The sequence below is a fragment of the Macaca fascicularis genome, chromosome 1 (genome assembly GCF_037993035.2).
Source record: "Macaca fascicularis isolate 582-1 chromosome 1, T2T-MFA8v1.1".
Taxonomy (NCBI): Eukaryota; Metazoa; Chordata; class Mammalia; order Primates; family Cercopithecidae; genus Macaca; species Macaca fascicularis.
The window spans coordinates 181,496,673-181,618,568 of NC_088375.1; the positions used below are offsets into that span (position 1 = coordinate 181,496,673).

At 51.1% G+C, this 121,896-nt stretch overlaps 2 protein-coding genes and 1 long non-coding RNA gene across 11 annotated transcripts; 1 reads left to right on the forward strand and 2 right to left on the reverse strand.

Annotated features, from left to right (window-relative positions):
- The first annotated feature begins 39,603 nt into the window (after nucleotides 1–39,603).
- SLC1A7 (solute carrier family 1 member 7) lies at nucleotides 39,604–94,696 on the forward strand. 4 transcript variants are annotated; one of them, XM_065522335.1, is made up of 11 exons: nucleotides 39,604–39,927; nucleotides 48,046–48,125; nucleotides 67,433–67,648; nucleotides 76,378–76,420; nucleotides 78,590–78,812; nucleotides 88,317–88,416; nucleotides 89,085–89,318; nucleotides 90,899–91,270; nucleotides 91,945–92,079; nucleotides 92,884–92,986; nucleotides 93,654–94,696. In XM_065522335.1, the coding sequence occupies exons 1-11, from the start codon at nucleotides 39,751–39,753 to the stop codon at nucleotides 93,870–93,872; spliced, it is 1,902 nt and encodes a 633-aa protein (XP_065378407.1). In that variant the 5' UTR covers nucleotides 39,604–39,750; the 3' UTR covers nucleotides 93,873–94,696. The 4 variants fall into 4 exon arrangements, with proteins under 4 accessions (XP_065378407.1, XP_005543390.2, XP_065378406.1 ...); XM_005543333.4 differs by having other exon boundaries at nucleotides 91,076–91,270; XM_045370840.2 differs by lacking the exon at nucleotides 67,433–67,648 and having other exon boundaries at nucleotides 39,634–39,927; nucleotides 91,076–91,270; nucleotides 93,635–94,696.
- Nucleotides 63,919–66,419, reverse strand: LOC135968776 (uncharacterized). The gene is made up of 2 exons (XR_010583741.1): nucleotides 66,302–66,419; nucleotides 63,919–64,139 (listed from the first exon to the last, which is right to left on the reverse strand). It is a non-coding gene; the product is annotated as an uncharacterized lncRNA (long non-coding RNA).
- Nucleotides 94,697–96,411: 1,715 nt separating the features above from the next.
- PODN (podocan) lies at nucleotides 96,412–120,467 on the reverse strand. Of its 6 annotated transcripts, none has more exons than XR_012420068.1 (11): nucleotides 120,310–120,467; nucleotides 111,586–111,952; nucleotides 110,136–110,229; nucleotides 107,113–107,177; nucleotides 105,819–105,928; nucleotides 104,444–104,600; nucleotides 104,112–104,227; nucleotides 102,895–103,552; nucleotides 101,036–101,219; nucleotides 99,715–99,925; nucleotides 96,412–97,396 (listed from the first exon to the last, which is right to left on the reverse strand). XR_012420068.1 is itself a non-coding variant. In XM_045370870.2 (11 exons), exons 2-10 carry the CDS (start codon nucleotides 111,895–111,897, stop codon nucleotides 99,742–99,744), a joined length of 1,845 nt encoding a protein of 614 aa, XP_045226805.2. In that variant the 5' UTR covers nucleotides 111,898–111,952; nucleotides 120,402–120,467; the 3' UTR covers nucleotides 96,412–97,396; nucleotides 99,715–99,741. The 6 variants fall into 6 exon arrangements, 4 of the variants coding, with proteins under 4 accessions (XP_045226805.2, XP_045226789.2, XP_005543392.3 ...); XR_012420069.1 differs by lacking the exon at nucleotides 120,310–120,467 and adding an exon at nucleotides 119,941–120,036; XM_045370870.2 differs by having other exon boundaries at nucleotides 101,036–101,184; nucleotides 120,402–120,467.
- Nucleotides 120,468–121,896: the final 1,429 nt, after the last annotated feature.

The following is a 121,896-nucleotide window of genomic DNA, read 5'->3' on the forward strand; positions in this document are numbered from 1 at the left end:
TGATGTTGCCCCTGGCCCCCACCCTGCCTGCCTTGATTCTGCTCCAGCCACGCTGGCCTCCTTGCTTTTCCAAGATGTCACCAGGTACCCGCTCTGACCTCAGCCTCTGCCCTCACTGTTCTCTCTGCCTGGAAGGCCTTCCCTGGGACCTGGAATGCTTTCTTCCTTCACTCCCTTTAGGCCTTTTAACCCTCTTCTCACCAGGGCCTTCACTGATCACCTTATCCAAAATTGCACCCCTGCCCACGTTCTCTATCCTCCTTCCCTGCTTTATTTTTTTCCCGTTGCTTTTCATATTATCTGAAACACTATATATCGTATTATTTGTGTGTTTGTTGCCTGTCTCCCCCTAGTAGAGTGTAGGCTCCCAGAGGGCAGCAGTCTTTGTTTTGCTGTCTTATAGATCTCTAATGCCCAGAACAGTCGCTGGCACAGTGTGGGCATTCAGTAAGTATTTGTAGAATACATGAAAGGATAGGAGACGTCTTCAATAGTCTGCTAACTAGTTTCCCTGTCTTTGGTTTCTTCTCTCTTCTAGTCCAACATCCACCCTGCTACTGGTAATCTGTCTAAACACAGACCTGCCTGTCCTTCAGTGACCTCCACCCCTGCAGGAAAAAGGCTCCTTCTCATGGCATGTATGGCATTTTCCACCCAGCCCTGACCCTCCTCTCTAGCCCCAGCTCCACCTCCACTCCCCTCTCGGGACATAAGGAAAGAAGATGCAGAGCTGATGACTACCCCAAGATCACACTACTGGGAAGTGATGGAATTAGAATTTGAACCCAGACTGTCTTAGTCCCTAGTCCATGAGCCTAACCACCAATCAAAACAGCAGCTAAACACCCAACCTTTCACCAATACCTCGTGTCCTTCTGTGATGTTTTTGGCATTCTCTACTCTGTTCTCTGTGCCTGGAACATCGTCTTCCCTTTTCTCTGCTGTCCACTTCTGTGCATTCCTTTGGAAAACTCTCAAAATCTGACTCACAGGTCACCTCCTCTGGGAGCCTCCCTACACTTTACCTCCTCCCCTGGGCCCTGTCATGTCCAGATGTCCAGCATATGCCCAAATCCTAGCACTCACCACACGGCATGGAGGGGTCCCTATAGGCCCAATTTAAATGATAGGAATTAGAAATCGTGTGATACATGATACTAATAAAGTCTGACTTGACGCCTACAACTTTGGAATAATGCAACTCTCACCAATTAAATAAAAAGAAATTAAGGCTCACATAATTTCAAAGCCTCCTATCCAAGTCCATCGCAAATAGCGTTTACATTCTTGCCACACGGTGGCGCCACTTTAGCCGGTAAGTAGAACCCAACACTCCAGTCAGTGTTGTCTGAATGGGGGTGTTGTTTACACACACCGAGTGATTGTGGTGGCTTTTATTCAGGTTTTATGCTTTTAAATCTCTTTAAATATCTTGTAATAATGTCATTCATACATTCCATAAGCGGTAGTTCTATGACAGTGCTGAGAAACACTGCGGAAGATCAGTTAGGATGGAAGGGAGGTTGTATGTTGGATGTGATGAAACCTCATGGCATGCTCTACTGTTCAATGAGCAGGCAGCCCCCCACAAAATAAGAGATAATACTGAGAATATAGGAAGTACGGTGATAGATTGATGTTTCCCTAGAATATATTTATCTCTTTTTTTGTCAGCGAAGGCGACGGGGTCTCTCTCTGTTACCCAGGCTGGAGTGCAGTGGTATGATCACGGCTCACTGCAGCCTCGACTTCCCAGACTCAAGTGACCCTCCTGCCTCAGCCTCCTGAGTAGCTAGGTCCACAGGCACATGCCACCATGCTGAGCTAATTTTTTTATTTTTTGTAGAGACAAGGTCTCCCTAATATGCCCAGGCTGGCATCGAACTTCTGGGCTCAAGCAATCCGCCCACCTCAGCCTCCCAAAGTGCTGGGATAACAGGCATGAGCCATTGTGCCCCCCCAGAATGCATTTCCATAAGAAATATTCTTCAGAAGAAACGTGCACTGAATGACATGCACTTTGACTCCAGTCCTGCATGGTAAAGATTCGTTTTTCTTGCTTTCTCAGCCGTAAGCTGGGAGATTCCTAATGACCCAGCTACAGTTGAGCTGCTGTTTTGATTAGTGGTTAGGGTTATGGGCTAGAGTAAGGCAATCTGGGTTCAAATTCTAATTCTACCACTTCCAGTAGTGTGATCTTGGGCAAGTCATCAGCTCTGCATCTTATTTCCTTATGTGTAACATGGCCACAGAACCGCACTCAGCTCATGGGGTGCTGCTTGAGAGGTAAATGGAGCCAGTCTATGAGGGCTCAGTGCAGCGCTGGGACAGTGTCCGTGCTGGCTGGGCGTGAGCCATGCTTCCCTTCCGCAGTCACATTAACGCAGCTCACAGCTGAGCCAAACCCCCAGACAGGAAGGGTTCCCATCACCTAGAGAATTGTCTCGCCCTCCTCTCTTGTCCTTTCTGACTCGGAGCTAGTGTGCTGACTGTGCTCATCTCAGAAAACCAATATGGTATTCAGCTCCTTGCCAATCTCATTTTGAACTCTGTGGGGAAAGTTTTGCATTTTTCTGCAATAGTAGGAAAAGGCCATTATAGCTCTGGTGAATCAAGGCTGGCAAGATGTCGGCAAAGCCTTTGGGGACCTGTCTCTCCCCTTTGCCATGTCCACCTCTCCTTCCCTGGGCTGTTATGACCAACTCCTCACATCTCTGGAGACTTCACAAGGACCTGCTGCCTGACACATGGCACCCCGTGAGCCAGACTCAGAGTTCTCTCCTCCCCCCACCCCCAGTCAGAGCTCAGAGAGCGGGGCTCCCTGGAGACGCCCTTGCTCCTCCTCTTCGGGAGGCACTCTTGCCATCTTTGGGGAATAGGATATTTTAGGGACAAGTAAAAGGATGATAAAGGCTGGAAGAGGCTTGTGGGGACACTGCTCCTCCCTCTTCTTGGAGTGCCATTGGCTAGTAAGATTTGAGATGGCCGATTTTGAGGGCTGAGGGTGGGGGTTGCTTCTGATTGCAAGACTGACCCAGAATCACTAAAGCAGCTGGGAAGGCCTGGAAAAGGGAGAACAGGAACGGATTATCAGGCTTCTCCAGAGAAACAGAAGCAATAGGATGTGTAGATATGAAGAGATTTATTATAAGGAACTGGCTCACATGACTGTGGAGGCTGGGAAGTCCCTCTTCCTGCCATCTGTAAGCTGGAGACCTGGGAGAGGCAGTGGTGTCACTCAGTCCAAGTCTGAAGGCCTAAGGACCAGGGCAGCCTATGATCCCAGTCTGAGGGCAGGAGAAGACAAATGTCCCAACTCAGGCAGCCAGGCAGAGGGCAAACTCTGCCTTCCTCTGCCTGTTTGTTCTATTCAGGCCCCAACAAATTGGATGGTGCCACCCACATTGGCAAGGGTTGTCTGCTTTACTCAGCCACCAATTCAAATGCCAATGTCATCCCAAAGCACTCTCACAGATGCACCCAGAAGTAAGCCAACTATCTGGGCACCCCATGGCCCAGTCAAGTTGACATGTAAAATTAACCATCCCAAGGAGGTTTATTCCTTAGAGCTTCATCTCTGCCAGGGTTCAGAACCTTTTCCCTTTTTTGCCATGGACCCTCTGTCCAGAAAGATTTTAGCTACCAAATTGTATTTTTAAAATAATCTCCTAATTTCATTTCTCCATTGCACACATGCACATGGGTGAGTGGGTAAACTGGAGAGGAGTGTGAGGGAGGATTGTCAGAGCAGAAGGTGAGACAGGAGGTACCAGCCTTCCACTGCTCTCGGATTCAGAGGTACTGGTGAGGCAGGATAAGGAAGGTTAGGAGGCCACACTGACTTGTCCCCTGGTATGAAGCCCCGTGGGCTCCTTTCAAAGCAGGCCTCACTTGTGCATCAGCACCTACCTGTAAGCAGTCCTACAGGCTACCGGCAGAGTGCCAGATGGTTGCAAGTTTCTGATACCTAGTACCACCGGGGAAAGAGAACAAAAACCCCTTGTTCATGATGTGATGTACCTTCCCTAATCTCTAGCTAATCAGCACTAAAACCCCAAGAAACTATTAGCTACAAATTCCAGGCTTATGGGGGTGGGCTAAGGACTTCTCCAGGGTCTCATATGAGCAACTAGTCTCAAGGTTTAGTTTAGTGATTTTTCCTCATTTTAATAAACACACCCCTGGGTGATTTTCTGTGCTAGTGATAACATGCAATGCATGTGAGAGCATGTAGACGCCGAGTGCATACACCAACCACAGGTCAGCCTTTGCACTTGACCTCACCCGGATTTCAGGCATATGTATGTACAGCGCTCATAAAGGGAATTCCCTTGGGACACTGGGGGCTGTCTCTGCCTCTGAGCAGCCCGCTCTGCCTCTCAGGGTGTACTTTCACTTTGCAGTAAGCTTCTTAGACTGCTCTTGCTTTGGACCCAACCCCAAATTCTTTTGTGTGGTGAAGTCAAGAATCTCAGTTGTCCCACCAGTGACACCAACTTGGGTGATGCTCTCAAAAGGGCCCTGGAGACCTAGTCAGTTGCCCTTAACTCAGCCCCTAACTGGCTGTGTGACCTTGAGCAAGTCACTTCTTTCAGCCTCAATTTGGAAGCTGAGGAGGTCTGATAGCATCATCTCTGCAGCTTCAGATGAAGGTTCTCCCCTCCTGCTGCCATTCTGTCCCGTCTGCTATGCTCAAGTTCCTGAGAGACACCCAGTCTTTGTCTCTCCCATGGCTCCATCCTGCACAAAGTGGGAACTTGGTACATTATTCGATCAATGAGGGAATGATAAAAGGAGCTTCCATTTCTGCAGCATCTCCCATGGGCCAAGCACTGTACCAGGAACCTTTATGAATGTTATGTCTAATTCTTACAACACCTCAGGATAGGCATTTAAAACATTTTCTGCTGCAGGAAATTGAGTTGGTTTTATATCTAGGTTAATAGTCTACTATTATCACTGATCTATGCAATGCTCTTCTCTTTTCTTGTTTTAATCTATACCCCCAACATTATGATTTATAGTAAGATTTTTTTTTTGTTCTTCATCCATGGTTCCTGATACAGAGCTCCTAAAACACTTGTAATTTGCAATAAGAGTGCTAGGTGCATCTTTTGTTCTAATATTTTGTCTTTGACTCCAGTTTCCGACACAGAACTCCTAATCTGTTGGAATTTTCTGGGTGATAGGAGTGTCTTTTGTTCTAATTCGGTGACTCTTTTTTTTTTTGTTTGCTTGTTTTGAGATGGAGTCTTGCTCTGTTGCCCAGGTTGGAGTGCAGTGGCACGATCTTGGCTCACTGCAAGCTCCGCCACCTGGGTTCACACCATTCTCCTGCCTCAGCCTCCCAAGTAGCTGGGACTACAGGCACCAGCCACTACATCTGGCTATTATTATTATTATTATTTTTTTGTATTTTTTTTAGTAGAGACAGGGTTTCACCGTGTTAGCCAGGATGGTGTTGATCTCCTGACCTCGTGATCCGCTGGCCTCGGCCTCCCAAAGTGCTGGGATTACAGGTGTGAGCCACCGCGCCAGGCGTACCCAACACTGTTTTGAAGAATTCTCCGTGCTACTCTGTGTGCATCTACACAGAATGGAAGAAGTCCATTGCTTCTGCCTGCTGTCTGGAATTCCACAGGCGCATCTACTGTGGTTGACTTTTCCATTCCCTGGTGGTGAAAACCTCCAGTATCTCCCCTGTCTGCTACCATAAACACCACCACGAGGCATATCCTTCTACACATCACCGTACACGCCTTCTGGGATATAATCCAAGAGCAAGATTGCTGGGTCCAAGGGCATGTACAATGTGGAGATTATGACCCCAATTTTAGAACTAGAGAAATGATGCTTAGATTACACAAACAGCACTTGGGGATTCATTTCCAGAATTTCCGCCTCCAGAATCTGTGCTAGTCCCAAGGTGTCAGCCCGCCTCTATGAATAACTAAATCTGGTCCATTCAGTGCAACACTTAATTTCCTTGCTATGTAGACCTCACATCTCAATAATGAACTGAGATAAACTGAAGGGATTGTCTAGATATCTTGGCATGACTGTGACTTGAGGAACTCTTGCTTCTTTGAATTATTGCCACTCTCTCACATGTTTTCAGCAGAACACAGTTACAAGCATGCCCCATGTCTATTGTCTTACTCCCCTAACAACCCTATGATGTAGGAATGATCATCATTTCCATTTTACAGCGAAGGAAACAGAGGTTCAGTATCATTTATTTCGCTGTAAAGTGGCAGGGCTGAGAATCAAATGCAGGCCTCTGAATCTAAGTCTAATGTAATTTCCACCACTCCAGAGCTGGTAGCCCAGGAAAATAAACCTGTTCCCCTTAGCCAGGCACTTGGATGAGATCACAAAAGCTCAGAACTTTGAGCCAGCTGTTTGCAAACCCTGTCTGCAGATGTTTGGCATTCAGCAGGGACAGCTCTGGCCAGGAAACGGAGAGAGCCCAGCTGGCACACAGAAGGGAGAGGGGCATGGTACCAGGGATGGCCCCCTGCACAGGCAGTCCCAGAGCTGCAGAGCTCCATGCTGCTGTCAGTGGGTGGCAGCAAGGCGCTGTGGCCTTTTCCAACGATGGGACTACCTGACTTCTCTCTCCTGGCTCTCGCCCCACACATTGAGAAACATTAGTGGTGGCAAGAGAGAAACCAATGCCCTCTGCTTTTAAAGTCTTCCCTGGCAAACCCCTCAAGTTGATTTTATTCCATTCTGTTCAGCTTACACAGCCCAGCATTTCACAAACACACTTCCATTAGACAAATATTAGCTCTCTACTCCGTGCCAGACAAGTACTCAGCAACTTGAGATTGTGAAATGACTAATTTCACGAACCATGAGTTACTAAGCAAGACACTTACACCCTGAGCCAATGATGATACGATGGTACCCGCCCCAAAGATGGTTGCAGGGTAAGCACATGTGCAGCACAGTGCAGATGCTAGAGGAGCGGTATTTGGTAGTATTACTTGATGTAATAAAGGAAGAAAGTGGTAAATAGAAAATATGAAGGAGCACTGGGAAGGGAACAATGAACTAGCTCTGAACAGAGCATGGAGGTGGCAGTAGATACCACTGAGTAGAGAGGCGGTATTCAGCTGCAGGATGAGATGTTCCTGGGGCAGAGGTGCAAGGCAGCAGAAGGAAGAATATGCATAAAATTGAGATGTTCCCTCCCTCTGCAAAGAGCCTTCACCAGGGCTTCTTTCCTCCTCTCTGTAACCTGGACGTGGTTGCACTTAATCTGTTTCCAAGCCTCTCTTTCCCCTAGATTCTGAGCTCCTTGAAACCTGGGACCACGTGTTCTGCCCTTAGCACAGGATTGTACACAGTCAGCCCTTATTAGAGATTTTTTGGTGAATGAAATACACAGAGGTATAACAGAGCATGGGCTCTACAAGTAGCGGGGAAGGGTCTGCATGCCTGATGCATAGAGTAAAGGCTGGGAATGAGAGGAATGAATGCTGAGAGTTAGACCGTCAAGGGTCCTGTGTGACGGGCTGGGGATTTCCATGGATGGCTCGGATTAAGGAGTAGCAGTGAGAAAGAGAGTAAATGTGGAAAGTGGGAAGGGTGGGCCACTACACAGATTGATGGGGACGGAAGCTGGAGGAAGAAGTCAAGGATAACACTTTGCTCCATCCTGAACTGGCTTCCTGCTCTTGAATAATTCGCCATGTCTGCCAAGAGGGCACAAACATTCATTCGAATGAGGCCCCACACATTCTGCTGGAATTGATTGGCTTTCATTTTGGCAGGGAAACAGAGCCAACAGGATGTGTATCTATACCTAGAAAGAGAGAGGTCTATTTTAAGGAATTGGCTCGTGTGATTGTGGAGGTGCAAGTCAAAAGTCTGCAGGACAAGCCAGCAGCTGGAGACCCAGGGAAGAGCTACAGATCGAGCCCACAGTCAGCCTGCTGGCAGCACTGTTCTTGCTCAGAGGAGGTCAGTCTTTGTTCTTCAGCTTATTAGATGACACTCGCCCACGTCATGGAAAGCAATCTGGTTGACTCAAAATCCACCCATTTAAATGTTAATCTCTTCCAAAAACACTTTGACAGAAACATCCAGAAAAATGTTAGAATGTTTAACCAAAGATCTAGGCACCATGGCCAGGCAAGCTGACATATAAAATTAACCATCACAGCACTCTAAGAATTCAGCCACATCCCTCACACAGTCAGTTCATCTGCAGCTGATCTGCAAGCGTGCTTTCTCGCTCGCTCTCTCTCTGATATCTCTATACCCCAACAGAGTCACTATAGGGAAAATCAGCGGACCACCTGATACGGTTTGGCTGTGTCCCCACCCAATTCTCATCTTGAATTATAGTTCCCATAATCCCCACGTGTCATGGGGGGAGCTGGCGGGAGGTAATTGAATCTGGGGGTGGTTACCCCCATGCTGTTCTTGTGATAGTGAGTGATTTCTCACGAGATGTGATGGTTTTATAAGGGGCTTTCCCCCTTTGCTTGGCACTTCTTCCTGCCACCCTGTGAAGAAGGTGCCTGCTTTTCCTTTTCCTTCTGCCATGATTGTAAGTTTCCTGAGGCCTTCCCAGCAATACAGAACTGAGTCAATTAAATCTTTTTCCTGGCTGGGCGCTGTGGCTCACACCTGTAATCCCAGCACTTTGGGAGGCTGAGGCAGGCAGATCACCCAAGATCAGGAGTTTGAGACCAGCCTGACCAACATGGCGAAACCCTGTCTCTACTAAAAATACAAAAATCATCCGGACTTGGTGGCAGATGCCTGTAATCCCAGCTACTCAGGAGGCTGAGGCAGGAGAATTGCTTGAACCTGGGAGGTGGAGGTTGCAGTGAGCCAAGATCGCGCCACTGCACTCCAGTCTGGAGGATAGAGCGAGACTCTGCCTCCAAAAAAAAAAAAAAAAGAAACTTTTTCCTTTATAAATTCACACCATCTCAAGCCGTATTTTGCCCACATGAGCCATGACACCCCATTTATCATTCTCCTCACATTCCCAGAGTCAGACACATCCGTAAGGCAGCAACTCACGAAAAACTCCTGAGAGTGTGCAGGGAGCAAATCCTCTCCACTCCTGGGTCCCCTCAAGGTCCAGGGGAACATTAACGTGTGTCTCCTCGGCCAGGGATGGAAGGGCAGGGGCAGGGAGCCAACGGTATGTTCAAATGGTGTGGTTTAAAGAGAATTAAATACAGAGATTATTTATGAAGGTGTGGATAGGGTGCAGGGAAATCCACGTCCAGTGCAGTATCCCTGAGCTAGCTAGTAATGTAGGTTCTGTTACCACCCGCAGCTGCCATGACCAGAGCCATGGGACCTTGGCAGAAGGAAGCCCTGTAATAAATACCCACCCTCACTTTCCTCCTGCCTTCTTTGTCCTGTTACTGTTCCCCATCATCTGAATCCAACCAGAGGCATGGGTCTCAGGGGCCCATTGGTGTGTTTATAGCTCAGCTTCCCGGGACAGAGAGCCAAGCGGAGAGGGTGAAGAGGGAATGTGGAAGGCGACCCTGAAGCTACCTGGCCAGGCAGGGTAGAGGTCTCTTGACACTCACATCCAGAGCTCTTGCTCCTTCTCCAAACCCTCCCACCTGTCTCCAGCGCAGAGTCGAGCCTAGTGACAGGGGATGGGGAACTTGTTCTGCCTTTTCATTTCCTCCTTGAAATATCATCTTTCTTATACCTGTAGACCTAGACCAGGCAGCTTGCCCTTCAGAGCTGAGGATTTGCCATCTGTTTCAAGCTGGCTCATTTCTGGCATCTACCCCTGGGGCAAACGGTGGCCTCCAGGTCAGTCATCTCAAGTGTGTGTGTGTGTGTGTGTGTGCGCACGCATGTGGGTGTGAGTGTGTATGTGGGTGTTACAGTGTGTGTGTGAGTGTGTGTGTGTGAGTGATATTGTACGTGAGTGTGTGTGTGTGAGAGAAAGAGAGAGGAGGAGAGGGGAGAGGAAGACAGGGGAGGGGAGGAGAGGGGAGAGGAGAGGGGAGAGGAGAGGGAGGGGAGGAGAGGGGGGAGGAGAGGGAGGGGAGGGGAGAGGAGAGGGAGGGGAGGAGAGGGGAGAGGAGAGGGAGGGGAGGAGAGGGGGTAGGAGAGGGAGGGGAGGAGAGGGGAGAGGAGAGGGAGGGGAGAGGAGAGGGAGGGGAGGAGAGGGAGGGGAGGGAGGAGTAAGCAGGGGGAGAGGAGAGGGAGGATTCTGGTAAACTTCTAAAATAACGAATCCCAGAAAATGGTGAATGTTTACTGAATATTTGCTGTGCACCAAGCCCAGAACAGCTCCTTCAGCCCTCCCCTATCTCCATCAGTGATGTTATTTTTTTCCTACTTTACAGGCGAGGAAACTGACTTCAAGAGTCCAAATATCTTAGTGTTCTTGAGCCAAAGGTGTGAGTGAAGGAGACATGGTCCCTGCCCTTGAGAAGCCGGCAGTCTTTCTGGGGAGACAGACGGGGAGCAGGTGAGCAGGTGCGCAGTGTGGTAAGTGCTGTCATGGATGGGTGAGATGCCATTCCATGCACAGGGGAGGGAACGATTTTATACCAGGGTGTGTCCATGGGGACGTCACAAAAGAGGGGACATTTGTGTTTAGGCTTAAAGTCTGATTTGGGTCACTAGATGGACCTAGAGGGCACTCCAGGCAATGGCAAGAGCGTGCAAAGACTCAGATAAGAAAGGGCATGGTGTTCTGGGAAAATGGTGAGAATTCCATTGTGGATGGAGCAAGAGGAAGAGGGAGGAGGGGAGGAAAAGCCGAGGGATGGAGGCAAGGAGAACAGTCTTGGCCTTTTATGTTAAAATAAATTCTCATTGCAGAATTCTTGCTGATGTGCAAATTTAAAATTTTATTCAAAACATCGGCTCTATAGTGATCAACCAAAGACCCACACTGGAAGTGTTAAGTAAATTTCATCTGTTCAGTCTGTCCAAACACAGCTATAAAAAGAGATAAACAGGGCTTGAAAAGCATGTTTTGAATACTTAAAAAAAAAGTGGAGTCAGAAGAGCCTTTTGCAGTTTCTAGGAAGATTGACTGCTCTGTGTTTTAGGAGCGGTGCCTGCTACCTTGCATGGATAACTGAGCTGGAGGACCCTGCGCTTCCCGAACCTCGCAGGCAGAGCAGCCTCTCAGGAGCCCCTTCCGAGGCTTCCTCCTATGGGCATGCTGCTTTCTCATCACTGCTGCTGCTGACCTTTCTCCCCAGCAACCACCAACAGCCCGTTTATCCACAGTCTAAACAACCAAGAGAATCAAGGAACCCCACGGTGGGAGGATGAGAGCAGTCGGTACTCAATTTTGTGATCAGTAAATAGTTCAACAACAGTTCCCAGGTTGCATGTGACCCCACAACCAGCATTGTTCGACTTCTGCATCTTTTGTGTGGCTAGCCCTGTTCTGGGCACTCAAGACATTTCACAACAATATCTGTGAAATTATAACATGCCATCTGCATTTTTAAGATGCATTATGGACCAGGAGTGGTGCTGGGAGTGCTTTGGGGGGCTGTGCTTTGGGAGGTTGAAGCGGGAGGATCACTTGAGGCCAGGCATTCCAGGCCAGCCCAGGCAACAGAGCCAGACCCCATCTCTACTAAATTTTTTTCTTTTAAATCAGCTGAGTGTGGTGGCACAAGCCTGCAGTCCCAACTATTTGGGAGGCTGAGGCAAGATGATCACTTGAGTCCAGGAGTTGGAGGCCACACTGAGCTGGGATAGTGACACTACACTATAGCCTGGACGACAGAGAGAGACTCCTACTTTAAAACAAACTAACTAACCAAACAAAAGAGAAGCATGATGGTGTGCCAGGGAGGGGTCTATTTGAAGGCATTTAGACCGGATTCAGCCAGTCAGAAAGTTCAATTAACCAAAAAATTCCATTTTCCAAAGAATTCAGAATAACTAGGAGTTCATTGGAATCTCCCTGAAGGTCCTTCTGGATTTATTCTCATGGACTTACCCTACGAGTGTGGAGCTGCAGCAACGTTCTTCACTTCCGGGAGGCACAGCAACCCCTGGCATCACCGTGCTCTCTGGTCTCCAGGGATGGGGATGTGTGCGGCAGCTCAGGCTTAGGCCTCCTGGGATGCGCAGGCTGCTTGTAACAAGGGCCCAGCAATGGGTGCTGGAGGCTGAAACCTGTGCACATTCTTTTGTCTGAAAGTCATAATCAGCCAGGCATGTAAAGATGTTGTTCATAAGGGATTTATTCCAGCCTTGTATATTAGAGCAAAAAATCAGAAACAAACCAAATTTCCAACCCTCAAGGATTAGTCAACTAAACTGTGGAATAGTCGGGTAATGTACTATAAAGCAGCCACTAAAAAAGGTGTTGGGAAAATTTAATTATTCATCTAAAAACATGTTCGGAATAGGTTAAGTTAAAAAGCGGTATATACAATAGCTAGAATGTAGATGCAATCCAAGTGTCCATTGAGAGGTGAATGGGTAAGCAAAATGTGATCTATACATACAGTGGAATATTATTCAGACTTAAAAAGGAAGGAAATTCTTTTGTTTTTTTAGACAAGGTCTTATTCTGTTAACCAGGATAGAGTGCAGTGGTGTGATCTCAGCTCACTGCAGCCTCAGCCTCCCAGGCTCAAGTTATCCTCCCACCTCAGTCTCCTGAATAGCTGAGACCACAGGTGTATGCCGCCACACCCAGATAATTTTTGTGGGTTTTGTAGAGATGGGAGTTTCAGCATGTTGCCCAGGCTGGTCTCGAACTCTTGGACTCAAGGGATCCTCCTACCTTGGCCTCCCAAAGTGGTCGGATTATAGGAGTGAACCACCATGCCTGGCCTTTTTTTTTTTTTTAAATTAAGAGACAGGTTTTCACTCTGTCACCCAAGCTGGAGTGCAGTGGTGTGATCATAATTCACTGCAGCCTAAAAGGCAGGAAATCCTGATATATGCTACCACGTGGGGGAACTTTGAGGACATTGTGCTAAGTGAAATCCTCCAGCCACATAAGGACAAATATTTTATGATTCTACTTATATGAGCTAAATAGAGTGGTGGAATTCAGAGAAAGTAGAATGATAGTTGCCAGGGGCTGGGAGGAGGGAAAATGGGGAGTTATTGTTTAATAGATGCAGAGTTTCCATTGGAGAATATTTTTAAAGTTCTGGGCCAGGCACGGTGGCTCATGCCTGTAATCCCAGCACTTTGGAAGGCTGAGATGGGTGGATCACTTGAGGTCAGGAGTTTGAAACCAGCCTGGCCAACATGGTGAAACCCCATCTCTACTAAAAATACAGAAATTTGCCACGCATGATGGTGCACACCTGTAATCTCAGCTGCCTGGGAGGCTGAGACAGGAGAATCGCCTGAACCTGGGAGGCGGAGGTTGCAGTGGGCCGAGATCGTGCCATGGCACTCTAGCCTGGGCAACAGAATGAGACTTTGTCTCAAAAAATAAAATAAAAATAAAGTTCTGGAGATGGATAATGGTGATCGTTGCATAACAATTTGAATGCATTCAGTGCCACAGAACTGCATGCTTAAAAATGGATAAAATTGTAAATTGTAAATTTTATGGGAAAGTTTTTTTTTTTTTAATTTCACAAGGCCCTTTTTTTTTTTTTTTGAGAGAGGAAGTTTCACTCTGTTGTCCAGGCTGGAATGCAATGGCATGATCTCGGCTCACTGCAACCTCTGCCTCCTGGGTTCAAGCAATTCTCCTGCCTAGCCTCCTGAGTAGCAGGAATGACAGGCATGTACCATCACGCCCCGCTAATTTTTGTATTTTTTAGTAGAGACGGGGTTTCACCATGTTGACCAGGCTGGTTTTGAACTCCTGACCTCAGGTGATTCACCTGCCTCGGCCTCCCAAACTGCTGAGATTACAGGCATGAGCAACCATGCCTGGCCCACAATGTATTTTTTAAATTGGCAATGATTTTATATATTTACAGGGTACAATGTAATGTTTTGATATATGTATACATTACAGAATGATTAAATCAACCTAATTAACATATCCATCATGTCACATATTTGCATGTGTGTAGTGTGAATTTGCTTCTTATTTTTATTTTTATTAGTGATGGGTACACTAGAAGCCCAATCCCCACCATATTGAGTTTTGCCCAGATATTGAACATTGTACACAACAGGGAATTTGTCAATCCTCCCCCACTTTGGAGTTCCTGCTGTCTATTATCTCCATCTGTATGTCCATGTGTACCCATTGTTTAGCTCCCATGTATAAGTGAGAACATGGAATATTTGACTTTCTGCTTCTCAGTTAGTTCCTTAGGATAATGGCCTCCAGTTCCATTCATGTTGCGACAAAGGACATGATTTCATTCTTTTCATGGCTGCATAGTATTCCACAGTGTATATACTATATTTTCTTTATCCAATCAACCACTGGTAGACACTTGGGTTGGTTCCATGACTTTGCTATTTTTGTAAATGTGTATTTTACCCCAACAGAAAAGAAAAAAACCAATATGTATGTTTCTCCAAAACAAAAAATTTAGACATAAAAAAAATTTGGGAATATGAACTAAAAAGTTATTTCCTGGGGTTGGATTATGGGGTATTTTCTTTTTTTCTTTCTTTCTTTTTCTTTTTTTTTTCTGAGATGGAGTTTTTCTCTTGTTGCCCAGGTTGGAGTGCAATGGTGCAATCTCAGCTCACTGCAACCTCCACCTCCCAGGTTCAAGCAATTCTCCTGCCTCAGCCTCCTGAGTAGCTGGGATTACAGGCACCCACCACCACACCCAGTTAATTTTTTTTTGTATTTTTAGTAGAGATGGGGTTTCACTATGTTGGCTGGCCTGGTCTCAAACTCCTGACCTCAGGTGATTCACCCACCTTTGCCTCCCACAGTGCTGGCATTACAGGTGTGAGCCACTGCACCCGGCCTATGGGGTATTTTCATTTACATTTTTCTTAGTTTTTGACAAAGAACATGTATTACTTGCAGTATTTACTTTCTTAATTGAAGGAGATAGGGCAAGATAGGCACAAACTGACTCAGCCTGTCCCCTAATGGGCAGTGGTTGGAGGCAAGAGTGCAGCACCACCTGCATGTGTCAAAACAACCTTCATTACTGGGCAGACACTGATTATCCCTGATGGGACCCCACCTGCCTGGACAGAGAGCCCACGCCCATTCTTCCACCTTTACTCGTGTGGACACTCAGACAACAGCAAGTCCATGGAGAACCACAGAAGCTGTGAAGTTTCCAGATCTCTCATAAGTCTCACTACTGCCTTGCTCTTTTTCTATCCATTCTCTCCCTTATTCACCTGGACAACATTCATTCATAGAAACTCAGCCCAGCTGACACCTCCCCCGGGAAGCCTTCCCTGACCCTCTGAGCTATGTCTAGAGTCCCGAGCTCTCTCTGTGCAGAACATATCCCACAGACTGAGCTCCTGGAGGCAGGCCCAGAGCTCAGCAGCTGTGCAGCCTCAGTGCCCAGCCCAACGCCCAGCCCAGGCAGGAGCTTGGGTTGGCTGAGCTGAACAGAAACTATCTTGTTCCTGAGATGTAGCTAGTTTCTTGATGGAGGTCATCCAGTGCTAGCAGCTCAGTTTCCAACTCCATTTTGAGAATTATGGCCAATAATTTGTTTTCCTAAAGCAAAAAGGTGAATCATAAATCTGAGTGGTTTTTGTTTGGAGGACTTTTTCTTTCTTTCTTTTTTTTTTCCTTTTTCAGACAGGGTCTTGCTCTGTCTTGTCACCCAGGCCGGAGTGCAGTGGTACAAACACAGCTCACTGCAGCCTTGACCTCCCTGATTCAATTTTTAGCCTTTAATGCTAATATCACAGTGGGTCATTGATTATTTTTAAGGGGAAAGGTAACTTTTTGGCAAGTGACTCATATCCACACACACCCCATATTTGAATTTCACTTGTCAGTGTTTCTTACCTGGACTTGAGCTGCTCAAGAGCTGGGAGCCCACCCACTGCACACCGCGTAGTAGGTCTTCACCTGTGTGCCAATCATTAGAGACACTGGGGTCCTGAAAGCTGCCGATGTTGCCCTGTTGCCATTGGCTTTCACTCTTTCTTGTGCTCTTGCCACATGCCAGGCATTGTTGTAGGTGCTGAGGAGGCAGCAGGGAACAAATCCTGCAAAACACGAGCCCACCCTTCCCACCAAACAACACTTACAATCTCTCACCTGAAGCTGGGCCCATGGCTTCACCCATTTTAAAGAAGAGAAAGAGAGAAAGGTGGGAAAGGCTGCACTGCAGGACGCTGAACAAGTGTGGATTAGGACCCAGAAGTCCTCAGTTTATTTTGAGCTTTCCAGCTGTGTGACTTTGGGAAATCTACTTGACCTGTCACTACCTCAATTTCCTTATTCGTAAACTAGGAATAATGATAATATCTAATAAGATGGAGAGGATTAAATTAAACATGTAAAGTGCTTAGACTAATGCCTGGTACATGGTAAACACTTAGTACAAATTACTATTTATAGCAGTTGCTGTTATTACTAACCCAGAGTAGGTCCTGTAACATCTCAGCTTTAGTTTCTTCTCCTGTAACCGGAACAATACTAACACCTCCCTCACAGGTAAAAGGCTAATGAGATGAAGCAGGTAAAAGCACTTTATCAACTAGGGGTATAAACCAGGGATTCAAAGCCTCCAGCAGCAAGCCACTCAGGGAATCCAGATAGATGAGGGGTGGGAGGCAGAAGGTGGTCAGGAGTCATGAGGTTTGGGATCAGGAACAAGCAACTGACTCTCAGCTCCAGCACTTGTGGTCATGCAGATGTTTCCAATGAAGCCACAAATCCAGATTTTTATATAAGATCCCTAGTTTTTAAAAGTTGGCAACTAAGTCAAGTTTTTGTAAGTCACTTCGAGTGCCAGTCAAAACAAGGGTGCCGCCAATTCGTGACCTGTTAAAAACTTTTACAACTATTACTTAGTAAACCAAGGGAGAAAACTATGAACGTAGCTGATGCAATAACTCAACTGAAAAGCCGAGAAATAACTAACATTTGATTCTTCCAGTAGCCCTAAGAGACAGGCATGAGCATCCCCATTTTACAGATGAGGTAACTGACCGGAGATGGGAGGTCACAGAATTGCTGAATGGCCAATGGGGCTGGATGCTGTGACTCTGTGACTCCCTAACCCAATCTTTTTTCACTCTGACTACACAGCATGATCACAGCACACTGTCACCTGAGCCCACAGGCCCCACAACTTCATTGCAGAACTAAAATGCAGTGCGGCCAGCATCCAGACTCATTGTCCTGCCCTGCTCCACAATGGGAAAAACCTACATGAAGACCATTAACACCAACACCAATGCATTTTTTTTTTTTTTTGAGATAAGGTCTTGCTCTGTCACCCAAGTTGGAATGCAGTGGCAAAATCACAACTCCCCACAGGCTTGACCTCCTGGGCTTAAGAGATCCTCCTGCCTCGGCCTTCCAGGAAGCTGGGACTACAGATATGCACCACCATTCCCAGCTAATTTTTTGATTTTTTGTAGGGATGGGGTCTCACTATGTTACCTAGGTTGGTCTTAAACTTCTGAGCTCAAGCAATCCCCCTACTTCAACCTCACAAATTGATGGGATTACAAGCGTGAGCCACCATGCCTGCTACGGGTTTTTGTGTTCCATCATTCAACATCTGAATTGGTCCTTGCCTAAAAGAACTGCTAGGCCATTAAGGTGCCTTTTCAGCAAGGCTTCCAGATCTGTAGGCAACTGAAAGAGAAAAGAGAGGGAAAGGATGTTAGAGTCTCCAGATCAAAAAGAGCCTCAGAACTAGTCCCCAAAGCAATGTACAAAAACACAGCAAGGTCTATATACTAATACACTCACTTTATATGCATAATCCAAACCATAAGTCTCTACATAGCTGTGGTTTAGTCCAGGGGCTCCCATCACCCTCAACTCAATACTGGGCCCCACCCCCAAACAATTCGCTCAAAACTGGGGATTTGATGGGGATATGGGTATGTTTTAAAAGCTCTCCAGCAGAGATCACTGATCTACTAAAGACTGAGAGAATTCATTCATTCACTTTATTCATTCAACAGCCCTTCCTTCCTTCTTCCCTTCCCTTCCCCTCCCTTCCCTTCCTTCCTTTCTTTCTCTCTTTCTTTTTTCGAGACAGAGTCTTGCTCTGTCGCTGAAACTGAAGTGCAGTGACGCCATCTCGGCTCACTGCAACCTCCACCTCCCGGGTTCAAGAGATTCCTCTGCCTCAGCCTCCTGAGTAGTTGGGATTACAGGCATGCACCACCATGCCCAGCTAATTTTTGTATTTTTAGTTGAGAAAAATACATGTTGGCCAGGCTGGTCTCGAATTCATGACCTCAAGTGATTCGCCCACCTCGGCCTCCCAAAGGTTACAGGTGTGAGCCACCATGCCTGGCCAAACAGCTATTTCTTGAGTACCTACTATGTGTCAGGCACAATATTAGTGTTGGAAATAGAGGGGAATATAAGACAATGTCCTTACCCTATTCTAGTTGGGGGAGAAAGTAAAAAAAATAGCATAATTTTAGGTATAACATTAATTGTTATAAAGAAAAATAAAATAAGGAACTAGGGAATGACTGAGGAGCAGCTTATTTTATTGAACATTTTTAATGTTTTTTGAATTTATCTTATTTTTGAGTAGGTAATAGATTTGCAAGTTTTAAACAAATCAAAATAGAAAAGATGCACCCTGAGAAGACCTGCTCCAGCCTCTAACTCCATTCCATTTTCTGACCCAAACTTGGTTCCCTGACTGGCAGCGTCAGCACCCCTGGGAACTTGTTAGAAATGCACATTTTTAGGCAGGCCATGGTGGTTCACACCTGCAATCCCAGAGCTTTGGGAGGCCAGAGTGGAAGGATTGCTCAAGCCCAGGAGTTTGAGCCTGCATCGGGCTATGATTGCGCCACTGCACTCCAGCCTGGGTGACAGAGCAAGATTCTGTCTTTAAAAAAAAAAAAAAAAGAAAGAAAGAAAAAGGAAAAAAGAAAAGAAATGCAGGTTTTGGGGCTCCACTCCAGACCTACTGAATCACAAGCTGTAGGAGTGGGACCAGTGGTTTACACTTTAACAAGCCCCCACTGTGATGCTAATCCACGCTGAAGTTTGAGAACCGCTGCTCGTCTAATAAACACACATTCCTCTTAGTTTCTTATGTGTCTTTCCAGTACCAGTAACAAAGATGTTCATTCTTTGTTAAATACTGGTAACAAAGATGTTCATTCTTGTTTTCTCTTTTCTTACACAATTACTAACCTGCACCATAGTTTTATTATTTAATGTATGCTGGAGATCTTTCCATTTAAGTACAAAGTTTATTATTTTCTATACATTCCTATCATGTCATCGTGTGGATGTTATCACAGACTAACCAATTCCCACTGAGTGATCGTAGCTTATTTCCATCTTTTGCTGTTACTATTTGCTATTATGGCAGTTGCTAACCTTGCACATGTGTCATTTTGTGCTTGAGCATATCAGAGGATGAAGTCCTAGATGGGAGATGTAGGATCAAAGGGTAAATAAACTTGGAAATGTCATCGATGTTGTCAAATTGCTGCTCCTTAAGGATTCCCATCTGCAATGAATAAGAGCATTTTGTTTCACCACAAACTTACCGACACAGTGTGTTGGGATTTTGCCAATCTGTGAGGTGAAAAGTTGTAGCCTAGTGTACTTTGTCTTGTTTTGTTTTGTTTTTGAGACAGGGTCTCACTTTGTCCCCACTGGAGCACAGTGGCATGATCACTGCTCACTGCAGCCTCGACATTCCAGGCTCAAGAGATCCTTTCACCTTAGCCTCCCGAGTAGCTGGGACTGTGAGCACAAGTCACTGTGCCCGGTTAATATTTTATTTTTTGTGAAGATGAAGTCTCTCTCTGTTACCCAGGCTGGTCTTGAACTGCTGGATTAAAGCAATCCTACCACTTTGGCATCCCAAAGTGTTGGAATTACAGGTGTGAGCCACCTTGCCAAGCCACCTAGTGTAGTTTTGATCTATATTTATTGAATGAAGTTGCCCACTTTTGCATATGTTTAAAGCCATCTGTATTTCTTTGACTGTAAACTGCCCTTTTGTGTCTTTTGCTCTTTTTTCTGTTAGATTGATGTATTAGTTCATTGTCATGCTGCTAATAAAGACATACCTGAGACTGGGTAATTTATAAAGGAAAGAGTTTTAATTGACTCATAGTCCAGCATGGCGGGGGAAGCCTCAGGAAACTTACAATCATGGCAGAAGAGGAAGCAAACATGTCTTTCTTCACAAGGCAGTAGCAAGGAGAAGTGCCAAGCAAAAGGGGGGAAAGTCCCTTATAAAACCATCAGATCTCATGAGAACTCACTCACTGTCATGAGAACAGCATGAGGGTGACCACCTCCTTGATTAAATTACCTCCCACAACTCATGGGAATTATGGGAACTATAATACAATTCAAGATGAGATTTGGGTGGGGACACAGCCAAACCACAGTAATTAATAATCTTGTATTTCTCTATTTCGAGAAGCTTTTTATATATTAAGGGAATTAATCCTTGGTGATATGAGCTGCAAAGAATTTTTCCCAGTTTGTCTCTTGTTTTTTGACTTCTGCTTAAGTAGTTTTTGTTTTGTTTTTTGAGATGGAGTCTCACTCTGTTGCCCAGGCTGGAGTGCAGTGGCATGATCTTGGCTCACCGCAACCTCTGCCTCTCAGGTTCAAGCAGTTCTCCTACCTGAGCCTCCCAAGTAGCTGGGATTACAGGCTTGCACCACCACACCCAGCTAATTTTTGTATTTTTAGTAGAGACGGGGTTTCACCATGTTGGTCAGGCTGGTCTCAAACTCCTGACCTCGTGATCCGCCCACCTTGGCCTCCCAAAGTGCTGGGATTACAGGCATGATCCACCATGCCTGGCTGCTTAAGTAGTTTTTTAAATTTTGGTTTGACTTTTAATTTTTAATATTATTTTCTACCTAGAATTTAGTTCTTGAAAATCAGAATTTAGTAACTTATTCAAAATTTATTACAGGGCTGATCAGGGCCTATCAGAAGCAAATGACCAGGCCCCTTCCCTCAAGGAAAAGGCACCCATTTTTCCTTTCCCCTCTACTCCTCTCTGGGTGAGCACCTGCAACCAGGATGCCATGGTTCCCTGTGGACCAGCCACAGGCAGTGGAAATAGTCAGGTGGCTGGAGGAACACTAGGCTCTCCCCATACTAGCTTTATGGCCTCAGCTATGTGACCCCTGCCCTGTGGAATCTGAGTGAGCATGTGCACAACCCCACTGTGGCCCAGGGCTAGGTGCCTTCTTGCCTTCACAGGACAATACTGGTCAGGCTTCCCACACCCCACGTGACTGGTAGCAACGATGCCTGGGCCCCTGCCCTGCTCAGAAGTCATTCAGATGTTCTCATTCTGCTTCAGGGTCCAGCAGACCTCTTTGGCCTCATCTCCAATCTCTGGCCTGAGCCCTCCACTTGGACTTGAGGGAGGGAACCAGCTTCTCTGCCTGTGGCCCTCAACTACCTTTTCTTCCTTTAATCCACCTTATGCATCCACTTTGAAAATTAGAGAAGGTAACAGATACCGAAAGAAAGTTCGTTTTATCTGTAATATTTGTATACATATATTTACGTAGTATCCACTCTGTGTCAGGCACAAATAAAGTAGTATTTTTTTTGAGCTACATGTTTTCTCCTATAATTTTTCAATATAAATATTAATATATATCACTATACAGGTAGTTCCCAGCCTAGGATGGCTTGATGAAACCATTCTTTGACTTTATGATGGATTTGCAGAGCCGTAACCCCATCATAGGTAGCTGTAAATAATTATCTATAAAGGAAGAAATGTTTTTCTACAATGGAGCCAAGAATCCAATATACAGAAGAGTATATAACTTTTTTATCCCCCAAAAGAATAAATTATTCTAATAACCAAACATTCATTGATTTACAAGTGAAATTCTGGAAGGCAGCCCATTTGCAGATTTGTAACTGGGTTGGTGGTACATTTTCCATCTGCTGCTCAATGCTAAGCTCTGAGAAGGCAGAGGCCAAGTCCCCACAGTGCTCACAAAATACTTCTGGGAACAACTTACTAATGAAGGAATCATGGAGAAGGTGACCTAATCAAACGCTTTTTGTCCTTCAGTGCCCATGTATGTGCACATTCTGGTCCCTTGGTCTGGAGCCCCTCTCTGAACTCATTCTCAGAAGCCTGGGCCTGGAGCCACATCCTTGCGGCAGGGCCTCAGGCTGAGGGCCTTTTCACGTCCAGATCATGGCCTCTCTGCACTGTTGGTCCTGGGGCATCCAGAGTTCTTTACCATTAGAGTTCCCTCACCCGCTTCACCTAGGGAGCCCCCTTTGACCGTGACACCCACCATGAGGCCAAGATAATCTTTACACTTTGGACCTTCTAGAAAGGGATAGAGAAAGAAAAGAGAAAATAAACTAATATTTACATTTTACATATTTGATCTTCACACTCATCCCATTGAAGCTGGGGTCACATGAATCCTTATTGGAAGGATGAGGAAACAAAGGCGCAGAAAGGAAAAGGAATTTGCTGATGGTCACATCGCTAGTAGGGGCCCAGGTCTAGAAGAACAATCATAGTAACCGTAATGGCCTGCAATTCCTGAAAGCCTCCTAAGGCCAGAAACTGCTCAGTGTTCTTCATGTGTGATGCTGCCTCATGCTTGCGATTTCCCTGTGAAGGAGAAATTATCTGCACCAGCCCCACTAGTTACTGATGAGGAAACTGAGCTCCTGGGAGGTTAAGGGGCTTGCCCAATGTTGCCCTCTGGTAGAATGGTGGAGCAGGATTCATATGTGGGTCTCCATTGCTCCTGAGCCCACTGTGCCACCTCAATGTCCCCTCTGCCAATTACCAGGGTTCAGAGGAGAGTAGGAGACAAGGTGGCCACACCTCCTTCTCCTGCCCCCACCAGCTCTCCCAGCTGCGCAATGTGGGTCAAAAACTCTTCTCTATGGAGGTCAAGTTCTCTGGTTTTCCCTCAAACAAGGAGGGTAAAAAGAGCTGGGTTCAAATCCTGGCTCTGCTGCTTATTGGCTGAGTGCCCACGGGCAAGCCAGTTTTTCTAGGCCTGAGTGTTCTCATCTATAAAATGATGACAATAATACCTTCCTCATGGGGTCAAAGGACTTGCCACAAAATAGGTGCTGAATATGTGGGTTTTCTCTTGGTGCGTGGTTGAGACCACAGCCTTCATCCACACTGGAGGAGACTGTTACTGTCAGGATGCAGGTGTCTCCTCTCCTAGCCCAAGAAAGTTACTGAGCATCAACCAGTAGGGAGGAGGAGGTGCCCTTCCCTTGGGTGTCTGGGCAGGGAGAAGATCTCACCCGCATTTACCTGACAGGTCCAACTGCCTCTGAGTCTGTTTTGAATATGGGCTGTATATACTTCTCTACGGCGTTCAGGTGAAATTGCAGGAGAAGCTGGCAGGGGCACCAGTTTCTATGATTTACATTCCACATATGTGGAGGCAGAGTACCTTAAACAGGAGATCCAGGCCCCAAGACATTTCACATTCCTCTGGTACATAGAAATACTTCTTTTTGAATACAGAAGTTTCCTAGATGTGCCTGGCTTTGAATGGAAGACCATTCTGTCACGTTTTTGCTTTCTTATACCAAATATCAACTAGTTTTACTAACCTGCTAAAAATTGGTAGTATTCTCTGGCATTCCAAGAAAAAGATGCTGCCTGCTCAATTAGGAAGTCTTCAGATTTACGTAAGGACGTGAGCCTCGCTGGGAAGGCAGGGGAAGGAGAGGTGCTATGCAGAGACACTAGGTTTTAGACAGTATTTATTACCTCACCAGGTCAACTCTTCCAAGTATACAGTCCCTGGACTTTCTCTCTGAAAGATACTACTATCAGGCAGAACAGACTTTTTAAATTTTAAATTTTATTTTATTGATACAGGATCTCACTCTGGGCTGGAGTACAGTGGCAAGATCACAGCACAGCTCACTGAAGCCTTGACTTTCTGGGCTGAAGCAATCCTCCTACCTCAGCCTCCCGAGTAGCTGGGACCACAGTCACACACTACCACGCCCAGCTCATTGTTGTATTTTTTGTAGAGAGGGGGTTTTGCCATGTTGCCCAGGCTCGTCTCAAACTCCTGGGCTCAAGCCATCCTCCTGCCTTGGCCTCCCAAAGTGCTAGGATTATAGGCGTGAGCCAAGGCGACTGGCCCAGAATAGACTTCAAGGGAAAAAGTATTGTTAGAGATAAAGAGGTTCACTACATAATGATAAAATGATCAAATCACAAGGAAAGCAGGTATGAAACTCAATTACACGACCTTAAAGTATATAAATTACAGCTCAAGAGGACTACAAATAGAAAAAGACAAATCCACTCTCAGAATGGTCAATTTTTTTTTTTTTTTGAGACGGAGGATGGCACCAAGCCATTCATGAGGTGCCCATCCCCATGACCCAGACAGCTCCCACTAGGCCCACCTCCAACTCCAACATTCGGGATCACATTTCAAACATGAGATTTGGAGGGGACAAATATCCAAACCATAACACAAGGTTTTCCAAAAATTGTGCTGGAACAATGGTTATCCTCATAAAAAAGATGAGCTGATTGATTTATTGCTTGAGATGAGGTTTTACTCTGTCACCCACACTGGAATGCAGTAGCATGATCATAGCTCACTGCGACCTTGAACTCTTGGGCTCAAGCGATTCTCCTGCTTCAGCCTCCTGAGTAGTTAGGACTGCCAGCATGCACAACTACACCAGGCTACATTTCAAAATTTTTTAGTAGAGATGGGGGTCTTACTATGTTGCCCAGGCTGGTCTCAGACTCCTGGCCTCAAGTCATCTTCCTGCCTCAACTCCCAAAGTGCTAGAATTATAGGTGTGAGCCATCACACCCAACCACAAAGGTGAATTAGATCCTTAACTTATACAACACAGAAAAATTAATTCAAAATGGATTGTAGACCTAAATTTAAGTGCTAAAACTATAAAACTTTTAGAAGAAAGTGCAAGAGAAACTCTTCCTGACCTCCAATTAAGCAGAGTTCTCAAATATGACATTAAAAGTATAATTCATAAATGAAAAAAAATCAATAAATTGGAGTTAATAAAAATTACATACTTTTATACTTTAAAAGTCACTATTAAGTAAATGAGAATGATAAGCCACAGACTGGGAATAAATATTTGCAAATCTTAATTCTGATAAAGGTTTTTTTTTTTTTTTTTTTGAGACGGAGTCTTTGCTCTGTCACCCAGGCTGGAGTGCAGTGGCGCGATCTCCGCTCACTGCAAGCTCCACCTCCCGGGTTTACGCCGTTCTCCTGCCTCAGCCTCCCAAGTAGCTGGGACTACAGGCGCCCGCTACCACACCCGGCTAATTTTTTGTATTTTTAGTAGAGACGGTTTCACCGTGTTAGCCAGGATGGTCTCGATCTCCTGACCTTGTGATCCGCCCGTCTCGGCCTCCCGAAGTGCTGGGATTACAGGCGTGAGCCACCGCGCCCGGCCCTGATAAAGGTTTTTTATTTTATTTTATTTTATTTTATTGAGACAGAATCTTGCTCTGTTGCCCAGTCTGAAGGGCAGTGGCATGATCTTGGCTCACTTACAACCTCCCCCTCCCGAGTTCAAGTGATTCTCCTGCCTCAGCCTCCTGAGTAGCTGGGATTAGAGGCGCCTACCACCACACCTGGCTAATTTTTGCATTTTCAGTAGAGACGGGGTTTCACCATGTTGGCCAGGCTGGTCTCAAACCTCTAACCTCAGGTGATTCGCTGGTCTCGGACTTCCAAAGTGTGGGATTACAGGTGTGAGCCACTGCGCCTGGCTTTTAGTCGAGCATGGTGGCATGCACCTGTAGTCCCAGTTACTTGGAAGGCTGAGGCAGGAGGATTGCTTGAGCCCAGGAACTGATTTGAGGCCTCAGTGAACTATGATCACATGACTGGCATTCCAGCCTGGGTGACAGAGTGAGACCCTGTCTCCAAAAAACAAAAACACAAAACAAACAATAAAAAAGCTTTCATATCCAGAATATATGGAACTCCTACAACTCAATAAGAAGAAGACAACCCAATTTTTTTTTTTTTTTTTGAGATGGAGTCTTGCTCTATCACCCAGGCTGGAGTGCAGTGGCATGATCTCGGCTCACTGCAACCTCTGCCGCCCAGGTTCAAACAATTCTCCTGCCTCAACCGTCTGAGTAGCTGGGACTACAGCCGCGTGCCACCATTCTCAGCTAATTTTTTGTATTTTTATTAAAGATGGGGTTTCACCGTGTTAGCCAGGATGGTCTCGATCTCCTGACCTCGTGAGCCACCCACCTTGGCCTCCCAAAGTCTTGGGATTACAGGCGTGAGCCACCACGCCCAGCCCCCAATTTTTAAAATAGGAAAAAGATTTGAGTAAACACTTCACCAAAGAAGATATATGAATGGTTAATATGCACATGAAAAGATGCTTAACACTATTAGTCATCAGTAATATACAAATTAAAACCAAAATGAGATACCACTTTGTGCCCATTAGGACAGCTGTAATAAAGAACACAGACAATAATACCTGTGGGCAATGTTATGGAGAAATCAGAATCCTCATACACTGGTGGCAGGAGGGTAAAATGGTACGGCCACTTTGGAAAATAGCTTGGCAGTTTCTTAAAAAGGTAAACATAAATATATCAAGCAACCTAGTAATGGGACTCATGGGTAGCTACTCAAGATAAATGAAATATGTCTACAGAAAAGCTTTTGCATGAAGGTTCATAGCAGCATTTTCATAAAAGCCAAAATGTGAGTACAAATGTCCATCAATTGGTGAGTAGAAAAAAAAATGGGGCACGTCCATGCAATGTGGTGCCTACCGTTCAATGCTACGATGGAGTAACTACTGATCCATGCTGCAAACATGGATGAGCCTAGAACATATGTAGAGTAAAATGAGGGGAAAAAAAAGAACACAGACTGTGTGACTGCATTTTTATAAAATGACCAGAAGAGGCAAATCTATGGAGATGAAAAGCATATTAGTGATTGCCTGGGGTTGGGGATGGGAATGGGGATTGACTAAATGTGGGCATGAGGGGCTCTTGGGGATGTGGAAGTGTTCTGAAATTGGACTGTCATGATGATTGCACAACTCAGTAAACCTACTAAAAACTATTGAAATGTACACTTTCAATGGGTAAATTATACGGTATGTAAATCATACCCCAATAAAGCTTGTTTATAAAAGGAACAAAAAAGCCTATGTTGGGAAGTTATGAAACATACATAGTTATACATAATGCATAAAAATAAAAAAATTGAGCGGTGGCAAGCAGACAGCTACATGTACTGGGTTTCCTGGTGGCCCAGAGTTGTGGCTTACAGAAGAGATGAACTATGGTCTGAGGATAATATGAATTGGAAAGACTTCCAGGAGAATGAGGGCCTCCTCGACATCCTCCCAGGGATGGCTACTGTATTAGCCGTTCTCTCACTGCTATGAAGAAATACCTGAGACTGGGTAATTTACAAGGAAAAGAGGTTGAATTGGCTCACAGTTCTGCAGGCTGTACAGGAAGCATGGCAGCATCTGTTTCTGGGGAGGCCTCAGGATCCACCCACCTCAGCCTCCCAAAGTGCTGAGATTGCCGGGCCCATTTTTTATTTTGCACTAGAGATGGGCTCTCTAAAATATCTTAGTTGTAATTTTTTTTCCACATGCAGACCCTCCTAATCCATGCTCATCTTTTTTTCTTTCTAAAATTGTTAGTGACGGCAAATCTGTACAGGTGTGCAGCAACCTCAATTCTTGCGTCCTCAGAAGAAAGAATTTGGCCGAGGGGCACAAGGCCGAGGGAGAGACTGAGGCAAATTTTAGAGTAGGAGTGAACGTTTATTAAAAAGCTTTAGGGCAGGAATGAAAGGAAGTAAAGTACACTCGGGAAAGAGCTTCCTGGGCAGCTTGAGAGATGAAGTGTGCCATTTCACCTTTGACTTGGGGTTGTACATTTTGGCATGCCTCTGGGGTCTTGCGTCCCTTCTCCCCTGATTCTTCCCTTGGGCTGTCCCAAGGGAAGAAAGGAATTGAATCCTGGGACTAGAATATTTAGGGAAGAGGACAACATTGAGGGGGGAAAGAGGAAAAATAAGATTTGTTAGTTTTCCACTGTTTTTTAGTATGCCCAATTGATGAAATAAAATTTTCATTGTCTTACATAAAGCTTTGATGATTAACTAGAGGAATGCAGATATTGTAAAACTTTTTGTCAATTTTAAAAGTGCCATATAAAGCAATCACGTTTAAATAAAAATAATGATAATAATATTAAGAAGAAATCATGGCCAAGTTGTGTTTATTTCTGTTATACAAGATTGTTACAATGTTTTACAGTTATTTAATATAATTCACCACATTAATAAATTAAAAGAGAAAAATAATTTGTCAAAAATTTGACATCTGGCAGGGCACGGTAGCTCATGCCTATAATCCCAGCACATTGGGAGGCTAAGGTAGGTAGATCACTTGAGGCCAAGAGTGTAAGAGCAGCCTGGGCAACATAGTGAAACTCGTCTCTACAAAAATTAGCCAGGCGTGGTGGCGTGTGCCTGTAGTCCCAGCTACTTGGGAGGATGAGGTGGGAGGATAGCTGAGCCCAGGAGTTGGAGATTGCAGTAAGCTATGATCATGCCATTGTACTCCAGCCTGGGTGACAGAACGAGACCCTGTCTTAAAAAATAAAAATAAATAAAATAAAATTCAACATCAAAAAACCAAAAAGCAAAACCCCTTTTTAACAAAGTATGACTAAAAGAGAACATTCTTATTCTGGTAAAGGGCATGGGCAAAAACCCCTATAGCAATGACAATGCTAATGGTAAAATGTTGAAAGCATTCCTCTTAAGATCAAGACCAAGACCTGAGTGCCTCACATCATGATTTTTATTCAGTTTTGTACTAGAGGACTCAGCCAGGGCTGTAACGTGAACAAACAAGCAAGCAAGCAACAAATAAAAAATAAATAAAATATATACATATATATATTTATATATTTTATTTATTTTTATATATGTATAATATACATATATAAAATATGGTGTAAGGATTGAAATGGAAGAAGCAAAGGTATTATTGTTTGCTGATGATATGCTTATTTACATAGAAAACCCCAAAGATTAAGAGAATATAGTCAGTCAACAGAATACAAAATCACGGTGCAGGCAAGGCGTGGTTGCTCACACCTGTAATCCCAGCACTCTGGGAGGCCAATGTGGGCGGATCACGAGGTCAGGAGTTCAAGACCAGCCTGGCCAATATGGTGAAACCCCATCTCTACTACTAGTACAAAAATTAGCAGGACATGGTGGTGCATGCCTGTAGTCCCAGCTACTCGGGAGGCTGAGGCAGAAGAATCGCTTGAACCCAGGAGGCAGAGTTTGCACCGAGCCGAGATCAAGCCACTGCACTCCAGCCTGGGTAACAGAGTAAGACTTTGTCTCAAAAAAAAAAAAAAGAAAAGAAAAGAAAAGAAAAAAATCAAGGTGCAATAATCAATTTTATGTGTATACACTAGCAAAAAACAGAAAATGCAATAAAACAGAACACAATTTTAGTAGCATAAAAAATAAGATATATGAGAATAGATCTTTTAAAAGATATTCAACACTTTTATGGAGCAAAATAAAACTATAGAAACAAGATCTAAATAAATTGAAAGATATGTTCACAAATTGGAAGAGTCAATATCATAAAGATGTGGATTCTCTCAAATTGATTTAAACGTTTCCATGCAATTACAATAAAAATCTCAATTTTTTTCTGGAACTTGACAAGTTTTCCTTTAAAATGTTTTATTGAAGACTAATACTTTCCTTCTCTCTCTTTTTTTTTTTTTTTTTTTAGGCAGAGTTTCGCTCTCGTTGCCCAAGCTGGAGTGTGGTGCAGTAGCGCCATCTCGGCTCACTGCAACCTCCGCCTCCCAGGTTTAAGTGATTCTCCTGCCTCAGCCTCCCAAGTAGCTGGGATTACAGGCATGCGCCACCACGCCCTGCTAATTTTTGTATTTTTAGTTGAGACAGAGTTTCACCATGTTTGTCAGGCTGGTCTCAAATGAATTCCTGACCTCAGGTAATCCACCAACCTCAGCCTCCCAAAGTGCTGGGATTACAGGCGTGAACCACCATGCCCAGCGAAGACTAACACATTCCTGAAGAAGACAAAGATAGGACTTGCCTTGCAAAGTATTAAAAATGATCATTAACTTATAGTGATCCAGACAGAGTGGTATTGACAAAGATATAGACAAACCAACCAATGGGAACCCAGAAACAGACCCAGACATACACAGAACTTGATTTTATTTCAGAGCAGCCATTTTAGTTTCAGGTGTAAGGATAGATTTTTCAATATGTGATACTAGGACAATTAGTAGATCTTAAAGAAAACAGGATATTAGACTCTTACACCAGTCTTTAACCAGGTTAGTTAATGACCTATATGAGAAAAGGAAAAGTATACTACTCTTAGAAATTTACACAGAAGAATAACTTTACTGGAATGGGGAGGTTTTTAAAACAAGACAGAGACAAGTCATAACAAAAAAGATTCAGTTACATTAAAAGTTGTAACTTCCGCTTATCTAAAGACATAATAGATAAGTCATAAATAGGAAAACATATATAAACAATAGAGAGTTAATATGCAGATTACATAAAGAATATTTATGATATATATGAAAAGATAACCCAATTAAAAATAGGTAAATGAACAGCAGTTTCACCAAAGAGGAGGCACAGATGACTCATAAACATAGTGCAATATATTCAGTCTTGGTAATCAGGGAAAGGCAAATTTTAACCACAGTAGAACACCATTTCACACCTAACAGATTGGCAAGAGTTAAAAATTAATCAATATCAAATGTCAGTAAGCATGTGGAACAATGGGAACTTACAGGTATTGTGAATGAACGTATTAGTTGGTAAAACTAATTTGGAAAACAGTTATTACCTACTAACTTTGACCATCTACATAATCTGTTGCCTAGCAATTCCATTGCTACGTATCTATCCTAGAGAAACTCTTGTACGTGTACGTTAGTATTCAAGAACGTTTATAGCAGCGTTGTTAAAATGATAGTCAAAAATTGGAAAAAACCCACAAATGTCCATAAACAGTAGATGACATATAAGATTCCATTCGTATCATGGAATTCTATATAGCAGAGAAGAAAATTAACATTGTTTCAACAACATTGATGAATCAACAACTCAACAACTGCATTGATGAATCTCAAGAGACAGGCTGGAGTGAAAAAAACATTCAGTAGCTGTGCCTTTATGATGGGCACCTATAATCTTGGCTACTCAGGAAGCTGAGGCAGGGCCCAGGAGCTAGCTGTGCAAGGGCCCAGGAGTTTGAGGCTATACTATGCTATGATCTCGTTGTGAATAGCCATTGCATTTCAGCTTAACATATCAAAATTCTGTCTCAAAAAAAAAAAAAAATCGATGTGATTTAGTTTACATAAATTCAAAAATAGGCAAAACTAATATATTAAAAGTTATCAAGAAAAGCAATGTAATGATAAAACACAACGGAATGATAAAGCACAATTGAATATTTGGGATTGTGGTTACTTTAGGGAGGCAAAACAGACAAAATTAAAACTCCTCTTTTAAATAATCAGCCCATGAGATGGTTAAGATTTACATTCTTAAGAGTGGCCTCCCTGGATTTTATTGATTATAGTCTGGGGCTGGGGCCAAGGGAAGCACATGGCCCCCTGCCAGAGTGAAATTGCCCTGACCTAACCCCCTCCCAAGAGTCTGCATGCTGTCAGGAGGAAGGGGCAAAGCCAGCCTTACTCACCCTAACAGGAGTCAGACCCTGACCTTGACCTCTGGACTCCAGAGCTAATGGCTAAAGATTCTTAGCACTGTTGCCAAATTGTCTTCCTCAAGTACCACATTCACCATCAATCAATCAATGCATTAACAAGCCCTAGACTTAAGGAGTAAAGATGAGATTTAATTACAGTTCAGTGACAGCTCGCTTTTCTTTTTAGAGATGGGGTCTTGACCATGTACTTTTTTGGCCTTGCAGCCTCATTGTAGCTTCATGAAGGAAGGAGTCTTTGAGTTGAGAAAACTGAAGCTCTGAGAGGTTGACTTCCCAAGAGCTTTGGTGGCTGTGAGAGCCCAAACAAGAGAGAAGCGGTGGGCTGAGAAGCAGTGAGAAATCACCTGCACCACAGTCTGTTCTGTGCGCTCTGTGGGTGAGGCCCCAGGTGCCTGCTGCCACAAAGGGGCGAGGCAGACATCAGAGAAGACAAGCAACGAGGAACCTCAAGCCACTGACCCTAAGTTCTAGAGCAACCTCACTGGAGATAAGATGTTAGGCATTTTACACAAGAAAGAACAGAAAACCAAGGTTTTACTAAGCAAGCCATGCCAAGAGCTGAGTGCCTGGGACAATGTACTAGATATTTTGCTGTGTCTGCCCCATGTATCCACTTTTCTAATTGCTACCACACACATCTACAGAGTTACCATAGAAGCAGCAACTGTAAATAATATGACCCTGCCCCCTGCCCCTACTGCTGCAGGTGATTGGTCTAAACTGGGCCAATCAGAACCTTCCCTGAGAACTGTGGCACTGGAGTGAAACAGAGCTGCTAGTGGCCATGCTTCCTCCCTGTGGACCAGAGCAGTAGTGGAGATGGGTTCATTAGAGAAAGAATAATGTAACACAAATGTCATCACCAAATGTAGGCTCTATAAAAGCAGGGATTGTTGTCTATTTCTGTTTATTACAGTATTCCAAGTGTCTAGAATATGCCTGGCACATAGTAATAATAATAGTAACATAGATAGATAGATAGATAGATAGATAGATAGATAGATAGATAGATAGATAGATAGATAGATAGATGATGGATAGATAGATAGTGCCTACTACGATCAGACAACTGTCCTAAGCTTCATATATGTAATTCATTTGCTCCTTATAATAACCCTGTAAGGTAGAATATTATTATCCCCACACTCCATTTGAGAAAACTAAACTTGGGACACAGAGTAACTTTCCTACAGTTCCAAAAGGAGTAGGTGAAAGACCTAAGAGTCAAATCAAGTCATTTGGTTCCTGAGTTTGTGCTCTGAATCAATTCCTTATGCCACCTCTCAATATATATGTGTTGAATGAAGAATGAATGGACAAATCAGATATGTAGAAAGGAGAGCTGGTGCAAGAGATAATTCCATTAACAATCAAGTACCTTGTTCAGAGGGTCTTTGCAGCTCAGTTCTGCTCTTGTCCTTGGGTTCTGTGAAACTCATGCTCACCTGGTCTTATAAATTGGACCGGTTTCATGGTTCTACGCCCTGCCATGCTCAGAAGGGCTCCTGTGCTTGGTTTAATGCTCTGTTGTTACCATCACTAAATTCTTAATAATTTTATCTTTGAACTTGTGTCTTATAAACAAAGTATGATGGGACAATGGAGTATGCATGCAAACAGAGAAAACACGTCCAATACACATGCTGCCACTGGTCCTTGCCACTCCATCCTCATACAGCATGTGTGATGCCCCATAAGCACAGAATTCCAGTAAACTGGCAACACATGGGAGTTCAGTAAGACTCAAATAGATGTCAGGTAAGCGTGTTCTGTCTACAACTAAGTAAGCAGAGGCACTAACACTCATGAGAAGCCTCACTTTCTTCAAACCAGAACTTGTTTCGAACACAGGAAGAACAAAAAATTGCATTCTAAAAATGCAAACGACCAAGGAATCTTATGATATCCTTTCTTACTAGTGTTACTCACCTGCATTAGCCAACTACTTAAATACTGAAAATGATAACATCGACAGCAAGGGAATGAGAGGACCACCAGAGTTTCTTTTCTTTTCCGTTCTTCCTTACTCATCAGTGAGTCAAAGGTAGAGAGGACGGAAGGAATGGATATGCATTGAGAAGTGAAATAAAAACAGTTGGATTAGTTTTGTGCAGCATTTCCACCATCTGGTAAAAATGAAATACATACGCATGTATGAGCTGCGAAATACAAACTGTATAACTTTGGTGACTCTGCATGTGAGTTAAATGCTCTTATATTTGCATTTAAAACTGGCATTGCACAGTGAATGTAAAAATCAGGGGCCAGACACGGTGGCTCACGCTTGTAATCACAGCACTTTGGGAGGCCGAGGTGGGCGGATCACTTGAAGTCAAGAGTTCAAGACCAGCCTGACCAACATGGCAAAACCCCATCTCTACTAAAAATACAAAAATTAGCGGGGTGTGGTGGTGTGCACCTGTAATTCCAGCTACTTAGGAGTCTGAGGCAGGAGATTCTCTTTAACCCGGGAGGTGGAGGTTGCAGTGAGCTGAGATCACGCCACTGCACTCCAGCCTGGGTGACAGAGTAAGACTCCGTCTCAAAAAAAAAAAAAAAAAAAAAAGATGAATGGTAAATTTAATGCCAGTAATTTAAAATTGTTATTTTTATTTACTTAAGAATGACAAAATCACAAATAAAAAGCATCATGATAAGTTGAGAGAGAGAAACTGTGGAGGAAACAAAGCTATATATTTTAGTACATTTGATGCACTTTTTTTCCTGCTTTTTGAAAGAAGAACCCCACGTTCTTATTTTGCAGTGGACCCCACAAATTATATAGTCAGTCCTGCTTATAAATTCCCTTTTTACCAAAGCCAGCTTGATTTAGTTTCCTAGTATTTATTAATAAAAGTCCTAACTAATTTGGAAACCTAATCTGAACTGGCTGGAGGGTTTAACTTTATACTTTGTCCTAACTTTTATATGCAAATGAGAGGAAGTATGATGCAATGTAAAGGGCATGGGCTTTTACAGGCACAGAAAAGAGGCTCCGAGAGTTTCACTAATTTGGGCAAAGTCGCACAGCTTCCAAGCAAAAGGGCTGAGCTTTGCATTTGCTTCAGGGTGACTGTAGATAGTTCAGTAGAACTTTCTGTGATCATGGAAACGTTCTGTAACTGTGTTGGCCAACATGGCAGCTACTGGCCACATACGACTATTGAGCCCTTGAAATGTGGTTAGTGCAACTGAGGGACTGGATTCTAAACTATATAAATATTTTTTTGAGACAGGATCTCACACTGTTGCCCAGACTAGAGTGCAGTTCTATCACAGCTCACTGCAACTTCAAATTCCCAGGCTTCAAATGATCCTTCCACTTCAGCCTCTGAAGCACCTGAGACCACAGGCACACACCACCATGCCCAGTGAATTTTTAAAATTCTTTGTATAGGCAGAGTCTCTCCACATTGCCCAGGCTGGTCTCAAACTCCTGGGCTCAAGCCATCCTCCCACCTCAGCCTCCCAAAGTGCTGGGATTACAGGCATGAACCTCTGGGCCTGGTCTTATTTAATTTTGATTAATTTCAATTTAATTAGTGTAACTGATGCTATGTAATTGTGCTGCACAGACTTAGAGCGCCCAGGCTTGACTGACCCAGTGAATGTGGAAGGCTCCCTGGCTCCCTCTGGTCAGGGCCCTTCTAGGTGAAGGTGTCCGAGTACCCAGCCAGAGCCTGGTACACAGTCAGTGCTCAACACAGAGCGGCTGAGGGGCTTATGGGTACCCAGGCCTCATTTCCATTAAGTGACAGATCTAAACGGGGGGATGGAAGGGAAGAAGGAAGGTGTGTGTGTTCGCTGCCATCACAGAATCACTTTCCCCCATCCTCTGAGGCAAATGTGGGAAAGGACTAGCCCTCAGCGAGGTCAGGGCAGCCCCTTGGTGACTAAAGCTCGCAGGAATCCACACCCAGCTGGATTTGTTGCCCAAAGAAAACCTTCCCAGAAGGGCCCAGCTTCCAGCGAGCTGGGAAGACGTGTCAGGGAGATTAAGGCGCCTCTGGTATGTCTCTGGAAAGCAGCCAACATACCCCGAGCTGTCGTCACGACAGACCCAGATGGGAGCTCACCCGGCCAGACCTAAATCATTCTGATACATGGTGGAAGGTGTGAGGCCCCAGCCCCGATGGCCACTGCAGCCCGCCGATGCACTGCTAGCCCTGGGAGGCCCTGCTGTCACACCTCCGGCCTAAATCAGGCTGTCCTCTCCCCTCTCCCTTGACCAGCAAGCACCCCCTTCCCTGGCTTATTGAGGCCTCTGACTAAACCACATCTCGTCTCCTCTGGGAAGCCTTCCTATCCCCGCCTTCCCAGGCTGAGTTGGCCCCGCCTGTAGCCCTGGCGAATCATTAATCATTAATCGTTAGCAAATAAGTCAACCTCTGCTGCTCTCCCCACAGCATAACCCGAGCAGAGGGCCCCATGAAGGACAGCTCAACTGCACGCCACTTCCACAGGGTGAGGCAGCTGCACCTGTGACTTGGCGCTCATGCTTGCCACCACGATGTCTCTTCTCCGCCATAGCACCTCCGTCTGTGCAGCTCAAGCTTCCCCAGAAGCATCTCTCAGGCCACCTACTGCCCATTAGACAACTCCTTGCTCCTCAGGCTATTCCTAGCACCCTCCTGCCCCTGCCCCTGCCAATATACCCTCCAACTTTGAGGATTCTCCATCGAGGTGTTTTCAAATGACATGGTCACAAACAGAGATTTGATTTGATTTTCATAGATTCTTATTTCCTTGTCAGAGCCACTTAAAAGGGAGCTAGGTGAATCTTCAGCTGGCGACTGTGCAGGGCCTGAGTTAGAGTGAGAAAAAGAGAGGGTATTATATCTAGGGTAATCAGGGAAGGCTTCGAAGAAGAGGGGGATTTAACCTGTGACTTTAGTGACAAGGAAGGACATTCTAGGCCGAGGAAATAGTACGGGCGAAGGTGCGGAAGCCTGAGACAGGATGCAGCATTCCAGGACCCTGCAGTGGTTTGGTGGCATAGGAGCTGGAGGGGTGACGGAAGGAGTAGGAGGTAATGCTGAAGAGGTGAGGAAAAGGGTGAAAGTGCCTTGCAGGGGAGCACAGACTCGATGCTGGAGGCTGGGGTTTCCCAGGCTTGTCCTCCAAACACCAGGCCCAGGGAGTTCTCTGCTCCAAAGGAGGGGTGGGATTCTCTGTTCTCCACGTGGAGACTTCCTGTGACACGGCTGCTGCTGCAAATGCTTTCACAGTAACTACCTGGGGCTATCTGCAAGGCACCGGGCCATGCTGTAACCATGGTGCATGCAGCACTGTATGACCCACATCACAACCCTATGATCTAGGTACTGTTGCATTATCCCCATTTTACAGGGAAGTTAAGAAATGTTCCCAAGGTCACACAGCTAGTTGATGGTAGAGCTGAGGTTTTAACTCTAGCAATCTGACTTTGAGCTGTCTCAGAGGAAATAACCTGCTTAACTTTTTGTTTCATCCAGCATTTCCCAAACTTCCTTTTTATGTAATTATGGAAAAATCATTTTGCACATCTAGTGACATTGTAAAAGGCAGTTGATTCTTTATCAATGGTAAGTTATTATAGGGTTCTGACCCAGGAGACTTGATTTGATTTGCAAATATTCTTAGTAAACTCATTATCAGTCACTTACATTTTAGTGTGAATTAGTCATTTCTTGGGGTCTCTCCACTTTCTTATAAGCTCCCTGAGGGCAGGGCAGGTACTGTTTGATTCACTGCTGTGTTCCTAGTACCCAGGAGGTGTGGCACTAAATGGTACTATAAGAACATTTGCGAGAATGAGTTGGAATTCTCCTGTTGAAGACTGTAGGAACAGTGGAAAGAAAGGTTGTAGTCTGGTAGGCAGGTAATGGTAGTGTCAGCATGTGGGAGAGAGGAGTCAGTGATGGCTGTGGGGGATGTCCTGGGAATCGGAGTCATGGAGCCAGAGTAGAAAGCAAGACTCACCTATATCATGGCACAGGTAAAGGCCAGGTCTGGGCTGGGTGTGGTGGCTCATGCCTGCAGTCCCGACACTTTAGGAGGCCAAGATGGGAGGACTGTTTGAGCCCGGGAGTTGAGCAAAACACAAATCCAAACGTTTATTTTCTCTTCTAGGAAGTAACTAACCACCTGATTATTTGGAAAGTGAGGCATTTGTTGGAGTTGAAGGTGTAGCAAGAAACTTTTGGTTTTAAGAGTCAAAGTCAGAGAAAAAAACCTCTCAGACTTGTATTCACCCCCACCCCCCACCCCCAAGCTACTGCAAAGAGCAGGGGCTTTGGAAGATTGGTTTGTTGAAATGAAGTTCCTTAGACGAACGTACCTGGGCCCATTTCTCTCATTCTAAAAAAGGCAAGACTGAGATTCAGAGACGGCAAGGTCACAGAGCTGATTAAATTGGAATCAGAATCTTCCCAGTTGGGAGCTCCGTCCATGGCTTCAGAGCCTGTGCCCCAGTGCCCTCTCACCGCCTCTCCCCCACGCCCTGCCTTGGCCCTGTCCTCTTCATCCTCTGCCCCTGTCTCCTATGTCAGGAGGAGGAAGCCCCTGTGCGCACCCCACCCTTTACCTCCCACCCTCACTGCAGACTGCACTTCCCTCTCCCTGCCGCCTGCCGCCTGACTGCCCCTAATGAGATTACAAATCTCTGGTGAAATAGACGAGGGTTAATTCCCCCTGGCTTTACAGGACAGGGCAGGCCAGGCCACAAGAAATAGCAAAAAGACACTCTTTCTCCAAAGCACTAAGAGTGATAATGACCCTAAGAGTCTGTTCCCCTGTTCAGCACGCCAAGGTTCACACTGTGCTTCCAAATACCCTCTGGGTGGAATCTTGTACCAGCTCTAACAAAGTAGATGCTGTTATCATCTCTAACAAAGTAGATGGAGAAACTGAGGCACAGTGAGATGAAATGCTTGTCTGAGGTCACACAGCTAGTAAGTGGCAGAGCTGGGACCTGAATGCAAGTCTCTTGGGCTCTGTCATCTGTAAAAAATAATAGGTCCAGAGAGCCTGCAGGGTGCCCAGCACCAGGCTTGAAACAGCCCTGAAGCATCTATGTTCTGTTTCCCGGTGAGTGGCACAGCCCACCTTTGAACTCAGGTCCCCTGGACTCGAATCTACATTCCCCGCAATACTGCCAAGCACCCTTGAACCTACCTGCCTGCTCATGTGGTGGAAACAGACTGGCCTGGCCCCGACTTCTGATCTCTGTGACCATGGCCAAGGGACTGGCTCCTGGGGTCTCAGCCTCCCTTTCTGAAAAATGAAGGTGGAAACCCTGGGGTCTTTGGGACGATTCCCTATGATTAGCATAGGTAAGGCAGCCAGCACAGGCCTGGCCCACAGCACATGCACTCACTCACCTCAGTTTCTTTATCTGTAAAATGGTGATATTGATAGTACTTATTTCTTGGGATTGGTGTTAGGATTAAATATGCCAGTACATGTAACTTTCTTCTAGAATGGCACCTGGGGCACAGCAAATGCTTAATTAATGTAGAGGATAACTGATGTCTTACTGTCTTGTTTTCGATTCTTTCTGGAAGGAAGCGGGGTAAAGATCAAACCAAGCAAGCGAATGTTCCTCTTGTTCCTCCCAGTACCTGGTCCACTCAACTGTTTAAAAGGAACGCTTGGCTTTGAGGGCTGAACTCCCAGACCACGTGGTCTGCTCTAATTTCCCAGGCCCTAATCTGCTCCCAGCTCCTAATGATGCAGCTGGTAATAGGATTGTGGCTTCCCTCTAGGGCGGCCACACAGGCCTGGCCGTGGGGCTGGCGACTGGTGTTAAGCAACTCTGACCACCTGCCTACTGAGGGGCTAGAGCCCTCAGCCCAGACCCTGTGCCCCCGGCCGGCCTCTTGTGCATGGAATGGTGCTGTGCCCCTTGCCAGCAGGCCAGGCTTGCCATGGTGCTGCATGCCATCTTGGCGCGGGGGAGGGACGTGTGCAGGCGGAATGGACTACTCATCCTGTCTGTGCTGTCTGTCATTGTGGGCTGCCTCCTCGGCTTCTTCCTGAGGACCCGGCACCTCTCACCACAGGTCAGCCACCCGGAGCATCTCGGGGTCCCCGTCCAGGAGGGGTGTGTGGGCCTGAGGGATCTGGGGTCACATTCTCGTGTCACAGCTCCCTGGTGCCATGACAGTGTGTGAGTCCCTTTGCTCCTCTGGGTCCCGGTTTTCTCATCAGTAACATGGGTGTGATAAACACTGCAGGACTAGAGGGAGGAACCAGTCACGTGGCTGGGGAGTGATTACAAACCTAGCACCACCAGGTGAGAAGAGGCAAGGGTGCCTCACGACGACAAACACAGGGCCAAGAGTTGTGGCGGGGAAAGAGGGGGGTCTTGTGTGAGTTCAAACAGGCACCAGAGAACACCTAAAGGCTGCTCAAATGACAAGAGATCCAGGAAGGGCGCTCTAGGCAGAGGTGACAGCAGGTGCCAGGTGCAGGGGCCGGAGCACAGAGGCCAGCTGGCCCATAAGTCCCATTGCCATGCGTGGGCTTGCAACAACCATGAGATGCTTTTGGGCAGAAGAGCGACAGGCCAGTTGGAGCTTGGGAGACCCCTCAGGTGCTGAGTGGAGAGGGGATGGAATCAAGGCAGGCAGGGGGCCAAGTAAGGGGCAGCTTGAGGGAGACCTGGTAGTGCAGATAAAAGGGATAGACGTGAGAACTGTTTTCAAAAGGAGAAGCTTCAGGATGTGGGGGCTGATGGGATGTGGGCTGGGGGACAGGAAGGAGAGCCAGGTCCCAGGTTTCCAGCCTGTGTAACTGCCATGGGGAAGCTGCTTTGCCTGGGAAAGAGCCCCTTTCCCTGTCAGCCCCCATCTCTTACAGAAGAGGGAGGGACATTCCCATGGTGTTAAAGAAAAAATCCTCTGCCACTTGTGAAACTGGTAAGGAAGGTTGTATGCAGGACTATTGTGGTGGGGGTAGGTGTCAAGACCTCCTGGGGAGAGAGATGGGACCCAACCAAAAAGACAACAAAGCCGGCTGGAGATTTACAGCCAGTGAACAGAGGGAGGGGGTCGGGGACGGCAAATGGCTGCAGGAGACATCAGGGTAGGGGGATTCTTGCTGAAGGCAGGCCAGGGTGACCAGACATTGATCTGGGATGGGGAATCTGATCCAGTATCAGGATGCCGAAGGGTGAAGGATCCTCACTAAACTGACTCGGCAGGACTTTTGCTACAGTTGGACTATGCAGGCCAAAGACAAGGCCCAAGGACAAAGCCCAGTGGAAAAGAGGGCTCAGAGGAGACTATCTAAAGTGTGGTCAAGGAGACAGCCTTTGTCAGTGGGCTCCTGGAAGAGTCCCTATTCCCAGAAAGTCCTCTTCCCTGCTCACTAAGGTCTAACGCTGTCTCTACAACTGGCGTCAGGCATGAGACTTTGTCTTCCATGAAAAGGAAAACACCCACTCCTGGAGAACTGAGCCACGACTATGGTGACCCTGTTAAGCCTCGAGCAGTTATTTAGAAAGAGGTGTGGACTCTGGAGGCAGAGAAACCCTGAACTTTGACTCTGCTAGCAAATGGCTGGGCAATATCCTCTCTCCTCCCTGGGCCTCAGTTTCCTTATCTGTAAAATGGGATATGGGGCAGTATATGTCTACTGGAATTGTTATGAGGAATAAACCAAGGATTCATTAGTGCCCAGCATACAGTAGGTGCTTACTACAAGTTACTCCCCCTCTCTCCCTTATCTACCTGTTAAAGTCCTGTCTACATCAGGAACCATCTCATCTCCCATAGCTGATGAAAAGTAACTGTAACCCCACTGCTGGCCACCTGGCTTCAGAGCTGGCTATGTGGGTGTCTCTTTCTCCCACCAAGCTGCACACTGCTGAACAACATATGGGTTTGTTTGTTTGTTTTTAACCAAAACCTGAGCCTAGCCCTGTGTCAGGCACAGAGAGAACGCTCAACTATTTGCTGCATTAAACTGGCAATGGAACAAAAAATCTGCAATCTGTTCTCTTTAATTTTCCTCAGCAACAAAAATATATCTCCTGCAGGAAGATTATTTTGTGAAAACAAATTGGAATGCCTATTATTAAAAGCCAAACTCATCTGGGGCCTCCTTTGCCAAAGCTGCCTTTCCCATCTGTTTGGAAATGCAAATGTATTCCGGTCTGGATTAACCTGCCAGATAAATTGAAGGAAGGATGTAGAGGCTTAGAACAATTATTTGGCAGGAACTGGCTTTCTCAGCATCTTACTTTGAAATCTGGGATTTCTCTGTTTGATCTCTTTGCCTGTGACTCAGAAACTAAACCCTTCTTGTTTTGTAAGCTTATGCAACAGGCAAAAATCATAAACAATTTGGAAAATGGTAGAATGTTCTATTTTTGAAAAGAATTTACAAAATCACAGGATTTTGTCTTGGGATATGAGTATCTCATTTAAAAATACTGAGCATTTTGAGACTTCAGTTAAACCATGGTAAATTACAGTTGTATCCATTTTTTTCCCTCCTTCCTAGAATTCCACTAACATTTTAGTAATGGGATTTTTAAAAGATAAAACCACCAAGAATAAAGGGAATATAAAAGGAGACAGTTGAGAAAAGAAATCGAGAGGCTACAACAAATTAGACAATACGGAGGTGGGTGGAGCTTATGACCTTGTTCACAGAAAGCTGGAATCTTAGTCAGTCTGTGGAAGTCGATACCAAGCCAGTTTGCCTTGTAGACTCCAGAACATAAAAGAGCAAGATGCTGCACTAGGCAGGGTGAGGCTGGGGTTGAAAGCCCGGGCATGGTTTGGAATTTTGTAACCAGAGCAGTTAGACCCCTAGGGACCTTCCAGTTCAGTTGGGGAACTCATCCACCCATCTCCACCCCACTGCCTGCCCCGAAGAACCAGAGAAGCTGGACTTGGGGGTATTGGGCCACCCCTGTGTGTGTTGGGGAGAGGGCCATGCTGAGGTACCTACTTCAAACTAATTAGCAGACATTTTCATCTGAATGGGGTCCCCAGCACAGTTTCAGATCGCTGTCAGCTGAGCTTAGGCACCATGTCATTCCTCAGGCAAAGGCAGGAAGAGACTTCTCTCACTGAAGCCTCAGAGAAAAGATCTCTAAATTCTGCTATAAAGGAGACTCCTCTACCATCCCACACAGCCCCAGTGAAAAAGCCAGATCAGCACCTGTCGCCCTGCCCTGACGGCCGTCAGTTGACAAGCCCCACTCATATACGCAGAAGTTCAGCGCTTCAAACTTACATATGAGCTGAAAGCCACGCCACCAGCAATGTGAGGAGACTGCTAACGTGAAACAGAGTAAACGAAGAGAAAAGGGGGTCTCTAATGAGAAAAACAAAGAGAAAAGGGGGTCTCTAATGAAGCAGAGACAAGGCGGGGAGGAGAAGGAAGCTTTGTAAATCTCCTCTTAAGCTTTCCGCAGTGAAGATATAGTTACCGTACAACAGAGGGGATGCAAAAAGAAGGAACAATCAGAGAACAAAAAAGAATCTGGGGAAATTAAAAATAGAAGAACTAAGATAAAAATGTGAGTAGCTGCCCAATACACAGAAAGGATAAATACTCAAAGTGTTGGAGACCCTGAATACCCTGATTTGAACATTACACAGTGTATGTAACAATATACCAATTGTACCCCATAAATATGTAAAAATATTATATATTAATAGAAAAACTTTGGCTAGACCTGGTGGCTCACACCTGTAATCCTAGCACTTTGGGAGGCCAAGGCGGGTGGATTGCCTGAGCCCAGGAGTTCAAGACCAGCCTGGGAAACATGGCGTGAGACCCCCATCTCCAAAAAAAAACCCATTAATGTCAATAACTGGGATAAAGTTGTAGAAATCTCCCAGAAACTAGAACAAAAAGAAATGAAAATAGAAAAGAAAACATAAGAAAATTAGAATGTTCAATGTCCGGCTACCTAATGACACTTTTAGAGAGAGAGCTAACAGAAGAAAAATAGAGGAGAAACAGTTTGCAGAGAATCTAAGCAGTTTCTCAGAAGTGAAAGGTAAGCATAGCACTGTCAATTTTGTTTAAAAAAGAAAGAAAACCCCATACTATGGCCCATCACCATGAAATTACCAAAAAGTGGAGATAAACAGATGATCTTTGGATGGTTCTGGTGGAATAAAACCAACATCATTTAAGGAACAGGAAATCAGAATAGCTTTGAACACCTTAAGCAAACTGGAAGCTAGAAAACAAACGAGAAACATCTTCCAAACCTGAGGGGAAATTATTTCCAACGAAGTATCTCACATATGCTATTATCAGAGGTAAAGGTAGAATAAAGGCATTTTTACTCATGTAAGGACTCAGAAAAGTTTATCTCCCATCCACTATTACTCAGAAAGCTACCAAAGGAGATGTTTCAGCAAAACAAGGAAGTAAACCAAGAAGACAAGGGATCCCAGAAACAGGGGGCCCTCTAAAGGATAAGTCCCAGAATGACAATCAAGAAGGGAACCATGACAAGCACTGGGCCTAGAGAGCAGTCAGTCCAAACTGGAGCAGGAAGGTGGAGAGCTCACGGACCAAGGTCCCAGGCAGGATAAAAGAGAGAGCAGAAAATACTATCTGCTTGAGAGAGCAGAAAATACTATCGTTAGGTAGTTTAGTAGACATGTTAAAATGTTTGGAAGAAATTAGTGGGTGATTCACAGAAAGCAAGACAAATAAAAATCAGTCAATTAACTGTAGGCTACAAGCAAGGAGGCATGGTTGTAGTACATTACTTGGCTCAACGGTAAGCACTGTTTGACGATCAAAACATTGTAAATCTTGACTATTGATTTACCTAAAAATTGATATAAATATAATGGTGAAATAGGTGGAGAGAAAGGGAGTAAGAACTAAGTTTTCATCACTCATGGCAGGGAAGTTGATAGATGTCAAAATGACGAATCAAGAAATAGCATTATGACCATATTATCTAGAAATACTGATACTATGGGAAACAGCTAGAAGAATTGAGCGTGTTCACTACTGGTAAGTTGTGAGATAGGGATAGAGAGAGATAAGGAAAAAGCTGTCTTTTTATCAGTAGAGCACTGTTTTATTTATTTATTTATTTATTTTTATTTTTATTTATTTATTTTTGTTGTTGTTGTTGAGACAGAGTCTCGCTTTGTCGCCCAGACTGGAGTGCAGTGGCCGGATCTCAGCTCACTGCAAGCTCCGCCTCCCGGGTTCACGCCATTCTCCTGCCTCAGCCTCCCTAGTAGCTGGGACTACAGACGCCCGCCACCTCGCCCAGCTAGGTTTTTTTGTATTTTTTAGTAGAGACGGGGTTTCACCGTGTTAGCCAGGATGGTCTCGATCTCCTGACCTTGTGATCCGCCCGTCTCGGCCTCCCAAAGTGCTGGGATTACAGGCTTGAGCCACCGCGCCCGGCCCTTATTTTTATTTTTTTAAGATAGAGTGTCCCTCTGTCGCCCAGGCTGGAGTGCAGTGGCGCGATCTCAGCTCACTGCAACCCCTGCCTCCCGGGTTCAAGCGAATCTTGTGCCTCAGCCTCCTGAGTAGCTGGGACTACAGACACACACCACCATGCCCAACTAATTTTTGTATTTTTAGTAGAGATGGGGTTTTGCCATGTTGGCTGGGCTGGTCTCAAACTCTTAACCTCAAGTGATCCACCTACCTTGGCGTCTCAGAGTGCTGGGATTACAGGCATGAGCCACCGAGCCTGACTATTAGAGCACTTTTAATGTAAAGAATACATGCGGGTGCCAGGCGCAGTGGCTCACGCCTATAATCCCAGCACTTTGGGAGGCTGAGCTGGGAGGACTGCTTGAGTCCAGGAGTTTGAGACCAGTCTCGGCAACGTAGTGAGACCCTGTCTCTACAAAGAATACAAAAATTAGCTGGGCTTGGTGGCACACATCTGTGGTCTCAGCTACCCGGGAGCCTGAGGTGTGAAGATTGCTTGAACCCAGGAGGTGGAGGTTGCAGTGAGCCAAGATCGCACCACTGCACTCCTGCCTGGGTGACAGAACGAGGCCCTGTGTCAAAATATAAAAGAAAAATATATATATATATATATGTGGACTAAAGTTAATTAAAAATATATCGTTGGCAGGGTGTGTGGCTCACGCCTGTAATCCTAGCACTTTGGGAGGCTGAGGAGGGCGGATCACAAGGTCAGGAGATTGAGACCATCCTGGTCAACATGGTGAAACCCCGTCTCTACTAAAATACAAAAAATTAGCCGGGCATGGTGGCACATGTAGTCCCAGCTACTTGGGAGGCTGAGGCAGGGGAATTGCTTGAACCTGGGAGGCAGAGGTTGCAGTGAGCCAAGATGGCACCACTGCACTGCACTCCAGCCTGGCAACAGAGCAAGACTCTGTCTTAAAATATATATATGTATATATATATATAAAGAGAGAGAGAGAGAGAAAGAGAGAGAGGGAGAGTCATGATGGGTATATTTCTTTAAAAAGCAGATTTTCTGGTGCATCGGAAATGGTAGCAGTACAGGACTAGGAGGCCTGATTCCTGGTCCTGTGCTGCGGTTAACATTGGGTGGGCCCGTCACCTCCCTTTTGCGGTTCAGCTTCCTCATCTATCACATGAGTGGGCTGGGCTAGAAGATCTCAAGAGTCCCCTCACAGCACCAACATTCGATGATTTGGAGGTTTTTAAAGCATCAGATCATTAACCAAGTATGTTTGGCTTTGGTTAAAAAAAAAAAAAAAAAAAAGTTGCAAGTACAACAATTTAACTTGGATGATGTTTGAAAGTCCATTTGCCTGCCTCGCCCACAACCTCACCCTCTGAAGAAAGTGGCCCCATGCCAGAGTTGCCAGAGTAGCAAAACTGAATTAAGTTAAAAAATTTTTTAAAAACAGCACACCCAGATAAACTGGAGTTTCAGATAAACAGCAATTTTTTTTTTTTTTTTAAGTATAAGAATGAATTACATGTTGTTATCTGAAAGTCAGATTCAACTGGGCTTAGCAGCCCTTCTGCTTCAGGTAGCAGGTCCTGGTCACGTGACTGTTACTTGGGCGACAGCTTATTGGGCAAGGAATTGGCTCCTTAGTCAAAGATCCGTGGACAGGCTGGAGCCAGCGGCCTAGGAAGGAGTCAGGCCTAAGAACTCTGCTAAAGGGGGCTGTTTCTACTGCATGGTGTCGCACCCGTTCAATCTGATCCTCTCAGCATTTTCGGGGAGAAGCGCTAGAGAATGGACCCAAAACAGATGGAGAAACTGACTTGCAAGAAGGCCATGGTCTGCTTAGGAGTGGGTCTCCTCACCAGCTAGGCTGGGGATTTCTCGGGGCAGGAACCCTGCCTAGTTCATGTTGGGGTGCTCACCATGATGCCTGGCGTGATGCGGGTTGAATGAACGCGTGAGCAGTACTCGGCTCTGTCCTCTCATCACTTGCCATCTGTTACACGAGAGAGATTTTATTCCATGGCTAGGCCAGATGCGTGGTGCAGATGGGAGGAGAGCTGTTATTCACAGGATTATCGAACATTTACTGTCATCCAGGCGCTGTGCTAAGTGCTTGCATGCATTCTCCCGTTTAAGTCCCCCAATGACCCAGTGAGGCAGAGTAGTCCCCCCTTATCCACTGTTTCACTTTCTATGATTTCAGTTACCAGTGGTCTGAAAATGGGTGAGAACAGTACTGTAAGCAATTTTAAGAGAGACCACATTCACATAACTTTTATTACAGTATCTTCTAATCGCTCCATTTGATTATTAGTTACTGTTAATCTCTTACTGTGTCTGATTTATGAATTACATTTTATCGTAGGTATGTACATATAGGCAAAAAAAATCCATAGGTTCAGTCTCTGTGGTTTCAGGCATCCACTGGCAGTCTCGGAACACGTTCCCTGAGAATAAGTAGGGACTACTGTAGTTATTACCCTCATGTTATAGACGAGAAAAACACAAAAACTCAGAGTGGTCACAGAAGATGCTTAAGGCCACACAGCTTGTGGTGGATTGGTGGTGGTGGTGGGGGGGGGGGATGTTTACCAGGATTGGAACCCAGTTCTGTGGCTCCAAAGCCATTTCTTTCTCCATGGACTCTGCTGCCATGTGCTAGACAGGGGAGTCAGACGGGATAGTGCTTCAAAGACTGTGAAGAATGGAACCACTGTGCAGTCTACATCTCTTGCTATAACCCCAGTTCTTACTGTGTTTTCAGGAAATTAGTTACTTCCAGTTCCCTGGAGAGCTCCTGATGAGGATGCTGAAGATGATGATCCTTCCACTGGTGGTCTCCAGGTGAGAGCGGAGTTTCGGCCAGGCGGTCTGGAACCAGGAGGGGAGAGGATGGCTTCTGTTGCTGCCCTGCTCCTGCTGTGGGTGGCTGAACAGCAACCACAGGCCGTGGGAGGAGTGTGACTTCAGAGCCTTTATGGGTGGTGCTGTGGGCTGCTGGCTTCTGAGTCATTTAGTGGCCCCAGTTGTTGGTTCCATCCAGTAGAATTTTTCGTGGGCAGAACAGGTGATTTGGAGTCAAAGGACATGATGTGACTCCAAGATAACTCAAGGCCAGGGAATTGAGGGATGACTTCCCAGAGGAGGGGCTGTTCATGGTGACGCAGCAAGGCCTGGAGAAAAGAGAACTAACTCTGATGATATTCCAGTGATCATATCCTGGCTCGGCTGTGTAACTTTGGACACATTATCTCACCTCTCTACGCCTCAGTTTCCTCATCTGTAAAATGGGAACAACACCACCTACTTTGAAGGGTTTTCATGAAGACTATGTGCTTGTGTATCTGAGCACTCAGGAGGTTGGGACTTGGGACAAGAGAGGGACAGTGGGAGATGAATTTGGAGGGTGAGCTCTTCCCCAGTCATGAAAGACCTTGAACACCAGGCTGAAGAATTCAGACCTCACCCAGTAGGGTGCGGGCCACAGAAATCGTAGGAGATCACTTGGTCCCTTTCACTGATGTGCTAGGGTGACCTTGAGCAACCCTATCCCTGTCCAGGCTTTGAGTTTTCCAGATGTATAACGAGTGGCTGCTCCAGTTGGTGTCTAAGAACCTTTGCTCTGAGGCCATGAGAAATCTTCATCTTCCAGGACTCCTCTGCAGACAGGAAAGAGGATGAGCCTCTGCATGGGCTCTGCCTCCCGGCCTCCCTGCTGCTGAGCAGTGAGCCAGCTCCTCGGCCCTCTCCCCTTTGTGAAGTGGAGATAATCCCCAGGCCAAGGGCGCTTTGTATTTTCTGCACAGAGGCCTTTGCAAGCAGCATTTAAATCTCTCAGGACTCAGCCTTCAAGGCTCTGCTGAAATGCTACCTCCCTCAGGAAGCCTTCCCTGACTCCTCAACTCACTCTAGTGACTGTCTCCTCTTGCTACATCTTTGGAGTCATTCACTGAGCCAGTGCATCTGTCAGGGTCAGCAGTCCTGTATGTTGCTGAATCTGTACGACACGTCCGGTTCCTCCACATGGCCTCTCCACAGCCACGGGTGCAGCTGATTACTCTTGCCCTCATGAAATGCCCTTCCCTGTGGACTCACACTCTCCTAACTTTTTGCCTGCTTTCTGCCCATCCATCCTGGCCTCTCTCCTTCTACTCAATCTCCAAATGTTCAGTTTCTCCAGCCTTTTCTCATCTAATTTCATAGCTTTAATGTACCACCTACAAGCCCAATGCCCCCAGATGGAGATCTTCCCAGACCTCTCCTCTGAGCTCCACGCTTCATTAGCCAACTGCCTATTTGACATCTCCACTTGGATGTTTCACAAACATTTCAAGTTTTGTTTTGTTTGAGACAGGATCTTGCTCTGTCGCCCAGGCTAGAGTGCAGTGACACAATCTCAGCTTACTGCAGCCTTGGTTTCCTGGGTTCAAGTGATCCTCCCACCTCAGCCCCCCAAGTAACTGGGACAACAGGCGCGCATCACCACACCTGGTGACTTTTTTGTATTTTTTGTAGAGGCTGGGCCTCACCATGTTGCCCAGGCTAGTCTCAAACTCCTGAGCTCCAGCAATCCACCTGCCTCAGCCTCCCAAAGTGCTGGGATTATAGGCATGAGCCACCGTGCCCAGCCACACTTCAAGTTTAATGTCACCAACTTGAAGTTTTACCCAGCAAACTGCCTCCTTTTCCTGTTTTCTTCTTGTCCGCAAATGGCAGCTCCATCACCCAGGTCTTCCATCAGGCCTGTCGTTGGCTATCCCCTTTCTCTCAACCCCACAGCCCCATCTGCAGCTCCAGCGGATTCTGCCTACTCAGTCGAAGAATGGAGCTTCCTCCCCACCCTACAGGCCAAGGCACTCTCTTCTGACATCCGGACTCCACTGTCACCTCACTGGTCTCCTCGCCTCACTTCTTGTCCCCTCCCATCCATTCCACCCAGTGGCTAGAAGGATCTCGAGAAAAGTAGATTGGGCCGTGCCCCTCATTTACCTTCAACGGCTTCCATGACATGTAGACTCAATCTGCAGACCATTAACCTGGTCTAGGAGGCCCTGCGTGATCTGCCCTGCCCATCCCACCTCATTCCGTGTCACACACTCCAGTCCCCACCAGCCTCGAGTTCCCTAAGCAGACCAAGCCCTTACCACCTCAGGGCCCCCACACATGCTGTTCCTTCCTCTGGAACACGCTTCCCCAACATCTTATACCTCTTCTTCCTCCTCTTTTTTTCCATCTCAACTTGCACATCATCTTCTTAGGAAGGCTGTCCCCACTATCCCCTTCACGCCACCCTGGCTCTCCCTCACTGTACCCTGTTCCTGTATCATATATTGTCATTCTACATGCATTCACTTGTTGATTAGTTTCTTTATCTCCCATTGGGCTGTCAGCTTTGCAAAGTTAACGAGGCTACTCTGCCTAGATTTAACTCTGTGTTGTCAGCACCTAGCCAAGTGCCAGGCACATAGTAGGTGCTTATTAATACTGATCAAGTGAATTAATGAATGGATCCAGCAATCATGCATTGTGCTTTCTGGACACTTGGCCCTGTGCTGGGTGCTACAGACACAGAGATGATGGAGAGATTGTCTGTCTCTGGAGAGACTATCTTATGGTGTTCACAGACTGCTGGGAAGACTGACAGGAACATAGACAATCACTGAACAGCTAAATAAGTGCACTGGTAGAGGAAGCTAGGACCCTTGGCAGCAGCTCTGTTTGCCCTTTCCTGCTGACTGTCCTAACTGCCTGGGCGTTGCCTCTCTCTCAGAACAGAAGCACCTTAGAGGCCGTTGTGTGGACCCTGGAATCACACAGCCTGGCCTTGCTATGTATTACCTGTGTGGCCTTGGACAAGGCACTCAAAACAAAACACAAAAATCCTGTTCAGAAGTCAGAGGCCTGGGTCCTCAACCTGCCTCCTCCACAAGCGATCATGCGATCTGAGGTGAGGCCCCAACCCTGGGCTTCTTTACCCAGCAACAAAGGCCCGTCCAGCTCTCCACTTTCTGGCTCTCAAATGCCTGGTCTCCCTCCACCAGACTCAGTGTTCTCTTGGCTGGAAATGCATGTGGTATTAAGTTGAGAAAAGCCAGGACGTGTTCATACATTTCATTTGTTTGTTATAGAGTTTGGACTGGTGCAGAGCAACCGTGTCACTGAGAAATGGAACTGCTTTAACATTTTCCTATGAAGGGAGAATTAAACCTTCATGGGGGAAATATGACGCATTTCTGAGCCCTAAAACCCCTCATTCCTGAACTCTCTCTCCTTTGGCCTCAAACTGGCCTATTATCCATGCTGGCCAGGAGTCCATCCACACTGTCCCCTGAGCTCTTGCTCTTGGCCAGCCCAGGGCTGGGTGTCCCTGCCTTTGAGGAACAGCCACACTTGTGTGAGGTTGTTACTCAGCGCAGGGCAAAATCACCAGAGCCGCTTTGAAAAATTCAGATGTCAGGCCTGACCCTGAGCTGACTGAACCAGAACCCCAAAGGGTCCAAGCAGAGGTTTGCTTTCAGAGCTCCAGAAGTGTTCTGAGGATTTTAAACCTCCTGATTGTCCTGGGGTCAGACCTTCTGGCTCCACATCTTCGGAGCCCAGCAGGAGGCTGTGGTACTCCCATCCCCAGGGGCTCCACGCGGTGACCCAGGAAGGCAAGGTTTTCTGCAGTGTGACCTGGCTACAGGGCAGTGGCGGGAGGGCAGGGGTTACATTTGGGCTCACCAGCTTCCAGTTCTAACCACCTGCAGGTCTGGGCCTCAAAGCCTGGCTCCCATGACATCTGTTCCCACCTTCTCTCCAGGACAAACAACCACCCTTTCCCCACACCAAGCCCTGGAACGAGGCTGGTCACCCATTAGTCCCGCAGCATGCCACAGGGGTCTGTCTCCACACTCCTGTTCCTGCCCAGCCCCTGCCATGCACACCCTCTTTTCATTTAAAGTCTCACTCTGTATTCAAGACCTGTCTCAAGGTTCTGTGTGGGAAGTCCTTTCACCTCCCCGCTGGTTGGTAAAATAGATGATGACCTGTCTCCAATGCTGACGCTGTGTGTGACCTACATGAGCTGAGTGTCGTTAGCTCAGTGACCTCGCGGTCGCAGCTGGCATGCCACACAATGGGGGAGAGGCATTTTTTAGTCCACTAGTGACGTCTATGTGAGCAAACAAACTAGCATCCCTATGTGGGAGAGGCACTCATCTCACTGAACAAGAAGTGCCCCTGTTGAGGGGTCAGGCCGGTGGCGTGGCCTGCTCTGTGGGCAGGGTCGTGTGCATCTTTGTTTTTGTCTGAGATCCCAGGAGGGGATCAGGTCATTGACTCCTCTGTCTTTCACACTGACCTCTACCAGGTACTCAGCGTGACAGATTCGTTCAGAGGCTGGAGAGCTAAACAACAAGCAAAGGGAGGTGGTGAGGTGTAAAGAAGTGTGGGTGACTGCAAGGGTGGACGTGAGGGCTGAAAGGCCCCTGGGCTGCGATGGAGGGGTCATAGACACACCTTGCTCTGGAGAAGGGAGGCCCAGTGGGAGGGCAATGGGGCCAGGAGGGTTGGAGCCAAGTTCAGTCACTCTTCCCATAATCTGGCATCTTCCAGCTGTGGGCTCCTTTTTTCTAGAATTTCTCCGGCCTAGCCTCTGGCCCAAGTCCCTCCTCAGACAGGTGGGCTTCAGTCCAGCTGAGTGCAGCCCACGCTTGACCAGTGGTGGCTTCATCTGTCACAATGTGGCAGGGGAGCAGGCAGCATGGGCGAGGATGGCTGAAATCTGCAAAGGCTACAGGGCAGGAACAGGGCTTTGGAGTCACTCTCTAGACGTGCAGACGTAAACAAGCCTTTTAGCATCTGAGCCTCAGTGTCCTTATCTATAAAGTGGGAATAATACCTCCCTCACAGGGTTATTATGAAAAGTAAATAAGAGAATGTACGTGAAGACCCAGCATGGCTCCTGGTACATTATGGATGTCCCATGTTTTTCTTTCTTCTTTTTCCTTTTCTTTTTCTTTTTTTTTTTTTTTTTTGAGACAGAGTCTCACTGTGTTGCCTAGGCTGGAGTGCAGTGGTGTGATCTCAGCTCACTGCAGTCTCCGCCTCTCAGGTTCAAGCAATTCTCTTGCCTCAGCCGCCCAAGTAGCTGGGATTACAGGCGCGCACCACCATGACTGGCAAATTTTTGATTTCTTAGTAGAGACGGGGTTTCACCACGTTGGCCAGGCTGGTCTCAAACTCCTGACCTCAGGTGATCCACCCACCTCGGCCTCCCAAAGTGCTAGGATTACATACATGAGCCACCATGCCTGGCAGATGTCCCATGTTTTTATAACTTATTAAAGCATCACCAGGCTCCTCAGATGTGTCATGAATGCTCCCCCAGCCCGTGGCCACCTCTGTCCCTGCTCTCAGCAGGAAGCCCCTTGGATGGCCTCTTCCATCTTCATGGTTCTAATTAGCAGCGGCAGCTCACCTGTCCCCTGACCTGGAAAGCCACCCTTGACTGAAGCACACCCGGGTGCTCCCTCAACACCAGTACAGACCGTGCAGCATGCCCTGCTTCACTGGAGTCGTGCATACCTGCACACCCACAGGGCCTCCATGGGGGCACTGGCCAGGTCCCGCGCCTCTCCATGATGCACTCACCTGGCGCCCAGAGCCATTTCTTGTGCCATGGCAGTCAAAGCCTCCTTCTCTGTCATGAATTCCTATTCTTTTTCTTTTTTTTTTTTTTTTAAATTGAGACAGGGTCTCGCTCTGTCCTCAGGCTGAAGTGCAGTGGCATGACCACGGCTCACTGTAACTTTGAACTCCTGGCCTCAATCGATCCTCCCGACTTAGCCTCCCAAGGAGCTAGGACTACAGGCACACGCCACCATGCCCAGCTAATTTTTTTAAATTTTGGGTAGAGATGGGGATCTCACTATGTTGCCAAGGCTGGTCTCGAATTCCTGGGCTCGAGGAATCCTCCTGCCTTGGCCTTTCAAAGTGCTGGGATTACAGGCGTGAGCCACCGCACCTGGCCCAATTCCTATTCTTACTGCCTCTTGCTTTTCTCTGCCCTTCACTCCTACAACCAAGCAGCCTTCATCAACTTCCCATTCACATGAGCATTCCTTGCTCCAAGTAGTACCTTCAGCTGTCTCCTGGTCCTCTGTGTGTATATCTGTGTATTTGTTACCATTGCTGTGTAACAAATTATCACAAACTTAGTGACATAAACATACTTCATGGTTGCCTCAGTCCCTAGGTCAGCAGTCTGGGCAGGCTTGGCTGAGTCCTTAACTCAGAGTCTCAGGCTGCAATCGAGGTGTCCTCTGGCTCTGTTCTCATCCGGAGGCCCAACCAGGGAGAATCTGCCTCCGTGCTCCCTCAGGTATGGACAGAAGTGATTCCCTGTGGCTGCTGCCTGAGGGCCCAGCATTGACAGCTGTGCTGTGGAGCCACTCAGGTCCTAGAGGCTGCCTACAGCTCCCTGCCCAAGCCGTCTCCACAGGCGGCTCACAGCGTAGCACTATAGGTCATCGAGGCCAGCGGGAAGCCCTGTCCTCGCCAGTCTTCTGAGTCAAAGTCTTCTACCACATAACCACAGGGAGACATCCCACCACCTTGTCATGTTCTCATAGAAGTCACAGGCACTGCCACACTGGGGGAGGAGGATATACCAGGGCTCAGGTCGTCAGGGTCACCTGAGTGCGTGTCCACTTCCTTCTCTCTCCTGGATCCTTCCTTCTCTCTTCCTCTGTCCCCAGAGCAGCCGGATGTCTTTCGGAAGTCACTTCTGCTCACCTCTCTCCCTGGAGCCGGCTTGGGTTGGGTGGAGCCTCTGCTCAGCTTCTGTCCAAGTAGCTCATCAAGAAATTTCTTCTGAACAAGGACTGCTCCCTTACTGTAAAAGTAATTCTGAAGAATATAACTCTCTCCCTTTCATCTGATTTCTCATTGCCCCGTACAGGGCCTGCTACTGCCGGTGCCTGATCAATACATTTTCAATGAGTAAGAAGTGGCGGAGGGCAGCAGCAGCAGAGTTCAGGGAAAGCCTCACCACCAGCATTTGAATGGGCCCTGGAAGACAGTTAGGAGCTGACCTTTAAAGATGTTTTCATGTTTTAAAAAATTAGATAAAGCCCTGGCAACATAGTGAGACAGACCCCATCTCTACAAAAAAAAAAAAGCTTTTAAAATCAGCCAGGCATGATGGTGGGCACCTGTAGTCCTGGCTACTTGGGAGGCTGAGGTGGGAGGATTGCTTGAGCCCAGAAGGTTGAGGCTGCAGTGAGCCATGTTAATGCCATTGTACTCCAGTCTGGGCAGCAAAGCAAGACCTTGTCTCATAAAAAAAAAAATTAGATAAGCAAATTACAAACATTTTGGATAACAGAGAAGAAATCATCCTCTCCACATTGCTAATTCTGCCACTGTGATTTCTTCTCCATAAAGTTTGTTCTTATTCTTTCTGGTGAATTCACCAGATGCAGGGTGAGGTCCTTGGCTGATGGGATCAGAAGCCCAACTGTCTGGGCCCCAGAGCGGGTTGGGTCTGTCCCCCGATGCTAATAAGGGGCAATCAAATATGACAAATACCCATTTATTCATTCCCAGAGATCAAGACACCTGCCAGCGAGGACAGTCATCTGCAGGGTCTGGCTAGAGGCTCTCTATGGGCTCACCATGCAGGGAACCCACTGGTTAAATCTGCTTGCTAGTGGGTCCATTTAATTATGTAATTGTATAACCCAGTGTAACTCCAGGTTTGCCATTTTCAGTTTATTTCAGCCCTCCCCACCACCCCCGCCTTATAGTGGAGTCCCATCATGTGTGCATTTAACTTAAGTGAATTCAATTACATGTGCTCTGAAAAAGGGAGAAAATCATTTAAATGAGACAGGAGACTCCTCCTTCCAAGGGCTCTGCCCCAGGTGAGGGCCACGAGAGAGGAGGGCCTGAATTGCCTCCACTGGCCTCAGTGCCCAAGAACCTGCCACACAGTGAGCACCTCCCTGAAGCCAGGGAGTTTCCAGGGCCTGCAGAGGGGCGGTGTTTTAGATCAGGCCTCTAAGTGTATGCGGACGGTCTCATCTGGTGTTTGCTTAAAGAAACAGCAACCCACTGCAAGGCTGGAAGGAAAACTGTCTTGAATGAATGTACACAAAACTATACCTCCTGGACTCTATGGGCAACTTAAGAGATTTCCAAGGGCAAAATTAATTATACTTGGTTTTTGCTTTATTGAAACTGAATACACTGAATATGGTCCTACTCCCCTGTACAAGCAGGAAGCCCAGTGTCTCCCTCTGGAGGCCTCCACTCCATGGCCACAGTCAGCTTATTTCATTCAGTGGAAGCTTCTGGTGTAAACAGAGCCGGAACATGGGGTCCTGCCACCAGCTCTGCTGCTCTGGTTCCCTCCGCGTGGTGGCCCTGTGGAACGCAGGTCCTTCGTGGTCTGGTGGAAGTCTGCACACTGCCCCTTGCACGTGCACAACGCTGCTCAGGCCACAGATGCCTCCAGACCCCTAGGTCACCCCAAGTCACCCCAAAGTGCTCGATAATTGTTCCTAAAGCAGCCTCAGTCATGTCCTGAGATCAGTTCCCTGGGAGTTGAGCCCCAATTCCCATTTCCCTCCTACTGGGTTCATTTTGGGGGCCTTGAGTGCCAGGCCATCTCGGCTGGGGGACTCTAGCGAACCCTGGTGCTAACTTCAAATCACAGGGAACCAGGGCTCAGGTCTTAGTCTTTTTCCTCTCAGAAGGCCCTGATCCTCTGGTGCAAATGGGCACAGTTTTCCATAACTCTGCAGATGTCAAATTCTCAAGGAGGGGGTTTCCATCAAACCACAACAGCACCTCCCTTCCCCGGACAGTGCTGCCTTCTCATCCGACATTTGCTGCTCAAAGATTCTTTGCAAAATAAAATTGCCTGCAGGGGAACTTGCTCTGTCCACCCACGAACAGAGAAGCCTTGGACAAAAATTAGAAAATTCTGCCTCACATTACATTAGTATAGGAACGAATCGTCTAGACAGGACCTGCACTGGGGTTTGCCCATGTGCAGGTCCTGTCTTCCCATGGGTTTGCCCTCCTCAGCTCTCTTCCATGTGCTGCCACAGTTCACTAACGTCATGCCAACTACATCTTTATTTAGAAAAGTCAAGCCTTTAGGGCCTGGGGGCCTTACTTTCCCATTCTCCCCGCAGCAGGCCACTTGTCACTACCCCAATCCTTTTTGCTTTCAACTTACAGTGTAACCCAAAAAGTATCTTCCCCAAAAATAAATCTGTAGCCTGCTTGCTTTGGTTTTCCCCCAACATGATGCCATAAGAATTTCCACGCTGCACCTTCACCTTGGTGATCCTGTTTCACTGTCCCACTCGGGAGGCACAGAGTTTGCAAAGCGCCTTTCCTGTCACAAGACACTTGGGAGGCCGCTAGACTCTTGGGGGAGCTGCTCTGCCCCAGAACTGTGGGTTCATCTTGAGTTCACCCTCTTAGACTCAGCCATAAAATAGGCACAGTGCTGTCTGCTAATTTACAAAGCAGGTCCCAGCAGGTGCTGTGTGTGTTTGCGTGCGTGTGTGTTTGTGTGTGCGTGTGTGTGTGTGTGTGTGTGTGTGGCCCTTTATGGCCCCATTCCACTGAGGCTAGAGTTTGCACCTAACCTTGGGAAGTCAACTGAGCCTTGTTTTCACACATCCTCAGATAAGCTTGACACAAGGAATTAGGGGTAGGTCAGACCAGCATCTGGATCCAGCTAGAGCCTCCAATTCTCCGCTTGCTTTTTGCCAAACCCTTCTCTCCCCTCATTCTTCAGTTTCTTAAACCAGGCGTCGTTCAGGGGAAACTGAATCCATGTGTTTGTGATTCACTAGGGCTGCGCATGGTAGAGTGTTCTGTGAGCTCCACATCACAGCAAAGACAGCCAAGTGTGGGTGTGGGTTTGTCTGTGAAGCTGTGTTGTGTGTGTGTGTGTGTGTGTTGTATTGTGTATGTATTGTTTTCCTTCCTATTTCTTGTAAGGACTTTAAACTGATTTTTCTTAGAATTAGGAAATCATGTTTGGCCAAAGAAACTCAACACTCCCTTCTCCCCTTCCTGAGGAACTCTAGTTTGGCAGAAAATTCCCCAACACCCACATTCTAACTTATTGGAAATGGGCCTGGGCCAAGCAGCCGTCAAAGTCTGGTTTGGGAGCCAGTGTGCAGGGGGCTGCCCGGACTCCCCAGGACAGGCCGTGAGCGGGAGGAGGCAGAGGAGCGGGTGGCCAGAGGGCCAAACCGGCACAGCCTGCGCTTCAGACGCTGCCCCCCGAGTCACGGGGCAGCCACAGTTCGGCGAGCTCCACGGAACCTTCTGGTGTGAGCCCTGGGACCTGCGTTTGGCCCTCCTGCCCAGTCAGATGATTTGCCTTACTCATCAAGAGGGGAAACGTGGCCCGCTGCGGGCTGCGGGTGGGGTCAGACCTCTAGCCTGGTGACTCCGAAAAACTCCCAGGCTGTATCCTGCACCACAGACTTCCACGCTCTCACTCCCTTCCAGTTAGAGAATTCCTGCTTGGCCTTCGAGGCTCCGTCCAGCTGTGCCCTCCTCTGGGAGGTCCAGCCCGATGCCCGGGGGGCTGGCCCTGCTCTGGCCGCTCAGTCACAGCCACCCCCACCCCCGGGTTGGTGTTGCTCTGCTGCAGGTCTCCCCACCTGCTGGCCAGAGTGCCATGAAGAACACAGACCCACCTCGTTCACTTCTGAGCCCCACAGCACCCAGAGCAAATGTTCAACACCGGGCAGGGTGAGCACATATCTCAGAACCTGGGGAGGTGGGCGAGGTTTTATTGTGCTGCCGCCCTTCTCTGTGGAGAACCACCGCGCTGGAGAGAGGCCCACAGGATGGCCCCGCCCGCGCCCTGTGCGGGGCGGACTCCAGGGACCCTGCTGGTGCAGGGAGAGGAGGCAGGAGACCTGAATTTCCCTGACTCCTGACGGTCTTTGCCACATGGGCAAGGAAGGGGTGAGAGGTTCAGCTCACGTGGAGTTGGAAACTGGCCCTGGCCCTGATTACTTTAGGGAATGCAGCCTTCTTGGTGGGGAATGGTTGAGAATGGCTGGAAGTCTGACGGTGAGCTCTGAGGGCTGCAGCTGTGGCTCCTCCAGCTTTTGCTTTTGATCCAGTTCAAGACTGTCATTTGCACAGGTCCCAGTGGAGTGCCCTCTTGGCACCCAGGCCTGGGAAGGAGGGACCTTCAGAGGACAGCAGGGCATGCCAGGGTAGCAGCACCCACTGCCCATGCTCTGAGCCCCTCCCTCTCTCCCACCTTCTTCCATGGAAATCAAGGTGGAGGCAAAGAGGTTTGGTCCATGTGGCTCCAGAGGGCTGGCTGGGCCCAATGTGGCCCAATGCTCTTCCCCGGAGGCAGATTTCACTGTGACACCAGGAAGGACTTCCTAATAAGCATCACCAGCTCATAGTGGAGGGGCTGACTCAGAAGGTAGTGAGTTCTCTGTCCTCTGAGATATGCAAGCAGAGGTGGTGGAGGAATTTCTGCCCTTGGGAGGGGGTGCTGAGACCAGATGGCCCAGACTTTAGCTAAGTGGGAGTCTGGGCATGCTGCCTCAGACCTCAGGAGGAGTCGGCTTGAGCGTGGGGCTTTGGCAGAGCCGTCTGGGAAGCATGACTTGGAGCTGGCGCTAATGGGCATGGTACTGGCTGTCAGCTGCTGGGCCTGCCTTCTGCTCAGGGGAAAGGAAGAGTAAGCCATGATGCTCAGGTGGACTGAAGGGACCCCTCTTGCCCACAAACCCCCAAAGCCTCCTTCCTGCGGCCTGTCTGGTGGACTTCCTGCAGCTGCATCCCAGGGCCAGCTGGGGAGAGCCTCTGCGGCTGGGTCAGCCGAGGCCAGAGCCCAAGGACTTGGCTGCAGGGCTTGGGGCTCCTCACTGTCCCTCAGGTCTTCCCAGTGCCAGGAGGTTGTGACTGGATGCTGTCATGCTAGCAGAGTAGGGCTTGAACCCACTTACTGTGTGACTTTAGCAAGTTGCTTGCACACCTCCAGTGACTGGGAGGTCACCACTTTTCAAGGTAGTTCCTGCCAGAGCAGGACAGCTCTGCCGAAAGTTATTCCTGGCGCTGAGCTGAGAGCCCTAGGGCTTTTCCCGTCGTCCCCAGCATTCCCAGGTCTGCTGTGCTCTGGACCACATAGCACCTGCCCTCCAGCCCCCCAGCTGCTCCCCCCAACCAGGCACGTGCCTCTGTCACCTGCTACCTACCCCAGCTGCCCTCTACAGGACACACACACCCCACCCCGTCCCTTTCCCAGTGAGTCAAGGCAGGTCTGCAGCAGCCTCCACCAGCCCCCGGGCTTCTGAAGCCACAGGCGGGGGGCCCACCAGCCCTTTGGCAGCCCCACGTCCCAGGTGACTCACTAGCTGGCAGCAAGCAAAACCCAAAGTCCCCTCCCCACGTGTGCAGCCACGGCTCGGCCTCCCCCTCCCACCCCGGTGTTTGTGCACTCCAAGCTGTGGAAGCCAAGTGTGGCCCAACACATGTCTGTGTTCAGGCTCATTGTGTCAGAATTGGCCCATGGTCCCAGCCTGCTGGGGTCTGCTTGGATTCCCAACTCCCTCATCCAACACATTAGCTGTTCCTCCCAGCTTCCTGTCCTCTACAAATCTGCTCCACATGCTGTCGGGGGCCTTGGCCAAGCCATTGATTAAAATGACCAGAAAGGAGAGGGCCAAAAGCAGAGTCCTGAGGCTCACCTCTAGACACCCATTTCTACTGCCCAGGACAGTCATTTGGCTCCTTGTCCCTTCACCAAGCTCCCATCTCTTCCCAGATTTCTGGTGCTAACTGTCTCGATGTCACACAGACACACAACGCCACGGGCATTCCCTTAAGCCCATCAGGGGGACCAAGGCTGGTACTGGTGATCTGTTTTCAGGAAACCTTCAATGGCTGCTCAGTCACCAGGGCACACAAGCCGTCCTTTTCAAGTCTGATCTAGAATGTCACCCTGGTTTAGCATCACACACATCAGCAACCCTGCACCCAGGCCTGTGCCACACCTTGGGTTCTGAGGACCTAGAGCCAAACTAGGTACACAGTTGGAAGTTGGAGAAGTTCCAGTCTGCTGGGGCAGGTGGCCACAGACGACAGAGGAAATTCTAACAATTGAAATGCAGTGCATACTTATCACATGCCAGGCGCCACTCCAAACCAAGGTTCGACCTCACAGCAAACCAGCATCATCCCCATTCATCCTCAGTGGAAACAGAGGCACACCAAGGCTCAGTTAAATGCCCAAGGTCTCCCAGCGAGTGAGGGATGCTTACTCACGAGAGCTTCCTTGTCTTGCCTAAGGGTTCAGGGAGGCCTTCAGAGGGCGGTGGTGCCTAAGTGGAGACTTCAGAGCTGAGCTGCGTCTAGAGGACAGGAAAGGAGAAGCAGGTGGGGACTGGGCTCCCGGCACTCCCTGCCAGCCCGTCCTGTGCCAGGCACTGGGTCAGGCCCTGGGGATTCGGGTTGAGCCCACTGGCAGGGTGGTCCGTAACAAACTGGGAAGCACAGGTTGCCCTGGGGAAGTGGGTGAGATGACTGCAGTCAGGGAAGGCTTCCCAGAGGCAGTGATGTCTAAGCTGACCCAGGGTTGGGGACATTGGGCTGGGGTCAGGGAAGGGATGGTGGATGATGGAGAGTTCCAGGCGAGAGGAAAATCCGGTGCAAAGGTACTTCCAGGAGCAGAGTGGACGAGGAGGAGAATGGCCCAGCCACACTGGACCCAGGGCAGGGAAGGAGCTGGGATGGTTGCGGAGGGCAATGGGGAGTCACTGGAGGACTTAAAACTGGGGGAGAGGCACCCTGCAGCCGGCAGCCTGCAGGCTCTCTTGGCTCTCTCTGCAGGGAGGTGCGACTTCGACTTCGACTTCCTGGGGCGTGGTTTCTAATCCCTCACCTTTGCAACCAGCTCTTGGCAAATGGCAGAGCTGCTCAGCACCTCCCAGTGTGAGATGGGGTCAGGAGTCCCACCTTGGGGGTTGGGAGAACCAGGGGAGGGTCAGTCAGCGGCCTTTTTCTCCCTCCATGGGGAGCCTGGCAGCCACCGCCTCCCTTCCCCCACCCCTGCAAGGGGAACAATTACCAGATTGAGACAGGCTGGGCCTCCCCACTGCCTCTGCCGGTTAATGTCTCTAATCACTGCAATCTCTTGATCCACAATCCCTGGGCTCTGAGTGGTGGCCAGATGGTTTAGGAGGGAGTTCCAGGCCTCCAGACTCCCAGAGGCTCTTCCCTGGGGCCCTCAAACACCTCAGGTGCTCCCAGGAGCACCCAGCCAAGCCTGGAGTGGGAGAGAGGTGGTTGCCTATTCTCCCCTCACCATAAATCACAGAGCCACAAGGAATGTTTGAAGTCATCCTCATGGAACCCCCCACTCTATCTGGAAGCCTCCATCCAGTATCTCAACAGGTGGCCATCAAGGATCCACTTGGATGCCTCCAACAATGGGAAACTCCCCACCACAAATCTGAGGCTCATTACCACAGGCAGGCTGTGAACGCTGAGATTGAACTAAAAAGGCTTTACATGGGCTGAATCACATTAAAATCATAGTTGGCTGGGCTGGGTGGCTCACACCTGTAATCCCAGCACTTTGGGAGGTCAAGACAGGAAGATCATTTGGGCTCAGGAGTTCAAGACCAGATTGGGCATCATCAAGAGACCCCATCTCTACTAAAAATTTTAAAAAATTAGCCAGGCATGGTGTTGAGTGCCTATAGTCCCAGTTACTTGGGAGGCTGAGGTGGGAGAATCGTTTGAGCCTAGGAGGTCAAGGCTGCAGTGAGCCGTGATCGTGCCACTGAGCCCCAGCCTAGGCAACAGAGTGAAACCCTGTCTCAAAGAATTAATAAAAAATAAAATCATAGCCCAAACCAGATCTTTTCCCCCACCACCAGAGTAAAACCAGATCTGTACCACAGAGAGGCACTGTGGGAGGGGGAACGCCACAAGGTCCTGAACCAGAAATCCCTGTTCCAATCTTGACGCTATGGTTCACCAACTGGGGGGCCTCACCAGTTGCCTCCACCTCCCTGTGCTCCATTTTCCACGTCTGTAACTCAGAACTATTGTATTGGGCTGTCCAATACAACAGCCATGAGTCAGAGGAGGCTACTGAGACCCAAAATGCGGGCAGTGCAACTGAGGAACTGAACTTTTAATTTTATTTAATTAATTTAAGTTAAAATTTAAAACCTGAAGTAGTATAATTTTTTTTTTTAAACGGAGTTTCATTCTCGTTGCTCAGGCTGGAGTGCGACAGCACAGCCTCGGCTCACTGCAACCTCTGCCTCCCGGGTTCAAACGATTCTCCTGCCTCAGCCTCCCGAGTAGCTAGGATTACAGGCATGCGCCACCACACCCAGCTAATTTTGTATTTTTAGTAGATATGGGATTTCACCATGTGGGTCAGGCTGGTCCTGAACTCCTGACCTTAGGTGATCCACCCACCTAGGCCTCCCAAAGTGTTGGGATTATAGGCGTGAGCCACCGCTCCTGGCCTAAAAATTTTTATATTGATGACACATTGAAATGATAATATTTGGGATAAACGAGGTTAAATGATGTATTAAACTTAATTTCACCAAAAAACTAGTTTCACCTGTTTCTTTTCACTTTTTAATGTGACTACTAGAAAATTCTAAATTACAAATGTGGCTCGCAGTGGAACTCCACAGCGCCTCACTCGGAAGGTTGTTGAAGGATCCAGTGAGCTGGGTGTTCAGGTGTCTGGGGAACAGTAAAGTCCCAGAGAGATGATGGCTTCTGAGGCTGCTGGGTCCTCCGGGAGGTGTCTTCTCCATCACACAAGAAGACGGGCTCAATCTAGAAAGAATAGAGAATGTGAAGGACTATTCAAAACAAAATGAAAATTATTTATAACACCCAAAGATAACGGTTACATTTCCTATAGAGTTAGCTTGTTTCCGTGCCCGTCCGTGCGACCTGGTCTCCCACCACCACTGGGCACCAGCTGCAAGTTCTCAGAAAAGTCACCTTTAACAGCTTGGTCCTGAAGCCTGGGACCTTGAGGAGCCTCAGCAGGGAGGAACTCCTCAAAAAGCCAAAGGGCAGGGCCTTACACCTCCTTTCTGTGCCTGTGAGGGCTGTGGAAGCCAGGCCCTCTGCATGCCCAGCCCCCGTTCTTCTTGGCCTCTGCCCTCACCTGCCATGGCCCTGGCACTCTGGGGGAGGCTGACCTATGCTGCCAGTTGTCACCAGCAGTTCCCGCGGCTGTTCACCTCTCCCTTCCGCCATATGTGGGGAGGGAGGGAGGCTCCAGCACAGAACGACTTGGGTCCCAGGATTCTCTCCATTTCGTCCATGGGTGCTCTCCTGTCCAGAGCCAATGGGGGCCCCAGGGTGCAGTCAGGGCTCCCTCTCGCTCTGTCTAGAACTTACACTCCCTCCCACATCTCATTCTGTCCCTGAGTTGGCGCCACCCCTGTGTTAGGCTTCTTCTTCCCCGGAGGGGCCTTCTGAGGGGCTTTTATCCTTTTCTGAAATCCAGTCCTCACCTGCGCCCCACTCCATGCAATCCCTCAGACATGTCTATGCGCCTAGACCGCAAATCCAGAGGGGGTCCTCCATCCCAGGAGGTTCCAGGGCTCACTGCAGAGATGCAAACGATCTGGTAACTTGCTTTTCCACTTAGCGTTGATTTAGGATCATCCTTCCAGGGACATGACCCCTCCTGATGGTTGCTGTGCCATCCCTTTCTATCTAATCTGCATCGGTGAGTTCTTAGGTCGGGTTTTTGATCTTACAAATACTACTTCAGTGACCCTCCCAGTACACCATGTTTACTTTGATCTTCTCAAATCTAAGGAATTGTTAGTTCTCCGTTCTAGACATTCAGCAAATTCTGCCGCCTGAGTTGTGCTAAATGCCACAAGGCCACCCTATTCCTGAGCTCAGCCTATCTTCTCTATCCCTTCTATCACCAATCTGTCACCAATCCTCAGACATTACCTAAGCTCAGGCCACATCGAACAGCACGGTGTCTCACACTTTCCAGCCTCCCTTCTGCCTTCTGCTGTCTCACTGCTGGGCATGTCTGCCCCATCTCCAAATCCTCTCCCATTTCCAAGAGCCAGCTCAAATGCCACCTCCTCCAGGGAGCCCTTCTTGACTTCCCTAGCTTGAAGTGATTCCCTCTTCTCTGAATAAAGACAGCATTTCCTTGTCCCCCCTTCCCTTGTGGTTCTGATGCTCCCACATAGTCCAGGGACCATTTGAGTGCACTTGTGGCCCAGTGTCCCTTTCCATCTCCCTCCCCATTCCCTGGCAGACTAGGAGCTCCTTGAGGTCAAGGACAGGTTCTGATTTCTTCCTGTGGGCACAGGGCATGGCACACAGTGGGCATGTGAGAAAGGTTTGAACACATATGAATGAAGGAGGACAGGCCTGGGTCTGGCCCTGAGTTCTGGCCCAGCCGGGCACTGCTCTCCTGTATGACCTCAGGCAGGGCCTGCTCTCGGGGACATGGCTTCCCTGTGGCCTGAGGCAGCTGGACCCCACTGTGGGGGTTCTGTCATGGTGGGAGGACTGTTTGGCCCTGGGGTTGATGCGCCGACCCTGACTGGGATAATCTCTCTTGGATAATGATTGCAGGGCAGCCCCCATTTCCTCTGGCTGCACAATCCCATTATGAGCCCTTCAGGATTTATGTCTAAGACCCACCCTAAGCCCATCACTAACATATGGCATCCTGGCAGATGAGGATGAGCAGAGATTGTAAACACTCATTCATTCATTCATTCATTCACTCCTTCACTCAGCAGGTCTGCTTCCAAACTGCAGACCCAGCATTCAATCAGAACCTGGACAACCCTGGAGGCGCTTCCGGTAAACAGTTCACAGTTCAGTGAGGTGGGGACAGGGACAGTGGGAGGCACAAGGACTGTGGAACCAGAGAAGGAGGCTTCACTCAGCTTGGTGGTCAGAGAAGGCTTCCTGGAGAAGGGGACGCTCAAACTCTGTCTTACCAGAAGAGTAAGCCATTGTGCCAGCGAGCAGGCAGGGCAGGGCCCTCACAGGCAGTGGCTCCCGCTGCAGGAGGAGGCCGGTGTTCACGCTCAGCCCGGGGCTGGATGCTGCTGCACCGAATCTAATGATAAGAGGAGCGTGGCTGGGGATTATCTGCTCTTGTTTACATGATTAAAACCAGACAAATACTTCTTTATCTGAAAGAATGAAAGGGCTTTGGGGAAAAATCCTTTTGGCAACAAAGCAAAGCACAAGCATTTCCTTAATTAATCTCTCACGTCCCCCCGCCCCCCACCATCCCACACCCCCACAACAGCTGCAAGAAGAGTCGCTCTGGGGCTCCGGGGCTCCAGGACTTCGGGGCTGACCTGCACTGGCAGGCAGAGACCCAGGCCAGGGTGGCTGGGGGTGGAGAGGAGCCGAGAGGAGAGAGACCCACAGCCCTCTCAACACAGCCACCTATGACAGGGAACCTGGGCCCAGGCACAAACCCAAGATGGCCTCATTTTACAGATGGAGATCCTAAGGCCCAAAGATGGGGGAGTGACTTGCTTGCTGAGGCCACACAGCCAGTTGGCAGAGCTGGGACTAGGACCCGGGTCACCAGTCCCCAGCCCAGCGCTCTCACTCACTCCCTCATTAGCTGGTCCAGGGGCCTGCAGGAACCGCCTGCAGTGCCGTCCTCTCAGGACCCACAGGGAAGTCAGACCCGTCCCTCCTTTCACAGACAGACAGGCAGGGTCCTGATGGAGCAACCAGCGGCTGTGGGAGTCCTGGAATGGGCTCCTCACTTTGGGGGAGAGGCAGGTAGACCTCAGAGGTAGCCCGAGCTTGATCCTGCCTGGTGGGCAGGCGTTAGGAGAGTGAAGGAAGCTTCTAAGAGGACATCAAGCATGGGAAACGGCAGGTGCAGAGGTCTCAAGGCGCGGGGCCTGCACCCCAGGGCATGGGGCAGAAGGCAGAGCAGAAAGAGAGGCTGGAAGGAGCACAGGACTGGATTGTTGAAGGAACGGGGTTTCCTGGAGCACTGTGAGGCAGTTGGGCATAGCCAGGAGGGGCCGAGTGAGCAATGAGTGCCCAGCCAGGCCCTGGCCTCCCCACCACAGCCCCTGACCCCCTTGCCCTCCCAGCTTGATGTCCGGACTTGCCTCCCTGGATGCCAAGACCTCCAGCCGCCTGGGCGTCCTTACCGTGGCGTACTACCTGTGGACCACCTTCATGGCTGTCATCGTGGGCATCTTCATGGTCTCCATCATCCACCCAGGCGGCGCGGCCCAGAAGGAGACCACGGAGCAGAGTGGGAAGCCCATCATGAGCTCAGCCGATGCCCTGCTGGACCTCATCCGGTAACCATTGCCACCCACACCCCGCTCGGGAACGCCAGGCCCAAGCCTGCCCTGCCAGGGTCCCCAGAGGCCAGGACGGGGTGTAGGGATGGGGGTGATCACGGAGGCCGTGATCACCCTAGGGGGTTGAGCTCCGGGCTGCCCACGGAGATCATGCTGCAGCGTCTGCCCCACCAGGCTGGAAGCACCTTGCAGGCAAGACAGGGTCTGCCCCTCTCTGCCTGTGGCTGGGTGCAGAGCAGGCGTCTGTGAGCATTTGCTGATGCCCAGCCTGTAGGATGGGAGGCTGGCAGTTGTTGGCCCCTCCCTTTCTTTATTGGTCCTCTTTTCACAGATGAGGAAATGGGGCTCAAAAAGGTGCCATGACTTTTCCAGAGTCACCGGTAGGTAGGTAGTGGAGACAGGATTCAACCTAGGCCTGTCTGACTCCAAGGATGGTGCCGTTTGCCCTGCAGTGCCACCCGCTAGCCACGGCAGTACAGCTGACGTTGCTTCTCAGACCTAGGCTCCCTCTCCAGGGAAGCACTGCAGACCCAGCGGCACAGCCACCTTCCACTCCCTCTCCCCGGGTCCCCTGCAGGCCACCCCTGCTCCTCTCCTTCATGCATTCACTCCCTCACCAGTGGAGCTCTGTGCCAGGCCCTGGACCAGGGGACTCAGAGCCAGCCCTTGCCCTGCAGGAGTGGTCAGACCCTGGAGCAGACAGGGACAACGTGGGGGCCTGGGGCTGCAATGGGGAAGCTGGGGCTGCCGCTGAGAGCAGGAAGCCACCGCCCTTCTAAGGGAGGGGAAGATGGGGAGGCAGGGAGGGCAGGCCCGGGGGCGACAGCTGTGCAAAGGTCCTGAGCTGCAGGGAACCGTGTGGGGGAGAAGGCATCGCACAATCAGTGTGACAGAGCAGAAGGGGTGAGAGGCGGGCAGAAACTCCTGCGGGAGAATCCAGGTGGGGACGGACCTCAAAGGGCACCGTGAACCAGGCCAAAAGTTAAGTTTTATCCTAAAGGCCACAGGAAATGGGTTTTACACAAAGGAGTGACATGATCCAATTCAGAAGATTCACTCTGACCAGGGGTCAGAGTTGTGGGAGAGGTTGGAGGGGAAGGCAGAGCCAGGGACAGAGCCAAGTGGTGGCACTGGGGATGGAAAAAGAGGCAGATGGCAGGGCTGCTCAGGAGGGACCCTCAGCAGGAGGCGGGTGAGACGGAGGTGAGGTCTGCTGATCACCCAGCATGAAGGTTTCTGGCCCATGCATCCAGGTGGATGGTGGTGTGGTCACCAAGTGATGGATGGTCTGCAGCAGGAGCAGGCATCCTGGGGTAGGTGTCCACTGATGGTTGGCCAGTGGTTGTGACTCTCATGGAGGAGTCTAAGCTGGAGACAGAGGTTTGGAAATCACCAGGGAGAGGTGTTAGGTGCAACCCTAGTGGCAGAGGGACTCTTGCAGGACAGGTGGTGAGAGAGCAGGGACTGGGATGGAGCCTGGGAAGCCCCACCCAGGAATGGTCTGCTGGGCTCCACAGGCTACCCCACTAAACCCGCTCAGGGAACTCCTTCTAGGACTTCTCACTTTCCGATCAATTTCAGATCTAAGAAGTCTAGGCCTAACATTAACACCCCAAACTCATGCAGTTTAACCCTGTCCTAGTCTTTTGGATCTGACTCAGACTGGGAAAGCTGCAGTGTGAAGAGGGTCGTGGTGAGTTCGTTTCTCTTTCCTGCTCTGCCTGCTCCCTGGTGAGAGGTGAGGGAGTTGGCCAGGACGGGTTGCCCAGACTGGGAGTGGGGTGAGCTGGAGCAGGTGCTCCCTGGTCATGTCTCTCCAAGAGTACTTCTGCGGGTTCTCTGGAGCCTCTTCTCTCTCTTGCATCTCTCACCTGCTGTCCCCTGGACTCAGGCAGTCTATTCCATCTGGCTACTTACAATGTCCTCCCTAGACTGGGGCTCTGGTTGACTCCTCTACTGGGGTCACCTCACCCCCTGGGTGACCCTGTTGGGTCATATCTGGCCCATGGGAAGCATACACAGCCCTATTGGAAGTGCTGGCCTTTCCCAGGACCTTTGGACATGAGTCAGGCACCAGCCCCTACATTCCTCAAATCCTAAGAGACTCAAGCCAAGGTCTCTGAACAGTTCTCTTGGCTTGAGGTTGTGGAGAAGCATTCCTTTCCTCCCCCGTGGGGATAGATGCCCATACACAGGCTCCCACCCGCTCTCTAAAGAAACTCTCATTCCCTGTATCAGCTAGTTACTGCTGCATAACAAACCAACCCAACATTTATCAGCTTAAAACGACAGCCACAAGTCTACAGGTCAGCTGGAAAGTTCTGCTGATTTGGACTGAGCTCACTCGCATGTCTGCAGGCAGCTGGTGGCTCAACTGGGGAACAGTTGGTCTAGGGGAATCTTGGCTGAGATGATTCAGCTGCACTCTTTGTGGTCTTTGTACTCCAGCAGGCCAGCCTAGATTTATTTCATGGTGGTGACAGGATTCCAGGAGAGAGCTAGCCCAGGCATTTTTTTTAATAACAAAGGTGGAGGAGCAAGAGAGGAAATCAAAACATGCAAATGTTTCTCAATCCTCTGCTTTCAGCAAGTCCACTAATATCCTCTTGGCCAAAGCAAGTCAGGTGGCCAAGTCCAGAGTCAAGGTGGGAAGGGACCACAATGTTACAAGGGAAATGGAGTCTACAAACCAAGGCCATCAATGCAATCAGTCTACCACTGCCTTCATTACTCCAGGAAAATCTTCACCTTCTCTTTTACCCTTTAGAGTGTGTGATGAACTAAGGATCATGAAATGCTTGCCATGTTGTTCCTATCGCGTGGCTGTCACCTATAGAGTCTGGAGCCAGAAAGAGATCCAGGCAGGGTCTGTTCTGTGAGTGCTTACTTGGCCAGCGAGACTTCATCCAGTACCAGTGCTTTGAACACCTTCTGGACTCTGGCACTTCCGAATTCAGTCTCCAGCCTGGAAACCTCTCACCTGAGTTCCAGATTCTCACATAAAGTGTCTAGAGGCATCTCAAAATTAACAGGCCCAAGTTCAACTCTTGATTTTTTCATAAATCTGCCCTTTTCTCGCCCTGCCCATCTTGGTCTGACATCTCTCATTCTCTCATACCCTGCAGCCAGTTCCTCAGCAAATTTTACCTTGAAAATGAAATCCCAAGCCATGGCCCTTCCACCTCCCCTGCCACTCCCGCCATTGCCGCCCCTCCGGTGTCCGGCCTGGCCTCCGCTTCCTCTCTGCTTCCTGTGGTCTGTTCTCAGCACTGCAGCTACAGGCATCCTTTTCAAAACCTGCTCTCAACCCAGCACATGGCAACAAAATCGTAGCCTGCACTGCGGCTTACAGGCACTTGCTGACACACGTCAGCCTCTGACCTCTGCCCCGACTCTCCCCTTCCCTGCCCTGGCTCCAGCCCCACCTGCCTCGCTGTCCTTCCCATCTGGGTGCCATTGCCGCCTCTCTGGATGGCCCTCCCAGCAGAAAGCATGCAGCTCCTTCCCTCACTCCATTTACATCTCTCCTGGGTGTCGCCTCTCCTGGGGCCTCTGAGGCTCTGTCTCTCTGTTGTCTTCTCTTGCGTCACTTTTCCTCATAGCCTTTCTTAGTACCCAACATGATCACATCGATGTGTTTCTTTTCTTCCCACCTCCACTGGAATGTAACATGCCCTGTGAAGCCTGGCTCTTTAACCTCTGTTCCCTGCTGTATCCTGGAGTCTAGAACAGCACCTGGCACCGAGTGGGTGCACAGAGTTTGCTGAATGCACATGTGGGTTTCAGGTCATCAGTGGCGTTGGGGTCTGACCCCCAGGAGGAGCTGGAATGGTCCAGGGAGAACGTGCCCAGCAAGCAGGTGCAGAGGCCTAGGAGGGGCCTTGGCTCACGGCTGCACTGTGGGCTTTGCACAGCAGACAGAGCAGCGGCAAGCAGAGAGACAGGAGGAGAACTGGGAGAGTGGATATCCTGGAAACCGAGGAAAGAGGAACTTCAAGAAACCTCGTTTCTAAGATCTGTTATTTCTAGGATGTGGTGATTCGTGGTTTCTTGGATCTTAATGATTCAGAACGGCTTCTCCACGTGGTGGAAGGAGGTGTCGGTGCTGCCTGCCTCACCACTGCCTGCCCCTGCTCAGGGGCTGTGGGGCTCGGATCAAACACACATGCCACAGTCAAATGTTCCAGAGTGTTTCCTGCTCTTGGGTTGCTTTTCACGTGGTGAAAATGGATCCTGCTGCTTAGAACAGAAAATTGATCCTGCTGCTTAGAACCGCACCCCCTACCCCCCAGCGCTACCCCACCCGCTCTCAACCCTGAGGCAAGTTGTTCTGCAAAGCTGGGTGTTGGGCCTACGCTCTCACAGTTTCTTGGTCAGAGAGTGGGGCTGCAGGGAGAGAACACAGGCGTCCTGGGACAGGAAACCAGAACCTAGGAGACCTGTGGCCTCATCTCCACTCTGACAATAATAAGTCACTGTGTGACCCTGGGCAGGCCAGTTCCCCGCTCCAGGCCTCAGTTTCCCCAGTGATTTTCAAGCTCCCATCTAGCTCTGTGGTTCTGAAACACAAAGGCCTATGAGCCAGTGAAGAGGCTACAGGGCGTGAACCGAAGCTTCTGGAGGAGGGTTCTGGGAGATGAGGTTGAGAGGGCTGGGCAGAGTCCAACCTTGAAGACAGGAAGCCCAGGTTGAGGGGCTGGCTGTTAGGCTTTCGGAATGGGAAGCTGGTGGGTTTGGGAAGGATGGATTAGAGCAGGGTGGAGTGGACAGGTGAGCAGAGGCATGGATGGGGTGCCCTGGGAGGGGCACAGTCACTTCCGTTCCATTCAGCCCCCCTGTATTCAGCTGCTGCTCTGGGTGAAGACATTGTGCTGGGAGCTGGGGAGCAAGTACAAGTGCCCCTCACGCCCCCACCCCAGGGCTGCCCACCATCTCAGGACAGACGGACAAATGGGTGCACTGACGGTGACTCCTGATGCTCTGAGAGGCTGTGAAGGAGATGGGGACACTGGCAGTGAGGGACCAGGGGCCTCCTGACCCTTGCCCGGGCCCACAGCAGGTGTCTACCAGGCACTGAAGACTGAACAGAAACACAGATGACCAGGCAGAGAACTGAGAACCAGGGCAAGTGGGACAAATGAAAAGTGGGAGCCCACTGTGTGGGGACATAAGGCACACCTCAGGGGCAAAGATCTGCATCTATGTCTCAAAGATGATTCCAGAGGAACACAATGGGCCATGTCCCTGGATGACCCGCCAAGACAGGAATTCATTTTCCAGGGCTCCAGCGGGGGCTCCAGAACGCTGGCGCCTGCTCCCAGTGCAGCGCGCAAAACAGAAACCCAAGCAGAGCACTAAGCAGGGCTGGCCCCTTCTCTCTTTTTTTTTTTTTTCCAATCTTATTAAAACACCACAGAGATTAAGTAATGACTGGGCTCTATTTATAGCTCCCAACTACCCTCTCAAGGATTGGAAGAAGCTTCCAGGAGCTGTGCTTGGGAAGGAACAATTCCCACCTTTAGGACTTGGTCTGGGGACATGTTATTAGGGGTGGGTTTGGAAGCATCTCGGTGAGAATTTGCAAGTAGCAGGGGAAGAGGGGAGCTGAGAGATGGACTCTGGCTCTGCCTGGAAAACGTGCAGAGAGGCACAGGGCAGAGTGTGTGGATATTTGATAGGCATGGCTATTAATGTCCCCAGGCACGTTCTGTGTTTTATGTAGCTGCCACCAGGAGCACAGACCTCATGGGACAAGCAGAAAAGTCTTCCCGTGAAGGCTCAAAGCCAAAAGAAAATGTACATTTCCCCATTTAATAATCAAAGGTATAATTCTTGATTAAAATCTGCAGGATAAATTCATTGGTTATTAGTATGAGAACACATTAGTCAGGACTTGCTTTTGGCTGCCAGATCAGCAGAGGCTTAAGTAAGGTAAAAGCTTGCATTTGCTCCTGAAGAGCAGTCCAGAAATGGGAGGTGGGCAGCTGGCAGTCGCCAGGGTCCCATGCCCCGCCCACCCGTGTGCTGTGCCATGCTTAGCACCTGGCTTTCATCTGAGTCTCATGGTCCACGAAGGTTGCTCAAACTTTAGCTATTATCTCCGTGTTCAAGGCATAAAAGAAGAAAGTTGGCGGAATGGACCAAAGGGTCCTGGCTGAATGGGCACCTCCTTAAGAGTTTTCCAGGAATCACCACCCAACAACTTTCACTCACTTCTTGATGGCCACCCCATTAGCAAGAGAATCAGGGTTTGATGGCAGTCCCATTTGGTCCCCACAATATAACAGGACTTCTATTAAGGAAGGATGGGGCTGTGTAGGCAATGGAGACTGTGTAGGCAACTAGCTAACCCTGCCAGGGCCCACATTTAAAATGATTGTAACTGTAAAGGAAGTTGTAAATAAATGTCTATACAGGTACAAGTTCCATTTGGCTTCTTATGACCTTCCACATGTTCTCCATGTGTGTGTGAGCTGAGTCTTGAAAGATGGGAAGAGAGGAACTGAGGACAAGAGTGAGTAGGAGGCAACCCAGGTGGAGGCAGTGTGAGTGTGGGGCCGCAGGTTGGAGGAAGAGCAGGCACGCAACGGAAACCTCTTAGCAGATGCTAACCTCAGAGGTGGCATTTCTCACAGGACACAGTCCTAGAAGGGGACTGTGAAGACAAAGATATAAATGCTTTTAGAGAAAGGCTGCTGCCAGGACCACGTGAGGGTGCCCATCTCTCACCAAACCTCCCACACCGTGCACTGTCGTTTTAAAAATACTTTGTCAGTTTGACAGGTGGAAATATCTTGAATTTGTTGATGAAACTAAACATTTTAGAAAGCGTTTTTGGCCATTGACTTTCCTTCTTTTGTAACACGAATTGCCTGGTCGTATCTTTCCATCATTTTCCTGTCGGATTTTTGTGGTCTATTGGTTTACGCAGCAAATATTTACCGAGTGCTTGGTATGTGCTGGGAACTCTTCCCGGGGCTGGAGACACAGCAGTGAACAAACACAGAGTTTCCGCCCTCCAGGGAGCTGATATTCTGATGAGAGGAGCTAGTGAAGGTAGAAACCAGGCCAAGATTTGTAAAAGCTCTTAGTAGATTTAAGATGGTCGTGCTTGGTCACGCAGTCTCTCCAGTTCGTCACTTGCTTTGTGGTTTTAGCTGTATTGCAATATGTCTTGGAGAGCTTCTCAAGCATTCAGCTTTGCATTTTAGCCTAGTTTTAGGTTTACGGAAAAGTTGTAGACCGTACAGAGAGATCCCACACGCCCTTCACCCGGCCTCCCCTGATGTTAGCGGCTTACATAACGAGGGTACATTTGTCAAAACTAAGAAATTAAATTGGTTCAACACTATTAACTAAGTTACGGATCTCGTTTGGATTTCATCAGTTTTTCCACGAATGTCCTTTTTCTCTGTTGCAGGATCCAATCCAGGATGCTATGTTGCGCTTCGGGATTTCTTTATTTTCATGTAGTAAAATCTATTGATTTATTGCTCATTTTGTTCTTAGAGAGTCATTTCCTATACTGAGACCTGATAAGATCTCAACCTGTATTTCTTTTAGCTTTTTATGGTTTCTTTTTCTTTCTTTCTTTCTTTTTTTGACAGAGTCTCACTCTGTCCCCAGGCTGGAATGCAGTGGTGTAAGCTCAGCTCCCTGCGACCTCCACCTCCCGGGTTCAAGCAATTCTCCTGCCTCAGCCTCTTGAGTAGCTGAGACTACAGCAAGCACCATCACACTCAGCTAATTATTGTATGTTTTAGTAGAGATGGGGTTTCGCCATATTGGCCAGGCTGGTCTCAAACTCCTGACCTCAGGTGATTTGCCTGCCTTGGCCTCCCAAAGTGCTGGGATTACAGGCGTGAACCACCATGCCCAGCTGGTTTCATTTTTCAAGGAATTATTTATTTCTTTAAATCATTTGGAATTCATTTTGGTGTAAGGATCTGACATCTATTTTTCCAAACAGTTGGTCAGCTACACAGTATTCTATAAAGAATCCTTCATTTCCTCACTGATTTGTGAAACAACTTTTATCAAGTATGAAACACTTAGATGTGCTAGGTTCTGTTTCTGGGCTACAGCTTCCCTTACACGGACTATTCCATTGACTGCTGTGTCAGTATCACAGTTTTGACAGTTATATCTTTACAGTTTTTTTATCTGGTAGGAAAGACTCCTCCACCTTTAGCTTTATAACAAAATATGTTACTAAGAATAACGAGCCCCCCTGTGTGAGAGGTCCCGTGTTGGGCCCCACAGATAGGACATGAACAACCAAGTCCCACCTGCAAGGCGGCCCCTATGTGGGGGAGGCAGACAGGTGAGCCAGCGACCGCACGGTGGTGTGGCGGAGTGGCAGTGACCCACACACAGAAGGGCCACAGGGTCTTGTGGGGCAGTCAGGGAGGGCTGGACAGAGGAAGAGGTGCTTGATCTGTGGTAGATTTGAGGAGTTCACCAGACAAGAGAGGCAGGCAGGGCATTCCAGGCAGAGGGAACAGTGTAGACAAATGCCTGGCTCTGGAAAGTATGTGGCACAGTCTGGGGGCGGCAGGTGCTGGTGGTGTGGAGTGTCCATGATGTAGGGGATGAGACCTCAGAGGAGGCTGGCCTGAGGAAGGCCTGACCACCAAGGGAGATGTTCAGATTACCCCAAGGACACGACCCCCAGGGCCCTCCTGTCCTGGGCTCTGGAATTTTTCAATTGCTGATTCTCTTCCCAGGAACATGTTCCCAGCCAACCTAGTAGAAGCCACATTCAAACAGGTGAGTGAGTCCATGGGCGGTGGAGGGGAGGGAAGGGGCAGCCGGCAGGAGGGCAGGCAGCAGGGCTAGTGGCATGGTTGGGACGTGACAGGTGTGCTGGTCAGTCACGCTGTCTCCTGGAGGTGGGATGCTAGAGGGGAGGGCACGTTGGGGATCCTTAGAGCCCCCCATGGCCACATCCCTGTCCTGGGTTCCATTTTTCATGATGAAAAAGTGTGGGGGTGGAGAGAAGCCTTCACTGAGTGCCTGCTCTGCTTACACATACACCCTCTCGCCCATCCTCACAGTAACTCGGCACTAGCCCCACTTCCTGATGAGGAAACTGAGGCTCCGAGGATTCAGTGATTTGCCCAAGGTTATACCACTAGTAAATAACAAAGCCAGTAGGTAAACCCAGGCCTATCTTCTTAGCCTGTCTTCTCTTTCCTTTTAAAGTAATCATTTCCCCCCAATGAGAATAATAATGATGTTCACTGTAGAAAATTAGGAAAATACTAAACAATATAAAGTAGAAAATAAAAATCATCTGTAGTTCTAGTACATAGTCCCTGGTAGCAGACGGTGTATTTCTAGTCTTTTTCCTCTATATATTTTTAAATAATATTATAATCATAGTGCATATACAGTTTTCATCTTGCTGTTTTTCACTTCCATTATATCATGAGCATTTTGCCCGGATATGAAATATTTCTTAAAAGTATACTGTTTAGTGGTACTATAATGGCCTTTAATAAGGCTAGGCTGCCATTTATTTCCCATTCCCCCTTTCAGTGTTCCCTTAGGTTGTTTTCAAAGTTTTTCCTTTGTTGAAATTGTGGTGAATGTCCTTGTGCATCAGTCTTTGCCTGCCCTTTGAATAATTTCCAATTCTGTTTCCCTTTCTAAATTGTCAGCTGTTGGTTAAATCCAGAGTTTCCTGAACCCCTTTCCTGGGCTGGGCCCTACGTTGAGCCTGGGGACACAAGGAAGTGGCTGAGGGGTAGAGAGGAGGCTTCTGAATAGGGAGCTGTGAAAGCTTCGGCAAGTCGCTGCGTCTCTCCTGACATGTATGAAATAAACCAGATTGTGAAGGGGACCAAATCCTAAGCTAGGGAGTTTCTATTGTGACTGGGAATCATTGAGGGTATGAGAGATAAAGAGAAACAATGTTGCTCTACTTTGTAACTATCTGGAATGCCCTTTTTCTTTTGGCAAACTCCTACCCACCCTTCAGGACTCAAGTCAAATGTCCCCTTCTTCGTGAAGCTGTCTATCTCTTTCAGCCAATTAGTCACTCCCTCCCCAAGGCAGAAATCATGTCAGGTTCATTGTGTATCTCCAGCAACCAGCACAGAGTGTTCAACAGGATGATGATGATGATGATGATAATGATGATGATGATGATGATGATAATGGTAGCAGTAATGCTTCCATGGGGCTTAACATGTGCCAGGAACTGTTGTAAGCACTTTATATACATCGTCTCATTTCATCTCATGTGGTAGATGCTATCATGATCCATTTTACAGAGGAGGAAAAGGAAGCAGAGACTTCAGGTCTCATATGTTTCCTGGGTGGTTGGTCTTATCGATGCAGTGATGTCTGAGGGGAGAGGAAGCTCCCTTGTTGGGCTCCCAGTACCTGAGGGATGAGGGAGTGAGACCCATGAATGCTCTGGGGGCAGAGAGGGAAAGGTACGTGGCTCAGGAGGGTCATTTTCTCGTGCATGGGCTTCATCTCATCAACAAGGCTTGGGGCAGGCTATGCTTCTTCAAAGAGAAGGTCCAAGTTTCCACCTGGTGGGCGGCAGGGCCAGTGGGCCACCAGGTGGATTGATATTGGATGATTGGGAGGGGACAGATGGGCGGAGGAAGGGTTACCTGGGTGGATAAGGGGCTGGGTGGGCAGTTAAGAGGGACTCAGATGGGGTGATGAGGTGTAGAAGGGAGAAGAGGAATGAAGGCAGGAGGCAGCGTGGCTGGGTGGTGTGGTTGTAGAGGAAGGAGTTGCAGCTCTCTTTGGATAAAATATCAATAGCAATCCCTGCTCTGCCTGCTTCACAGGGTTACTGTCAATCAAATAGGATAGGAGTGGATACAAATGTGCCTTCAAGATGCTATTATTCTTGTCGTTAATATTAATAACAACCCTTGGCCCTGACTTCTCTCTGGGTGGGGTGTCACCCACCAGTACCGCACCAAGACCACCCCAGTTGTCAAGTCCCCCAAGGTGGCACCAGAGGAGGCCCCTCCTCGGCGAATCCTCATCTACGGGGTCCAGGAGGAGAATGGCTCTCGTGTGCAGAACTTCGCCCTGGACCTGACCCCACCGCCTGAGGTCATTTACAAGTCGGAGCCGGGCACCAGCGATGGCATGAACGTGCTGGGCATCGTCTTCTTCTCCGCCACCATGGGTACGTGCTGCCCACCTGCCGAGTGGTGCCATGGAGCCGGGCCCCCAGCCCCTCCCAGCAGCCTGCTCCTCCACCTCTTACTGAGGTCTGGGGAGAATGCTAGAGAGGTTTACTGTGAAAAACTGTAAACATTGATCAGCCCTGTTTATTTAAATCCCGCACCTCCCCACCCCACCCCAGAGGCTTCTCCCTGGCACCTCCCGCTCAGGCCTGTCTGGGCCATTTCTTAGGCCCACAGCTGGCATCCCTGCCACACCCTTCCCTTTGCTGCCCTCCTCTGGGATGCCAAGTCCCTCGCCTATGCAAGCTACTTGAAGGCCCGCACCTTGGTTTTTAAATTTTGTGTTATTTTTCTTAAAGAGGGGTCCCAAATTATACAAGCTTCAGACCCCAAAAAGCCTGTGGAGATGTCCTGCCTGCCATCCCCGACTCCTCCACTGGGTTTTCTTGTCAAGGAAAAGACCTCACCGTCCTCCTCATTCATGCAAAAACTCCGGGAGTGACTTTCTACCTCATCCTCTGCCTTGGCCCCCACTTTTGCATCCTGTCGGGTCTGCCCCCAGGGTCCCCTCCAAGCCACGTGTTTCCCTCTACTCGGCATCACTGCCTGGGTCAAGGCTGTGTGGTCTCTTGCCTGGTTCTGGTGAAAGCTGCCTAGAAAGCTTTCAGGGCTGTCCCTGCTGGTGTCTCCTATTCAGGAGGTCACAAGTCTGATCGTGCTCTGCCCATTGCCCTGGAAAGGGACTGAACCCCTAGTGCCAGCTGAAGAGCCCTGTGAGACTGGCCCGTGTTCTCCTCTCAGCACAGCCCCGCCACTCACAGCCACTGCCTCCCTCAGCCCGACTGCTTTTGCCACTCCCCCTCCACGTTTGTTATCTTCAGGGTGCTCCCCACAAGCGCCATGCTCTCAGGAGAGCCCTCCCCAGACTAGGCCAAGTGCCCCAGGCTACACTGCCTGGTTATTCCGTAAGCACTAGACTAGATTGTGAGGATGCCATTGCTTGCTGTCTGCACAGCCACTACCAGCCCCGCACAGGCAGATGGGCTTCTCGCCATCCACCCCAGAGCCCACTGCTGCCATGGCCAGAGCAGGCACTCAGCAGACCTGGTGGGGAGATGGGTGGGTGGCTGGATGACAATGGGTAATGGAGCTCTTCTCATCTGGGCCAAAATGCCAGGCGTGAAGAGGGGCCAGGGCCTCAGTGAGCCAAGTGTGTGAAACGACAACGTCTGAAAGTGCCTTTCAGCACATCTGACAAGCAGTCCCCAAACGCAGCCTTTCTCAGGGCCAGGAGCACAAGAAAAGGGCATCTACTGGCAGAGCAAAAGAACAGGAGACCCCTGGACTTAACTTACTGAGTGTTCACTGCGCATGTGTAACTGTCCGTGCATCCATGAACATTTGTGTGAGTGTACCAAGGTGGGGCATATGAGGGTACCGAGGCGGGGTGTGTGAGTGTACCAAGATAAAGAGTGTGAGTGTACCAAGGTGGGACATGTGAGTGTACCAAGACAAAGAATGTGAGTGTACCAAGGCGGGACGTGTGAGTGTACCAAGACAAAGAGTGTGAGTGTACTGTGGCGGGCGTGTGAGTGTACCCAGGCGGGGTGTGTATGTGTTCCAAGGTGGTGTGTGTGAGTGTACCAAGGTCAGGTGTGTGAGCATACCGAGGAAGTGTGTGTGAGTGTAGCAAGGCAGGTTGTGTGAGTATACCAAGGTGGGTTGTGTGAGTATACTGAGGCAGTGTGTGTGAGTGTACAAGGTGGTGTGTGTGGGTGTGTGTGGATGTATGAGTGTTCTGAGGTGGGGTGTATGAGTGTGCTGAGGTGGTGTATGTGAGTGTACCAAGGCAGGGGTGTGTGAGTGTACCGAGGCAGGATGTGTGTGTATCAAGGCAGTGTGAGTGTACTGAGACAAGGTGTGTGAGTGTACTCAGACGGGGTGTGTGAATGTACTGAGATGGTGTGAGTATAACGAGGTGGTGAGGTGTGTGAATGTACAGAGGCATGGTTTCTGAGTGTACTGAGTTGGGGTGTGTGAGTGTACCAAGGTGGTGCGAGTGTACCGAGGTGGTGTGTGTGAGTGTACTGAGGCAGGATATGTGAGTGTACTGAGGTAGGGTAAGTGTACTGTGGCAGTGTGTGTGTGTACTGAGACAGGGTGTATGCCAAGGTGAGGTGTGTGAGTGTAACGAGGAGGTGTGTGAGTGTACCGAGGTGGTGTGTGTGAGTGTACCAAGGCAGTTGAGTGTACCGAGGCAATGTGTGTGAGTGTACCAAGGTGGAGTGTGTGAGTGTACCGAGGTGGTGTTAGTGTACCGAGGCAAGGTATATGAGTGTACCAAGGTGGTGTGAGTGTACTGGGGCAGTGTGAGTATACAGAGGCAATGGTTATGAGTGTACTGAGGTGGTATGTGTCAGTGTACCAAGGCAAAGTGAGGGTATAATGGCGGGGTGTGTGAGTGTATCAAGGCGAGGTGTGTGAGTATACCAAGGTGGTGTGAGTGAGTGTACCGAGGCAGTTGAGTGTACCGAGGCGAGGTGTGTGAGTGCATCGAGGGAGGGGTGAGTAGGGGTGTGTGAGTGTACTGAGGCAGGTTGTGTGAGTGTACCAAGGCAGGGGATGTGTTTCGAGGCAGTGTGAGTGTAATGAGAAGTGGTGTGTGAGTGCATCGAGGTTGGGTAAGTGTACCGAGGCAGGGTGTGTGAGTGTACCAAGGCAGTGTGAATGTAATGAGGCAGAGTGAGTGTATCAAGGTGGTGTAGGTGTACTGAGGCAGTGTATGTGAGTGTAATGAGGTGGAGTGTGTAAGTGTACCAAGGTGGTGTGAGGGTACCAAGGCAGGGTGTGTGAGTGTACTGAGGCAGGGTGTTTGAGTGTACTGAGGCAGGTTGTGTGACTGTACCGAAGAAAGTTGTGTGAGTGTACCAAGGCAATGTGAGTATACCAAGGCGGTATGTGTGAGTGTACCAAGGCCAGTTATGTGAGTGTACTGAGGCGGTATGAGTGTACCAAAGCAGAGTCAGTGTACTGAGGTGGTGTGTGTGAGCGTACTGAGGCAGTATGTGTGAGTGTACCGAAGCAGTGTGTATGTGTGTACCGAGGTGGGGTGTGTGAGTGTACTGAGGTGGGCCATGTGAGTGTACCGAGGCAGGGTGTCTGAGTGTTCTAAGGCAGTTTGAGTGTAGCAAAGGGTGATGTGTAAGTGCATCAAGGCGGGATGAGTGTACCGAGGTGGGATATGTGAGTGTACTGAGGCGGTGTAAGTGTAACGAGGTGGAGTGTGTGAGTGTACCAAGGCAGTGTGACTGTATGAGTGTACCAAGGCAGGGTGTGTGAGTATAACGAGGCAGAGTGTGTAAGTGTGCCAAGGCAGTGTGAGGGTACCGAGGCAAGGTGTGTGAGTGTAATAAGGCAGTGTGTGTGAGTGTACCAAGGCAGTGTGAGTGTACCGAGGTGGGGTGTGTGAGTGTACCAAGGCAGGGTGTGTGAATGTAGCAAGGCAGGTTTTGTGAGTGTACAAGCGGCGTGTGTGTGTACCGAGACGGGGTGTGTGAGCCTGAGGCAGTGTGCGTGTACTGAGGTGGGGTGAGTATACTGAGGCGGGGCATGTGAGTGTACCGAGGTGGGGCGTGTGTGTGTACCGAGGTGGGGCGTGTGTGTGTATTGAGGCAGTGCGTGTGAGTGTACAGAGGCAGGGTGTGAGTGTACCGAGATGTAGTGTGTGAGTGTACTGAGGCATGGTGAGTGTACCAAGGCAAACTGAGTGTACCAAGGCAGGGTGTGTGAGTGTACTAAAGCAAAATGTGTGAGTGTACCAAGGCTGGGTGTGTGAGTGTACCGAGGCAGAGTGTATGAGTGTATTGAAGCGGGTTGTGGGAGTGTACCAAGGCAGGGTGTGTGAGTGTACCAAATTGGGGTGTGTGAGTAATGAGGCAGTGTGTGTGAGTATACAGAGGAGGTATGAGTGTACCAAGACGAAGTGAGTGTACAACAGAGGAGGTGTGAGTGTACCAAGACGATGTGTGTGAGTGTAGCGAGATGGGGAGTGTGAGTGTACCGAGGCAGGGTGAGTGTACCAAGGCGGTGTGAGTGTACTGAGGCATTGTGAGTGTACTAAGGCGGTGTGTGTGTATGTACCGAGGTGTGGTGTGTGCATGAACCGAGATAGGTTGTGTGAGTGTACCAAGGAAAGTTGTGTGAGTGTACTGAGGCAATGTGAGTGTAACGAAGTGGGGTGTATGAGTGTATCGAGGTGGCGTGAGTGTACTGAGGCAGTGTGTGTGTGTACCAAGGTGGTGTGAGTGTAACGAGGTGGAGTGTGTGAGTGTACCAAAGCGGTGTGAGTGTACAGAGGCGGGGTGGGTGTGTGTACCAAGGCAGGCAGTGTGAGTGTACCGAGGTAGGTTTTGTGAGTGTACCAAAGTGGAATGTGTGAGTGTACCAAGGCAGGGTGTTTGAGTGTACTGAGGTGGTGTGAGTGTAACGAGGCACTATGAGTGTACTGAGGTGTGGTGTGTGAATGTACCAAGGTGGGGTGAGCGTACCAAGGCGGGATGTGTGAGTGTACCAAGATAGGGTGTGTGAGTTTACCAAGGCATGCTGTGTGAGTGTACCAAGGTGGAGTGAGTGTACCGAGGTGGGCTGTGTGAGTGTACAAAGGCAGGTCATGTGAGTGTACCAAGGCATTGTGTGTGAGCATACCGAGGCAGGGTGTGTGAGAGTACTGAGGAAAGTTGTATGAGTGTACTGAGGCAATGTGAGTGTAATGAAGCAGGGTGTGTGAGTGTATTGAGGTGGGATGAGTGTACTGAGGTGGCATGTGTGAGTGTCCTGAGGTGGTGTGAGTGTAAGGAGGTGGAGTGTGTGAGTGTACCAAAGTGATGTGAGTGTACAGAGGAGGGGTGGGTGAGTGTAACAAGGTGAGCAGTGTGAGTGTACCAAGGTGGGTTTTGTGAGTGTACCAAAGTGGAATGTGTGAGTGTACTGAGGCAGGGTGTTTGAGTGTATTGAGGCAGTGTGAGTGTACCAAGGTGTGGCATGTGAATGTACCAAGGTGAGGTGAGTATACCAAGGTGGGATGTGTGAGTGTACCGAGATGGGGTGTGTGAGTTTACTGAGGCATGCTGTGTGAGTGTACTGAGGTGGGGTGAGTGGACCGAGGTGGGGTGTGTGTGTGTACAAAGGCAGGGCATGTGAGTATACCGAGGTGGTGTGTGTGAGTGTACCGAGGTGAGTTTGTGAGTGTACCAAGGCAGTGTGTGTGAGTGTACCTAGGTGGGATGTGTGAGTGTACCAAGGTGGTGTGAGTGTACTGAGACGGGTGTGTGAGTGTACTGAGATGGGGTGTGTGAGTGTACCGAGACAGGGTGTGTGAGTGTACCAAGGCATGTTGTGTGTACTGAGGTGGGGTGAGTGTACCGAGGTGGGGTGTGTGTGTGTGTACAAAGGCAGGGCGTGTGAGTATACCGAGGTGGTGTGTGTGAGTGTACCAAGGCGAGTGTGTGAGTGTACCAAGGTGGTATGTGTGAGTGCACCTAGGCGGGATGTGTGAGTGTACCAAGGTGGTGTGAGTGTACTGAGATGGGGTGTGTGTGTACTGAGACTGTGAGTGTACTGAGTCAGTGTGTGTGAGTGTACAGAGGTACGGTTTGTGAGTGTCCTGAGGTGGGGTGTGTGAGTATATTGAGGCAAGGCATGTGAAAGTACCAATGTGGGGTGTGTGAGTACTGAGGAGGGTTGTGTGAGTGTACTGAGTCAGGTTGTGTGAGTGTACCAAGGCAGTGTGCATGTACTGAGGCAAGGTGTGTGAGTGTACCATGGCAGGGTGAGTGTACCAAAGCAGGGGTGTGTGAGTGTACCTAGGCAATGTGAGTGTACCAAAGCAAATCAGGTTGTGTAAGTGTACCAAGGCAGTGTGAGTGTACTAAGGTGGTGTGTGTGAGTGTACCTATGCAGAGTGTGTGAGTGTACCTAGGCGGGGTATGTGATTGCACCATGGTGTTGTGTGTGAATGTACCGAGGTGGGGTGTGTGAGTGTAATGAGGTGGGGTGTGTGTGTGTAACGAAGTGAGGTGTGAGAGTGTATTGAGGCAGCTAAGTGTACTGAGGAGAGTTGTGTGAGTGTACCAAGGCAAGTTGTGTGAATGTACTGAGGCGGAATGTGTGAGTGTACTGAGGTGGTTTGTGTGAGTGTACCAAGGCAGTGTGAGTGTACCGAGGCAGTGTGAGTGTACCGAGGCAGGGGTGATTGTATTGAGGTGGGGTGTGTGAGTGTACCGAGGTGGGTTGTGTGGGTGTACCAAGGTGGTGTGAGTGTAACAAGGCAGTCTGTATGCATGTATCACAGAGAAGTGAGTGTACTGAGGCGAGGTGTGTGAGTCTTGATGAGGCAGTGTGAGTGTAACAAGGCAGTGTGTGAGTGTACCAAGGCAGTGTAAGTGTACCGAGGCGGGGTGTGTGGGTGTACCGAGGAAAGGTGTGTGTGTGTACCAAGGCGGGGGTGTCTGAGTGAACCAAGGTGATGTGTGTGACTATGCCGAGGCAGTTGAGTGTACTGAGGAGAGTTATGTGAGTGTACCAAGGTGACTTGTGTGAGTGTACCAAGGTGGAGTGTGTGAGTGTACCAAGACAGTGTGTGCAATTGTAATGAAGCAAGGTGTATGAGTATACCAAGGCTCATACACAAGGCAGTTGAGTGTACTGAGGAGAGTTATGTGAGTGTACTGAGGCGGGGTGTGTGAGTGTACCAAGGCAAGGTGTGTGAGTGTACCTAAGCGGGATGTGAGTGTACTGAGACGGGATGAGTGTACTGAGAGAGTGTGAGTGTACTGAGTCAGTGTGTGTGAGTGTATGGATGTGTGGTTTGTGAGTGTACCGAGGCAGGGTGTGTGAGTGTATTGAGGCTAGGTGTGTGAAAGTACCGACGTGGAGCATGTGGGTATACCAAGGCAGTGTGTGTGAGTGTACCAAGGCAGGGTGAACGTACCGAGGTGGGGTGTGTGAGTGTAACAAGGTGGGGGTGTGTGAGTGTACCGAGGCAGTGTGAATGTACAGAGGTGGTTGAGTGTACCGAGGCGAGTTGTGTGAGTGTACCGAGGCAATGTGTGTGGATGTACTGAGGCAGTGTGACTGTACCAAGGCAGTTTGTGTGAGTGTACTGAGGCGGGTTGTGTGAGTGTACCGAAGCAGGTTGTGTGAGTGTACCGAGGCGGCGTGAGTGTACTGAGGCAGTGTGAGTGTACCGAGTTGGGGTGAATGTACCGAGGTGGGGTGTGTGAGTGTAACGAGGTGGGGTGTGTGAGTGTACTGAGGCGGTTGAGTGTACCGAGGTGAGTTGTGTGTGTGTACCGAGGCAGGGTGTGTGAGTGTATTGAGCCGGGGTGTGTGAGTGTACCGAGGCAGGTTGTGTGAGTGTACCGAGGCAGGTTGTGTGTAACGAGGCGGGGTGTCTGAGTGTATTGAGGCAGGGTGAGTGTACTGAGACAGGGTGAGTGTACCGAGGCGGGTTGTGTGAGTGCACCGAGGTAGTGTGAGTGTAACGAGGCGGAGTGTGTGAGTGCACCAAGGTGGTGTCAGTATACCAAGGTGGGGTGTGTGAGTGTACCAAAGCAGTGTGTGGCTTAGTCTGTGTGTGCTCATGCCTTCATGTGCCCACATCTGCCAGTGCCTGTGTCTGTGTGCACGTGTGTCTCTGTGTCCCCGCATCAGCGTGTGCCTGGCCTGTCTGTGCCTGTGTCTGTGCGTGTGCACCTGCATCCCTGTGTTCCCCCATCAGCGTGCACCTGGCTTATGTGTGCCTGGGTCTATGTGCACCTGTGTCTGTGTGTGCTCATGCCTGTGTGTGCCCACATCTGCCTGTGCTCACGTGTGTGTGCAGCTGCATCCCTGCGTCCCTGCATCAGCGTGTGCCTGGTCTTTCTGTGCCTGTGTCTGTGTGCACCTGCTTCTGTGTGTGCCTGTGCCTGTCAATGCCCACATGTGCCAGTGCCTGTGCCTGTCAATGCCCACATGTGCCAGTGCCTGTGCCTGTTGGTGCAGATACCAGTGTCTGCCCACGTGTATGAGTGAGCACACTTGTACAGTGGCTCCGAGCAGGGCTTTCTTTGGTTCCCTCAACCCAGCCTCCTTTCCCCACCCTATCCCTGGGATGTGGCTGGTGCTAAGGTCCCGCTGGCCCTGCCGTGAGGGAGCCGCCTCATCACATCAGGGTTCCATGCACACTGGTTCCCAGCAGCCAGTCCTTGGATGCCCCTGGGAAAATCCAAATCGGCCTGAGGAGGGGCAGGAGCCTGGGGAGGGTGGAGCCAGCAGGGGAATCTGGCTCCACATCAGCCAGGCGGCAGGAAGACAGGTGGACAGGGGTAGGCCCAGGGTCACCTCCAACTCCAGCCTCTCCTACCCACCCTGGCAGGGCCCCCACCTCACCCCATTACCACAGGCTAGCTGCTCCAAGGACTGTGTGGCTCAGGCTTCTCAGGACAGGGAAAGAGCCCTTCTCTGGTGTCCCACAGGCCATGGTTTGAATCCCACCCTGCCTCCCTGGCTGAGCCCCAGCACCATGACAGTGGGCCTCATGAGGGCAGCTGCACAGGGTGCCCTGCTCCCCTCGTCGGTCTCACCAGGAGGCAGGGCAGCCACTCAGTCCGTGTTTCAGGACTGGCCTGATGGAGATCACCCCACAGAGCTGTTCCCACACCACCCTTTCCTGGTGTGTGCGAGCTGGGGAGGAAGGCCTGGAATGCCGGGGGAGGTACCAGGAGCATCAGGGAGGGCTTTTAGTCCTCACTCACCATTGATCACTGTGCATCTAACATGCTCCAGCTAAGGAGATGCAGTTCTTGCTCTCGCTGAGCTAACCTCGCAGAGGAGATGGGGAAAAACCCAGACAGTTATGTTGTAATAGGCCCTAAGAGGTGAGATACTGAAGAATAAGTGGGCGTTTGCAAAGGGGAGTGGGGATGGCTTCCAAGCTGTTTGGAGAGCGGGCAGCCAGTGCCTGGGGCATTGTAAACAGCCTGTGCAAAGGCCCTGAGGCAGTGAAGAGCTGGACTCCCTCCTTCCAGAAACTTAAAGAAGGCCAGTGGTGCCAGGGCACAGTGAGATGGGCAGGAGAAGGAGGGAGGGGCAGGCAGGGCCCACTGGAGTGGGGCTGAGGCATCAAGCTGGGTGAGGCAGTGGGGAGCTTGTCATGGCCTAAGTGCACAGCAAAGCCAGGGGTGCGCTTGGCAGGGAGCATTTTTATCTTGAGGAGATAACATTGGCCACTTTGTGGAGGAAGGTGAGAGAGGAGGAAGACGTGAGAGCACTGTGGGGTCGATGGTGTAGTGGAGGAGGAGAGAGGGAGAGAGGGAGAGTGGGGGAGTGTTGGAGCATCAAGGCTGCTGGGAAGCCAGCCATGCTGAGACCCATGTGGGCCTGTGGGTCTGTCCCTGCTTTACCACAGTGTGGCTGCACCCCCGCATGGGGCATCCGTGACATGCTCTTGTGTCTGTGACCCGCAGGCATCATGCTGGGCCGCATGGGTGAGAGCGGGGCCCCCCTGGTCAGCTTCTGCCAGTGCCTCAATGAGTCGGTCATGAAGATTGTGGCAGTGGCTGTGTGGTAAGCCTCCTCATTTACCCACCTCACCCCCGCCAGCCCTGGGTGGATGGAGGGAAGACATGACCCCACCCTCTTCTCCCCTAAAGTGAGCAGAAAGCTGTGCCCAGGCTCAGCCCCGGGCCGGGGCCTCCAGAGCTACATGTGTTTCCATGGGTCCCCCAGCCCCAGCCAGGCCTGGCTCCGGCCCTGGGCCCCCTGCCCCTTCCAGCCTGGTCTAAGAGCTCAGCCTGGCTCTGTTGCTCTCCTGGGCTCAGTTTCTCCATCACGTGGAGACTTACCAGCTCAGCTTCTGCAGAAAGGAAAGCTGGCAGTGAGAACCAGCTGCTATTCCTTGGTCCAGAGTTCAGAGTTCAGGAGCTCAGTGGGGAACGCAGAGGTCGGCCTGCGCAGGCGCACTGTGTAGGCTCTGGTGGTGGTGGGCCTGAAATGGGGGCCTCCCGAAGGCAGGGCGGGGGAAGGAGTGGCAGAGGTTGTCCGGGGCTGGGGCGGTGGAGGGAACGGCATGAAGGACGCCATATGCTGAGCCTGGGCCGGGCACCTTGGCACAGTCTCGCTCTGTCCTCGCAGGAGCCCAAGGAGGCTCAGGGAGAAGGCGGCGCAGCGATGTGGGGCTGGGGCCGGGGTGTGTCTGCCCGCCTGGTTCCTGAGCCTGGCTGCCCCGCCCCCAGGTATTTCCCCTTCGGCATTGTGTTCCTCATCGCTGGCAAGATCCTGGAGATGGATGACCCCAGGGCCGTCGGCAAGAAACTGGGCTTCTACTCGGTCACCGTTGTGTGCGGGCTGGTGCTCCACGGGCTCTTCATCCTGCCCCTGCTCTACTTCTTCATCACCAAGAAGAACCCCATCGTCTTCATCCGCGGCATCCTGCAGGCCCTGCTCATCGCGCTGGCCACCTCCTCCAGGTAGCCCCGGGGACGGACAGGACGGTGGGGAGCTGGGAGGGGCTGAGTCCTGTCCGTCTGGCCAGTCATCATCTGTTCATAGCCACAGAACCACCAAAGCACCAGTGTGGCCCACCTCACAAACGCGGGGATGGCTGGTGCTAGGGTAACAAGACCGACGCGGGGTGGGAGGGTCGATCTTTCGGCCTCTGTCGAGGCCTCCCCCTCCCCGACGGCCCCAGTCCTCAAGCTCACTGAGTCCCCATGGGGGCAGCTTCCGAGCCAGGGCAGACAGACAATGCAGTGGATTCTGTGGGAAATCACATCAGCAATGCTGGCTTTTGCCCCACAAGGTGCTTCTCCTGCAGTCGGGCCCTGCGTTGCTCTAGGAGCTCGGCCTGTCCACTGCTGCTGGGATGTCCCGGCTGGGTGCCCTGTCACAACCTTGGCAGTGTTGCTAGACCTCAGGGACTTGAGCCATGGCTCTGTCACACACTCGCTGTGCCTGGGCATTGCTTTCCTCATGCACGAACTGGGGGAGATTCCAGCTTCCAGCTCACGGGTTTGCTGTGGAGGTTGAGCTCCTCCTTGCCAGGCTGGGCCAGGTGAGCCAGCACTTGGCCTCAAGGATCCCAAACCGCAGCCCAGTGCAGAGACCTCGGGAATTTAGAGTTGTGCAAACCACGTCGTCGGTAGAGGGGGCAGGAAGGAAGTGGTCCCTCATGGAGCATTTAGTGCCGTGAAGGCAGGGTGGCTCTCCCCATGGCAAGTGTCTGAGCTCCACATTAAGGGAGTCACAGGAACTTAACCCACATCTTTCTGGCACTGAAGTCCTCACTCTTCCCTCCAGCCCTCACTTGGGCCTCAGCTTCCCCATCTGTAAAATGCCCTGCAGGCCTCTGTGCACAGCAGTCATATGATGCCCACCCTTGGCAGCAGACGCACCTCCTGCAGGACTCAGGAGGAGCAGATCCCAGTGAAGAAAAGCCCAGGAGCCATTGCCAGGAACACCCTCCTGAGGATAGGGGGTCAGGGGGCAGGACAAAGCCCCAAACATGCCGGTTCCCATGCCAGGGGCCAAGCCTGCCAGAGCCAGCAGCCCCCTGGCCATCTCCTGCCAGCAGGAACCGCAGCCTCGAGCCCAACAGGTCTGGAGCTCCTGAGAGGCTCTGACGAGTAGAACCGGACTTCCAGGCAGAGGCCCAGGAGAGAGGAAGACTCGGGGGCCACACCGGACTGTGTTTTAGTCCCAGCACTGCCACTAGGAACTCTCATGACAAACATAGTAACAATAATAGTCATGGTCACCATTGACTGAGTGGGTACAACGGGCCAGGTCCTGTCCAAGCCTGTAGTCGTTTAATCCTCCTAGTAGCTCTGTGACCCCGGTCTTTTTGGGACAAAGATGCTAAGGCACAAGGTTCAGGAACTCGCCAGGGCCACTTGACAGGAGGCTGGAATCTAAGCCCAGGCAGCCTGGCCCAGGGCCCTGCTGCTCAGACTTCCATATCCCTCCGCACAGCAGTGTGACATGAGTCAGCCCCGCCCTCTGGGCGTCAGCTTCCTCATCTGTAAAATGCACCCAAACACCTCCCTCATAGGAAGAACCAAGTGAGAGCACTGCAGTGCCCGCGGTCCTTCCCTCCTGCCGCAGCAGCGCCGCAGGAGCACAAACACTCCTGGCGGGGTGGCTGCCTAGGGTGGGGTGAGCTTCCCAACGGAGGCCCTGGCCATCCTGGAAGAGGGTGCTGGGCAGACACCGGCCCCTCTAACCGTAGCTCAGCCACACTGCCCATCACCTTCAAGTGCCTGCTGGAGAACAACCACATTGACCGGCGCATCGCGCGCTTCGTGCTGCCCGTGGGTGCCACCATCAACATGGACGGCACTGCGCTCTATGAGGCCGTGGCCGCCATCTTCATCGCCCAGGTCAACAACTACGAGCTGGACTTTGGCCAGATCATCACCATCAGGTGCACCCTGACACCGCACCTGTGTGGATGGGGCGGGGGCTGGCGGCCTTGAGGATTCCCAGGCTCCGAGGCCTGAGGGGTCTCTGAGACAAGCAAACCTGGGCTCGGGGCATGGCAGGCAGAGGGCCAGAGCTGGGAGCTCCGAGCCTGGAGGACAGGCTGGGAGGGAGGGCATTGCTGGTGGGCACAGGGCAAGCAGAGGCCAGGCACAGGATTCAGGACCTCGGAGAGGAAGCCGGTGCAGCAGGAGCCGAGGAAGGGGAGCTGGGGTGGGGCTGAGGCTGACGGAGGCCTCACAGGCCAGCCAAGCACACAGGTCTGACCCTGGAGGCCAGGCCCCAGAGGGAGGCAGGCAGAGCCACGTGGTGGTCAATGAGTCCCTGGGCAGCTCCATAGCAATATAGCTTCCTGGAACCCACAGAGACACAGCTCCAGACACAGGTGTTTGCACATTCCCCAGGGGTTCTCCTGAGGCCAGGAATGGGGGTCCATGGGGCTGCAGGACTGTGAGGAGGGACTTGTCCCTGGGAGCTTCCTGGCGTGGCATTCCTACCCACCCCCCACCCCAAATGGCTGTCCCAGAAGCCCTGACACTCAACCTCTTCCTTGGAGCCAGACCCTGACAATGCACCCCGCCCCTCCTGCTGCTCCTCTTCCCCTTCCCACCCCTGCAGTATCACAGCCACTGCAGCCAGCATTGGAGCAGCCGGCATCCCCCAGGCCGGCCTCGTCACCATGGTCATCGTGCTCACCTCCGTGGGACTGCCCACCGATGACATCACCCTCATCATTGCCGTTGACTGGGCTCTGTGAGTGGACTTTATCTCCAGCTCTAGCGCTTTGGGAGAGGCTGACTTCAGGGTCAGCAGGGATCAGGGTGAGGGGCTGAGTCCCTTCCCCAGGGTAGAAGGCTGGGGACTGCCCTGCTTGGCACCATGGGAGTGTGCTACTCATCAGCACAGGCCTGGCTGCATAGTTTGCGGAGTCCAGTGTTCAAAAATGAAAATGTGGAACCCAGTTCAAAAACTGTAAAGGCCAGGTATGATGACTCACGCCTATATGTCCCAGCACTTTGAGAGGCCAAGGCAGGAGGATTCCTTGAGCCCAGGAATTCAAGACCAGCCTGGGCAACATAGCAAGATCCCCATCTCTACTAAAAATTAGAAAAAAAAATTATCTGGGAGTGGTGACATGTGTCTGTAATCCCAGCTACTCGGGTGGCTGAGGCAAAAGAATTGCCTGAACCCGGGAGATGGAGGTTTCAGTGAGCCGAAATGGCGCCACTGCACTCCGGCCTGAGTGACAGAGTAAGACTCTGTCTCAAAAAACAAACAGCAAAAAAACTTAAAAAGAATTTCAAGACAGAAACAGCAGAGGATTAAACCAAGCCTGACACTTCTAAGCATGGGGACCTGCTGAACCCACAGCCACATGCCAAGAAACTGCTTCAATGATGCCAAAGGGTGGGCTTGGGAGGAGCCAGGAAGCCATCTGGCTGCAGGCTCTGCAGGACAGCTGGTCACCGGCTGTGCTGTGCTGTGGTGGGTTGAGCACTGCCCTCTTCCAGCTCCCCTTCAAGTGCCCACCACTCATCCCCCACCTTGGCTCACCAGGGACCGTTTCCGCACCATGATTAACGTGCTGGGTGATGCGCTGGCAGCGGGGATCATGGCCCACATATGTCGGAAGGATTTTGCTCGGGACACAGGCACTGAGGTGAGCGCAGTGAGGTCCAGAGGCTGCCAGAAGGGTGGAGCCAGGCGGGGTGGGCAGGGCACCAGATCTTCCACCAACCAGCTGGGCAGCCTCCAGCCAATCCCTCCCTCCATGCCTCTGGGCCTCGGTCTCCTCCTCTGTTACAGGGTGACTAATTCCTCTAACATCTATGTATTGAGCACCCGCTGTGGCTGGCACTGATACAGACACAGGAGGAACAGTGGAACAAAATATGATAAAATTCCCCGCTCTCATGGAACTTACACTCTAGTGTAGGGATGGTCTGTCCAGTTTAGCCACGATGTGAGCATTGGTAGGTTTGTGCAGGCTGTGTGGCCTTCAGGCTCCTTCTACAGGCAAATGGAGAAGGCTGTACCCGCATCATGGGGAAAAAGCTGAGGTCAGGCAGGGGAGCCACTGATTCCCCAGCTGGACCCTGTGGATTAAGTCCCCTCCTCTACTAAGGCAGCTCTAGTGGGAGGCAGGACAGCTTGGGAACAGGAGCCCAGGGAGGCCGTGACCTGCCAAGGTCACACAGCATGTCTGCAGGAAAATCCATCTTGTGGTTCCTAGCCCTGAGCTCATTCTGCCCCACTGGCCCTCAGTCCTCCCTAGTGTCTAACCTTGTTCCCTCCTGCCGCTACCAAGGCCTGTTTCCCTTCACCAGAAACTGCTGCCCTGCGAGACCAAGCCAGTGAGCCTCCAGGAGATTGTGGCAGCCCAGCAGAATGGCTGTGTGAAGAGTGTGGCCGAGGCCTCCGAGCTCACCCTGGGCCCCACCTGCCCCCACCACGTCCCCGTTCAAGTGGAGCAGGACGAGGAGCCGCCCGCTGTGAGTCTGGACCACTGCACCATCCAGATCAGTGAGCTGGAGACCAATGTCTGAGCCTGCGGAGCTGCAGGGGCAGGCGAGGCCTCCAGGGGCAGAGTCCTGAGGCAGGAACTCAACTCTCCAACCCTCCTGAGCAGCCGGCAGTGGCCAGGATCACACATTCTTCTCACCCTTGAGAGGTTGGAATTCACCCCGCTTGACAGAAAATGGATCTCAGAGAAGGGAAAGGCCGCATGGGGGAGCCCCAACCAGGGAGTGATGGGCCCGGCATTGCCCGAGGCCCCGCCATGACAGTTTCCCCCGTGTGCGCCCGGTGAGGGCAGCTGGCAGGGGTTATCCAGCCCCACTTTCTGGATGACAGAGCTGAGGCCCTGAGAGCTGAAAACACTTGTCCAAGGTCTCACGTTAAGGTCAAGACACTAACAAATCTTTCAAGCCCCACCTCTCCTCTTGGAGGACAGGGCATCCTGTAGCTGTGTCCAGACCCAGGCCCCACCCCATAACAGGTGGCCTCAGCCACATAGCTATCCCCAAGGGGAGCAGCCCAGGGCCGAGCCCTACTGCCTTCCCCAGGCCACAGTGCGTCCAGTCTCCTGTCCCACCACGTGTCTCTTGCAAAGCTCCTTGGATGTGGAGATAGATGTCTTTACTAGAGTTGAAAGGCCCCCGTGACACATCCAAGTCAACCTCCCACAGGATAGGTAGGCAAACCAGGACTCCGGGAGGGAGGTGCAGCCAGGATGCTCTGGTGGACCTGCCGATGGAGCCGTGGTGTCAGAACTCCCCAAAGGCCTGTGCATCCAAGTGGAGTCAGGTTTTCTATTCCTTTCCGTGTTTGCAAATTCAGTGTTGACTAAATAAAGTTATTTTGTTTTTTACTTCTTGTGGGCTTCAACACCTTATGCTAGCCAGTGAATATGATATTAGCTACTGGGCTATTAATACAGGCAGCCAGAGTGCAGACGGGCCTGTCTGGGCAGCCAGGATATGGACAGGCCTATGCAGGTGGCCAGAATCTAACAGGCTTGTCCAGGTAACTGGAGTATAGACAGGTCTGTCCAGGCTGCCAGTGTGGACAGGCCTGCCAGTGTGTGGGCAGCCAGAGTGCAGAGGAGCCTGTCCTGGTGGCTGCAGTAAGGACAGTCCTGTCTGAGCTGTCACATGCAGAAGACAGAGTACAAGCTAGCCTACCCAGGAGCCTGTCCCAATAACCACAGGGCAGCTGGGCGTTGTCCAGTGTGGACAGACCTCTCTGCCGTGGTCTAGACTCTGCTCTGCCGGCAGGGCCTTGAGATCGGTCCCCAAAGAAGAAACACATTTCCTTCCCAGTCTGGCTCCTTGTGGTGAGTGCTTTGCTTTAGAGAGGGGCGTGCCCAGGGACATTTCCAGATGGTCTCCCTCATTCTCCCACCCCAGGCTGCCTCCAGGAGGCCTGCAGGGCACGCAGAAGGGTCCTGGCCACACAGCCTGTTCCAGATACGCCCTGGGGAGAAGATACAGCTCCTGGGTCTGGAGGGGCTTGCACCATGATGCCCATGAAGACACTGAGGCCCAGGGAGGGGACAGGCCTCCCCCAGTTCACTAGCGTCAGGAGGGCACCTGCTCCCAGCGCCCCACTCCTGAACTCCTTCCGCCCTCCTCCCAGGGGCGGAGTCTGAGGAGTCTGGGAAGAGCATGACCCCAGGACACCTCCTCCCACTGCAGGGCTGGGGGCTGTAGGCCTCCATGAGAGCATCCTTCCTTCACTGAGGCCTCCTCACCTGGGAGAGGTCAGATGTCATACAATGAGTCATTCCACCTTCATGCGGACAGGCTTACCAGCCCCTTCTCGGTGCCACATCTCTGAGACTCCTTGAGCAATCGAGTCTGTCCCAGCACAAGGCAGGAGTCTGCTCTTTAGTGGACTTGGTAGGCGCATCCTCACACACCTCCAGCAGCAGGGAGGTCACCACTTCCCGGGCATCTCAATCCACCGTGGGGCAGCTCTGCCCATCAGAGGTTCTTCTTAGCTCAGAGCTGGGTACCACCTCCCAGTGGCTTCCTCTCCCATTCCCAGCTCTGCCCCCCCCAGGGTGGGGAGCACACTGGGTGCATCTGTTAGCTCTTTCCTGGTAAGGTCTGCAGAGACCTGGGCCCCCACGTCAGCCCTGCTCCAGCTCCCAGGCCTGCCTCCAGTCCCCTGCTCTCCTCTAAGGGACAGAACCCACTGGTAACGCCCCCTCAGTGAAGATGACCCGTGACCCTCCAGGTGAGCCCTTAACAGGCCCAAAGCCCAGGAGGTCCTTTGCTTGGATGCTCCACCTCTGGGAATGCACAGTGAGCTCATAGGCCGTGTGTGCTGGTTCAGGCCTCACCTACTATTCCCAAGTGGGCCATCTGCACACACCTCCAGGCCCCATCACCGGGGGCTATGCCCTCTTCTCCCGGGATGCCTGCCCATGCAGCTACTCTGCGGGCCCCAAGAACTGAACTTTCCACTGATGCCTGCTGGTCTGGCCGGGGCGCTGAGGGGCTTGTATCCTGCCCCCTCCACCTGGCACCAGCCCAGCACCTGGCAGGAAGCACGCACAGACATAGCCACAGGCTGCAGGGATAGGGATAATGCTTTTATATTAGTTTTTCTATAACAAGAAAAATCAGCTTTGAGATTTTTATCATTTTTTTCCTTAGAAAAGAATAAAAAATAAAGGCATCCGGAACTTCCCCCACGGGCCTGAAGAATAAAGGTGTCTCCTAGGTGCAGCTGGGCCCTTCCTCCCTGGCTCAGCCCAGCCCCATCGCCTCTGCTTCACTCCTGCTCCAAGGCCCAGCAGCACCCAAGGGGCTCTCCCGTCCTGCCTCCGCTGGGCTTACCCATTGGAAAAGTGCCTGTGTCCTGCCAGGGCGTGGCAGGGAAGGACTCTTAGCAGAGTGACTGCCCAGCACCTGGAGGAGCAGGATGGGCCAGGCCAGGCCAGCAGTCCTGAAGGCTCCTGTCCCCAAAGGGTGCGAAAGGAATAAAAGCCAGCTCTTGTGAGTTCCAGAGGGTGGCAGGCACCTGGCCACAGAGCATGGAGATACCCTTGTGTCTTCTCCAGGGAACGGACGGACAGATGGACAGGGCAGACGGCGAGCTGCTGTGGCTGATTCTGGCTGGGGCAAGAGCTGTCTGTGGCATAGGCTTTGGAGGGCTGTTTGCATATGACTTGTGCATGTGTGTGCGTGGTGTGTACACACACATACACATGTCAGCAGGGGGAGGGAGTGGGTGCCTGTGTGTGCTAGGGCAGGGGCAGACCCTTCCCTGCATGATTCAGAGGGTGTGGCAGTGGTAGTGGGTGTGTGGCAGAGACTGTGGTGGTTTGGAGGGCAGTGTGTAACGGGCTGTGTGTGGCTGAGCTGGGTGTGTGAGGGTGTGACGTGTGTGCACGTGTCTGGTCGTGGGACATGCTGCGGGAAGGGGTGGGGATATGAGACTGTCGGCCTGTGTCATGTGGGATGCCCGTGTGTCCAGCTGGGTGTGTCTGTGTGAGCACAGCCGAGTAGGGGGCTCAGCGCACCGGCGTGTGCTGCAGAAAGGAGTCCGGCAGTTCATCGTCCTGCAGAACAAGTAAGAGAGTCAGGGGCTAGCTCAGGGCAAACCCGCCACCCCAAGCAGCCTGAGGGGGGCCTGCTGTGGGAGCCCTGCTGGAGGGGCTTTGGACAGGCCAGGCTACTGTGAGGAGGGAGGGAGCGTGGGCCCTGGGAGCCCAAAACCAGTGGGGTGCTCATGCCACAAGGCCCTTGGGTCCCACCAGCCACTCCCCGGGGCCTCTCCCAGAGCCCCACTCCATTGACCTGAGATGGGGCAGATTCTCACCCACCCCAGGACTCCATAGCCCCTCTCATGAGGGCTGTGGTGTCCTCACTGAATGGCCCGTCATCTTGTCGCCAACCCCAACTCTGTGTGAGGACAATGCCTCAGAGAACGGCTCCACCTTCATACTCCCGGGCTCTGGGAGCTGAGGAAGGTGACCCCCAAGCTCAGCCTCTTGCCAGTCCCTCCACACGTGTGGATACCCACCCCTGTGTACACTCTTCTCTCGCCATCAACTTGCGCCCCTCTCCCGGCTCCCTCTGTCACCCACCCAAGTGGCCCTCAACAGCCCCCTCTGGTTCCTCTTTGCCCCAGGCCCTACTTCAGTCAACACTCAACAGTGGCCCAGCAGCCCCTCCCACAGCTACGCCCTGGCCTTGTGACCCCCAGCCTGGCTCACTCGTCACCACCTCTCCTCTCTCCTCAGACCACACCATCGTTCCTGGCTCCTCTCCAACATCCTTCTCTGAGTCCCTGCCCACCAGCCCTCCTGTCTGCACCTCCTTCCTTACCCAGCCTGATCCCGGGACCCACGCCTGCAGCCAGCCTCCAGCCAACACACTCCCTTGTTCCTTGCCCTCCTGTCCTGAACTCTTGGCTGAAAACCCAGCTGTGGGTGGATCCACCTGTCCGTCTTCTCCATACCTGTGGTCTGCGGAGCACCTCCCTGCTGCACAGAGAAAACGGAAGACTGGAGGCATCCGGCTGACATGGCTTCACATCCGGCCACCAAGCTACCAACCTACCTGTGACAGCAGCCACCCTGCCCTCTGTCCCTCCTGCTAAAGCCAGCAACTTCTATCATTCCCACGGGGGCCCTCACAGTCAGCTCTTTCCTACATCGGTAACTCCCCCTCCAGGCCAGTCTCTTCCCACCAGCACCCGAGCCGGCCCCTTCCATTAAGAGGATGCGTGTGGAAGATGCGTGTGTGCGTTGGGGCATCTTCCCAGAGCCCCTTACACAGGGCTTCCCTCGAGAGGCCTTTGCTTCCTGTGAGGCTCAGAAAATGAGCGCTTCCTGAACCTCACACCCCATTCCCACCTCTGCCCTCTCTCATCTCTCACAGCCAAACTTCTCAAAAGACTTGTCTGCAGTGCCTGGACCCACTTCCTTTCCAGCCACTCTCCGCACCCCAGCTTCCCCTGTGGCTACAAAGTCACAGACAACCTCCAGGTGGAAAAATCCAGTGGGCACTCCACAATGCTCAGCCCCCTCAACCCCTCAGCAGCACTGACACAGCCAAGACCCCCACTTCTAGACAGGCCTGTGCATGCACGCATCATGTGTACGTGTGGGCAGGCAGGTGTGTACGTAAGGGCCTGCGTGTGTGGGTACGTATGGGTGTTTTGTGTGCATGTACTCACATGCATGTACACATGTGTGTGCAAGTATGTACATAGTCTAGGCCTGCAAGTATGTCATGGAGTACAAGCGTGTATGTGTGTCCGTGTGCATGAGTGTGGTGTGTGTATTCTGCCTGTGCATGGTTTGTGGATGTGAGTACATGTTGAGACGTGCGTGCACATGAATGTATGTGTGTTGGTGCATCCGTGTGCATTTGTGTGCATGTGCACTGTGTTACATACATGTGCAAACGCCCTCTGGCCATGGCAGTCTGGGGTTTTCCTACCTCTTTTCCTAACTTCTCTGTCTCAGTCTCCTCTCCCACGTTGCCTGCCCGCCTCACTCACTCTTTCATGGCAAGCTTCCCCAGCTCCCTGCAGCTTCAGTGATTGTTTCAAGGCTGACAATGCCTGGAGCCCTCTCTCCAGACCAGACCTCACTCCTGAGCCCAGACCCACATGTTCAGTGCCCCCCGGGCACTCCCTTGACAGCACCCACACCCTGGGTGAGAATCTTCTGGAAGGTGTGGGCCTCCCGTAGGCGTCAATCTTTCACTCAGGGCCTGGTACATCCCAAGTGCTCTTATAAATTTGCTAAATGGGCAGATGAAGCAGAGGCCGGAGGGTGAAGAATGGACGGAAAGACCCCTATATCGGGATCAGAAAGGGGAAAGAGCAGTGACCAGAAGTGTGTGCTGCCCCACACAGGCCACATACCTAGGTCACATCTGGGTCACCTTGTCACTATCTTGTTTCCTCTTCCTCTTCCTCCTCCTCCTCTTCCTCCTCCTCCTTTTCCTTCCCCAAGCGGCCACGGTCCTTGGAAACGTCACCAAACTCAAAGTTGCCTTCAATGTCCAAGACCTGCAGGTGCTTCAGCCTCCGGAAGGCGCTGTCCACCACGGAGCCCACAGCCAGCTTGTTAAACCTGTGGGAGCGTCAAGGCGGAGTCAGTGCCAGGAGCCCAACCCCCAAGGAACCCTCCCTTCCCCGAACTGGCCTCTCCAGAAGGTAACAGGGGAGGGAACGGCCCTCCTGGAAAGTGGTGCAGCAGGCGGGAAAGGCCAGGGCCTGAGAGCACGGTGCATGATGGAAGGTACAGGCTGGTCAGGGCAGCCGCAGCTTGGGGTGGGACTGGCACTGGGCCAGTCTCTGCAAAGTGAGGGGTCTGTCTCTGCACACAGTCTCACTGTTATTTTGGAAGCCACATCTTTGGGGGCTGTCTCTATGCCATCCCTGGCATTAACCCCAAGGCCTGAGGCTCCTGGGCCGCGGTAGCCAGGGGTCACCACAGTGCCTGATGTGGAGTGGCACACAGGCAAGGCCAGCGCTGAGCCGGGCCAGGGCCACACTCAGGGGTGGGAAGGTGGAGGCTGTGGCTCTGATCTCAGGCTCCTCACTCTCTGTGCTTCAGCTCCCCTGCAGATGCCTGAGGCACATGTCAAGCCATCCTGATGTCATCAAGCCCTGGGCCTTCTGGGCAACTAAGCTCCTGGGAGCACACACTGCTCTTCTCTGCCCTGTCTCCTTCTCTCTGATTTGGGGTCAGGGATTATGGGAAGTGCTGGGAAGAACCATCCTGGCTCTGCTGGATGGAAGCCCCTCATATCCTCAGGGAGCTGCATCCCTTGAATCATTCCAAATCTCCATCTCTTAGCCCCAGAACCCAGGGAGGACCTGAACATCTATCCCTGAGTGTGAGGCCCGGGCCTAGCCTGGATGACTGCAGACACAGCAGTCACCTGCGCTCTCAGGGCCTCAGCGCTCTCAGCTGCAAACCAGGAAGACGCTGTCCGGCATCCTTTCTGCCACAGTAACATTCACAACACCCGTGAGCACTGGTTTCTAACGCTTCCAAAGCCCTTTGACAAACCTAGGAACCACATCAGGCCTGGCCAGACTGTCCCCACCCTTGAGAGCTGAGCTGTGGTTACACAGTCAGCAGTGGAGCCAAGCTGTTCCCACGTGAATCAGCTGTCCCGCTGGAGCTGGGGCAGACCCCACGGGGGTGTGTACAGGGCCTCGAGTGGCCTCCTACCTGAGAAAGATTCCCTTGAGGTTGGGTGTGGAGTCGAAGGCATTGGCGGGCACCGCACTAATCTTGTTGTTCTGCAGGTATAGGTACTCAAGTGACTCGGGGAGCCCCTCGGGGATCTCTGTGAGCTGATTCCCGGCGATGTCCAGCAGCTGCAGGGGCGACCAAGGGAGTCAGGGACTCCCACCTGTGCAAAGCACTTAACAGCTTACAAAACTCCCACCAAGTCCCCAGCCTATCTAAATCTAACAACAACCCTGTGTGGAGGAGGGGGTGTCTATAACTATCCCCACTTACCAGATTGGGAAATAGAGGCTCAGAGAGGTTCAGTGATCTTTCCAAGATCACATAACCCGTAAAAGGCTGTAGCCGGGTGTGCCTGACTCCAAACCAGTATTCTAATTGATGAATGTCCTACCCAGCTTCTTGTGCCTTCCCACATAAACTCACAGCCAAGACGTTTGGGTGTCACAGTCCTACCTCCTGACACACTTGTCATTCCCATTAGACTTTGTCATTCCCAAAGATCTCAAATGGGCAGAGCCCAGGGCTCCTCCAGACTCTGAATCTCGCCCCACTGGCCCTGGATGGGGCCGTGGCAGGTGCTCGGGTGGGACTGCTCATTTATGGACCTCAGGGGCCACATGTACAGAGGCCAGGAGCAAGGGCGTAAGACCCACAGTGACCCCAGCACAACAGCCAGGCCCCAGGCCGTTCTCCAATCATCACATGCCTGGCATCCAGGGGAGGACAGTCAGGGAAGTGGGTTCCCACAGGGAGCTGCTGAAGCCACTGGGCGGCCCCTAACCTGGAAGCACCCCACCTTCCCGCCCAGGTTCTCTGATGAGTTTCCTTTTTTTTTTTTTTTTTTTTAATTTGAGACAGGGTCTCGCTCTGTCGTCCAGGATTGAGTGCAGTAGTGCGATCATAGGTCACTGCCAGCTCTATTTTCCCTAGGCTCAAGTGATCCTCCCACCTCAGCCTCCCAGGGTAAGTGGGAATACAGGTGCATGCCACTGCACCGGGCTAATTTTTTTTTTAATTTATTTTTTTGTAGAGACCAGGTCTCACTATGTTGCCCGGGCAGGCCTTGAACTCCTGGGCTCAAGTGATCCTCCTGCCTCGGCCTCTCTAACTGCTGAGATTCAGGCATGAGCCAGCGTACAGAGTGGATTTCTCTTTCACCCACACTGGTTGAGTTGGGGGTTTTGTTACCAAAGTGAACTATGTGCCCAGGCATCCCTGCCTAATTCTGACCATGTGGTCACAGCAGCCACATCGACTGGCCAGCCCCAGAAAGCATGAGTAGATCCCCACCTCCAGCCCTCTGCAGACTGGTGAGGTGGGCCCACAGCTCAAGCTGGCCCCTCTACCTCCCATCCCAAGGCCCAGACTTCTCCACACACCTACTCCTGTGCCTGCAAAGGGGTGAGCTTGACTCTCCCATACATACCACCTAAACTGGCCCCTGGTCCCCCTGAGCCTGGGGCCCCTACCTACAGCCATGACCTTCCTTGCCTCCACAGCCCTTCTCAAACCTGTATCTGCAGGTGGTGAGCTCAGCTTGGCCATAGCAGCTGTACTCTGCCCCTCACTCTTGTACCTGCAGGTGGGCTGGGCTCACCCTAGCACGCCAGCCACACCCTCTGCCTGACCCCACCTCCTGCCTCCCCTAAGGCCTAGCTTCGCCCTAGCCAGCATCCCCACAGATACCTGAAGGTGAATGAGCTCAGTCTGGCCATACCAGCGGAACCTCCCTTACCACCCAGCCCTTCTCCTCACCCTTCAGACAGGTGGGCTCAGGGCAGCCATGCCAGTACCCCCCTCCATGGACATGGCCCAGCATCCTCCCTTCCGCTTACCTGCAGATGGGCAAGGTCCACCCAGGCGCGGGGGCCCAGGGCCCGGCTGCGCAGTCGGTTGCTGGTGAGGTACAGCTCACGCAGCTGGGCCATGCCCGCCAGTGCCCCTCGTGCCAGGGCAGCCAGCTCATTGCGCTTGACCTTCAGCACATGGACATTTCGAGGCAGCCCAGGTGGCAGCGTGTGCAGCCGGTTGCCCGACAGGTCCAGCGAGCGCAGCAGGCGCAGCTTGCGGAAGGCGTCGCGGTGCACCTGCGGGCTGGTGATGCGGTTGTAGCTGAGGTTGAGCTCCTCCAGGAAGTAGGTGGTGGCAAAGTCTTCGCGGCCGATGCCTGTGATCTGGTTGTGCAGGATCATGAGGGTGCGCACGCGGCGAGGCAGGCCGCTGGGCACGCGCTCCAGCGCGTTGTTGTACAGGTGCACCGTGTGCAGCCGCTTGAGGCCCTGGAAGGCCCGCGGGTGGATGCCCTGCGCCTGCAGCTGGTTGCTGTGCAGCAGCAGGTACTCCAGGCTGCGGATGGGGGTCAGCACATCCGCGTCCACGCTCCGGATTGCGTTCTTCTCCAAGTGCAGCAGCACCAGGCTGCGCGGCAGCCCAGCTGGGACCCGAGACAGGTTGTTGCTGGACAGATCCAGGTACTCCAGGCTGGAGAGCTTCCTGGGGCAGGGAGGGAATTAAGACGGTTGGCAGGAGCCCACATTGTGCTCGTTTCCACCACGATTCCCAAGAGAAGCGGCTGGGGAATTGCCACTAGCTCCTCCCAGCTCTGCCGCTCACTGACTGTGGGCCCTCAGTCCTCGCTCCTCGGGTTGACTCAATGATATTCTGGTGTAGGAAGGATCCGGCATTTTCTGACACACAGGAGCTTACTTGAAGACCACTGTTTAACCTTTTGATAGCCTTTTATGGCTACCTTGATCCCTTATAAAAATGAAAATGTATTTGCCTTCAACAAGAATGCCCAAGTCTATATTTCGTACCAAGAAGCCAGCCTCTGCCAATGCTTCTTTATCTCACTGGAATCTCGGAAGGCCTTACTTCTGCATAGTTCTTGTTCCCAGGGACAGAAATGTCAACAGAGGCACAAGGCTTAAAGTTCCTTCTCCAGGGAAGGTGGGCAGGGGACGTGTGTGAGGGGCTGGGCTGGGTGGTTGGCCCTGAAGGAGCTTCCCGGGTCCCGTGGTCACGCCAAGGACCTGGTGAGACAAGGACTCACCAGAAGGTCTCATTGTCCAGACCCTCGTCAGTCAGGTAGTTGTTCTGCAGGTACAGCTCGCGCAGGCTGCTCAGCTCGCTGAAGGCCCCTGGGGGAATCTTCTCCAGCTTGTTGTTCTGGGGGATGAAGGGAAGGGAGGAGAGTGTGAGGAGGACTGAGGGCAAGGTCAGGGCCTCGGGATGAGGTGTGGAGAGGAGTCTGGGAAGCCACCAGGAAGGGACCCATGTGGGCACCTGTGCCCATGTGGGCCTGAGCTCTTCCCCTGCAGGCCCCCGCCCCAGTGCCCTGGCTGTGGGGTCTGCTGTGCCCCTCCTTACTTCTCCCCTGCCCACCTTGAGGTGCAGCTTGTACAGGGCAGGCGGCAGGTGCTTGGGCACGTGGCGCAGGAAGTTGCTGGACAGGATGAGGACCTCGACGTTGCTGGAGCCGTTGAACATGTTGTCCGGCAGCCCGGCGTCCGCCAGCTTGTTGTTGTGCAGGTACACAGACCTGCGGGTCAAGGCACAGGTCCTCACCCAGCTGGGCTCCCTAGGCCCTGTGCCAGCTCACCTGGTGAGCCTCCAAACCCTTGCCCAGGCTGCTCTCCTTCCATCCAAACTCAAGAGTAGAGAGTCAGAAGGACCTCAGATGTTGCCTACACAGCCAACGGAACTAAGGACCAGAAGGAGGCCGTGCCCCACCACAGGTGGTCCCATAAGCTAGTGGGAGAAATAGGATTTCCTGACCCCTGGCAGAGGCTCCCCCACACCTTTCAAGGTCTCAGTGGACCCCTGACCCTTTCAGCCCTGGAGTCCTTGCCTGACTTGCGGCCCATTCATCCCTGCCTGTCAACCCCATGCAGCCTGGCTCTGAGTTCCTAGGACTTCCTAAACACAGGGCCTATCTCTGCCTGCCTCTTTGGCCCTAGTGCCAGCATAGGGTCTGTCTCAGAGGAGGTGACCCTCATCCATTCAGCAAATATAGTGAATATATTATGTAATATAATATATTAAATATAGATATATACATATACATATATGAGGTATATAAATAAATAGATATACAAGATGCCAGAGCTGTTCTAGACTGAGGGCATAACAGTGGACACGACCAATGAGACAGAACCTGCCTTCGTGGAGCCAACATACTAGAAGGAGGGAAGATAAGGAACAAGGGTCATCTGTGACAGACACAGCTCAGTTTTGCTGTGTGGGCTCTCTTGCACCTCCATCTGTGGGATGGGGCCATGCACAGTGGCCCTGGGGTCCTCAGACAGATGGAGAGAGTCAGTGAGACGGCAGACGCAGGGACGGAAGGGCACTGGGGTTGTCCAGCCCCCAAACTGTCCTGGGGGCGGCTCCCCAGCAGCCCCCCACCCCACCAGCACCACCCTGCTCTCTCTCACACCTATGCCGCGGGGCGGTCGCTCCTCCTAGTGCAGCTCAGTGAAGGGCAGTTCTGCCTGTTGAAAGATGCTCCCCTCCCCCCAGGGTTGGGAAAGTGGGGATATCCTCACTGGTTCCCCACAATTCCTGTAGACCACACTCTCTGTCCTCGCCTCCTGGCCCAAGTTGTCCTCCTCTGTTAGGGCCCCTGGGTGTCCCTTCACCACAGCCCTGAGCACAGGGCCTCCTTCCAGGCCTGTCTCTGCCTCACACAGGATGGCCGCCTCCGCCTCAGCCCCTCCCCTTGCCCCAGCCCAAGCCCAGACCACCCCCGACCTCTGACCTCAAGTTTGGCTTCTGGCCAAAGGTGAGCCCATAGATCTTGGTGAGATAGTTGGCAGCAAAGTCCACACTGATCAGGGCGTTTGGCAGGAAGCGGGGTGCCAAGGTCAGCTGGGAAGGGAAGAGTTGGGGCCGAAAGAGCAATGGAGGAGCAGAGGCCAGCTGTGGGTCCCACTGTCTGCTCACCACCGGGTCCCCTTCACTGTGTCTCCCTGCAACCAGGCCATCTTTCTCAAATTGAAACCTGTCCCACCCCCTGCAGAAACAAAACCCAAACCTCTCTGGATCTCCTCAGCACTCAGCTTGGCATTCAAGGCCCTCAGGACTTGTCCCCTGCCCTGCCCGTCCTCCTGGGTTCATCCCGAGTGGATAAGAGGTAGAGGCGGGTGTGACTTTTATACCTGATCTTAGCCAAAAGGCCGAGAAGTGATAGGTGTGACTTTAAGGTTGCTCTGGCTGCTCCAAGAATCGGGGGCAAGTGAGGAGGCAAGTGTCCAGGTGAGGAATGGGGGTCAGTGCGGTAAGAGCTGAGGACCTCAATGGGATTAGACATGGTGAGGAAGCTCAGGGCCCAGAGGCACCATTTGTGGCTTGGACCAGTGGGGTCGTAGGTGGTTGGAGATGCCCCTTACAAAGCTGGGAAGACAGAGGAGGACTGGGTCTGGGGACTATGGGCGGGAAGCTGTAGCTTCCTTCCACTGGACGTCTAGGGGAAATGTCAAGGAGGCAGGCAGATCTCTGAGTCTCAAGTCCAAGGAGTAGAAAGGGTTGGAGACAGCCACTGGACATGGCCATGATGCAGATGGGAGACGGAGTCTGGGAGGTAACCTCCAGAGAGTGGAGAGGGAGGAGGGGCTGGGACAGCGCTCTGGAGCATACCAAATATTTGGAACATGAATACCTTTGTGCCTTCACTCATGACATTCCTTGTACTGCAGTGCCCCCCCTACCCTGGGGCCCCTGCCTAGAATCCTATTACCCTCCATGCCCCTGCTCAAATGCCATCTCCTCCAGGAAGCCCTCTAGGTATGACTTCCCCAGTGGGGACAAGCTCTTCCCCCTCTACACTCCTGTGGGCCTTGGCTTCTGTCTTCATGACCTGACACACTCTGATGCCCTGAGTTATAGGCATGGGGTCCATGTCTTCCCCACCTCCAACCCGGGGCCATGTCTGAGCAGCAACAGGGACCCAGCAGCCAGTCCAGAAAGGCCCTGGTGAAAGTTCATGGAACTCAGGGAAGACAGTGCCTGGAGGACAGGGCAGCATACCCCCCACCCTGCCTCGAGCCCCTCACCTTGTTATTGGCCAAGTACAGGTAATTGAGGTTGGTCAGATGCTCAAACGCCTTCTCTGGGAGCCCTTCAAAGGACAGGCATCGGTCAGAGCCCTGGATGAAGGAGACGCTACAGGGAAGCATAGCAAGCACCCACCCTCCTCCACCAGCCGCCTGCCAGGACTGGGGAGGCAAAGGCAGCTCAGATCCCCTCCCAAGCAGTTGGCGGGGCCCGCCCAGCCCTGTTCTTTCTCCTTGCTCACATGAGCCCAGGCTCAGAGGAGCAGGCAGTTACTGTCTACTGAGGGACTGACTCCTCACTCTGAGCGGGGATGAGCCCTGAGAGGTCAGGCCAGCAGCAGAGCACCCAGCCTGACCCTTTTCTGCCAGGAAGAAGTGCTCCCCTCTGGGAGAGCCCCAGAAGGTCAGAGCCCCGTCCACAGGCAGGTGGGCTGGGCCGGGAATGGCTCCACACAGGGTGGGGCTGCGGCTCTGGGCCTCCTCACCACCTGGCTCACCCCAGCTCCATCTGGCAGATGAGTCAGGACTCGGCTGCTGCCGGGAGCCCTGCCAGGCTGGCCTCTGACCCTCGTTTCCCGGCTCCAAGACCCCCAGATGCTGGACCTCACCCACTATCTAACAAGAGGGAACAGTTATATAAACTGGCATGTCTCTCCACGGAACACCCTGCTGCCGCTGTGTAAGATGACGGTCAACGAGAGGCTTTAGCAACGCGAGAGAGGCGGCCGAGCTGACGGCTAAAAGACGCAGAGCAGGCTGTGATATCATAGCATGTGTTCAGCCACGAGTTTAAAACACAAAGGAAAAAAGACCACCGGACTGTGGTGATGGCTGCCCCACTAACTACAACTCAGCCAATTGTACCTTGGAATTGGGTAAATCTTATGGTATATAAATGATACTTCAAGAAAGCTGCCTTTTAAAAAATGGAAACAAATACACCAAAATGTCAATAGTAGTTAATTCCAAGTGGCAAAATTAGGAGAAATTTTCTCTTTCCATTTTATTTTACAAAGTTTCTATCCCAATCAGATGTTATTTTCATGATCAGGAAAAACAAAATCTTTTTAAAATATGAGGACTCTACAACTCTTGGGTCCTAAAGGCCCTCGGAACCGAAGAACCTGCCACAAGGTTCCAGAAGCTCAGCTTCTCTGAAGCCTCTCTCCTGTGCATCCCCCAGGTCTTAGAAACACCCGCCTGGGGCGCACAGGAGGGATCAGAAGCTGGTTGGCGTGTAAGAGGTTTTCTCACTCTAGAGAGATTCTTCAAGCAATCACTATGTCAACAGACACAGAGGTTCCCAGTTTTCACATAATGAAGATCAGGGATCCAAACTTCTTCAGAAAGCTAGAGGCACCATGTGTCCCATTGGAATGGCAGACTTTGCAGCCATTGTTGCATAAGGATTACACAAACTGAAGAGCAGGGGAAATATGAAAATGTCCCTTCATCTGATCCACATGCATGTGGCAACCCAAGGCTTTGTTGTAGGAGCCATGACTGTTGGTATGGGCTAGTCCATGTATCAGGAATTCTGGGCAAATCCTAAGCTTTAGAAGGAGAGAGGCTCTCTTGGTCTTGTTGGAGGAGCTTGTTTTAGTTAGACAGCTTTTTTCTTTCTTTCTTTTTTTTTTTTTTTGAGATGGAGCCTCGCTTTTATTGCCCAGACTGGAGTGCAACAGCAAGATCTCAGCTCACTGCACCCTCCACCTCCTGGGTTCAAATGATTTTCCTGCCTCAGCCTCCTGAGTAGCTCGGAGGCTGCTGAGTAAGCACTCGTCAGCACGCCAGGATAATTTTTTGTATTTTTAATAGAAACAGGGTTTCACCATGTTGGCCAGGCTGGTCTCGACCTCCTGACCTCAGGTGTTCCACCTGCCTTGGCCTCCCAAAGTGCTGGGATTACAGGCGTGAGCCACCACACCTGGCCTAGTTAGACATCTTGAAACACGTCACCTGAATGCACTTGATGATGTCCACTTTCTTAAACTGTTCAGATGAAATTAGTTGTAAAGAAGACAGGGACGTCTAGGGGAAATGTCAAGGAGGCAGGCAGACCTTTGAGTCTCAAGTGCAAGGAGTAGAAAGGGTTGGAGACACAAGGATGGGAGGGCACCGGGGTTGTCCAGGTAACCCTGACGTATTCCCAGTTTGCTACAGAATCTCATGTTTTGGATGTTATATAAGGGTCCTATTTTCCCCAGTTAATTTACCTTTTTTCTATCTGTCTTGTGGACTGGCTGGCTCTTTTAGAACTCTGTCCAAAAGTGCATGGAATATAACTTGTAAAGCCTCCCACAACTGATATTACCTATGTGTGTGTTTAAACCAAATTTAGAAAGCTTGCGATAGAATTGCACAGTAATAATATTTATTAAAGAATCACAATTGTAAACATGAAAATAACTTATGGATTCTAGTTTAGTTCTTTTGTAATTGCAGAATTATATTTTTGCTGCTGTTGTATTAGAATCATTTTGAAATGTCATCTTGAAATAGAATCATGTATTTTAACTCATGCAAAGGTAAGTGAACACTTTAAAAATGTGTGTGTTGCTTATTTTCTCCTTAAGAATTATAAACATTTAACTAAACAAATGACTTGTAATGGAATTGATGAATGACTTATGAGCATGCTGGTTTGGCCAGACAGTATACACAAACTTTCATGTACAGAATGTTATTACACTTGTGAAATTCTCTTGTCTAACCGGAATTTACATTCCATGGTGATAACATGGTATATGTATTGTTATTAAAGTAAGTGACTATGTCAAAAAAAAGAAGAAGAAGAAGAAGAAGAAAAATACCCGTGTGGTATTCAGGCAAGAAGAGGGAGCCCCTTGCCCGTGTGGAGCTGGTTCTCATGCAGCCCCACTGCTAGCCCGGCCCGGGCCTGCTCTCTTCCATCCACACCCCAAGATCCACAGGGCCAAGCTCTCCCCCGGGCACCCAGCATTGTTCAGGCCCCCAAGGCCCCACTCAGTGTCCCTGACCCTGGGCTCTGGGCGGCCCCTCACCTCGGGAAGTCAGGCGGTTGTTCTGCAGGTTCAGCGTCTCCAGCCGGTGCAGCCGGGAGAGCTCCTCAGGGTAGATCTTTTCCAGCTGGTTGTTCTAGGGGGTAGGGGGTTGCGAGGAGGCAGCATCAGCCTAGTGGGGTGTGCCCTGGACTCCATTCGTCACCCGTAGCTCCAGTCCTAGAATCCAGTCCACCTGCTGGGTGCCTCCCTTGGAATTCTCCCCCATGGCAGCAGACCCCCAGTGCCAGCTCTGGGCCAGGTCTGGATATGGGCTCTGGGGCACAGCAGTGACCACAACAGTTGTGTGGGTCCTGCCTTCAGGGAGCCCACACACGGACATCTATGGGCAGTTCAAACTCGACATGCTATCTCCTCCAGACCTGCTCCTGGAGCCTTCCCACTTCGTGACAGGCAGCCACAGCTGCTCCCCAAGTCAGAAACCACTTTTCCTTCCCCTCCTTGGCCCTGCAGTCCCCCTTTCCCCTTGGAACACATGGAAAGCTGGGGCAGGTACCACCTCCTCCAGAAGCCTTCCTGGATTGGGTTGGGGCTGGATTAGGAGGCTGCTCTGGGCCCCACACACAGTCCTTCCATTTCCATCTGGTGCCTCTATCTGTTTAAGTCTCTGCCTCGCCCACTGACTATAAGCACCCAAAGGGCAGGGAACCCCGAGCCCTGCCTCCATGCGCAGCCCCCACACAGGACCACAGGCCCAGTGCAGGCGCTTGAGAGAGCTGGTGTGTGGATGAAAGAGCAAAGAAAGCGACAGTAAGAGCTGTGCTCAGCATGGCCCTTTCTCTCAGTGGCTGCCCTGGCCTTGGGCTACCACAGCTGCCAGCTCAGACCCACCAGTGTGGATGACGGAAGGCAAGTCACTCTCCCGCACCTGGCCTGATCGCCTCTGGGAATGGGTGCCGCAGCCCCTCCATCTCCCAAGGGCTGCTGGGTCACACAAGGCGAGGATGGGTGCGCCTGCACTCCACGGTGCTCCCAGTCTGGACACTGTGTCCCACCTCTCAAGGTTCCAAATTCTAGCCTGCCCCTTGGCTGGAGACAGCACTCCATCCTAGGAGGCCCCACAGTATTCTGTCAGGTCTACATTGCTCTGGGGTTTCCTGGCCTTGTAACGGTGGCTGTGCATTCAGAGGGTCAGCTGCTAGGCAAGTCTGCGTCCATTTTCAGACAGAGCCTGGCTCCACTTGGCCCAGCCCGGACGCTAAGTGAGCAAAGGGGGTTTTATTGTACTAACACAGTGCTCCGTGACTGGGACATCAGGAGGGGTGTCACCTGGTGCAGCCAGGGCCCCAGGAATCTGACCCTGTGGTTGGGAGTGGAGAGCCGCACATACTGGAGGTTCTGGTGAACAGGTTGCTGGGAACGTCGGGGTTCTGGGATGGGAGCCAAGGGTGTGTGGGCAGCCCCGTGACCACGGGTGCAACGCGGACCTCACCTGCAGAGACAGGTGGCTGGTGTGTTCAGGCAGGTCCCCCGGGAACTCACGCAGGTCGATGCCGCCACAGTCCACGACGCCCTCCTGGGAACAGGCACAGTCTCGGGGACAGCTGATCGCGGCTGGGCCAGGCCCAGGCTCCTCAGGGCTCAGGACCAGCACGGGCTCCTCCTCCGCAAATTCGTTCTCTTCAGGGCTCAGGCTGTGGCCGCCGCTTCGACCAAATCCTGGGGCTCTCATGGCAAGCACAGGTCCCAGGTGCAGCTGTGGCGGCAGCAGCAGCAGGAGCAGCAGCGCCCGGCTCTGGGCCATGGTGCCTGCAGGGGGTGCCGAGTCAGATGCGCCTGGGCGCCAGGGCTGACGGAACCTGTGAGATACAGTGGACACAATTGGGGCCCTTGAAAGTCATGACAGGGCCCTCCTGAGCACAAAGCAGGGCCCACTCTGGGCCGTCTTCAGAGCCCAGCCGATGACTGACTGCCACCCTCCGCACCTGCCCAACCCCCACCAGGCTGCCCTCCAGAGGCCGGGGACCAGGTAAAGCCCTGTCCTCTGGCAGGTCTGCAAAACCTTCTGCAGCCTTCATGCAGCAGGCTTGACCCTAAGGAGTCTGTACCCCTATTTCCTAGAAGGGGAAGCTGAGACACGAGCTGGACTGTGCTGAGCCCTTGCTATCCTGGCACTGGTGGTGTGGGAAGACCCCGTGCCTCCTCCAGCAGCCACAGGCCATGGTAAGCCAGCACCGGCAAGGTGCGTCCCGGCTCTCCAGCTTGCCATTCTCAGGTCCTCCTGACTTGGTCCTGACTCTCTTCCAACTGTCCCCTTAACTGCCCCCAGTTCTACAGGACTATGGGATAGCTCCTCCCTCCAGGCCTGCCCCCAGTTCTGCAGGACTATGGGATAGCTCCTCCCTCCAGGCCTGCCCCCAGTTCTACAGGACTATGGGATAGCTCCTCCCTCCAGGCCTTTGCACATGCTGTTCCTTCTGCCTAGAATGCCCTTCCTCTCTCTTGTGCAATCAGCATTTTCTTTTCTAGGAACCAACTTCAGTGCTATGAACATGGGAAGAGGAGGAGCAGCAGGACACTGTGATGCCCTGGGGCTCCCCGTGACTGCGTTCACCCAGAGCTTAGCATTAGCTGGGTTGGGTTTTGAATAGCAAAGGTGTGTTCTTCCCACAGAGAGCTGTGAGCAACTCTCTGTGTCTGGACATAGGTCAAGCCCAGAGCCAGGCACAGAGAAAACATCAGTGACTACAGCTGCTGCTGCCCTCATGGCCTCCCAAGTCCCATTCCTGATGTGTATCCCCTCAGCTGCCCTCACCAGGGCTTGATGTGCTCAGTGACCACTGCCACCTGCCAGAGACCACTCCCAGGCATGGCCCCCGGGTCCAGCAAGGACGGGGCACAGGGGATGATCTCAGGCCCACAGAGGAAGGTGCTGGAAGATGTCATTGTCCCAGCAGTCCCGTGGCGTAGGCTTGGCTCCTGGTGGGTTCCTGGGTTCTCTTTACAGGGACTCAGACATCTCTGGGCTGTGATAAGACATGCTGGTAGCTCAGGTTCACTGACTCTCAGGTCCCACAAATCCCAGTTTGAGTCCCACCTCTGACTTGCTGAGCCTCAGTTTCCTTGTCTGTACAATGCAGATAATACATCTAAACACACAGCTTCTGTGGAGTAAGATAAGACGCAAAGCACCTGGCTTTTAGGTGATGAGGTGATAAGGTGATGCTATTAGGTGATGAGGAGCTGCTGTCACCACTGCAGCAATCACGCATAGGAACATGTGGCACTAAGTGAGCAGCAGGGACGGCGGCAAGGACCTGCTGGGGATGCCTCCAGCACGAGGGACATTCACTCCTGAGCTGAGTGGCCACAAGTCCTGGCTCAGGCTGAGCCTCTCTCCCCACCACCAGATCAGAAACCATGACCATAAAGCAGCTAGAAGGGTCTGGCAAGACCCTGGGCCTAGGAGGGTTTTGTAAACGGGGGAGCTTGACAATGATGTTAATGTCTGGAGCTAGCGGCCACAGCTGCAACCTTTGCTCTGGCCTCAGCTCTGGCTCTTATGTGACTATAATTGTCTAAACCTCAGCTTTCTCCCCCATCCTTGGGTATGATAACAACACTCTCCTTGTGGGAAGACCATGAGGGGTCAGTGAAATGCATGTACTGCACATAGTAAGTGCTCAATAAACGTTAGCTTTTCCTGCCACTCACTAATTGTCTGTTCCATGCGCATGGTCTGCACCCCTGCCACACCACTGCTCACTCCAGAATCCTCTGCTCCTGCTCCTTTTCCTTCCCTTGTCTAGATCTTGTAGATCTTGCTGGGCTTTTTTTTTTTTAAGACAAGACCTCACTCTGTCACCTAGGCTGGAGTGCAGTGGTGCAATCATAGCTCACTGTAACCTGAGCTGCTGGGCTGAAATGATCCTCCAGCCTCAGCCTCTCAAGCAACTGGGACTACAGGGGTATACCACCATGCCAGCCAAATTTTTAAATTTTATGTAGAGATGGGGTCTCTCTATGTTGCCCAGGTGGTCTCAAACTCATGACCTCAAGTGATCCTCCCAAAATGCTGAGATTACAGGAATGAGTCACTTCGCCTGGCCCTTCGTGTGTGCTTTCTGACCCAATCCCAGGCCCACCTCCTCCCAGAAGATGTTGCAGACATTGTAGCTGCCTCTGAGTTCCTGCTGCCCTGTGGTGGCTGTGGGATTTCAGATACCACTTTGCCTCACTTGGTGGCTCAGCCAGTTATCTGAAGTAAGGGCCCATGGTGCCTGGGCCTGTACTGGGCACTGGGACACAGGTGAGGTGGAAAAGATCCTTGTCCTCCATCTGGAGGGGGCAGCAGACCTTGGTACCAACAACTACTCCCCACCCAGACTGGGGGTGGGTGGGGCAGCATAAAAGGGGTCCCAAGGAGTAGGAGGTCCTAGAGGAGACAGGAGGGGTGGCAGCCAGGCTTGCTTGACCCTACAGATCCACATGGTTTATGGAGACTCAGGTCTCAGCCACCGGCCCAGCAAAGAACCAGGGAGCCCGGCACACCTGCAGCTTCCAGGCTCCAGGGATCAGTCGGTAGCAGCAAGTGGCACCCACAGCAGCCCAGCCCTATGCTGGCTCCGCCACACCCCTGCTGCCCCTGCCCCCTGCCCCAACACCGGTCTACAGACCATCATTCCCGCAGCACATTATAAACTCCACAGCCAGCTCAACAGCCGGCAGGCAGCCCCTTGCCCATCTGACCCCACTGCAGTCTGGTGTTCTGAGAGCGGGAGTGTGGGCACAGGCCCAGGCCCCAAATTCAATCAGGGCAGAAGGCCAAGGAGAAGAATCCAGGGGAAGGAACTCTGGTCTCACATATCCTGTACACGCACCAGGCAGGCTGTTCTGCCTCCTCGCCTTCTGTTTGGTGTCTGTAAAAATCTGTAAACTGTATCCATAAAAATATTGAATTTATATTAACATTGTGCACCATACTGAAAATGTTATCATCACCACTTTACAACTCAGGGAGCTGAGGCCCAGTGGGGTCAGCCAGTGAACAGCTGTTAAGTGGCAAAGCTGAGCTCCCAGCCCACATCACATCAACAATGCTACGCTGCTCTCCCCTAGGCCAAGCATGACGGGGAGCAGGGGACCCAGACAGAAGACTCAGCGTGGCTTCTGCCCTTCAGAGAGCCACAGCTGCACTGGCCACTCCATTAGCCACTGGCCACACGTGGCTACTGGGTACTTGAAATGTGGCTGGTCCACATAGAGATGCAAGTGTAAAATGTGGTGTCCGTGGATTTCAAAGACGTAGTACAAAAAATAATGTAGGATGCCTCATTAATATTAATATTAATGACATCAAATCCCATTTATTGTTATATTGATTACATGATAATATTTTGAACAGGTGAAATAAATGTTACCAGTTTCATTTTACTTTTTAAAATGTGGCTTCTGGCTAGACAAGGTGGGTCATGCCTGAAATCCCAGCACTTTGGGAGGCTGAGACAGGTAGATCACTTGAGCCCAGGAGTTTGAGACCAGCCTGGGCAAGATGGTGAAACCTCGTCTCTCCAAAAAATACAAAAAATTAGCCAGGTGAGGTGGCATGCACCTGTAGTCTCAGCTACTCAGGAGGCTGAGGCAGGAAGATCACCTGAGCCTAGGAGGTTGAGGCTGCAGTGAGCCGTGATCACACCCCCGCACTCTAGCTTGGGTAACAGAGTGAGACCCTGTCTCAAAAAAGAAAAAAAAAATGGCCCCTCTAGAAAATGTTGCATTGCATATGTGACTTGCATTTATGGCTCACATTATATTTCTACTGGACAGTGCTGGTCTGCAGCTTTATGCATAAGCTGAGTATTATAATCCCATTCTAAGGGATGACTACCAGGCAAAAGGGAAAGGGTCATACAGGCAAGGGGGTCAGTGTGTGCAAAGGCCCAGAGGCAAGACAGTTCACACTCACGAGACTGCTATTTCATTTAATTCTCACAAGTAGCTCCCAACTCCATTTCTTAGACTAGTAAACAGAGGCTCGGAGCGGTAAAGTGACTCATCCAGGCTTACACAGCAGTCAGAGTTGGAACCCATGCCCTTCTGTCTCTAAAGCTCTCCACATGAGAAACACTCACGGCTGGCTGAGCTGCCCCTCTGTCCAGGGGTCTGAGTTCTTCCTCACCAGGTGGACTTCAAACTCCTGGAGACCAGGGAGCTCCCCTGCCCTTCCCCACACACCTCCCACATGGCTGGATACACAGAAGGGGCCTTAGGGGGCTTATCTTGCTCCATTCTTAGAAGAGCAAGGCGGGGTACAAATTAGCCAAGTGCCTGTGGGGTGTCTGGTGGGGGATAGGGACTGGGAGTGATACAAACGGGCACAGTTGCCACAACAAGCCCAGGCCACGAAGGAGAGATGTGAAGGCCAGGTTAGGGAGTGTGAGCCTTATCATTGGAAGATGAGGACCACTGAAGGGCAGGAGCGTGACACAGGGTGGACGTGAGGCTGTGCAATTGGGATGGGTGAGGGCTAAGGGGGCCTGACCCTGGCAGAGAGAGAGGTGCTGGACTGCAGGAATGGAGGGAGAGGTAGGAAGGACAGACAGGGCATGGAGAGTGGTCCCTCCAGCTTGGCCAGCCACTCTCAGGGCTGTGAGGTCCTGGGCAGGTCCAGCCCTACTTGCTGTGTGACCTTGGCCATACCACTGACCCATCTGCATCTAAATTTTCCTGCTTGTGGTTTTTTGTTTTTTTTGTTTTTTTTGTTTTTTTTTGAGACAGAGTCTCACTCTGTTACCCAGGCTGGACTGCAGTAGCACAATCACAGCTAACGCAGCCTTGGGCTCCTGGGCTCAAGTGATCCTCCCACCTCAGCCTCCCGAGTAGCTGAAATTATAGGCATGTGCCACCACACCTGGCACCTGGCTAATTTTTTATTTTTAGAAATGGGGTCTCACTATGTTGCCCAGCCTGTTCTTGAACTTCTGGCCTCCTGCCTCGGCCTCCCAAAGTGCTGGGATTATAGGCGTGAGCCACTGTACCCCGCCTTGCTCTTCTAAGAATGGAGCAAGATAAGCCCCCTAAGGCCCCTTCTGTGTATCCAGCCGTGTGGGAGGTGTGTGGGGAAGAGCAGGGGAGCCCCCTGGTCTCCAGGAGTTTGAAGTCCACCTGGTGAGGAAGAACTCAGACCCCTGGACAGAGGGGCAGCTCAGCCAGCAGTGTTTCTCATGTGGAGAGCTTTAGAGACAGAAGGGCATGGGTTCCAATTCTGACTGCTGTGTAAGCCTGGATGAGTCACTTTACCGCTCCGAGCTTCAGTTTACTAGTCTAAGAAATGGAGTTGGGAGCTACTTGTGAGAATTAAATGAAATAGCAGGCTCAGCCTGTCACCGCTGGCACCAAGTAGGTGTGACATAGCAGGGGTTACTGTTACTGAGAAAGTAAGTGGGACCCACCGTCTCCTCCAACCCCCACCAGGGAACCAAACCTCAAGGCCCAAAGTGTGAGGTTAAGGTAGGACTAGAAGAAGGAAGGGAAAGGGAGACCCAAATCAAGAGGCAGATCCTCAGCCCCCAGCACTACCTTCCTTCTATACTCAAATTCCTTACAAATCGACTGCCCACCTGCTCGGTGCTGGGCCCCAAACAGCTGCATCTTATTGACTCTAATAGAAATCCTGGGACAACATGTTTGTCTTCCCATTCTGCAGATTTGGAGCTCAAGCAAAAAGGGCTGGCATTGTTGCCCATCCCTAAAAAGCTCCTGCTCAAATGCTCCCGCTCAGGGAGGCCTCTCCTGCCGCCTTGGCTGGGTTAGGGTGTTTCTGGGTGCTTCCACAGCAACCTTGGCCGGCTTTATCCTTCAAGTCTCAGCTGAGCCTGCCCTGTCTCCCCAAGCCTGGAGTGGATGCTGGGGAAATGTTTGCTGAATGAATGACTTTGTGAAAGGCAGAGTTGGAAAGGATCTTGAGATCTGCAATATGATCTGCTCTGACTCCCCCAGTTTGCAAATTAGTGTGTGAAAGCCAAGGCCAAGAGTAAAATGTGGGTCTTCTGACTCCTGCCCAGAGGCTTGAGTTGGCCTTGAAGACTGAGCAGGAGTTCTCCAAGTGGACAAAGTGGGAGAAACAGCCCTCTAAGCAGAGGCAGGGTGTGATCAAAAGGCAGGGGCGGGGCTAGAGGAGAGGGATGTGTGTTTAAGGAAGGGTCAACAGGGTGGGAGGCCTAGGTGGCCAAGGGCCTCCACAACCATGCTAGTGTTGGTGACAGGGACTCATTAAGGGTTCCAAGCAGGACACGATCAGCACTTTCATGTATGACTACACCAAGCCTAAAAGTGCCACCATTAGTAATCCCTTACCCTAGACTCAGGCAGAAGAGATAAAGTGTGCGCTCACAGATGACACGAAACACAGTCGTGTGACTCTGACACTTCTTAACTTGCACTCGAGGCTAGAGTAGACTGGGTCCTGGGCCCTAAGAGTGGACATGAGGGAGCAGAACCCCCAGACCAGTCCCCACGGGTCTTTCCCAGGGCAGTCCCCAGGCTCTTCTGAGTGACCTACCTCGGAATGCTGTGCACCTGCAGACCAGCCAGCCTCCTTGCTCACCATGAGCCCTCCTGCCTCACCGCTGCCTTCCCACTGTGGAAGGTTTCTATACAAAGGAGGGATAGGGGACGGGACCACCCAGGGGCTCTCCCGGTTCACACCAGTGGCGCCTCTTGGAGCGGAGCAGACCACAGCTTCCCCTTCCCTGGCCAGCCGGTAATCCAAGGGCAGACAGGTCAGTAATTCACCCCAAGCGCTGGGGGCGCATCCTCCGCGCCTCCCGGACCAGGTCAGTCAGTGCCGCGCGCACCCGGGCCAGGGTGCTCGCCTCTTGCTGCCGCGCCTGCTCCTCTCCTAACCCTGCTCCCTCTCCTAACCCCAGCCCCCGAGGCTGCTCCCTCTCCTAACCCCAGCCCCCGAGGCTGCTCCCTCTCCTAACCCCAGCCCCCGAGGCTGCCAGGAGCCTCGCCGCCCCGCCACCACCTCCTCTTCCACCTGACGGCACGTCAGGTATTCCAACGCCACGATCTCATCCCCCGCCCCAGGCCGGGCTGTGGCTCGGAGACCTGGAACCTGGGGCTTCCGCTGCATTCGCAGAAAGGCGCGGACCTCGCTCCTAGCGCTTCGCGGACCCCCACCCCCTCCTCCGTCCAGTTGTACCGGCTGGGAAGCAGCCGAGTAGACAGACAGACGGACTCCAGGCCGCCAGTGGTTGGCACTAAGCTGTGAAGGCACAGTGGCCGGGGAAGCCGAGCCCCGGAGGGGACCCACCCGGCGGCCGACGCGCCCTGGAGGCCAGATCTCTGCCCCTCTCCGGGCCTCAGTTTCTCTATCTGTAAAGAGGTGGAGGTTGGACTCGCTAGGGGGCCTGATGAGTCAACGTGGAAAGACGCGGGCTACTCCGGGCCCAGGCTCTCCTGACAGGGGTCCCCGCCCCTACACAGTTCCACCTGCCCCCCACATTCCCTGTCGCCCGCCGGAGTCCTCCCACTCCAGCCCCCGCCCCCATCCGCCCTCAGATTCTTTCCAGATGTGCGCAGCGGGAGGGGCCTGGGGACGGGGACCTGCCTCTGCTCAGAGAGGAGAAGGCCCCTGCCTGGGTCCTGACTGCGCAGGGGTCGCACTCCAGAGGAGGAGATCTCCGGCCGTGCCCTCAGTGCAGGGTCCTACAGAGGGGGTGAGATGCGGCGGCTCCGCCCCAGGCAGCTGCTGGAGCCATCCGGAGAGGCGGGGAAGTCTGAGTGCGCTGCCCGGGCTCAGCCCCTGGACCCCCGGCCCACCCTGGCCGCCAGAGCCCTGTACCTGCTGCGCCCCGGCGCCGAGCCGCGCCCAGCCGGCCGAACGCGCTCCCCCAGGCTCAGCTGCGCTCCGCGGGCTCGGGCTCCTTCCATTCAAGTCAAGCAGGGCGCTCCGCGACGCAAGTTTTGTTGTGGGTTTTCTCCTCCCCGCCTCTCTCCCGCCCCCCTCCCCCACTCCCCACCCCCCCGCGAGCATCTGCTGGACGCCGGCCTCCTTCGGACACAGGCGTAGGGTCCCCCCAGGCGCGGGCAGGAGAAGGCCTGCCCCCTACCCGCGCGGGACTTGGCCTGGCCCCACTTTGCGGGGAGGCAGAGCAGTCTCACCGACCCCTCTTAGCCCCGGCCGCCGCACCACGCCCCCCCGAACCCCTACCCGGGAGACCGGGAAGGCGGGCTGTCTAGTCCACGACGCTTCCTAGTTCCCAGCCTTCCGCACTGGAACTGGACCCCCTTTAGGCCCCACACCTGAAAGGAGGGCTGGGAAGAGGGGTCCTTCGAGCCAGTGCCTCTGAGCTGTATCTGCCTCATTACAGAGGATGTTGCAACCGCTCCAGGCACGAGTACCTTTCCGTTCACTCTCCCACCCTGGGGTCCTGGGCCGTGGCTAATGGGGCCGTCAGCCAAGACCCTGCTGGGCCTCTTCCCGGAAAAGTTCCCCACGCTCCACCCCACCCTCCACTCCCATCCCTGTTGGCCCTGGGCCCACAGCCTGGTGAGCCTTGAAGAATGGTAAACTGGGCCGGAGTCGGGGGCATGCAGATCCCAGTCACAGAGAAACAGGGCGGGTGAACAGTGAGACCTCACGCCACCATATTGCTCCCAGGAGCTGCAAATGTTTCCAAGTAAAGGAGCATTAACTACTACCAGCTGAAGCAACACTGTTTGGCGCCAGGGGCTTCGGCGGTGGAACAGGCAATGGGGCTGGGCTTAGGTGGTACTTGGCACCTCCACTGTGTAGCAAGCCTCTTCCCCTTACCTGCTCTGGCCTGTGGGCAGGGCACCCACACCTGCCTCACCTGGCTGCCCTCCCACTGGAGAGGGAGAAGGATACATAAGTCACACGTGGGACCTCTTGCTCAACCTTACCCTGAATGAATGAATGAATGAATGGCCCCTGTAAAGCAGCTCCAGACCTTTCACTGGCTGGCACCCCCATGGCAGCCTCTGCTTATACCACATGCATGACGCCCGCTTATACCACATGCATGACGCCCTGCTTATACCACATGCATGACACCCTGCTTATACCATATGCATGACGCTCTGCTTATACCATATGCATGACGCTCTGCTTATACCACATGCATGACGTCCTGCTTATACCATATGCATGATGCCCTGCTTATACCACATGCATGATGCCCTGCTTATACCACATGCATGATGCTCTGCTTCACAACTCTGCAAAGGAAGAACTGCTGCTGCTCCACTTTATAGAAAAGAGATGGCCTCAGAAAGGATACTTGACTGAGTAAAATGCCCATTCACTGGCAGAGCTGGGGTTTTGAACCCAGGTTTACCCTTCTCCACAGCCCAAATTCTTCCCATGATGGAAACAGGCAGGTAACTTGAGCAGGCAAATGTAGAGCCCGGATTTGAACCCAGGACTGTCTGTTTCCATTACACCAATAACTCAAGCACTTAGCAAGAATGGGGAGGGAAAATATTTTGCCTTCTTTGGCCTCAAATTCCAGTCCTTTCAGAGCTCAAACTTACAAGAGTTGGTATGATTCACAGAATTGGACCTGGACCAACACAGAGATGCATCTCGTGTCTTCTCCTGAACATTGAGCCTAGATTCAAGTAGAGCTAAAAGGACAGCATTCTACTAGCTTGAATACTTATGAACTAAAATTTTTAGGACAATGAGAGCCAGCACATATTGGGTGCCCAATAAGTGACAGGCAGCATCCTAAATCCTTAAAACATTTAAATCATCCTAACCCTGTGAGGAAGATAT

Bases quoted from the DNA above. Each gene is read 5' to 3' on its own strand.
- SLC1A7 (XM_065522335.1), top strand. From the start codon at position 39,751: ATGGAATGGTGCTGTGCCCCTTGCCAGCAGGCCAGGCTTGCCATGGTG. The intron at 67,649-76,377 runs GTAACCATTGCC...TTCTCTTCCCAG, and splicing joins GCCCTGCTGGACCTCATCCG to GAACATGTTCCCAGCCAACC. The intron at 92,080-92,883 runs GTGAGTGGACTT...TTGGCTCACCAG, and splicing joins ATTGCCGTTGACTGGGCTCT to GGACCGTTTCCGCACCATGA.
- PODN (XM_045370854.2), bottom strand. From the start codon at position 120,464: ATGAGGCAGATACAGCTCAGAGGCACTGGCTCGAAGGACCCCTCTTCC. The intron at 105,929-107,112 runs GTGAGGGGCTCG...TTCCCTTCCCAG, and splicing joins TGTACTTGGCCAATAACAAG to CTGACCTTGGCACCCCGCTT. The intron at 99,926-101,035 runs GTAGGAGGCCAC...ACGCTCCCACAG, and splicing joins CTCAAGGGAATCTTTCTCAG to GTTTAACAAGCTGGCTGTGG.